This window comes from Coregonus lavaretus, assembly GCF_964263955.1.
Source record: "Coregonus lavaretus genome assembly, chromosome: 2".
Lineage (NCBI taxonomy): Eukaryota > Metazoa > Chordata > Actinopteri > Salmoniformes > Salmonidae > Coregonus > Coregonus lavaretus.
In genome coordinates, this window is record NC_139989.1 from 4,763,731 (window position 1) to 4,907,296 (window position 143,566).

Sequence of the window (143,566 nt, forward strand, 5' to 3'; positions counted from 1 at the left end):
TCTGGGGTTCTTTATCTCCAACCCCCCTGTTGCTCTGCTGGGTCAGAGACGACGTCTGAGCCGGACTGTGAGTGCACATCTACAACCTTTGACCTTTTTGGGGGGAGGGTTTGGTGTGAGTGTATGAGTGTGTGCGTGTGTGTGTGTGCGCGCGTGCATGCGTGAGTGAGAAGGGATTGTGGATCCAGAGGGGGGGCCAGAAAAAAATCTGTCACGGTCATTATTGAAGGAGGAATGGTAGACGCAAGTCCCGCCTAAATGCAACGCGATCCAATTGAAATTCAGCAACATCATTACTCTGGGTTTCAAACGGATTGACAGGGCTTGGGTATTTGTATTTGTATTTATTATGGATCCCCATTAGATGCTGCCAAGGCAGCAGCTACTCTTCCTGGGGTCCAGCAAAATTAAGGCAGTTATACAGGAACACAGTGGCTTAGTGGTTAAGGTGGCTTAGTGGTTAAGAGCGTTGTGCCAGTAAACGAAAGGTCGCTGGTTCTAATCCCCGAGCTGACTATGTGAAAAATCTGTCAATGTGCCCTTGAGCAAGGCACTTAACCCTAATTGCTCCTGTAAGTCGCACTGGGTAAGAGCGTCTGACAAATAAATAAAAAATACAATTTTAAAAACATTACAATACATTCACAACAGATTTCACAACACATTAAGTGTGTGCCCTCAGGCCCCTACTCTACTACCACATATCTACAACACAAAATCCATGTGTAGATGTGTGTATAGTGCGTATGTTGTTGTGTGTTTGTATGGATATGTCTGTGACTATGTTTGTGTTGCTTCACAGTCCCCACTGTTCCATAAGGTGTATTCTTATCTGTTTTATTAATCACATTTTACTGCTTGCATGAGTTACTTGATGTGGAATAGAGTTCCATGTAGTCATGGCTCTATGTAGTACTGTCCGCCTCCCATAGTCTGTTCTGAACTTGGGGACTGTGAAGAGACCTCTGGTGGCATGTCTTGTGGGGTATGCATGGGTGTCTGAGCTGTGTGCCAGTAGTTCAAACAGACAGCAAATATAAGTAGTGATGAAGTCAATCTCTCCTCCACTTGGAGGCAGGAGAGATTGACATGCATATTATTAATGTTAGCTCTCTGTGTACATTTAAGGGCCAGCCGTGCTGCCCTGTTCTGAGCCAACTGCAATTTTCCTAAGTCCCTTTGTGGCACCTGACCCCACGACTGAACAGTAGTCCAGGTGCGACAAGACTAGGGCCTGTAGGACTTGCCTTATTGATACAACAGTAGCTAAGATGGGGAGAAGTCTGTCCATAATAAAGCGTTGCTCTGCCTTCTTAACACTATCAACATGTTTTGACAATGACAGTTTACAATCCAGGGTTTCTCCAAGCAGTTTAGTCACCTCAACTTGCTCAATTTCCACATTATTCATTACAATATTTAGTTGAGGTTTAGGGAATGATTTGTCCCAAATACATTTACATTTTTAGTCATTTAGCAGACGCTCTTATCCAGAGCGACTTACAGTTAGTGAGTGCATACAGTGAGGGAAAAAAGTATTTGATCCCCTGCTGATTTTGTACGTTTGCCCACTGACAAAGACATGATCAGTCTATAATTTTAATGGTAGGTTTATTTGAACAGTGAGAGACAGAATAACAACAAAAAAATCCAGAAAAACGCATGTCAGAAATGTTATGAATTGATTTGCATTTTAATGAGGGAAATAAGTATTTGGCCCCTCTGCAAAACATGACTTAGTACTTGGTGGCAAAACCCTTGTTGGCAATCACAGAGGTCAGACGTTTCTTGTAGTTGGCCACCAGGTTTGCACACATCTCAGGAGGGATTTTGTCCCACTCCTCTTTGCAGATCTTCTCCAAGTCATTAAGGTTTCGAGCCTGACGTTTGGCAACTTGAACCTTCAGCTTCCTCCACAGATTTTCTATGGGATTAAGGTCTGGAGACTGACTAGGCCACACCAGGACCTTAATGTGCTTCTTCTTGAGCCACTCCTTTGTTGCCTTGGCCGTGTGTTTTGGGTCTTTGTCATGCTGGAAAACCCATCCAAGACCCATTTTCAATGCCCTGGCTGAGGGAAGGAGGTTCTCACCCAAGATTTGACGGTACATGGCCCTGTCCATCATCCCGTTGATGCTGTGAATTTGTCCTGCCCCCTTAGCAGAAAAACACCCCCAAAGCATAATGTTTCCACCTCCATGTTTGACGGTGGGGATGGTGTTCTTGGGGTCATAGGCAGCATTCCTCCTCCTCCAACCTCCAAACATGGCGAGTTGAGTTGATGCCAAAGAGCTCGATTTTGGTCTCATCTGACCACAACACTTTCACCCAGTTCTCCTCTGAATCATTCAGATGTTCATTGGCAAACTTCAGACGGGCCTGTATATGTGCTTTCTTGAGCAGGGGGACCTTGCGGGCGCTGCAGGATTTCAGTCCTTCACGGCGTAGTGTGTTACCAATTATTTTCTTGGTGACTATGGTCCCAGCTGCCTTGAGATCATTGACAAGATCCTCCCGTGTAGTTCTGGGCTGATTCCTCACCTTTCTCATGATCATTGCAACTCCACGAGGTGAGATCTTGCATGGAGCCCCAGGCCGAGGGAGATTGACAGTGCTTTTGTGTTTCTTCCATTTGCGAATAATCGCACCAACTGTTGTCACCTTCTCACCAAGCTGCTTGGCGATGGTCTTGTAGCCCATTCCAGCCTTGTGTAGGTCTACAATCTTGTCCCTGACATCCTTGGAGAGCTCTTTGGTCTTGGCCATGGTGGAGAGTTTGGAATCTGATTGATTGATTGCTTCTGTGGACAGGTGTCTTATATACAGGTAACAAGCTGAGATTAGGAGCACTCCCTTTAAGAGTGTGCTCCTAATCTCAGCTCGTTACCTGTATAAAAGACACCTGGGAGCCAGAAATCTTTCTGATTGAGAGGGGGTCAAATACTTATTTCCCTCATTAAAATGCAAATCAATTTATAACATTTTTGACATGGGTTTTGACACTGTTCAAATAAACCTACCATTAAAATTATAGACTGATAATTTCTTTGTCAGTGGGCAAACGTACAGAATCAGCAGGGGATCAAAAAATGTTTTCCCTCACTATACATTTTTTTTCTCATACTGGCCCCCCCGTGGGAATCAAACCCACAACCCTGGCGTTGCAAACACCATGATCTACCAACTGAGCTACACGGGAATGCTTTTAGTTTTTGAAATATTTAGGACTAACTTATTCCTTGCCACCCATTCTGAAAGTGTTTCAGTCATTTCAGTCGCTGTAGTAGCTGACGTGTATAGTGTTGAGTCATCCGCATACATAGACATACATGGCATGTCGTTAGTAAAGATTGAAAAAAGTAAGGGGCCTAGACAGCTACCCAGGGGAATTCCTGATTCTACCTGGATTATGTTGGATAGGATTCCATTCTGTTAGACAGGTAACTCTTTATCCACAATATAGCAGGGGGTGTAAAGCCATAAGTAACACATACGTTTTTCCAGCAGCAGACTATGATCGATAATGTCAAAAGCCACACTGAAGTCTAACAAAACAGCCCCCACAATCTTTTTATCATACATTTCTCTCAGCCAATCATCAGTCGTTTGTGTAAGTGTTGTGCTTGTTGAATGCTCTTCCCTATAAGCGTGCTGAAAGTCTGTTGTCAATTTGTTTACTGTAAAATAGCATTGTATCTGGTCAAACACAATTTTTTGACCAGATTACTAAGGGTTGGTAATAGGCTGTTTGGTCGGCTATTTGAGCCAGTAAAGGGGATATTACTATTCTTAGGTAGAGGAATGACTTTTGCTTACCTCCAGGCCTGAGGGCACACACTTTCTAGTAGGCTTAAATTAAAGATATGGCAAATAAGAGTGGCAATATCGTCTGCTATTATCCTAAGTAATTTTCCATCCAAGTTGTCAGACTCCGGTGGCTTGTCATTGTTGATAGACAACAATAATATTTTCACCTCTTCCACACTCACTTTACGGAATTCAAAATTACTATGCTTTTCTTTCATAATTTTGTCAGATATACTTGGATGTGTAGTGTCAGTGTTTGTTGCTGGCATGTCATGCCTAAGTTTGCTAATCTTGCCAATTAAAAAATCATTAAAGTAGTTGGCAATATCAGTGGGTTTTGTGATGAATGAGCCATCTGATTCAATGAATGATGGAGCGGAGTTTGCCTTTTTGCCCAAAAATTCATTTAAGGTGCTCCAAAGCTTTTGACTATCATTCTTTGTCATTTTTCTTTGTTTCATAGTGTAGTTTCTTCTTCTTGTTATTCAGTTTAGTCACATGATTTCTGAATTTGCAGTACGTTTGCCAATCGGTTGCGCAGGCAGACTTATTTACCATTTATTTTGCCTCATCCCTCTCAACCATACCATTTTTCAATTCCTCATAAATCCATGGGGATTTAACAGTTTTTACAGTCATTTTCTTAATGGGTGCATGCTTATTAGTAATTGGGATAAGCAATTTCATAGATTTGTTAAGTGCAGCGTCTGGTTGCTTCTCATTACACACCACGGACCAACAAATATTATTTACATCAACAACATAGGAATCACTACAAAACTTATTGCATGACCTCTTATACACTATATTAGGCCCAGCCTTTGGAACTTTGTTTTTCCTAGATATGGCTACTATATTTTGATCACTACATCCGATGGATTTGGATACTGCTTTCAAGCAAATTTCTGCAGCATTAGTAAAGATGTGATCAATACATGTTGATGGTTTCATTCCTGTGCTGTTTGTAACTACCCTGGTAGGTTGACTGATAACCTGAACCAGATTGCAGGCACTAGTTACAGTTTGAAACTTGCTCTTGAGTGGGCAGCCTGATGAAAGCCCGTCAATATTTAAATCCCCCAAATCACCCAGAAATCATCTCTCTGTTGATATCACATACATTTTCAAGCATTTCACACATGTTATCCAGATACTGACTGTTAGCACTTGGTGGTGTATAGCGGCTTCCCACCAGAATGGGCTTTAGGTGAGGCAGATGAACCTGTAGCCATATTACTTCAACAGTATTTAACATGAGATCCTCTCTAAGTTTTACAGGAATGTGGTTCTGAATATAAAACGGCCACACCTCCACCTTTGGCATTTCTGTATTTTCTGTAGATCTTATAACCATGTATTGCTACCACTGTATCATCAAAGGTATTATCTAAGTGAGTTTCAGAGATGATTGATTTCATTAACCTTATTTCTTAAGCTACATGTGTTAATGTGGGCTATTTCTAGCACTATTCTGGGATGCTTGATTATTTGTGTTGCTTTACTGGGAAGCTTGGCAGAGGTAGACATGCTCAGGTTATTTATGTTAGTGCAGGGTGAGCTGCACACAGTGGACTTCCTGCTAGGGCACATGCCTCAGTGCTAACAGTATAACTCTGGTTCATAGGAACATGATTACTGCATACAATAGCTGTAGGATCAGTAGAGGCATTTGGGGCAGTAAGAGGGACACACATTAGGTTGCTTATATTGTGTCTTCCAGTGCCCCGGGGATAAAGTACATTTGCTGAAGCATTATGACAACTCAGCGACACAATGGTAGGGATTAAATGAGCTAGGCTTGGGTCATTAATAAGTCATTATCTCAATGCAGCCTTATAATGCTGTGAAAGGATCCAGGAACCCTTATAATACGAGCTTTGTTTGCAGAAGGTATCAAAACTGTCAATAAACGTTACACCCATCCTCTGTAGCTCAATTGGTAGAGCATGGCGCTTGTAACGCCAGGGTAGTGGGTTCGATCCCCGGGACCACCCATATGTAAAAATGTATGCACACATGACTGTAAGTCGCTTTGGATAAAAGCGTCTGCTAAATGGCATATTATTATATATTATACCCACAGAGCTGCAATAGTCTCGTAGCCAGTTATGGAGGGCTAAAAGTCTGCTGAACCGTTCAATGCCACGATTTAGGGAGGGCAGAAGGACAGATATTATGGGGTGTTTGTTGGTGTCAAGTAGTGACCCAATCAATTCTTTAAAATCCATCTTCAACTGTTCTGTAATTGAATACCACATGAACTATGATAGACTCAATTTCCTGATGCTGTTTTAAAATGTTTGGGAGCAGCTTATTGATGTCATGTACTCGTGCTCCTGGATAGCACAACGTTTTTTCTCCAGGGACTGAGACATTTCTCACCATTGAACTGCCCAATACAATGGCCGGAGAATGAAATAGAGAAATCTGCCCATTCCTACCCCTCATACAATTCATTGAACCTTCCACGGGTCCACAAGAAGCAGGATAGCGTACGCCCGCTGCTCCAGGCGATAGGTCCAGACCTCTCACAGCAGGCAGTGCCCAGTCAGATCCAGAGAGAGGGAAAGGAGCCTAACTCGACGAGGAACTCTCTGATGGAGTCAGCGTAGTTGGAGTTAGCACCGTCGTCGCAGACACAGGCAGTCCTAGCAATGAAGGCGCAGGTAGATCAGGCACCAGTGCAGCGAAGCTATTCCTTATGTCAATCTGCTCCAAACCTCTCGCAGTCACTCCCGTCCGCTTAGCAGCATGCTGCTGCCTTCTGTTTCCACGACTTGTGACATGGGACCAGCGCTGATTGGAACACTCTTCTTGCTGTTCTCCGTCTACTTCAATACAGGATGGAGGAGGAGAAGCAGATGAAGACGACTTCCTTGGCAGGCAAGTTCCAGGTAGCACTGGCCATTCTGATAGGGACAGATGACAAGGTGGGGAAACATCCATTAGGCCAGTGCTACCTGGCGTCCTGCAATAGTTGGCCTAGCTAAGGGCCTGAATTTAGATGCCCTTTTGAGGGCCTGAAATATTCTCTAGACAGAACACACTAGACTAGATCCAGAGATTCACTCTGTGGTTAGCGAAGTGGTCCCACCCTGATCCTGGATATAGAGATGTAGGGGATAGGCCTACATAACACCACAGCCTATGGGGAAAGATGACAGAGATGGATTTGACAGAAAAAGTGTTAATATAAGAAACACATCTGCCATCCACGGCCTTCCATCTGCACACACAATGAAGCTCTCTGTGAAGAAGACATCTGTTAATAGAAACCAGTGTGTCAGGCACTGGTGCTAAAAATATGAAAGGGCAGTATAAAAGACTAAAGATAGTTTAAAAAAGTGTCAGATGCTGAACTCAAAAGGGCACCTCATGGTTGCTCTTCATGGCTGTTACCCACAACCACAGTCGCGTATTGTGTGTGATTTAGAAACTTAAATATGAGGTTAGTGAGTGGGATGTTTGAGTGAGGAGGTCTGTCTACTCTGACATTAGGATGATGAATACAAAAATAGATGTGTTTGAGGTTAGCTCGCCCAGGATTGGTGTGATGTTGTCAAGAGCAACATGTTTAGAACTTGTACCACCATTCTGAGAATGATTCATCCTGCAATGGTAGCTACACCACACAACACCAAACATAGTGTGCTTGATTCCATTCGAGAACTAGCCAATGAAGTAGAAAGAATGGGGAATGCTACTGCCACTGCTTTGGGAGCATTAACTGCTGAACTCGTAGCTACACGTACAATGGTCTTACAAACTAGATTGGCTTTGGATATTCTCCTAGTGTATAAGGGGAGGGGGTTTGTGCGGTGGTGGGGACAGAATGTTGTACTTACATTCCGGATTCCTCCATTGGGGTTGCTGAGTCTGTTGCCACTATCAGACAGGTGGTAGCTACTGTAAACAAGCGAGATAAAGAGTGGGTTTGGGATCTATTTGCATGGGTGAAAACTAGTCTGGGGAACATTGGAACTCTCGTGTTGCAAGGTCTCCTAGCCCTGGTTGGAGTCCTTGTGCTATCGTTCTGCCTGTTCTCATGCTTGACAACCTCGGTGAGGAGATTGTGTGAAACAGTAGTTTCTCCTCCCCACCACATGGTCATGACCTCAGAAGTAAACTTTTATGACCTGACAGATCTTGCCACTGTTTCACCCTTTATTATAGACTCGTGTTATATCTGCACCCTAACACAAGGCCATTGTGTTCTGGAACTGTTGCTTGTTTAAAATAACTGTTGTCTAAACAATATGATAGTATTGTTTAGCAGGAGATCAAAGTATTTGATCTCCTGCTGATTTTGTACGTTTGCCCACTGACAAAGACATGATCAGTCTATAATTTTAATGGTAGGTTTATTTGAACAGTGAGAGGCAGAATAACAACAAAAAAATCCAAAAAAACACATGTCAAAAATGTTATAAATTGATTTGCATTTTAATGAGGGAAATAAGTATTTGACCCCCTCTCAATCAGAAAGATTTCTGGCTCCCAGGTGTCTTTTATACAGGTAACGAGCTGAGATTAGGAGCACACTCTTAAAGGGAGTGCTCCTAATCTCAGCTTGTTACCTGTATAAAAGACACCTGTCCACAGAAGCAATCAATCAATCAGATTCCAAACTCTCCACCATGGCCAAGACCAAAGAGCTCTCCAAGGATGTCAGGGACAAGATTGTAGACCTACACAAGGCTGGAATGGGCTACAAGACCATCGCCAAGCAGCTTGGTGAGAAGGTGACAACAGTTGGTGTGATTATTCGCAAATGGAAGAAACACAAAAGACCTGTCAATCTCCCTCGGCCTGGGGCTCCATGCAAGATCTCACCTCGTGGAGTTGCAATGATCATTAGAACGGTGAGGAATCAGCCCAGAACTACATGGGAGGATCTTGTCAATGATCTCAAGGCAGCTGGGACCATAGTCACCAAGAAAACAATTGGTAACACACTACACCGTGAAGGACTGAAATCCTGCAGCGCCCGCAAGGTCCCCCTGCTCAAGAAAGCACATATACATGCCAGTCTGAAGTTTGCCAATGAACATCTGAATGATTCAGAGGAGATCTGGGTGAAAGTGTTGTGGTCAGATGAGACCAAAATGGAGCTCTTTGGCATCAACTCAACTCGCCGTGTTTGGAGGAGGAGGAATGCTGCCTATGACCCCAAGAACACCATCCCAACCGTCAAACATGGAGGTGGAAACATTATGCTTTGGGGGTGTTTTTCTGCTAAGGGGACAGGACAACTTCACCGCATCAAAGGGACGATGGACGGGGCCATGTACCGTCAAATCTTGGGTGAGAACCTCCTTCCCTCAGCCAGGGCATTGAAAATGGGTCGTGGATGGGTATTCCAGCATGACAATGACCCAAAACACACGGCCAAGGCAACAAAGGAGTGGCTCAAGAAGAAGCACATTAAGGTCCTGGAGTGGCCTAGCCAGTCTCCAGACCTTAATCCCATAGAAAATCTGTGGAGGGAGCTGAAGGTTCGAGTTGCCAAACGTCAGGCTCGAAACCTTAATGACTTGGAGAAGATCTGCAAAGAGGAGTGGGACAAAATCCCTCCTGAGATGTGTGCAAACCTGGTGGCCAACTACAAGAAACGTCTGACCTCTGTTATTGCCAACAAGGGTTTTGCCACAAAGTACTAAGTCATGTTTTGCAGAGGGGTCAAATAATTATTTCCCTCATTAAAATGCAAATCAATTTATAACATGCGTTTTTCTGGATTTTATTGTTGTTATTCTATCTCTCACTGTTCAAATAAACCTACCATTAATATTATAGACTGTCCATGTCTTTGTCAGTGGGCAAACGTACAAAATCAGCAGGGATCAAATACTTTTTTCCCTCACTGTATAAGGGACATGTAACCATTTACTCTGAGTTCAGAGGTGGATCTCCCCTGCAGCTGCTTGTATTAAAGATGTGCCTATTATATCATTAAATAGTCTCTTCCTAAATCTTTGGATCTAATTTTCTACAAAAACAGGATTGGAACTTACCACAGATATTGTATTACACTGCAGGTGTAGGTGGGACACAAAACCATTTTGTATTTCCAATGTATATTATAGAGCTGTAGCACCCTCATTGAGTGGAAAATGTGGTGTTGCTTTCCTTTCAAAGGTACTTTGATATAATTGAAATCTTGAGTTTTGCCTTTTCTGTCACAGTCTTTATTCATAATAATATGCCATTTAGCAGACTCTTTTATCCAAAGCAACTTACAGTCATGTAAGTTGCTTTGGTATAACATATCCTCAACCTTTTAGAGCCCTCTCAGACAGCTTCTGGATGTTACTGTGGGTAATTCCTATAACAACCCACATGTAGGTCCTGATCTGAAGGTGTGATTAGTCTGATAAATGGGTATCAGGTTACAGATCCGAGGCCAATCTAAGTGATGCGTGATGGAGGTCTGTTGTGCTTGGCCCAAACCTTATTGCGTGAGAATGGTATAAGGGGCGTCCCATTTTCAGTGCTAATGGCCCTTTCTGGCAATAGCAAGTCGCCAGCAGCACCAATACATGAGTGATACTCTAGATGCTAACTAGAGTGCAAAGTCATGGGTAATGAACTGCCTGGATTCTGCAATTGACCTGCATTGGCATTAGTATAACTCTCAATCTGTCACCAGTGCCCTGTGGAGGACCTTCAGACCCTGATATGTTAGTACAGGCCTGGGTTAGATATCACTGACTGTAGTCAAATTGAGAATCATATGCCCTCTCACATAAAGGCCCTCACCTGAAGAAAGGATGGAGTCCTTTTGTTGTTCAAGCCATGATACTGACCACTACCCTATGTGTGACCCAGTGACCATATCATTGTCATTGCAATAACTTCAATGACACTGTGAGTTCTTCTTGCCATGTCATGATGAGAAGGCACAACATTTACTAAAATAGCAGTTGCTTCCTCTAGTGGTAGAACAGAGATAGTACAATCTTTGGACATTGGGCATATAGACCAGGGCATAGAGATTAATTAATAAAAGCTTACACACAGAAGAGTTGAACTGGTCTTTAAGATATTTTTCTTCCTATGAATAATGAATGAAAGTAGTCCAACCATGAAAAGTAATATTTCTAAGATAGTGTTTTGTGTTCAGTTCCAAGAAGACCACTTGAACAGCAGTTTGTGGCTTTCAGTTGTACATTTAACTGTCCTAAAGAAGATGAAGTATCCAAAACATGATTGATTGAGGTGATTGATTTATAATAATGTAATAACAATGTTGTGAACTCAAGTCAGTGTAATTACAGGTAACTGATATATCTATGACCACTAGAGGGTAGTGTACATCGATGTTTAATCTACAGTCCGCCCCCAAAGATTTTGGCTCCTTCTGTGCCGCCCCCTTGATGACTTCCGCGTCAAATAAATTACATTTCTACTGTTGTGACTTTATTCTTTTAAAGAAAAGATTCAGAAGAACGACGTGACTCTGGAAATGTAGCTACATATTGCCTTGATATTAAAGTCTATTGGATTCAGAAGGACCTGGATCATAAAATACATCTGGAAACGCTGAAGATAAAGGTAAGACAAGCACTGATCTGACTGTCATCATAAACTTTCGATTTCAACCTGCTAGCCAGTCAAACAGGAATAAGTTAGCTGACGCATGGTCAGAAATAGACTTGCCAGCCAACTAAATTTGCCACTTCAATTTCAGTACATCTACTAACTGTAAAGTTCACAGCTATCTAGTGTCACTGTGTCATTTTGAGATAACAATAGCTAACTTACATTTAAGCAGACGATCTTATCCAAAGCGACTTACAGTTAGTGAGTGCTTACGTTTATTCATACTGCCCCCCCGTGGGAATCAAACCCACAACCCTGGCGTTGCAAGCGCCATGCTCTACCAACTGAGCTACACCGGACATCCAACTTCAACGTACTTCAATCGTCACAGTAGATAGAGTTGCTACATAGACACTACACTCAGCTAGCTAGCTAGCTACATAGAAGACGGTACTAGGCCTACCAACAGTGCATTCGAAAAGTATTACGTTACAGCCTTATTCTAAAATGGATTACATTGTTTTTTCCCCTCATCAATCTACACACAATACCCCATAATGACAAAGCAAAAACAGGTTTTTAGAAATGTTTGCAAATGTATAAAAAAAAAAAAAAAAACGGATAGCATTTAAGTAAGTATTCAGACCCTTTACTCAGGACTTTGTTAAAGCACCTTTGGCAGTGATTACAGCCTCGAGTCTTCTTGGGTATGACACTACAAGCTTGGCACACCTGTATTTGGGGAGTTTCTCCCATTCTTCTCTGCAGATCCTCTCAAGCTCTGTCAGTTTGGATGGGAAGCATTGCTGCACAGCTATTTTCAGGTCCCCAGAGATGTTAGATCAGGTTCAAGTCCGGGCTCTGGCAGGGCCACTCAAGGACATTCAAAGACTTGTCCCGAAGCCACTCCTGCGTTGTCTTGGCTGTGTGCTTAGGGTCGTTGTCCTGTTGGAAGGTGAACCTACGCCCCAGTCGGAGGTCCTGAGTGCTCTGGAGCCAGTTTTCATCAAGGATCTCTGTACTTTGCTCCGTTCATCTTTCCCTCGATCCTGACTAGTCTCCCAGTCCCTGCCGCTGAAAAACATCCTCACAGCATGATGCTGCCACCATCATGCTTCACCGTAGGGATGGGGGCAGGTTTCCTCCAGACGTGACACTTGGCATTCAGGCCAAATAGTTAAATCTTGGTTTCATCAGACCAGATAATCTTGCTTCTCATGGTCTAGGAGTCTTTAGGTGCCTTTTGGCAAACTCCAAGTGGGCTGTCATGTGCCTTTTACGGAGGAGTGGCTTCCATCCGGCCACTCTACCATAAAGGCCTGATTGGTGGAGTTCTGCAGAGATCGTTGTTCTTCTGGAAGGTTCTCCCATCTCCACAGAAGAACTCTGGAGCTCTGCCAGAGCTCTGCCATCGGGTTCTTGGTCACCTCCCTTACCAAGAGCCTTCACCCCCGATTGCTCAGTTTGGCCGGACGGCCAGCTCTAGGAAGAGTCTTGGTGGTTCCAAACTTTTTCCATTTAAGAATGATGGAGGCCACTGTGTTCTTGGGGACCTTCAATGCTACAGAAATGTTTTGGTACCCTTCCCCAGATCTGTGCCTCGACACAATCCTGTCTCGGAGCTCTACGGACAATTCCTTCGACTTCATGGCTTGGTTTTTGCTCTAACTGCACTGTCAACTGTGGGACCTTATATAGACAGGTGTGGGCCTTTCCAAATCATGTCCATTCAATTGAATTTACCACAGGTGGACATCGAAACATCTCAAGGATGAACAATGGAAACAGGATGCACCTGAGCTCAATTTTGAGTCTCATAGCAAAGGATCTGAATACTTATTTCTGTTTTAGTTTTTTTATAAATGTGCAAAAATTCTAAAAACCTGTTTTCGCTTTGTCATTATGGGGTATTGTGTTTAGATTGATGAGGATTTTTATTTATTTAATCAATTTTAGAATAAGGCTGTAACGTAACAAAATGTGGAAAAAGTCAAGGGGTCTGAATAATTTCTGAATGCACTGTATATCAGCCAACAATCCCAGCCCAGAGTTGACCATACTGTCATTATTTATCTCTCTCCCCCAGAGTCTGAATGATGAGTACCCAGTCTGTCCCGTTTGAGGAGGTGCGGAGGAGAGCTGAGTCCCTCTTATCCTCCTCAGGCTCTGCCCAGTTGGTAAAGGCTGATGTCCAGGTAATGGCCAACATCCCTCTGTCCCTGTGTGACAAGTTTCACCACATCACAGCACAGACCATGGTGACAGAGAACATCACAGGGCACAGAAGGCAAGAGGTGAGACATGTTTTGACATTCAACTGTATCCCTTGTTTCACATTATGTGCCTCCTTACCGTCTTCACATAGCTATGCTTTCTTTCTCCCTGTCTGCCCTCCTGCTACCCTCCCTCCCCAGGTCCTAGAGTCTTTGGGCCGGCTGTTTAAAGCCTTGAGTATCCTGGAGAAGTATGGCTGTAACCTGACCAGCCCCAGCAGGCCCAAGTACTGGCGGAGTGTCAAACACAACAACCCAGTCTTCAGGGCTACCGTGGACGCCATCAAGGTGAGGAGAGAGAGAGGCCTCGCTAAACCCTGTCAGGAACTTCCAGCCCTATTCTTACAGTATAATGATAGACTTCCTTATGCATAGTACGGATTACAGAGTCTGAAGGTTATCTTATCCATTTATTTCACTATGAATTGTCAGATGGTTCAAAAAGGGAGTGGATTAATAAGCGATGTTTAGAGTGCCTTAGTAGGTCATAGACCTAGAATCGTGGGTACTGATATTTAAAGCATTTGAGTTTACTTTTTCACTCATTTGAGTCAATGGTGATTTATTCTACTGTCTGCTTTCTTTTCTACAGGGTGGCAGGTCAGTCCTATTTCTTTACGGTTACACCAAACAGCAGCCAGATGGCCTCAGCTTCCCTGATGATGTCACAGATCCAGACGTTGAGAAGGTTGCTGCGGTGACTATTGAGGTCATGATCCTGCGCATGGAATTGGACATGCTCATCAAGGTGAACATTCATATGAGAGAAATCTACGAGGGTTATTATCTCATAAAAACGTTTACATTTCTGTAATTCTCAATTTGAGGATGACCACAAAGACATGTTTCCATGTTTGCTCTCTTATGTGGTAATGTGTTGTTTTTTGCCTGTCAGGGTACACATGCTCACCCAGAAATGTACAGCAATATCATCCCATTCCCTAGTCTACAGAAGACAACCCAGGTCTGTGTAATGTACAGTTGGTGGTTAATTGGTTCGTCTGTTTCTACCTCTACCTCTTTCTGTTATTAGTGTTGCCATGCTGACTAATGGCTATTCTGCTCTCCTCAGGATGAACCAGAGCTGATGTCTGATGCGGTGGTCATTCCACCAGGAGAGGACAGGGGGAAAGACCTTCAGCCGCTGTCTCCTCCACCCAAACCTGCACCCAGTCCTGGACTAGGACATGCCCCCACCACTCCTACTGGTGAGACAAGCAGCCATTCCCTGTACCAGTCTACCTGTCACTTAGCCACCTGCCTGCTTTCTGTCCGCTGGCATTTATGTCATCTGGCAAATGTGTTGTAGTGTCAGCTGATGACAAACCCCTTACTGCTCCTTTCTCTCTGCTTTCTAAGATGGGATGTGTGATTTGTGCGGTGCCACTCCCTCTCTCCTCTGCCTGTCCTGTGGTTCTCTTCCCTTCTGTCAGTCATGTGACCTCCTCTACCACCTGCACCCGTCCAGAGCCAATCACAGGAGAGATAGAATACAGGGTAAGATATGGGTAATAGCTTTGACCATCATTTCACTTTTTATCCTCGATTTCTTTGAATATTCTTTTCTAAACTTAACACTGATCATCTTTTTAAACTCCCCCCCTTAGAGACCTGTACCCTCTGTGGTGTGTCCCAAGTCTCTGCCCATTGCTCCACCTGTTCTCAGAGGCTGTGTCTGGAGTGTGACAGACTGTACCATTCTCACCCGGACCGCGGGGGTCACAACAGGACAATTGTTTCCCACGCTAAACCAAAAAGAGCTTTAAGGTTAGAAATTAGGAAGTGTTAATATTTGACTCCACACACACACACACACACACACACACACACTCTCACACACACACACACACTTATTTCTCTCACTCGTGTTTCTCCTCTTTATCAGCCACTCTCTTTCCTCGTGGGAGTGTGCTCAGTGCACTACAGTCAACGAGGTGAAGGCCGTGCTGTGTGTGACCTGTGAACGACCCCGCCTGGCCATCGCTTCCCTTATAGTTCAGGAGGACCCAGGGCAACCGCCATCCAACACAGGTCAGATTCATATACATGGGTCAACTGTTGAGTAGTTTTCATGTGACGTTCATTAAAACAACACATCAGTCACCTATCCTGTCCTGTTTGAGGTGTTCATGCCATCTGTGCCTCTATAGCAGTGATAATACATCAGTAATGTAATTATACAGTCATAGACAGAAACTGAGCTAGATCAATACAAGGCTATTTATTAATCTACTGTCTCTGACCTCTTTCGTAGAGTGGCAGTGTAAGAGCTGTACGGTTGTGAACCAGGGCAGCAGTATACTCTGTGAGGTGTGTGAGCGCCCCCGTCTGGCCACCCGTCCCTCTATCACGCCAGGACTCCCCAGTACTCCAGTACTCTCCATGCCAGGACCCACGTCAGATAACGAAACAGAGGTTTGACCCCCAGTGGTTTAAATAGTCTCTACTATTGGAATGCTCTGTGAGACCTAATCATTTCAGCGTATAATTTCTGTTTTAATCCCCCCCCCCATGCCGTCTCTCTCTCTCTCTCTCTCTCTAGTGGATGTGTGAGTTCTGCACCTATGTGAACTCTCAGCCTGTAGTGGTTTGTGGGATGTGCAACTTGCCGTGTAAAGATCCTGCTGTCACCAGCCTCAAGTCCCTCCCCCTGCAGTCTCCAATCAAAGACTTAGCCTCGCCTCCTTCTACGCCCCAAGTCCGTCCCCAGATCCCTCCCAGGGTGAACATCGACATCAAGAGACAGAACCTGATGAGGGATGATGGGCTGAAACTTGTCCATCAAATACGAGTAGGTGGAGTACAAATGGACACAATGTGAATTAAAACCAGATGAACTGCTACTATCGTTTTCTAACTGCTAACCTAATGTCCTTCCTCAGGAGGGAGAGAAGAAGGGAGTGGGCCCTGAGGAGGTCTACGCAGCCCTCTGCTTTTCCGGGGGCAGCAACGTCAACCCCTGCGATTGGCTAAAATCAGAGCTGCCCCACCTACTGGATGAGATCTGTGCCATGGCGGCTTCAGCTGCTTTGCAGAACTACAAAGCAGGGGTTTCTGGGCCGCAGGATAACACCGAGCAGGATGGGGGTTCGACAGAGCAGCAGAGTCCCAGTGTGCTGCTGGGAGAGGGGGTGCAGCTGTCCAGGGTTGAGGCTAAGCAGGCATGGCTGGCAGCAGGAGGCGACACTGAGAGAGCAGTCCGTCAGCTGCTCAGAGACAGACAGGTCAAGGTGAGAACCAGACATGTCAACTGACCCAAATGGTCACTCAAGACGGATAAACACTTTCGATATCAACTCAAGTAACCAAGAGCTTAGAGTTGACTGAGTTAGTCTGTGTAAGCCTATATGCAAAGTACATCCACTGCAGTATCCAGTCTGACTGCGTCTGTCTCTGGTGTGTGTAGATGCGCGAGCTGCGTTCTCTGGGTTTCCGGGAGGCGTCCCAGTGTGAGGAGGCTCTGCGTCTGAGTGGAGGAGAGGTGCAGGGGGCTCTGTCCGTGCTGCAGAGGCCCCTCCTGGAGCCCTTCCACCAGCGCATCTGGAGCGACACGCTAGAGGCCCCTATCGATGCCAAGAGCCCCGACAAACAGGTGTGTGTGTGTGCACGAGAGCCAGCAGAACTTGATGAACAACAATGTTCAAGACCACACACACAAAACAAATAACCTGATTGTTTATCACCATGAACCTACATTGTGTTACCTCAGCGGATGTGCAGGCGCCTGCTGGCGTTGTACGAGCTGCCGAGCTGGGGACGCTGTGAGCTGGCCCTGTCTCTACTCCAGGAGCCTGAGGCCCAGTACTCCCTGGAGGACGTCATCCAGGCTGTCAGAGAGTCCCAGGACAGGGAGTTCCTCCGCCGCCTCCTCAACAACGAGTGCCCCTGCTGCCTCAGCATCTTCCCCCACAGCAAGGTGGGCTGCTGGGGCTCTGTCTGTCTTTGCCTTGGAGTGGATGATGAGCTCTTATTACCTCCTCCCTGTATGGTCTTTAAAGTGTTGCTCCTTATCCTTGATCCTGTATGAATTCTCTGTACCGATCACAGATGCAGTCCCTGACCTCGTGTCAGTGCTCGGTGTGCCACGAATGTTTCACGCAGCACTTCACCATCGCTGTAAGAGACAAACACATTAGAGACATGGTGTGTCCCGTGTGTGCAGGACCAGACATCAACGACCCTGAGCACCTGGACAGCTACTTCTCTACCCTGGACATCCAGGTACATACAGTTGAAGTCGGAAGTTTACATACACTTAGGTTGGAGTCATTAAAACTCGTCTTTCAACCACTCCACAAATTTATTGTTAACAAACTATAGTTTTGGCAAGTCGGTTAGGACATCTACTTTGTGCATGACACAAGTAATTTTTCCAACAATTGTTTACAGACAGATTATTTCACTTATAATTCACTGTATCACAATTCCAGTGGGTCAGAAGTTTACATACACTAAGTTGACTGTGCCTTTAAACAGCTTGGAAAATTCCAGAAAATGATGTAATGGCTTTAGAAGCTTCTGATAGGCTAATTGACATCATTTGAGTCAATTGGAGGTGTACCTGTGGATGTATTTCAAGGCCTACCTTCAAACTCAGTGCCTCTTTGCTTGACATCATGGGAAAATCAAAAGAAATCAGCCAAGACCTCCGAAAAAAAATTGTAGACCTCCACAAGTCTGGTTCATCCTTGGGAGCAATTTCCAAACACCTGAAGGTACCACGTTCATCTGTACAAACAATAGTACGCAAGTATAAACACCATGAGACCGCACAGCCGTCATACCGCTCAGAAAGGAGACGCGTTCTGTCTCTTAGAGATTAACGTACTTTGTTGTGAAAAGTGCAAATCAATCCCAGAACAACAGCAAAGGACCTTGTGAAGATGCTGGAGAAAACAGGTACGAAAGTATCTATATCCACAGTAAAACGAGTCCTATATCGACATAACCTGAAAGGCCGCTCAGCAAGGAAGAAGCCACTGCTCCAAAACCGCCATAAAAAAGCCAGACTACGGTTTGCAACTGCACATGGAGACAAAGATCGTACTTTTTGGAGAAATGTCCTCTGGTCTGATGAAACACAAATGGAACTGTTTGGCCATAATGACCATCGTTATGTTTGGAGGAAAAAGGGGGACGCTTGCAAGCCGAAGAACACCATCTCAACCGTGAAGCATGGGGGAGGCAGCATCATGCTGTGGGGGTGCTTTGCTGCAGGAGGGACTGGTGCACTTCTCAAAATAGATGGCATCATGAGGAAGGAAAATTATGTGGATATATTGAAGCTACATCTCAAGACATCAGTCAGGTAGTTAAAGCTTGGTCGCGAATGGGTCTTCCAAATGGACAATGACCCCAAGCATACTTCCAAAGTTGTGGCAAAATGGCTTAAGGACAACAAAGTCAAGGTATTGGAGTGGCCATCACAAAGCCCTGACCTCAATCCTATATATATAACATTTGTGGGCAGAACTGAAAAAGTGTGTGCGAGAAAGGAGGCCTACAAACCTGACTCAGTTACACCAGCTCTGTCAGGAGGAATGGGCCAAAATTCACCCAACTTATTGTGGGAAGCTTGTGGAAGGCTACCCGAAACGTTTGACCCAAGTTAAACAATTTAAAGGCAATGCTACCAAATACTAATTGAGTGTATGTAAACTTCTGACCCACTGGGAATGTGATGAAAGAAATAAAAGCTGAAATGAATCATTCTCTACTATTATTCTGACATTTCACATTCTTAATATAAAGTGGTGATCCTAACTGACCTAAGAGGGAATTTTTACTAGGTTTAAATGTCAGGAATTGTGAAAAACTGAGTTTAAATGTATTTGGCTAAGGTGTATGTAAACTTCCGACTTCAACTGTACTATAGAAGGAAAGATGGAGATATAAGGGAGGAAGGTTATTTTCTACATTTTAAAATGTGTGTCATTTAGCAGACGCTCTTATCCAGAGCGACTTACAGTTAGTGTATTCATTTTAAGATAGCTAGATGCGACAACCACATCTCAGACATAGTAAGTACATTTTTCCTCAATAACGTAGCTATCAGCAAAGTCAGTGCTAGTAGGGGGGGAAAAAGTTTTTGTTGGGGAGGGGTGCTGTGGGATTATTTAAGATACTCTTTGAAGAGGTAGGGTTTCAGATGTTTTTGGGAGATGGACAGGGACTCTGCTGTCCTAGCTTCTGGGGGAAGCTGGTTCTACCATTGGGGTGACAGGACAGAGAAGAGCTTGGACTGGGCTGAGTGGGAGCTGTCCTTCCGTATGGGTGGGAGTGCCAAGAGACCAGAGGTGGCAGAACGGATTACTCGGGTTGGGGTGTAGGGTTTGAGCAGAGCCTGAAGGTAGGGAGGGAGAGTTCCTCTTGCTGCTCCGTTGGCAAGTACCATGGTCTTGTAGTGGACGCGAGCTTTGACTGGAAGCCAGTGGTGTGTGTGGAGGAGCGGGGTGACATGGGAGAATTTGGGATGGTTGAACACCAAGCGGGCTGCATCGTTTTGGATAAGTTGCAGGGGCCTGATGGCACAAACGGGGAGCCCAGCCTGCGAGTTGCAGTAGTCCAAACGGGAGATGACAAGTGCCTGGATTAGGACCTGCAACGCTTCCTGTGTGAGGTAAGATCATACTCTATGGATGTTGTAGAGCATGAACCTGCAGGAGGGAGTCAATGCTTTGATGTTTGCAAAGAACGACAGGGTGTTGTCCAGGGTCAGGCCAAGATTCTATGCACTCTGGGAGGGGGACACCGTGGAGTTGTCAACCGTGATGGAGAGGTCTTGGAGCGGGCAGGCCTTCCCCGGGAGGAAGAGCAGCTCCGTCTTGTCGAGGTTGAGCTTGAGGTAGTGGGCCGACATCCAAGCTGAGATATTTTCCAGGCATGCAGAGATACGTGTTGCCACCTGGGATGTCAGAAGGGAGGAAGTAGAAAAGTAGTTGAGTGTCATCCACATAGCAATGATAAAAGAGACAATGTGAGGATATGACAGAGCTGAGTGACTTTGTGTATAGAGAGAAGAGGAGAGGGCCTAGAACCGAGCCCTGGGGAACACCAGTAGTGAGAGTAAGTGGTGCAGACACAGATCCTCTCCATGTCACCTGTTAGGAGCGGCCTGCCAGGGAGGATGCAATCCAAGGGTTTGCAGAGCCTGAGAGGGTGGAGAGGAGGATCTGATGGTTCACAGTGTCAAAGGCAGTGGATAGATCTAGGAGGATGAGAACAGAGGAGAGAGAGTCAGCTTTGGCAGTGCGGCCGTGACACAGAAGAGCAGTCTCGGTTGAGTGACCCGTCTTGAAGCCTGACTGGTTAGGGTCAAGAAGATTGTTCTGAGAGAGTTATCGAAAGAGTTAGTCAGAGACAGCATTCAATTGGTTTGGAAAGAAAAGAAAGAAATTATACTAGTCTGTAGTTTTTGACGTCAGAGAGGTCGAATGTTGGTTTCTTGAGGAGGGGAGCGACTCTGGCCATTTTGAAGTCAGAGGGGATGCAGCCAGTGGTCAGGGATGAGTTGATGAGGGAAGTGAGGAATGGGAGAAGGTCTCAAGAGATGGTCGAGCGGGCAGGTTCTCGGACGGCCGGAACTCACTGTTTGCAGAATTTCATCTGGATAGAGAGGGGAGAAAGAGGTCAAGACGTAGCATAGTTCTGTGTGAGTGGGACCAGTGGACTCAATAGGTTGAGTGAATAAAAAATATATATATATATTTAACCAGGTAGGCCAGTTGAGGACAAGTTCTCATTTACAACTGCGACCTGGCAAAGATAGGCCTTAGTGCAAAATAGTTACAATTACGTATTAACACTGGAATGATAGATGTGCAAAAGATGATGTGCAAATAGAGATACTGGGGTGCAAATTAGCTAAATAAATAACAATATGGGGATGAGGTAGTTGGGTGGGCTAATTTCAGAATGGCTGTGTACAGGTGCAGTGATCGGTAAGCTGCTCTGACAACTGATGCTTAAAGTTAGTGAGGGAGATAAGAGTCTCCAGCTTCAGAGATTTTTGCAGTTCGTTCCAGTCATTGGCAGCAGAGAACTGGAAGGAATGGCGTCCAAAGGAGGTGTTGGCTTTGGGGATGACCAGTGAGATATACCTGCTGGAGCGCAGACTACGGGTGGGTGTTGCTATGGTGACCAGTGAGCTAAGATAAGGCGGGGATTTGCCTAGCAGTGATTTATAGATGACCTGGAGCCAGTGGGTTTGGCGACTAATATGTAGTGAGGGCCAGCCAACAAGAACGTACAGGTCACAATGGTGAGTAGTATATGGGGCTTTGGTGACAAAACGGATGGCACTTGAGGAGCGGATGTTGTAAACCTTATTTTCAAAGTGGTTGACAAAGTCTTCCGCAGAGAGGTAGGAGGATTAAGGAGGGAGGAGAAGGTGGAAAAGAGTTTCCTAGGATTAGAGGCAGAAGCTTGAAATTTAGAGTGATAGAAAGTGGCTTTAGCAGGGGATACAGAGGAAGAGAAGTTAGAGAGGAGGGAGTGAAAGGATGATAGGTCCACCGGAAGTTTAGTTTTCCTCCATTTTCGCTCAGCTGCCCACAGCCCTGTTCTGTAAGCTCGCAATGAGTCTCTCAGCCACTGAGCAGAAAGGGAGGACCGAGCCAGCCTGGAGGAAAGGTGACAGTGTGAGTCATACAGTATAATGCGGAAAGGGAGGATATTAGGGTCGAAGAGGCAGAATCAGGAGACAGGAGGGAGAAGGATTTAGCAGAAGAGAGAGATGATAGGATAGGAAGGAGAAGTAGTGGGAGAGAGAGAGGGCGCAGATTGCGACGGCACATGACCATCTGGGTAGGGGCTCAGGGGTAGGATTGGAGAAGAGGGAGACAGAAAATAAACAAAGTAGTGATCAGACACCCGGAGGAGGATTGCCGTGAGATTAGTCGGCAAACAGCCTCTAGTAAAGACGAGGTCAAGCGTATTGCCTGCCTCATGAGTGGGAGGGGACTGGGAAAGGGTGAGGTCAAGAGGCAAGGAAAGGAAAGAAATGAATCGAAGGCAGACGTCGGGAGGGTGAAGTCGCCCAGTACGAAGAGCAGTGAGACAAAATGAGCTTATCAAGGTGTCAAGCTCATTGAGGAACTCTAAGGGCACCTGGTGGGCGATACAGTAGATTACAATAATGTTACGCTTGAGTGGACAAGTGACAGTGACAGCATAGAATTCAAATGAGGAGATGGACAAGTGAGAGAGGGAGAAAATAGAACATCTCCATTTAGGATGAATGAGCAGCCCTGTGCCACCTCCGCGATGACCAGATGCTGTCGGACTATGAGAGAAAATGTAGTCAGATGAAGAGAGAGCAGCTGGAGTAGCAGTGTTCTCTGTGGTGATGTCTCCATCAGGGCCAAAACGTCTAGGGATTGAAGGGCAGCATAGGCTGAGATTAACTCGCCAATCTTTACCGCAGATCAGCAGTTCCAAACGCTGCTGGAGACCAGAAATTCCACATGGGTTGTGCGCGCAGGGTACACTAAATTAGAAGGGTTGCAGCCACGGGGAGAGGAGCGTCTGTAAAGCCTACTGGGATAGAAAACACACACATATAGTTGCCAAAGCTTCAAAATAGCTAAATTAGATCTGAAAATAACTAGGTAAAATACTAAAGTGAGAGTGGTGTGGAGCCTTCCTCTCTTTCCTTCCTCGAACATCTCGGCAGTATCGTCTTTGTTTCGGCGACGGTCTTAGTTTTGACGACGAGACCGCCGCTGACACCGATTACCAAAACCACAAGTCACAAATTGCCCTGCCCCTAATCCTGGTTGATGTGTCAACAATCATCTGCAAGTTATGAGCAGTGAGCAGTTCACACACCAAGTAGGCTACTGGGAAGACAGACAGTATTTAAGGTAGATGGCCCTAGCTAGCAAAAAGACAGTACTACAGTCGTGGTCAAAAGTTTTGAGAATGACACAAATATTAATTTTCACAAAGTATGCTGCCTCAGTTTTTATGATGGCAATTTGCATATACTCCAGAATGTTATGAAGAGTGATCAGATTAATTGCAAATAAAATGAACTTAATCCCCAAAAAACATTTCCACTGCATTTCAGCCCTGCCACAAAAGGACCAGCTGACATCATGTCAGTGATTCTCTCGTTAACACAGGTGAGCGTGTTGACGAGGACAAGGCTGGAGATCACTCTGTCATGCTGATTGAGTTAGAATAACAGACTGGAAGCTTTAAAAGGAGGGTGGTGCTTGAAATCATTGTTCTTCCTCGGTTAACCATGGTTACCTGCAAGGAAACACGTGCCGTCATCATTGCCTTGCACAAAAAGGGCTTCACAGGCAAGGATATTGCTGCTAGTAAGATTGCACCTAAATCAACCATTTATCGGATCATCAAAAACTTCAAGGAGAGAGGTTCAATTGTTGTGAAGAAGGCTTCAGGGCGCCCAAGAAAGTCCAGCAAGCGCCAGGAGTAAAGTTGATTCAGCTGCGGAATCGGGGCACCACCAGTGCAGAGCTTGCTCAGGAATGGCAGCAGGCAGGTGTGAGTGCATCTGGATGGCCTGGTGTCAAGAATGGCAGCGAGGAAGCCACTTCTCTCCAGGAACAACATTAGGGACAGACTGATATTCTGCAAAAGGTACAGGGATTGGACTGCTGACGACTGGGGTAAAGTCATTTTCTCTGATGAATCCCCTTTCCAATTGTTTGGGGCATCCGGAAAAAAAGCTTGTCCGGAGAAGACAAGGTGAGCGCTACCATCAGTCCTGTGTCATGCCAACAGTAAAGCATCCTGAGACCATTCATGTGTGGGGTTGGTTCTCAGCCAAGGGAGTGGGCTCACTCACAATTTTGTCTAAGAACACAGCCATGAATAAAGAATGGTACCAACACATGCTCCGAGAGCAACTTCTCCTAACCATCCAAGAACAGTTTGGTGACAAACAATGCCTTTTCCAGCATGATTGAGCACCTTGCCATAAGGCAAAAGTGATAACTAAGTGGCTCGGGGAACAAAACATCAACATTTTGGCTTCATGGCCAGGAAACTCCTCAGACCTTAATCCCATTGAGAACTTGTGGTCAATCCTCAAGAGGCGGGTGGACAAACAAAAAACCACAAATTCGGACAAACTCCAAGCATTGATTATGCAATAATGGGCTGCTATCAGTCAGGATGTGGCCCAGAAGTTAATTGACAGCATGCCAGGGCAGATTGCAGAGGTCTTGAAAAAGAAGGGTCAACACTGCAAATATTGACTCTTTGCATGGTGGCAGGTAGCTTAGTGGTTAAGAGCGTTGTGCGAGTAACTGAAAGGTCGCTGGTTCTAATCCCCGAGCCAACTAGGTGAAAAATCTGTCGATGTGCCCTTGAGCAAGGCACTTAACCCTAATTGCTCTGGATAAGAGCGTCTGCTAAATGACGTAAATGTAATAAACTTAATGTAATTTTCAATAAAAGCCTTTGACACTTATGGAATGCTTGTAATTATACTTCAGTATACCATAGTAACATCTGACAAAAATATTTAAAAACACTGAAGCAGCAAACTTTGTGAAGAACAATACTTGTGTCATTCTCAAAATGTTTGACCACGACTGTAGACAACATATTAAAGGAATACTTGATGCCCTTTATCCACTTCCCCAGAGTCAGATTAATTTGCGGATTCCATTTTTATGTCTCTGTGTCCAGTATGAAGGAAGTTGGAGGTAGTTTTACGAGACAATTCTAGCTAGTGTTAGCACAATGACTGGAAGTCTATGGGTATCTGCTAGTATGCTAGTAGATACCCATAGACTTCCAGCCATTGTGCTAACGCTAGTTAGCATTGGCTCTTGAAATTACCTCTAAATTCCTTTATACTGGACACAGATACATAAGAATGGAATCCACGAATTTATCTGACTCTGAGGAAGTAGATAAAGGGCCTCATTGCCAAAATCCCAAAGTATCCCTTTAAGACAAAAAGTATATTTATCACTCCTGGAGATATCAGGAGACCTCTAGCTATAGAATGATTTTCTAAAATTCAGAAACTTTTCTAAAATTCCCTGTTGAATTTTGCAACCCTATTAGGGATATAGGCAGATGGAAATGGGGAGATCATGTGTTGTTGAAGCTTGTGCTATTACATGGTTATTACATCGTTATTGATGTTGTGTGTTTAGCTGCGAGACTGTCTGGATCGTGAGGTGTACGAGCTCTTCCACAAGAAGCTGATGGAGCATGCTCTGATGAAGGACCCCATGTTCCTGTGGTGCTGTCACGTGAGTGGGTTTCTAACCAGCTCCATCAGATATACAGTTACTTCTCTACTGAACTTTTCACCCACCCCTCTCTTCTCTTCTCCTCCCTCCTCTTTCCTCCTCAGTGCACCTTTGGGTTTATCTATGATGGAAACCAGTTCAAAGTCACCTGTCCCACGTGTATGAAGAGCTTTTGTAACCAATGCAAAAAGCCTGTAAGTACAAAAGATAACTGTTGTTGCCTTGCCTGCTATCTATTATGTCATTTCATAGCTACATGTACAGTGAGGGAAAAAAGTATTTGATCCCTGCTGATTTTGTACATTTGCCCTATGACAAAGAAATGATCAGTCTATAATTTTAATGGTAGGTTTATTTGAACAGTGAGAGACAGAATAACAACAAAAAAATCCAGAAAAACACATGTCAAAAATGTTATAAATTGATTTGCATTTTAATGAGGGAAATAAGTATTTGACCCCCTCTCAATCAAAAAGATTTCTGGCTCCCAGGTGTCTTTTATACAGGTAACGAGCTGAGATTAGGAGCACACTCTTAAAGGGAGTGCTCCTATTCTCAGCTTGTTACCTGTATAAAAGACACCTGTCCACAGAAGCAATCAATCAATCAGATTCCAAACTCTCCACCATGGCCAAGACCAAAGAGCTCTCCAAGGATGTCAGGGACAAGATTGTAGACCTACACAAGGCTGGAATGGGCTACAAGACCATCGCCAAGCAACATTTTGTTGTTGTTATTCTGTCTCTCACTGTTCAAATAAACCTACCATTAAAATTATAGACTGATCATGTCTTTGTCAGTGGGCAAGCGTACAAAATCAGCAGGGGATCAAATACTTTTTTCCCTCAATGTATGTGGGACCCAAATAATAATGATGCCCGTCTCTCTCTCCATCTTTCTTTCTCCTCCTCTCTCACGCTCTCTCTCCCCCCCCTCCCTCTCTCTCTATCTCTCTGTCAGTGGGAAGTGCAGCACCAGGATGTATCCTGTGAGCAGTTCCAGTTGTGGAAGAGACAGAATGACCCTGACTACCAGAGACAGGGGCTGGCCGGGTTCCTGCGGGACAACGGCATCAGTGAGTCAGTCAGCCTGAACAACCTGCAGTTATTGGCCCGTATTCACAAAGAGTTTTAGAGTAGGTGCTGATATAGGATCAGATTTCCCTTTTAGATCATAATGAATAAGATTATATGGACAGACAGGACCTGATCCTAGATCAGCACTCCTACTTTGAGACTCTTGACTTCTGGCACACAATGCCGTCTCATCATCCTAATTGTTATAACACCATGATGTGGCCCTTCTTGTCATCCCTCTCCGTAGCCTGTCCTCACTGCAGGTTCCAGTATGCCTTGACCAAAGGAGGCTGCATGCATTTCAGCTGCTCCCAATGCAGATACCAGTTCTGCAGCGGCTGCAACAATCCCTTCCATACTGTAAGCCACGCACAGGGATATTATCTAGGACAGTGGTTCTCATCCTTTTTCAGTTACTGTACCACCAACTGAATTTTGCTCAGCCTGGAGTACCCCTGAAGTACCCCCCTCATGTGCATTTTACCAGTAGGCCTGGTCAAATCTTCTCAAGTACCCCGTGTGGATAGGCCAAGTACCCCCAGGGGTCCAAATACCACTGGTTGGGAAACACTGATCTAGTAAACAATGTCTTACTAAATGGATTCAGTCAGAGGGAAGGATCTCTCATTCCGCCAGGGGTTTCTCATCATCCATCCTCATGTCTGTTTCCTTTCTCTCTTTCCCTTCTTCACCCCTTTCCCTCTCCCTCCCTCCCCCTCGCTCTCTGTCAGACGGCGTGTAAGACAATCCAGTGTAAGATCACAGGTCTCCATGCTCATCACCCACGCGACTGTCTCTTTTACCTCAGGGACTGGGAGCCTGCCAGACTACAGGCCCTGTTGCAGGTACAAAGACAAGGAATGTTCTGGGAACGTTACAGGGGGAATGATCTGGGAACGTTACAAAGGGAATGTTCGGGCAATGTAAAAGACAATGTTCTGGGAACGTTACATGGGTAATGTTCTGGGAACCTTACAGGGGTGTCATTTCAAAATTGTGTTTCTGAGCTGAGGTGTTTTGTATTTTGTCCACAGAGGAACGCTGTTGAGTTCAACACAGACCCCCCTAATGGGACACAGACTGGTGAGAGTAACATCTTGTTTATCCTCACTTACAGTGCATTCGGAAAGTATTCAAACCCCTTGACCTTTTCCACATTTTGTTACGTTACAGCCTTATTCTAAAATGTATTATTTATTTGTTTCCCCCTCATCAATCTACACACAATACCCCATAATGACAAAACAGTTTAGAAATGTTTGCAAATGTATTAAAAATAAAAAACGTTAATTTCACATTTACATAAGTACTTTGTTGAAGCACCTTTGGCAGCGATTACAGCCTCGAGTCTTCTTGAGTATGACGCTAAAAGCTTGGCACCTGTATTTGGGGAGTTTGTCCCATTCTTCTCTGTAAATCCTCAAGCTCTGTCAGGTTGGATGGGGAGCGTCTCTGAACAGCTATTTTCAGGTCTCTCCAGAGATGTTCGATCGGGTTCAAGTCCGGGCTCTGGCTGGGCCACTCAAGGACATTTAGAGATTTGTCTTGGCTGTGTGCTTAGGGTCGTTGTCCTGTTGGAAGGTGAACCTTCACCCCAGTCTGAGGTCCTGAGCGCTCTGGAGCAGGTTTTCATCAAGGATCTCTCTGTACTTTGCTCCATTAATCTTTCCCTCGTTCCTGATTAGTCTCCCAGTCCCTGTCACTGAAAAACATCCCCACAGCATGATACTGCCACCACCATGCTTCACCGTAGGGATGGTGCCAGGTTTCCTCCAGACGTGACGCTTGGCATTCAGGCCAAAAAGAGTTCAATCTTGGTTTCATCAGACCAGAGAATCTTGTTTCTCATGGTCTGAATCCTTTAGGTGCCTTTTGGCAAACTCCAAGCGGGCTGTCATGTGCCTTTTACTGAGGAGTGGCTTCCGTCTGGCCACCATAAAGGCCTGATTGGTGGAGTACTGCAGAGATGGTTGTCCTTCTGGAAGGTTCTCCCATCTCCACAGAGGAACTCTGGAGCTCTGCCAGAGTGTCCATCAGGTTCTAGGTCACCTCCCTGACCAAGGCCCTTCTCCCCCAATTGCTCAGTTTGGCCGGGCGGCCAGCTCTAGGAAGAGTCTTGGTGGTTCCAAACTTCTTCCATTTAAGAATGATGGAGGCCACTGTGTTCTTGGGGACCTTCAATGCTACAGAAATGTTTTGGTACCCTTCCCCAGATCTGTGCCTCGACACAATCCTGTCTCGGAGCTCTACGGACAATTATTTCGACCTTATGGCTTGGTTTTTGCTCTGACATGCACTGTCAACTGTGGGACCTTATATAGACAGGTGTGTGCCTTTCTAAATCATGTCCAATCAATTGAATTGACCACAGGTGGGTCCAATCAAGTTGTAGAAACATCTCAAGGTGGGTCCAATCAAGTTGTAGAAACATCAAGGATGATCAATGGAAACAGGATTCACCTGAGCTCAATTTCGAGTCTCATAGGTAATTTAGCGTTTGCTAAATGACTAAAATGTAAATGTAAATGTAAATAGCAAAGGGTCTGAATACTTATGTAGATAAGGTATTTCTGTTTATTATTTTTAATAAATGTGCAAAAAATTCTAAAAACCTGTTTTCACTTTGTCATTATGGGGTATTATGTGTAGATTAATGAGGAAAAAAACAAATGTCATCCATTTTAGAATAAGGCTGTAACGTAACAAAATTTGGAAAAAGTCAAGGGGTCTGAATACTTTCCAAATGCGCTGTATGTGAGAACTTGACTATTTTTTTTTATCTTTCTGCCCATACTTTCATTTGATCTTTCTGTGTGACTCAGACGCATGTGGAGTGATGGAGCAGAAGGATGACGGGGGTCAGCAGATCGACTCACCCTGTGGAGTCCAAACTCAGCCAGGACACGCTGGACTCTGCGAGTGAGTCACACACACACACAATACCTAATTGTTTGTTATAAATGTGCACTACCACACATACACACACACACACACATATCATGTGGGTTTAATTGTATTGAAGACATGCCATGAAAAGTTAATGATATTCACTTTTAAACAACCTTTGCTGGCTGATAGGCTGTTCTCGCTTTGTCTCCGTTTGTGGCCATTGTTCTCAATATGTCTGTCTCTGTGTGTGGCCATTGTTCTCAATATGTCTGTCTCCGTTTGTGGCCATTGTTCTCAATATGTCTGTCTCTGTGTGTGGCCATTGCAGTAAACACTACAGAGAGTACCTGGTTAGTCTCATTAACGGACACACCCTGGACCCCGCTCTTATCTACGAACAACAAGAGGTGACAGTTGCCTGCAAGAGGTACCAGGTGGAGGAGCAACAAGGGGAGGGGGAGGATGACAGGGTGTACCAGGATCGACTGCTGAAGGTCTGTCATCCATCACAGTCAGGCTTGTGGCCTGACTGGAAGTTTGCACTAAATAGTTTCAATGTTAATTTTGATGTAGTGTTTTTGTTGTGGTTCAGATTGTGTGAAAGTGTATATTACTCTTTCTTTACAGAAACTGATGGAAGTTCCACTTGGAGAAAAGGTTCCTCGGATGAGATGAAGATTTATTTTAAATATTTTATCAACCATTTTAAGGAATGTACAGGTATTCTATTTGCAAACAGCATCAAGTGAAGAAGTCAGGTTTCAAACCTCCCACCACATAGCAATACCAAACAAGCTGTTATATTACATCTCATTGAAGTTTAACATGTTTTGTTCCTTATATGCTTCATTCGATTTCTGACATCTACAGTTAATAGTATCTACATTTCCTCTCTGTGAGGATACAGCTGCAAAGACAGACATACAAGACAGGTCAATCAACAACTGTCTTTCTTGTTTATTTTTTTATTAAAGATATAAAATATTTTTTAAATACTTCACTAAACAACTTAAGAAGTAACGGAAGGTGTCTATCATCTTAAAAATGACAGTCAATATTGTGAGATTATACAAAGTGTAATTGCAGGGTATACCATGTAGTAAATAGGCTACTCAAGCAATAAAGTATTTTATTGTTTTGAAAATTACTTTTATCACAGGTCTCATTTTTATACTCTCAATTGTGGTCTCTGGGGCTGCGTTCCAAACACGTACAAGACACACCCTCCTCCACTTACCCTCGCCTAACACTTGGGGGAATCCCCGCGGCCATCTTTGCCATCGGTCCAAACAATTAGCCAAGCAAGGGAAGTTGACAGCCCTTGTTTGTGATCGAGTGTGGAAATCCTGTTCACTCAGGGGCCTGAAACGCCCCATAATTCAATTTGCGATGATTGTTCATCAGCTAAGAAAATTCAGCCTAAACTTAAAACCAACATCAATATGGAGAAGTGAACATACAGGTGTAAGTAAAAACAAATATAAATACATTCGAAATTGTCCTACTAATGCACATGACGGCACAAACACGTCTTGTAAAAGTAGTGATGTTTTTGTTTGGTTAGCTTTTGGAAGTGTTAGCTAGCGCATACAACTTTCCCTGACATCATTTAAAATTTTAGTCATTTTAGCAGACACTCTTATCCAGAGCGACTTACAGTTAGTGAGTGCATAAAACAATTTTCTTCTTTTTTTTTTCATACTGGCCCCCCGTGGGAATCGAACCCACAACCCTGGCGTTGAAAGCACCATGCTCTACCAACTGAGCTACACGGGGGCCACATCACACTTATACATAATAATTTTCGATTTATCTTGTAGTGTCGAGTCAATGTTGCTAATTATGCTGTTAAACAAAGGAGTCCGCTTATACTGAACTTTGATCATAAGTTTTATTCATATCACAAGATTTCAGCATAAGTTTACAGATGTCATGATCACCCGGAGAACAGAGTCCCAAAAGAATATGTCTGCTCTAATCTTCTTTGTTGCTAGCCCATACTTATAATCTTTCCCAAAATATGGGTGGCTCCCTCTACTGTCCAATCCCCTGTCTACAACACACAGACTCCCTCTGTTCTATGGGGTGTCACTCTAAAACAACTCCCTCTGAAACTGAATAAACATCCTCTCAGGTTCCACTTGAAAACATTAGCAAAGTCATAATCTCCATACACTACAATCTGATATCGTCGGATGGCTGGTATTCGATGTCTGCAGATGCGTTGTCTTCTAGCCAAGATATGAAATGCAATCATAATTGACTGTAGAGCATATAAAGCACACACAACAGCTACCGGTGGTTCCATGATGACTGAAAACACGAACAAGTGACGAATTTCCGGGCAAGGGCGGTCCATGATTGGGAGTCCCATATGGCAGCGCACAATTGGCCCAGTGTTGTCCAGGTTTGGCCGGGGTAGGCCGTCATTGTAAACAATAATTATAATCTGCATATCCTCCATCTGTAGTGCAGCCACTGGGGAGGTCCGCAACGCCCCACTACATATTCTGAGTCCTTGCCCCTGTATGACATCTAGCCTTTCTAATGAGGTCCGGGCTGCTGAACCATACGCTATACTGCCATAGTCTATTACAGATCGGATCAATACATGGTTCTCAATGAGGAACCCCCAGCCCCCCACTCCTTCTCCGTCAGAAAGCACACTTTCCCAATACTCTCTCAATGTGTTCTGCCCAGGTCAGTCTAGTGTCAAAGTATACCCCAAGAAACCTGAAGGCTCCCACCCTCTCCATGTTTCCCCCATTAAACCTTGTCGTGTCCCGTCGGGTGTTGGTGGCTATTGCTGTCAATCAAAGAGTCCGCTTAGGCTGCACCGTGATTAGAAGCTTTTATTAATATCACAAGTTTACAGCATAAGTTACAGACCCGCGGTGTCTGGAGAAGCACCGTCCCAAATTAATCTGAATGCCTCTGCCCGCTCTTTGTCTAGGTCCTACTTATAAACAATGGCAATAAATGGGTTGCTCCCTTTTTCGTCCAATCACCTATCCCCCCTGGGGCGTCACCCTCCAACTGCTACATTTGAACTAAGATAAACAACATTCCATAATCCTAATACACTACAACCTCAAGCATACCTCATCTCCCACCTTCCTCCTGGTCAGTGGTGGGAAAAGTACTCATATCTCATACTTGAGTAAAAGTAAAGATACCTTAATAGAAAATGACTCAAGTAAAAGTGAAAGTCACTCAGTAAAATACTACTTGAGTAACAGTCTAAAAGTATTTGGTTTAAAATATACTTAAGTATCAAAAGTAAATGTAATTGATAAAATATACTTAAGTATCAAAAGTAAAAGTATATATATTTTCAAAGTCCTTATATTAAGCAAACCAGACGGCATAATTTTCTTGTTTTTTATTTATTTAGGATAGCCAGAGGCACACAACACTCAGACATCACTTACAAACGAAGCATGTGTTTAGTGAGTCCGCCAGATCAGAGGCAGTAGGGATGACCAGGGATGTTCTATTGATCATTTTACCATTTTCTGTCCTGCTAAGCATTACAAATTTAACGAGTACTTTTGGGTGTCAGGGAAAATGTAAGGAGTAAAAAGTACATAATTTTCTTTAGGAATGTAGTGAAGTAAAAGTAAAAGTAGTCAAAATATAAAGTAAAGTAAAGTATAGATACTCAAAAAAACGACTTAAGTAAAAATACTTTAATGTACTACTTAAGTACTTTACACCACTGCTCCTGGTAAAGAACAAGAACACTGTCTGAGTTCTCTACAGAGAACCTGAATCCCCACATTAATGCCCGTCTCATGATACGTCATTAAAAGTGACGACTTAATTTGAGGGGAGAGGGTGTGTCTTTTACGTGTTTGGAATGCAGTCTGGGTGTTAATTGTGGGAGGCTCTTCCTAGGGAGACTACTTTCTGAGCATAGGCCATATTTTAAGCGATATGTCGCCCGCTGGCGTCACAACAGGACCTACGTTAGTTCTGTAAAGTCACGTGATTTCTGGGAAAACGCGTGTCTTCCTCTGCTCTGCCGGAAGCAAGCAAACCATTTCTGTTTTTTTCTGATGAAAGTGCTATGCGCGGGTGCGCTCAGCTGTAGTGAGGAAATTTAGGAAACGCAACCTAAGGTAAGCGAAACCAGATCATCCCCAAAAAACTGTTTCCATTCATGACAATCATTATAAATCTGTGGAAAAGTTGTATGCAAAACAGTTTCACTTTATGAGCAATTTGTTGATTTATTATCTAGTTTGCTATTTTTAAATGGAGACTAATAGTTTGATATGATCTGCTGCTGCTGTTCATAATTTAATACCAACCGATGCAGAATAAGAAGTCATTAATTTACAGTCAAAGTGATTAGGTCCCATGTGGCTAATTATTTCATACTTTATTATGTCTCTAAGTATTATTACAGTCAAACCATCATTGGCAAAATAGTTACTCACATATAATCATTATTTAAAGGTCCAGTATGTAACAATGTGAGCTACCCGACCAAATTCACATAGAAATGTGAGTTATGGATCTGTCATTTTCATTGAAAGCAAGTCTGATACGCGGTAGATCCGTTCTACGTGCTTCCTGCTCGCTTTTGTATCTTTTTACTTTTCGGTTTTGTACACTATCTTCAAACAGCAGACAAAACAATTCTATTACCAAACTAGATTAAAATAAAGTTATACTGTGTCTTCACAGCTATGGCATCTGGGAAAATTCGCTCCACGCGCAGACTACGCTCTTGGATGGTAGAACAGGTGAGTGTTTGTGGAGGATGGGGTCAATAGTCCCTTTTGTGCAAATGTGTGTGCAGTGTAACAGCTGATTACAGTGAGTGTGTCTTAAGTGTTTCAGCTGGTATGTCATAGTGATTGGTACAGTCAGTGTACTGGCTGTCTGGGAAATGGGTTGAGTGTTGCCCTAGACTCACCCCACTCTATCCTGTTGAATGTCTTGGTGCAGGTCAGCAGTGGGAAATACCCTGGCCTGATATGGGACAACGACGCCAAGACCATGTTCCGTATCCCCTGGAAACACGGGGGGAAACAAGACTTCCGCAGCGAAGTGGATGGTGCCATCTTCAAGGTCCTGACACTATGAACTTTATCATTGCTAGTTCATAAACTATTCATTTTACAGTAGGCTCGTCATGTAAAATCTATTAAAAACACAGTAGTAGATATTACTTCCTGAATCTAAATGCCTTCTCTTCCTACTCCTTGACAGGCATGGGCAGTGTTTAAGGGGAAGTTGTCTGAGGGGGGTCGTGCGGACCCTGCCTCCTGGAAGACCCGGCTGCGCGTTGCTCTCAATAAGAGCCCGGAGTTCAGAGAGGAACCCGAGAGGTCACAGCTGGAAATCTCTGAACCATACAAAGTCTACCGCCTCGTACCCATCAATGAACAAGGTGAGCCAAGCACACACACTGTTAGTTTGTTATGCTATGTTTATTTCTACTCATCTGCTAAGATGTTCCAGCAATTATTTGCAGCAATTATCTTTTGATCCTTTGGACTTGTGTATACATCTATAACCACATCATCATACCTAGTATCTGGGAATAGAAACAGGGTGTAGCCGTGAGCATTCTTTAAGTTTGAGGAAGTTTCACTTGAGGTTGAGAAGATTGACATTTTAATATTGGTCAACTCCATTACCACATGCAGTACTCTACTCTAGTTCCCTCAGTCAATCCAAAGGGACATAGTCATACCAGAGTCAGCGGTGCAAATGTTATCAGCACAACAATAACTCCATATAGTTCGTAGCTATGGAGACAACTTCAAAGCAGGTTAAAGTGCAGTAAACAAATTCAATTACCTCGACTAACCGGTGCCCCTGTACATTGACTCTGTACCGGTACCCCTGTATATAGCCTCCATACTGTTCTTTTACTGCTGCTCTTTAGTTATTATTATTTTTTATTTTTTTTTAACTTATCTATGTTTTACTTAACACTTATTTTTCTTAAAACTGCATTGTTGGTTAAGGGCTTGTAAGTAAGCATTTCACTGTTGTTTTCGGCACATGACAAATAACATTTGATTTGGTCCCTTTTCTCTTCACAGCGTTGGGGAGTGTTGACATAAAGGCCCGCGCAGGGGGGAGGAAGAGAAGGAGCCGTGATTCAGACATCGAGGAGGAGGAAGAGGAGGTGGTGAAGGTCAAACAGATGAAAGAAGTCACCACCTCCCTGCCATTCACCATGGTAGGTCTGGCATTTTGAGGAGAAAATAACAATCCAGTGGAAACAAGTTGTATCTCTATTATTCATGTCGGTCTGTCTCACCGACATGTTTGATGTTTTTATTTATCAGTCTGTTCAGGAGATTGAGGAAAGTGTTCTTACAGTGCAGCTAGACCAGGTTGATCAGCCCTCAGACATCCTGAAGAGTCCTCGGAGTAAGTCTTATGTCTTACTAACACAATGTCATGTCTGTCCTCCAAATGTTGTCAGACACTGAATCTCTATGTTCATTGGTGTTGGATCTCTCAGCTACTCTGTCTCTTCACTCTGGGGAGTTCCAATAGCCAATCTTCAATCATTGGAGAACAAATTGGATGACCTAAGATTACGGTTCTCCTACCAACGGGACATTAGAAACTGTAATATCTTATGTTTCACCGAGTCGTGGCTGAACGACGACATGGATAACATACAGCTAGCGGGCTATACGCTACATCGGCAGGATAGAACGGCTGACTCCGGTAAGACAAGGGGTGGCGGTCTGTGTATATTTGTAAACAACAGCTGGTGCACAAAATCAAATACCAAGGAAGTCTCGAGGTTTTGCTCGCCTGAGGTAGAGTATCTTATGATAAGCTGTAGACCACACTATTTACCAAGAGAGTTTTCATCTATATTTTTCATAGCTGTCTATTTACCAACACAAACCAATGCTGGCATTAAGATTGCATTGAATGAGCTGTATAAGGCCATAAATCAGCAGGAAAACGCTCATCCAGATGCAGCGCTCCTAGTGGCCGGGGACTTTAATGCAGGAAAACTTAAATCCGTTCTACCTCATTTCTACCAGCATGTTAAATGTGCAACCAGAGGAAAAAAAACTCTAGACCACCTTTACTCCACACACAGAGACGCATACAAAGCTCTCCCTCGCCCTCCATTTGGCAAATCTGACCATAACTATATCCTCCTGATTCCTGCTTATAAGCAAAAACTAAAGCAGGAAGCACCAGTGACTCGGTTAATAAAAAAGTGGTCAGATGACACAGATGCTAAGCTACAGGACTGTTTTGCTAGCACAGACTGGAACATGTTCCGGGATTCTTCAGATAGCATTGAGGAGTACACCACATCAGTCACTGGCTTCATCAATAAGTGCATCGATGATGTCGTCCCCACAGTGACCGTACGTACATACCCCAACCAGAAGCCATGGATTACAGGAAACATCCGCACTGAGCTAAAGGGTAGAGCTGCCGCTTTCAAGGAGCGGGACTCTAACCCGGACGCTTATAAGAAATCCTGCTATGCCCTCCGACGAACCATCAAACAGGCAAATAGTCAATACAGGACTAAGATTGAATCGTACTACACTGGCTCTGACGCTCGTCGGATGTGGCAGGGCTTGAAAACTATTACAGACTACAAAGGGAAGCACAGCCGCGAGCTGCCCAGTGACACAAGACTTCCAGACGAGCTAAACCACTTCTATGCTCGCTTCGAGGCAAGCAACACTGAAGCATGCATGAGAGCACTAGCTGTTCCGGATGACTATGTGATCACGCTCTCCGTAGCCGATGTGAGTAAGACTTTTAAGCAGGTCAACATTCACAAGGCCGCAGGGCCAGACGGATTAACAGGACGTGTACTCCGAGCATGTGCTGACCAACTGGCAAGTGTCTTCACTGACATTTTCAACATGTCCCTGACTGAGTCTGTAATGCCAACACGTTTCAAGCAGACCACCATAGTCCCCGTGCCCAAGGACTCTAAGATAACCTGCCTAAATGACTACCGACCCGTAGCACTGACGTCTGTAGCCATGAAGTGCTTCGAAAGGCTGGTCATGGCTCACATCAACAGCATTATCCCAGAAACCCTAGACCCACTCCAATTTGCATACCGCCCCAACAGATCCACAGATGATGCAATCTCTATTGCACTCCACACTGCCCTTTCCCACCTGGACAAGAGGAACACCTACGTGAGAATGCTATTCATTGACTACAGCTCAGCATTCAACACCATAGTGCCCTCAAAGCTCATGGATCCTGGGACTAAACACCTCCCTCTGCAACTGGATCCTGGACTTCCTGACAGGCCGCCCCCAAGTGGTAAGGGTAGGTAACAACACATCTGCCACACTGATCCTCAACACGGGGGCCCCTCAGGGGTGCGTGCTCAGTCCCCTCCTGTACTCCCTGTTCACCCATGACTGCATGGCCAGGCACGACTCCAACACCATCATTAACTTTGCCGACGACACAACAGTGGTAGGCCTGATCACCGACAACGATGAGACAGCCTATAGGGAGGAGGTCAGAGACCTGGCCGTGTGGTGCCAGGACAACAACCTCTCCCTCAACGTGACCAAGACAAAGGAGATGATTGTGGACTACAGGAAAAAAAAGAGGACTGAGCACGCCCCCATTCTCATCGACGGGGCTGTAGTGGAATAGGTTGAGAGCTTCAAGTTCCTTGGTGTCCACATCACCAACGAACTATCATGGTCCAAACACACCAAGACAGTCGTGACGAGGGCACGACAAAGCCTATTCCCCCTCAGGAGACTGAAAAGATTTGGCATTGGTCCTCAGATCCTCAAAAAATTATACAGCTGCACCATCAAGAGCATCCTGACTGGTTGCATCACCGCCTGGTATGGCAACTGCTTGGCCTCCGACCGCAAGTCACTACAGAGGGTAGTGCGTACGGCCCAGTACATCACTGGGGCCAAGCTTCTTGCCATCCAGGACCTTTATACCAGGCGGTGTCAGAGGAAAGCCCTCAAAATTGTCAAAGACTCCAGCCACCCTAGTCATAGACTGTTCTCTCTGCTACCGCACGGCAAGCGGTACCGGAGTGCCAAGTCTAGGTCCAAAAGACTTCTCAACAGCTTCTACCCCCAAGCCATAAGACTCCTGAACAGCTAATCATGGCTACCCAGACTATTTGCACTGCCCCCCCACCCCATCCTTTTACGCTGCTGCTGTTAATTATTTATGCATAGTCACTTTAACTCTGCCCACATGTACATATTACTTCAACTACCCGGTGCCCCCGCACATTGACTCTGCACCGGCACCCCCCTGTATATATAGCCTCCCTACTGTTATTTTATTTTACTTCTGCTCTTTTTTTCTCAACACTTTTTTTGTTGTTGTTTAATTTTTACTTTTTTGTTAAAAATAAATGCACTGTTGGTTAAGGGCTGTAAGTAAGCATTTCACTGTAATGTCTGCACCTGTTGTATTCGGCGCATGTGGCCAATACAATTTGATTTGATTTGATTTGAATAGCATGTGGTTGATTGACATGCTCTTGACATTCTGTTGTCTTCCTCTAGCAGTCAATGAGATCCAGGTGAACTTCACGATCGAGACCGTCCCTCCCCCTGGAGGTAATGCTACTGATGATGCATGATGCAGTAAATGCTAGACAGAGTATATCAGATCTGTTTTTCATCACATACACTGTGAAAATGCAGTCTGCTGTCTCTCATTCAATATCATTCTCTCTCCCCCCAGCCCAGGACTCTTTCCATGTCTTAGTGAAGTACATGGGAGAGGAGGTGCTTAAACGTGGGGTCATGGGCAGCGATGTCCGGATCGCCTATCTGCCCTCCTCGCCCGTTCCCCCCACCCCGATGGTGTCTGGGTTCCCCCGCATCCCCCTGCCCGACCCCCCCTCCACCCTGACCTCCAGCCCTGGCATCGGGCCCCAGTTCCAGGCCCTCTCCACCCTGCTGCCCTTCTTGGAGAAAGGGGTGATCCTGACCACCACGGGGATAGGGGTCTATGCTAAGCGCTACTGCCAGGGCCAGGTGTTCTGGACAGGGCCACATTCAGCCACGGCGGGACCCCACAAGATGAACCATGCTGTGGAGCCCGTGCGGCTCTTCGATAGAGAGGCTTTCAGAATGGGTGAGTGGCATGGGGCTGTTCACGCTCTCGGTCTGTTGGTGAGGATCACCCACTTATTTTTTGTCCCCTTAATGGATTTGAGTATTTCAGCAGTCAGTGTGTATTTACTAACTCTGTGTGGTTCCTTAGAGCTGGACCACTTCCGCAGATACGGGGGAGACCCTCCTCAGTGTGGCTTCACCTTGTATTTCAGTGATACAGAGGACCCATCCAGCAAACTCATCATCATACAGGTACAGCTGACCAAGCCGTTCCCCACCTACTCATAAAGAACTGTTAAACCTGTTCAAATGGAAACAAAAGGTGTAGCAAATGCATACAGTGCCTTGCAAAAGTATTCATCCCCCTTGGCATTTTTCCTATTTTGTTGCATTACAACCTGTAATTTAAATTGATTTTTATTTGGATTTCATGTCATGGACATACACAACAGTCCAAACTGGTGAAGTGAAATGAAAAAAATAACTTGTTTAAAAAAAAATCAAAAAAATAAATAACGGAAAAGTGGTGCATGCATATGTATTCACCCCCTTTGCTATGAAGCCCCTAAATAAGATCTGGTGCAACCAATTACCTTTGGAAGTCACATAATTAGTTAAATAAAGTCCACCTGTGTGCAATCTAAGTGTCACATGATCTCAGTATATATATACACACCTGTTCTGAAAGGCCCCAGAGTCTGCAACACCACTAAGTAAGGGGCACCACCAAGCAAGCGGCACCATGAAGACTAAGGAGCTCTCCAAACAGGTCAGGGACAAAGTTGTGGAGAAGTACAGATCAGGGTTGGGTTATAAAAAAAATATCAGAAACTTTGAACATCCCACGGAGCACCATTAAATCCATTATTAAAAAATTGAAAGAATATGGCACCACAACAAACCTGCCAAGAGAGGGCCGCCCACCAAAACTCATGGACCAGGTAAGGAGGGCATTAATTAGCGAGGCAACAAAGAGACCAAAGATAACCCTGAAGGAGCTGCAAAGGTCCACAGCTGAGATTGGAGTATCTGTCCATAGGACCACTTTAAGCCGTACACTCCACAGAGCTGGGCTTTACGGAAGAGTGGCCAGAAAAAAGCCATTGCTTAAAGAAAAAATAAGCAAACACGTTTGGTGTTCGCCAAAAGGCATGTGGGAGACTCCCCAAACATATGGAGACTAAAATTGAGCTTTTTGGCCATCAAGGAAAATGTCTGGCGCAAACCCAACACCTCTCATCACCTCGAGAACACCATCCCCACAGTGAAGCATGGTGGTGGCAGCATCATGCTATTGGGATGTTTTACATCGGCAGGGACTGGGAAACTGGTCAGAACTGAAGGAATGATGGATGGCGCTAAATACAGGGAAATTCTTGAGGGAAACCTGTTTTAGTCTTCCAGAGATTTGAGACTGGGACGGAGGTTCACCTTCCAGCAGGACAATGACCCTAAGCATACTGCTAAAGCAACACTTGAGTGGTTTAAGGGGAAACATCTTGGAAAGGCCTAGTCAAAGCCCAGACCTCAATCCAATTGAGAATCTGTGGTATGACTTAAAGATTGCTGTACACCAGCGGAACCCATCCAACTTGAAGAAGCTGGAGCAGTTTTGCCTTGAAGAATGGGCAAAAATCCCAGTGGCTAGATGTGCCAAGCTTATAGACATACCCCAAGAGACTTGCAGCTGTAATTGCTGCGGGGGGGGGGGATAGTTATGCAAGCTCAAGTTCTGTTTTTTGGTCTTATTTCTTGTTTGTTTCACAAGAAAAAATATTTTGCATCTTCAAAGTGGTAGGCATGTTGTGTAAATCAGATTATATAAACCCCCAAAAAATCCATTTTAATTCCAGGTTGTAAGGCAACAAAATAGGAAAAATGCCAAGGGGGGTGAATACTTTCGCAAGCCACTGTACCTTAGAATGTAAATACTAGGGGCTCCGCATCGCAGAAATTCAGCTTTACAGCGTGATTGAAATTTAAAGGCAATGTTCCCTCTTTAGCGGAGACTGCATTGTACATTCGTCGGCTCAATCTGAAATTACCTTTTAAAATGTATATCGCAGAATCTGTTAACACTTCAGCTACACATTATCTTTCACTGTGAAATAAAGCGGGACTGAACCACCCACCCCCTCTCCTCCAGATAACCCTACCCTGGGCTCAGCAGCAGGTCATGGAAGCTGAAGACTTCCAGGAGTCAATGACCTATCTCCGCAACATAACCAGCGAATCAGGAGATGTCACCATCAACCTGGTACCAGGGTCATTGCTATCCGAGCTCCTTGGGACGTCCCTACCTTAAACCCTAACCTTAACCATATACAAATGTCAACTTCAATGGGGTAGGGACGTCCCAAGGGTCCCGGATAGCACGGAACCTGGTAAAAGTGCCTTAGCCTTCCTTTAGCATCCAATCACAGGACATCTTGTATAATTGACCAGTCGTTTTTTTAATTAAGCACTCTGATCTGATACTAAGTCATACACATGATGCATGACATACTTGTCTGAATAGCACTACATGGAGTGGAAGACATCACTTTGGTTTAGCCCTCAGGATTGCCCTTTACCAACTTGTGATGTTATACTGATGTTCCAAATGGTTTCAAATTCACTTTTATATGGAGTCAGATACTTCTACTCCTTGTTGCAGTCTTTGAATGCTGACTGGTACTGCTTCAGATACCTCTCTGTGTCCTCATGTTGCTTACATAGTCTGTGATAGTGTAACTGTTGACAGTTGTTTTAAGTAGTATATGAGAGAAACACTGACAGGCTCGTAAGCCATAGTAGGCTGAAGGTCAGTGATTTGATCATCACCATGCCAACCGTTAAGAGGCAGGAAACCAACTTGTCTGTAGTTTTTGTTTCTGAAAGTGGTAACGCTTGTTAAGCACATTTCTATAGAGAACAATAATATTAAGACTTTGAAGGAGAGGCTCCTTCACTAGAGACATTGGACTCTTTTAAATGTGTTTGCAAGTATGTATTCAAGAGCAAGTGTGTTTATGTTTTGTATTTGTTAATCTTCTCTCCATAACTCAGCGCTTACTATTAGTCCCAACGTTAAGCAGTTAATTGTTTGGTCAATTGTGTTAATTGAGATTGGCTCAGTTTTGCATGGCAGGTCACTTTACAGGTGTACCCAATTAGTAAATTACACAAGCCACAGTATAAAGCAGGTGTGTTGAGATTGTGTTCGGGTTATGGTTTGTGGAGATTGTTCTAGGGTTATGGTTTGTGGAGATTGTTCTAGGGTTATGGTGTGTGGATATTGTTCTAGGGCAGGACTGCCCAACCCTGTTCCTGGAGAGCTACCATCCTGTAGGTTTTTGCTCCAACCCTAATCTAGCATACCTGATTCTAATAATTAGCAGGTTGATAAGATGAATCAGGTTAATAACACCTGGGGTTGGAGTGAAAACCTACAGGAGGGTAGCTCTCCCGGAACAGGGTTGGGCAACCCTGTTCTAGCGTTATGGTGTGTGGAGATTGTTCTAGGGACCCATGTCTGAAAGGTTGTTTTCCGCACCTTTGAACTGGCAATCTGTTGTTCTATCTTGCTCCATTGCACAAATTAAGTATAGTTTTCTGAATTTCTATTGTCTACTTAAGCCTTTAAGTGCACAAGGTGATGGCTGGCTTGTCAGACGTTTTAATCTGTTAGTATTGTAGAAATTAATGTGAACTGATGTTTATTTGAAGAAGAAAAATAGCACATGAACACTTTTTATAGTTTGTAGATGTAGTTTAATAAATTGATAAAAGGTTACCCACTGAAAGCAGTGGGACAGGATGCACATAATGTTGTGATGCCAGTTAACTATGAGCATATCTCTGTCAGTGGTTTTAAGTGGGTTAACAACATTGCTGCTGGGCTTGACAAGGCACACTCCGGACAGACCGGAAGACTGCACAGATCTGTCAAACTAATTATTTCTGTTATTTATGCCTGTCTTTTATTCAATGTGTTCTGTCTGACCGCATTAAATGTATTTCATATTTCTAAATGATCATGATGATGTGCTTATTTGGCTGTTAGATGTTAATAAAAAGAAGATTCTTAAAATATTTGTAGTATCAGTAGGTTTAAGACATATAATTCTAACTTTTGAAATGTAACGATGCAACAAATTAATCCGCAAGTTTATTTCAGACATTACCATTGGCTGGTGAGGCAAGCTCTGCTATTTTGGCATTGAGTTTCTGATTTGTCCAGTCCCTAGTGATGTCATCCAAATGGCTGTCAAAATCCACCAATAACGAGTGATCTCCAGCATCCAGCAGCTGGCTGGCTATTTCCCGAGTCTCCTCCCACTGCCGCAGCATTATCCTGGAAGAAAAACAAAGGTAGCTTTAATGAATCTGTACTTCCTCTTCAGGTACTGACACTAACCAGGTTTCCATCCAACCTTTTTATGCAAGTAAAGTACATGACTGATGAAAAAAGCACATTTGGCGATACACTTTCCAAGTGTCGACAAAACAAAATACGCTAAACAAGGTGGGATCTTTTTGTCTAAAATTGTGATAAATGGCGGTGGAAACGCTTTTATGCACAAATATTGATATAACCATATCGAAGTAAACTTGGAGTCACGCGATGATGTTGCGTGGTCCTCCCACTACGACTTGGGAAAGCATGCAATTTATTAGGCTACAGATGAAATAAGTTATGATATACTTCATAGGGTGGTGAAAGTGCACGGTGATGAGCTTTACGCTCCTTTCCAATAAATATTCGGAGTCTTATTCTGGTGACATAATGATGGATGCTTGGCAGCCGTTTGACAAAGAGAATCTCGTTATTTTGTCCTTAATAATCTAATGTAGGCTATACCCGCACTATCTGCAAGCTGTTGGCTAGGGTGCACGTGCCAAGACCAGAGTGGGCACATACGCTATATAACGCAACATTTTGTGACAAAACCATCAGAAGAGCTGGAAATGCGATGAAACCCATTTAACTTGTACTTTTTATTTGGTACATGGGAATTTAACAGCAATAGTTATTTTTATGTGAACTAGGTCATCACACACAGACTTATCTGCAACAAGTCAATTTGATGGAAACATCTCTGGTGGGAAAATTCGATTTTTTTCATGCAGATTTTAGAATATTTGTATAAATCTGTTGCCAGTTGGATGGAAACCTTGCTACTGACACTATTGGAATTTAGTTCCATGCTCACTCAGATACAATGTATAGTCAGGTCCATAAGTATTTGGACAGTGACACAATTTGCATCATTTTGGCTCTGTATGCCACCACAATGGATTTGAAAGGAAACAATCAAGATGTGCTTTTAACTGTAGACTTTCATCTTTAATTTAAGGGTTTTGTCAAAATTATTGTATGAACCGTGTAGGAATTACAACCATTTTTATACATCCCCCCCCCCCCAATTTTAGGGGCTCAAAAGTAATTGGACAAACTAACAATCATAAATTAAATTGTGAGTTTTAATACTTGGTTGCAAATCCTTTGCAGTCAATGACTGCCTGAACTCCGGAACCCATAGACATCACCAGATGCTGGGTTTCTTCCCTGGTGATGCTCTGCCAGGCCTTTACTGCAGCGGTCTTCAGTTCCTGCTTGTTCTTGGGGCGTTTTGCCTTCAGTTTTGCCTTCAGCAAGTGAAACGCATGCTCAATTGGATTCAGGTCAGGTGATTGACTTGGCCATTGCAGAACATTCCACTTCTTTGCCTTAAAGTATTGGGTTGCTTTCGCAGTATTCTTCGGGTCATTGTCCATCTGCACTGTGAAGCGCCATCCAATGAGTTTTGAAGCATTTGGCTGAATCTGAGCAGATAATATAGCCCAAACACTTCAGAATTCATCCTGCTGCTTTTGTCAGTAGTCACATCATCAATAAATACAAGGGAACCCGTTCCATTGGCAGCCATACATGCCCACGCCATAACACTACCTCCACCATGCTTCACAGATGAGGTGGTATGCTTCGGATCAAGAGCAGTTCCTTCCCTTCTCCATACTCTTCTCTTCCCATCATTCTGGTACAAGATTATCTTTGATTCATCTGTCCATAGGATGTTGTTCCAGAACTCTACAGGTTTTGTAGATGTTTTTTGGCAAACTCTAATCTGGTCTTCCTGTTTTTGAGGCTTACCAATGGTTTACATCTTGTGGTAAACCCTCTGTATTTACTCTGGTGTAGTCTTCTCTTGATTGTTGACTGACACAGATACGCCTACCTCCTGGAGGGTGTTCTTGATCTGGCCAACTGTTGTGAAGGGGTTTTTCTTCACCAGGGAAGTAATTATTCTGTCATCCACCACAGTTGTTTTACATGGTCTTCCGGGCCTTTTGGTGTTCCTGATCTCACCAGTGCGTTCTTTCTTTTTAAGAATGTACCAAATAGTTGATTTGGCCACACCTAATGTTTTTGCTATCTCTCTGATGGGCTTGTTTAGATTTTTCAGCCTAATGATGGCTTGCTTCACTGGCAGTGACAGCTCTTTGGACAAATTGAGGGTTAACAGCAACACATTCCAAATGCAAATGCCACACTTTAAATCAACTCTAGACCTTATCTGCTTACTTGTAAATGAACTAATGAGGGAATAACACACACCTGGCCATGGAACAGCCAAGCAGCCAAATGTCCAATTACTTTTGGTCTTTTAAAAAGAGGGGGACCACATAACAAGTGCTGCAATTCCTACACCGTTCACCTGATTTGGATGTAAATACCCTCAAATTAAAGCTGAAAGTCTGCACTTTCAGTTCATATTCATTATTTAATTTCAACTCCAATATGCTGTGGTAGACAGCTAAAATAATAATAACTTGGTCAATGTCCAAATATCTTTGGACCTGACTGTATGTAGTCATATGCAGTTGCCACAGTTACTGTGTGAATGCATTTGATAACAGGTGTGTTATCAACAGAAAAGCAAACGGTAGTTAACTACAATATCTTGAAAGAAGGATAGCAGAGATGTCCAGCTCTTACGTGTGTTTGTCTTTGAGGGTCCAGCGGGTGTCTTTCCGCTCATACATCACTATGGGAGGCACCCTGTAGTCAGGAGACATCTTTCCACCATCAATCTGAAAAGCCATAGATCATAAGAGAGAAGTAGATGGCACACAGCATAAAGACATACCAAAAATCTGCATTGTGACCATGTACACACACACAGGAATTTAGACAATAAAACCCCAGTGGATGCTTACCATTAACAAAACTGCATTGTTACACTGCTCGGCAATCTTGTCTGCAATCTTCAATGCACATGGCGTAGGGCTGCCCAGCGAAGGGGAAAGAGAAGGAATGGTTAATGTTTAACACATGTGATAGTGGTTAGTTTAACACACAGGTGATATGCACATGATAAGCAGGCTAACAGGCCACTGAAACTACGTGATAAGAGAAATTAACATCTACAGAGTCGATAGTGATGCTGGACCACACCTGCTGTCTGACACACAGGCGTTGGCTTGGTAGTATCCTACAATCCTCTGCTGTGTCTGTGCACACCATACATCCACCTGAAGCAAATAAGGTATGATACATTACAGCATAACAAATACATGAAAAGTCAAAAGACTGAACCACAATGTACATGCACCACTGCCAGGTAAGGATGAGTGGTTAAGCTAAATGTATTTGGTCATTTCAGACATATGTTTGACAGTAAAGACCACTCGGGTTATTAAATGGTTACCTGTGTGAGAGCCAGCTGGGTGATGGGAGCCAAAGGTAGGTGAGAGTGGAGCAGGGGCACGCAGTCTGTCACACACACAGCACCACCTGCTGGGCTGGACGACAACAGCAGCCCATTGACACTGCACCGTGGAAACAGACAGCCATGCAGGTACATCTTCACATAGGCCAGACAGGACAGCTCAACCTCCCCCATTGCTGTGGACAGAAAAGGGTGCACAGATCAGAGAAAATGCAGCAAACTGCATTGACTGATGAATACGTTGTTACAGTGACATGGAATAGCTACATAGCAGGGAAAAAACACTTGTTGGCTGTATTTGAGCATTTTGATGGTAGAAGTCATGAAAGTTGAGATGGTAATAAATAGGTGTTGAACAGCTCTAGCTAGCTAGCTAGCTGAAATGGTTGGTAGCCAACTGGTTAGCAAACATCTATAGTCGAAAGGCCTGCCTACGTAGCTAGTTATTATGGCCAATAGTAGTTACTATCCCTTTATTAAAATAGAGCAGGGAAAGTCTATAGCTACTAGATATTGAAGAAACAATTATTTGATAGGATATCTAGGCGTTCATCACGAGCTAACGTTACGTTTAGTAGCTGGCTAACAGTTAGCCTAGCTAGCTACTTACCGTCAAAACGATATTATTTGCTGGGATTAAACTTCAGAAGTCCAGTAAAACAAGCGTCCGGTTTGAAACTCATCTAATAGTGCATGTTAATAGACATATATATACCTGAATATTGATAATTTACAAATGTTTGCACTGTGGAGCTGAAGCTGCATCATTCATTGTCACTATTTCCTGTTCTGTGCCGCCTACCAACAGTACATCTGCATTTGGGTTGGTAACAATAGCGACTGTCTAAAGTTCTATTGGCGTCTCAGTATGCCAATCATTTGGAAGTAGATCCGTTCGTTCAAGACGTGACGGTGTCTCCTCCTGGTGGACAGTTTGACATACCTTGTAACCCAATCATCACGCATTCATTAATTAATTCATGGTTTCTTGACACATTTACAAAATATTATGTATGTAGTATAGCCAGATCTGTTTGTGCCGTCTTTTCAACTCCTATAGTCAGACATAAACATTACCAGAGAATGTGGTAGGAAAGGTCTCTCTTTCTTTGTAGAAGTAAACTCAGTTGGCAATCTGTGTCTTTCAACTTCCCATACTGATGAAGTACACAAATACATGACAAAGACACATTTATTTTATTTATACAATTCTAGATAAAATCAACATTAGTTATAAAAAATACTGTAGCTACAGTCAGACTGTTCATTGGACACACAGTAGCGCACAGTACCCTTTTTCAACCCAGCACCCTTTTTAACACAATATCCATTGCACTCCCCTGTTGTGCAATAGAAGCACACCTCATTTACTGATATTAGGACTAGTTTGGACCATAGTGTTGCTGTATGACCTGTAAAATACTTGGCAGGACAAGTAAACTCTCAACTGAAAAAATTAAGTTACAGTCATGAACTGAAGACTAAAAAGGTCCATCATCACATATATACACACACACACACTGCACAGGAAACTGGTGAGGGGAGAACAGCTCATAGTAATGGCTGGAATGGAGTGTATCAAACACATGCCATTCCATTTATTCCATTCCAGCCATTACTATGAGCCTGTCCTCCCCAATTAAGGTGCCACCAGCCACTGTGCAGATGCTGTCTGACACACAATTAAAAACAATGAGCTAAAACAGAACAGCAGACCAGGTACCATGTTAAATAGTGCCGTTTTTTTAACAGTGCTTTCCTTGTAATGTCAACTCTAGGGCATTAGAGGGGAGAGAGTCGAACAGGGGGTGTGGTGTGGTGACCGTTCCAGCCACACAAAGGCACTTGGTAACTCACTGGCACCCTTTCTGTTGGATATTCAATCCAGTTGCTGAGGAGGAAGGGTGGGTTTCTGTGACAGACTGGACTAGGTAGAGGAGGGGGGAGGAGTTTGGGGTTATGAGAACTCCTCTGTGAACCGCTTATGAAACTCCCTGATCTTTTCCAATACATTCTTCAGCTTTTCAGTTGCAGGCAAGATGGTCATCCTACAGAAAGAAAGAGGCAGTGTTATTATCTAACCTTAACCGTCACTAAACACTGGCGTTGACAGTGTACAGTAGCAGTGAACAGGTCTAACCTGAAGTGGTAGGTTCCATCCCTCTGTCCGAAGCCACTCCCTGGGACCAGACAGATGCCTGTCTCCTCCAGCAGTTTCATACAGTAGAACATGTCTGGAGCCTGTTCCTTTTCCTACACACACAGCGACAGAGAGGGTGGAGTGAGCATATGGGCTGAATAACATTGGAGAGAGAAATTGGGAGCGAGGGAAAGAGACCTTGGCTGCGTTGATGGCTTTCTCTGGCAGTGTGAGGCGGGGGAAGGTGTACATGGCTCCCTGGACAGGGTTACAGTGGATCCCTGGGACCGTGTTAAGGACCTGCTCTGTCATCTTGGCCTTCTCAGACAGGATATGCAGGTTGGCAGTACGCTCCTGTAAAGAGGTCAGGATAATACCAACAAGGTGTGACACAAAGTATATACACAAATAAAAAACTGAACAGTACTTGTTATGCTGTAATAAGCTTTATGCGACATTTAGGGCTGAATCATAACTGGACATCCACTTCATGTGTATGCTGACCTTGATGAATGTGGCATAGGAAGGCTCGTCAGCCTGAGGGGGGTTGACTACCAGGTCCAGCAGGGCCTGCCCAGGGATGGGGGGGCACAGCCGCACAGACACCAGCTTTGTCAGCTGCAACTTCACCTCAGGGTCCATGTTAATCACCTCCATGTACCCTCCCCTGAAACCACACCTGCAGGACAGTCAGGGACACACACACACATCAATATGGTATCAAAAGTTAGTTTTTTCTAAAAGAGCCAAGTAGTGCAGTCAGTCACCATCTGTGAGAATGTGTGGGTGTGTAGCTACAGACTTACTCTCCCATGTAGCATTTGGAGGTGGAATGGAAGGAGGCCAGCTCTACAACACTGGAGTACTCTGATCCCATCTCAAACAGAACCTTCTTAAAGGAGTGGAACTGGCAACCCTCCGCGTACACATTATCCTGGTAAACCTAGCAGGCACAGAGGGAGGGAGTCATACATATTGAGTAACTAGTCTAGAAGAAACACCTTAGAGAAGGGGGAGAAAGGGTCAAATCAGGAAGAAGAGATTGTATTATTACTAAATTACCTCATCAGCCATCAGGAAAAGGTGCTCCTCAGCAACAAATCGGATCACATCTTCAATGCACTGCTTGCTCTGGACTTGACCTATCACAGTGAAGGGAGTCCACTAATCAGAAGAGATTAATTAAAAAGGACTTACAGATCACTAATGTTTTGGAACGGAAAGTTGTCCACATACGCTACCAGTCAAAAGTTTAGACACACCTACTCATTCAAGGGTTTTTATTTTTACATTGTAGAATAATAGTGAAGAAATCAAAACGATGAAATAACACATATGGAATCATGTAGTAACCAAAAAAAAGTCTTAAACTAATCAAAATATTTTATATTTGAGATTCTTCAAATAGCCACCCTTTGCCTTGATGACAGCTTTGCACACTCTTGGCATTCTCTCAACCAGCTTCATGAGGTAGTCACCTGGAATGCATTTCAATTAACAGGTGTGCCTTCTTAAAAGTTAATTTGTGTAATTTATTTCCTTCTCAATGCGTTTGAGCCAATCAGTTGTGTTGTGACAAGGTAGGGGGGGGTATACAGAAGATAGCCCTATTTGGTAAAAGACCAAGTCCGTATTATGGCAAGAACAGCTCAAATAAGCAAAGAGAAACGACAGTCCATCATTACTTTAAGACATGAAGGTCAGTCAATACGCAAATGTCAAGAACTTTGAAAGTTTCTTCTAGTGCAGTCGCAAAATCGCTATGATGAAACTGGCTCTCATGAGGACCGTCACTGGAACGGAAGACCCAGAGTTACCTCTGCTGCAGAGGATAAGTTCATAAGAGTTACCAGCCTCAGAAATTGCAGCCCAAATAAATGCTTCAGAGTTCAAGTAACAGACACATCTCAACATTAACTGTTCAGAGGAGACTGTGTGAATCAGGCCTTCATGGTCGAATTGCTGCAAAGAAACCACTACTAAAGGACACCAATAAGAAGAAGAGACCTGCTTGGGCCACAAGCAATGGACATTAGACCGGTGGAAATTTGTCCTTTGGTCTGGAGTCCAAATTGGAGATTTGTGGTTCCAACCGCCGTATCTTTGTGAGACGCGGTGTGGATGAACGGATGATCTCCGCATGTGTAGTTCCCACCGTAAAGCATGGAGGAGGAGGTGTTATGGTGTGGTGGTGCTTTGCTGGTGACACTGATTTATTTAGAATTCAAGGCACACTTAACCAGCATGCCTACCACAGCATTCTGCAGCGATACGCCATCCCGCCTGGTTTGGGCTTAGTGGGACTATCATTTGTTTTTCAACAGGACAATGACCCAACACACCTCCAGGCTGTGTAAGGGCTATTTTACCAAGAATGAGAGTGATGGAGTGCTGCATCAGATGACCTGGCCTCCACAATCCCCCAACCAAAATGAGATTGGATGAGTCGGACCACAGAGTGAAAGAAAAGCAGCCAACAAGTGCTCAGCATATGTGGGAACTCCTTCAAGACTGTTGGAAAAGCATTCCAGGTGAAGCTGGTTGAAAGAATGCCAAGAGTGTGCAAAGGTGTCATCAAGGCAAAAGGTGGCTATTTAAAGAATCTCAAATATAAAACATATTTTGATTTGTTTAACACTTTTGTGGTTACTACATGATTCCATATGTGTTATTTCATCGTTTTGATGTCTTCACTATTATTCTACAATGTCGAAAATAGTAAAAATAAAGAAAAACCCTTGAATGAGTAGGTGTGTCCAAACTTTTGACTGGTACTGTACCTGTGGGGTTGCCAGGGTTGATAATGCAGAGGGCGCGGGGGTTACAGTGCTCCCTGGCTGCCTTCACAGTCCTCCTCAGCTCATCGACGTCCAGGCTCCAGCACTTGTCCTCGTCCAGGTAGTAGCTGATCTGGACAGCCGCCAGCTCAGCCAGAGCAGCGGAGTAGAGGGGGTACTGAGGGATGGAGATCATCACCCCTGTACGGGTCTTCCCCTCGCCTGACGTCAACAACTTCAGCATGGTCTACAGGACAGAGGGAGGAGATGTGAGGGAGGTAGAAAGGACGGAAGGGGAGATTCATGTACTGTAGATCCAATTGCCATTGACCAGAAATTAAAATAAAGTACGGTTGTCATCATCATTCTTACCACTATGGCATCACTGGCCCCGGTAGAGAGATAGATGTTGTCAGGGTTACTGGGAATTCCACCGTCCCGCTTCTCAATGAATTTAGCCACATCCTGTCGTATGACCTCAATGCCTGGACTAGCACTGTATGCACCTGGAGTAAAATTACAAGTCCAATGGATATTTAGCCAATGTTTGTCATACAGTATGTACACACTGCTTGCCTACATTAGAACTAGGTGTTTCACCTAAACTCCCCCCTCCACAGGCCTGAAGGATGCGCCGTGCTCGGTTTTTAGCATCCTCTGGAAACTTGTCGTCTTCTAGGAGATCTGGGTACACGCACAGCGCTACAACCTGACAGGAACAAAGCAGATCTAGTAATGTTTAGTAAATAGTCATCTGTAATAATGGGACACTTGGATATAAAATGTACCACAGGTTTAGAACAACAATTAACAGACCTGTCTGAGAAATGTGATTGGTTTCTGGCCCATGGCATGTGCATCACCGATGTTGGCTTTGATGACCTCAGTAAAGGGCTTCTTAACTCCCTGCAGATAAACAGAGAGAGTTGCAGTTATTACACAGATATGGTTATCTACAGTGCATTCGGAAAGTATTCAGACCCCTTGACTTTTTCCACATTTTGTTACAGCCTAATTCTAAAATGGATTAAATTAATTTTTTCCTCATCAATCTACCCACAATACACCATAAGTGAAAACAGGTTTTAGAATTTTTTGCACATTTATCAAAAATAAAAAACAGAAATACCTTATTTACATAAGTATTCAGACCCTTTGCAATGAGACTCGAAATTGAGCTCAGGTGCATCCTGTTTCTATTGATCTTCCTTGAGATGTTTCTACAACCTGATTGGAGTCCACCTGTGGTAAATTCAATTGATTGGACATGATTTGGAAAGGCACACACACCTGTCTATATAAGGTCCCATAGTTGACAGTGCATGTCAGAGCAAAAACCAAGCTATGAGGTCAAATGAATTGTCCATAGAGCTCTGAGACAGGATTGTGTAGAGGCACAGATCTGGGGAAGGGCCCCAACATTTTTTTGCAGCATTGAAGGTCCAAGAACACAGTGGCCTCCATCATTCTTAAATGGAAGTTTGGAACCACCGAGACTCTTCCTAGAGCTGGCCACCCGGCCAAACTGAGCAATCGGGGGAGAAGGGCCTTGGTCAGGGAGGTGACCAAGAACCCGATGGTCACTCTGACAGAGCTCCAGAGTTCCTCTGCTGAGATGGGAGAACCTTCCAGAAGGACAACCATCTCTGCAGCACTCCACCAATCAGACCTTTATGGTAGAGTGGCCAGACGGAAGCCACTCCTCAGTAAAAGGCGCATGACAGCCTGCTAGGAGTTTGCCAAAAGGCACCTAAAGACTCTCAGACCATGAGAAACAAGATTATCTGGTCTGATGAAACCAAGATTGAACTCTTTGGCCTGAATGCCAAGCTTCACGTCTGGAGGAAACCTGGCACCATCCCTACAGTGAAGCATGACTGGAAGACTAATCAGGATCGCAGGAAAGATGAACGGAGCAAAGTACAGAGAGATCCTTGATTAAAACTTGAGACATCTGTGGCATTGTGTTGTGTGACAAAACTGCACATTTTAGAGTGGCCTTCTATTGTCCCCAGCACAAGGTGCACCTGTGTAATGATCATGTTTAATCATCTTCTTGATATTCCACACCTGTCAGGTGGATGGATTATCTTGGCAAAGGAAAAATACTCACTAAAAGGGATGTAAACAAATGTGTGCACACTGTGAGAAATACGTTTTTTGTGCGTGTGGAAAAATGTGGGGGTATTTTATTTCTTGGGACCAACACTTCACATGTTAAGTTTATATTTTTGTTCAGTATAAGTAATTTAATAGGATCTCTGACTGCTCCACACAGATTCAGACCAGCCCAAGGGAGGGAGTCAATTCACACAGACAAAAGAGGGATGTGGAATGTACCCAATGTCTACTCTAAACCAATCCAATGTCTACTCTGAAACGTTTGGTTCTTATCCCCACCTCAGGCCATAAGAGTGAGTGACATCCACTCCTTTCAGTTGATTGCATTGCATTTATATATGTGAATCCACTAGATGTGGAAATCCTTTAGGAGACTACTGCCTTGAGAGAACAATGCAGCGTCTCCAAAAGAGCAAGTGAGCATTAGCATTAGTGTCAGTGCAGCCCAGGAGAACATCACCGCCCCTCACAAAGACCATTATCCTTTGCCTACTCGTGTTCTCTCCTAAGGAAAGCACTTATCATAGATCAGCGTCACACTTATCCAGAGCGACTTACAGGAGCAAGTAGGGTTAAGCGCCTTGCTGAACAGATTTTTCACCTATTCAGCTCGGGGATTCGAACCAGCAATTAATTACCTTTCGGCTACTGGCCCAAGGCTCTTAACCGCTAGGCTACCTGCCGCCCAAAACTCACCATCATTATGCAGCGCTACACTATTTGACGGTGTTTGTGCACACAACGCTTTAAAAGTTTATAGTGAATAGGTTGACTGAAAGTCTGTGACACAACTCATTTAGCATGCAGGGTTGTGTAAGTGAGCAGCCTGGTGTTATAGACTAGACGTAACATAGTAAATGTAAATCCGGCAAACTCAAATTAGTATGATATAACCGCAAATGGCCGACAGGCAGTTGATACAGGTGTGCAGTTGGTAAAACCAATACTGCATACTCCGGTTGTAAAACAGTCTCTCAAGCACTCAAAATCGGCTAGGATTCTCCTCTATTAAGTACTGGCCAAATATTAGAATAGCCTAATTCCTATGCTGTCAATATCTCCCTGGCCTGAACACTGAATATTTTATCCTTTCAAATAGATAAACATCTTAGTTCAACCTGGTCTCAAAGCATGTTGTATTACTCTGTATGTCCACCGAGACATTCCATTCATATTTTTTTAATCATATAACAAATTTGCAAAATGTTCAATATGTTACGAATTTGCAAAACGTATGATATGTTAAGAATTCTGGCTAGCTTGCTAACGTTAGTTAGTGTTAACCACCTACATTTACATTTTAGTCATTTAGCAGACGCTCTTATCCAGAGCGACTTACAGTTAGTAAGTGCATACATTTTTCATACCTAGCCACCATAACCTAGCTACCATAACATATTGTACGGTTTGCAAATTCGTAACATATTTTGTACAAATTGCAATTAGTACCATATCATACGAAATGAATGATGGACATTAAAAAATGAATACATACCATACCAAACGTAACATTGAATACTAAATGATGTTTCGGATTTACATACAGAATAATACGAAATGCTCTGAGACCAGGTTGAAGTGAGGCACTTCGCTAACGCTTCTGAGTAAGTCAGTGGGTGGGGATTCCACTTTTCATCTCTACTCGTCACCTTCTTATGGCTAATTGGCAAGTTTTTATGCCTGCCACATTAGCTTAATGGGCAACTTCATTGACGATGACATCTAGTAATTTGCTCCATGTCACCTGGGCGGTCCACTCTCTCTCAAGGAAAAGGTCAGCCCCTTGCTCAAAAGCTTTGTTTGTGAAAGCAGCAGCAGGACCAATGAATGACAAGTTGTGATTATTGCAAGCCTCTATCCAATTGTAGACACATGAAAATGTACCTCTTTGAGCTCCTTTTCAATCTGCACCGCACGTTGCACGATTGGACCACGGACAGCATACTCAACCCGCTTTACATTCGGGTTCATGGTGTCCATGTTAAGCACCCTCTCCCGGTGCCCAAGTCCATTTTCAGTCATGTTCGGTTTCTGGAGCTCACACACTTCCGCTGATAGCCCACGAAATTGTCTGTGAAATTTGAGAAATAAGGAAAAGTGGTTGGTTAGTTTGAAGTGTGAAACAACCAATGTACAGTACCACCACACGAGGATGTACGGTACGGGTAGGTACTAGTCAAAGCCAGCATGAGGCCTACTGTTGCAGCAGAAGACACACTACAGATGTGTGCACAATGCGAAGGCAGAAAGCCCACCATCCATCCAGCGTGAAATCATTGTTTCCCTACTTGTCTTTCTTTCTTTCAATGACATAAGCTGGATATAAAACTGCTTTGTTGTCAGCTCTTACCAGAACCACCCAAAACGCGCGTTTATGCCGTCACTAGATAGTGTCTGTCAGTTCTAGCTCTTGGACAGGCTTTGACTTGCTCTATCCGGCTACCGTCACAACCCCCTATCTTATCAACAACAGTCGATGCTTTTATAAGAAGGTTGTCACACCTCCTTTAGACTTATGTTATCTAAACCCGCCAGGCCAGTCAGTCATTTTGTTTTAGGGGTACATCAATTTAGGAGAACAAATACATTTAGGCGGGTTTAGGAGATTGAGATATAGCCTACATGGCTCTATGGATACTAGCTACTTTAGAAGCACATCACCTGAATAAGCTCTCCGTTTTCCTTTCTTTCTGTGACACCAAATGTTTGCCTACTACTGGTAAAGTTCCCACAAATATTATGATAACTTTCAGGTTGTGGTCCTCTGTACCTCAGCTGGTAGAGCACGGCGCTTGTAACGCCAGGGTAGTGGGTTCGATTCCCGGGACCACCCATACACAAAAATGTATGCACGCATCACTAAGTCGCTTTGGATAGAAGTGTCTGCTAAATGGCATATTATTATTATAACTCGCTAATGCTGTAACACGACTGACCTAGGTTATTTAAGGTTAGCGGCTTGCGAGTAGTTTTATAATGGCCTGTGACATGGTTTATGAATGTAAAATGCTGTCCTGCCAATATGAGATGAAAATAAAACATTATTGCGCCGGTAATATGTGTCATAGCTTTTGAAGGGTTTGGGCTAGAAACAATCCGTTTTCTCTGTAGTAATGGTGCAAGCATGCCAGTCACGGATGCGCTCAGTGTATTCTCTATGGCACTCAGAGGTTGCAGTACAGCGAATGAGTCATTAGAATTATTATCTAGGAGATAATTTTTTCTCGGTGCCTAAATTGGATGCATTAACCAATGGTTGCCTGCTTCGTCATCGACCGTGCAGGCGGCCACTAGATAGCTATAACATATGGAGCGTGCTCCTCTGGCCAGCATCGCTGATGCCTGCCAGATCTTACAACGCCTCGATAGGTATTTTATGTATCAGCTAACCACATATGTTATAGCAATCTGTCAGTCGATGACACAGTCGATGACGTGACACGCAACCATTGGTTGATGCATGCAACATCTGAGCAGGAGAACGCAACCATGATGTGGTTAACTGATATGTAAGAGACCTATTGAAGCGTTGTAAGATCTGGCAGGCAACAGCAACGTCTGAGCAGAGGAACACGCCCCTTGGCAGAGCATCATGCTCATCTTGTGTTCACCTGCTCAGACGTTGCTGACACATGCCAGATCGTACAACGCCGGCATAGGTATTTTACTTATCAGCTGACAACATCATATGTTTTAGCAATCTGGTGCCTGAGGGCACAGCCAATGACATGGCACGCAACCATTGGTTGATGCATGCAACGTCTGCGCATGATGCCGCAGAAATATCTTGATCAAACTCAAGAGCTATAGCCTACAAACATTCAGGCCTTGTGTGAAAAAAATATTTATCAACTTTAAAGGGGCAATCTGGGATTGGTACATCCGTTCTGGACATTTCAATGAATGATATAGCCATTGATTCTTGAAGAATCTAACTTACATATAAATGCCTCATGAGCTTATTTCAATTGCCTTACCCAATCAGAATACAAAATATAAGCTTATCCATTGTTTATAAACATGCCCTTTTAATTTTTCATCAGTTCTTTACTTCCTTGACCCTTGATGATGGTCTCTTGTAACATACTTAAATATTTGGTTCTGGGTGCTGAGATTATGGACAGAGAAGTGTTCAAACTTAACCAGTTGTCATTCTGGTTATTCAAATTCCAGAAATGGATCCACACTGACTGAGCCTGTGAATGGGAGACCCTGGGGCTGTTTTATAAGTACACTCTTAGAAAAAAAAAGGTGCTATCTAGAACCGTAAAGGGTTCTTCAGCTGTCCCCATAGGAGAACTCTTTGAATAACCCTTTTTGGTTGCGGGTAGAACCCTTTCGGTTCCAGGTAGAACCCATTTGGGTTCCATGTAGAACCCTCTGTAGAAAGGGTTCTACATGGAACCCAAATGGGTTCTACCTGGAACCGAAAGGGTTCTACCTGGAACCCAAAAGGATTCTCCTATGAGGACAGCCGAAGAACCCTTTTGGAACCCTCTTTTCTAAGAGTGTAGCTGAGGTACTTACATAGGCCAGTCTACTATGCATTTTGATGTATAGACATTGAAGAGATAGCTGTGGTGGATTTAAAGAACACTTGTGACCCAAAATATTTTTAGGAGAGAATTATAGATAATAATAAAAAAATTGAGGTTTTCAATGGTCAAAGTTTCAAAACATTAACCATTTAATTGAAGGATTCATATTATTGCCATGGAGTGTTGAAAGACATTCTATTGTTGCCTGAGCGCTTTACATTACTTTCTGGAATTGCACAGCACCTGAAAGGGCTACACATTCTTCTGTGGCACTGGCAAAGCATGCTGTGCGCTCTTAACTGGGCCTCCCTAGCCCTCCTCCTCCCACCCAGGGGTGTAGTGTTACTCTTACTGCCTGGCCAAACGAACACCTGCTACACCCCCACCCCGAGGTCATGGCCCAGCTCCAGAGATTGCTACCACAACAACACTCTCACACCCCCCCCCCCCCCCGTACACATGCAAATATCAAACCATTCCCTTGAATGTCAACATCCTAACCTAAATAACTCCTCCCATGTCCTAAATTACTCCAATGCACCACACTGAGGATTATGACAAGTTTGCAATTATCCATTTCACACATGTCAGCAATACAATGTTCCCCTGAACATTTTTGACTGATGTCAAACCAGTTTGTTTTAAACAGTCCTTCTAAAAAAGAATGCCCTGTGAAATGTTGCATTGCATAGGTTCTATTCCAGGGTAACTGTGTATGTACATGTTACAGAAATATGACATAGATTATTCCACTGGTACTCTGGTGTCCGGCATATCCTTTATAACAAGTTGATACAGGCCCAGTCCTCTTGTTGCACTGCGTTACATGTGTTTGTTAGTTGAAATCAGACAACATTCTCTGCACGCCTAAAAGTGCTCTGGTCTGACCCACGGAAATGACAGCACACTGCAGACGGTTGGAGGTCATCCCATCGTATAGAGCTGGACATAAACTCACTATTTGACCATCCAGTCTAGTCCATGCCTTTCCTATGAGAACCTCACAGTCTCTCCTACAGTGAAATGACTCAGTACTCACTAGATAACTGTATCCTCTCTGTGGATGTAGCCACTAATCCAGGGGTGGGCAAACTACACTTTTAGGCAGGCATTCAATCCGGCCCGTGGGGGGGTAAAAAAACACTCCAGGCCACGCTTGAACGTCTAAAACCAGATCGAAGTATGTCGAAATCCCGATGTAGCCTAGTCAGTGTCAGTGGTCAGTAGAAGCACAATGATTCACTCTGTATATCCCTGTGTGTCTGTCAGTCCGTTTTTGGCCTTTCTGTCTCTGCTTTACCCCGTTGGAAGAAACCAGAAACATCCAGTTTTCAAGGATGCAGTATCTTCAACCTAGCTTACTTTTCCCCTGTAAACCGGTTGTGGGGACGCCGCCTCAGGCGTTTCTTTTACACCTGCTACGTTAGGTTAGCTTTACCCTGACACCCAGGACATAGGACAGAAAATCAAATCAAGGTGTGGACTATCAGTGAAATGCTGACTTACGGGTCCTTCCCAACAATGTAGAGAAAGAAAATAGAGAAATAATAGAAAAGTAAAACACGTAATAATAAATACACAATGAGTAAGGATAACTTGGCTATATACAAGTGGTACAAGTACCGAGTCGATGTGCAGGGATACGAGGTAATTGAGGTAGATATCTACATATAACTAGGAATAAAGTGACAGATAGTAAACAGTAGCAGCAGCGTATGTGATGAGTCAAAAATAGTTAGTGCAAAAAGGGTTAATGCAAATAGTCCAGGTAGATATTTGGTTAGCTAGTTCACTAACTATATAGCAGTCTTATTACTTGGGGGTAGAAGCTGTTCAGGTTCCTGTTGGTTCCAGACGTGGTGCATCGGTACTGCTTGCCATGTGGTAGCAGAGAGAACAGTAAGTGACTTGGGTGGCTAGAGTCTTTGACAATTTTTAGGGCCTTTCTCTGACACCGCCTGGTATAGAGGTCCAGGATGGCAGGGAGCTCTGCCCCAGTGATGTACTGGGCCGTCCACACTACCCTCTGTAGAACCTTGCGGTCGGATACCAAGCAATTGCCATACCAGGCGGTGATGCAGCCAGTCAAGATGCTCTCAATGGTGCAGCTGTATAACTTTTTGAGGATCTGAGGGCCCATGCCAAATCTTTTCAGTCTCCTGAGGGGAAGAGGCGTTGTCGTGCCCTCTTCACGACTGTGTTGGTGTGTTTGGACCATGATAGATCCTTAGTGATGTGGACACCAAGGAACTTAAAGCTCTCGACCCACTAAACTACAGCCCCGTCGATGTGAATGGGGGCGGGCTTCACGATCAGTCCACGATCAGCTCCTTTGTCTTGCTGATGTTGATGGAGAGGTTGCTGTCCTGGCACCACACTGCCAGGTCTCTGAACTTCTCCCTATAGGCTGTCTCATTGTCGTCAGTGATCAGGCCCACCAATGCAGTTGTGGGTGAACAGGGAGTACAGGAGGGGACTAAGCACACACCCCTGAGGGGCCCCCGTGTTGAGGGTCAGCGAGGCGGATGTGCTGTTGCCTACCCTCACAATCTGGGGGTGTCCTGTCAGGAAATCCAGGATCCACTTGCGGAGGGAGGTGTTCAGTCCCAGGGTCCTTAGCTTAGTGATGAACTTGGAGGGCACTATGGTGTTGAACGCTGAGCTGTAGTCAATGAACAGCATTCTAACGTAGGTGTTCCTTTTGTCCAAGTGGGAAAGGGAAGTGTGGAGTGCAATAGAGATTGCATCATCTGTAGATCTGTTGGGGCGGTATGCGAATTGCAGTGGGTCCAGGGTGTCTGGGATGATGGAATTGATGTGAGCCATGACCAGCCTTTCAAAGCATTTCATGGCCACAGATGTGAGTGCTATAGGGCGATAGTCATTAAGACAGGTTCCCTTGGCGTTCTTGGGCACAGGGACTATGGTGGTCTGCTTGAAACATGTAGTAGGTATTACAGACTGGATCAGGGAGATGTTGAAAATGTCAGTGAAGACACTTGCCAGCTGGTCAGCGCATGCTCTGAGTACGCATCCTGGTAATCCGTCTGGCTCTGCGGCCTTGTGAATGTTAACCTGTTTAAAGGTTTTGCTCACGTCGGCTACGGAGAGCGTGATCACACAGTCGTCCAGAATAGCTGGTGCTCTCACACATGGTTCGGTGTTGCTTGCCTCGCAGCGAGCATAGAAGGCATTTAGTGCATCTGGTAGGCCTGCGACACTGGGCAGCTCGCGGCTAGGTTTCCCTTTGTAATCCGTGATAGGTTGCAAGCCCTGCCACATCTGACGAGCATCAGAGCCGGTGTAGTATGATTCTATCTTAGTTCTGTATTGACTCTTTGCCTGTTTGATGGTTCGTCAGAGGGCATAGTTGGATTTCTTATAAGAGTCCCGCTCCTTGAAAGTGGCAGCTCTAGCCTTTAGCTCAGTGCAGATGTTACCTGAAATCCATGGCTTCTGGTTTGGATATGTATGTACGGTCACTGTGGGGATGACGTTGTCGATGCACTTATTAATGAAGCCGGTGACTGATGTGGTAAACTCCTCAATGCCATCGGATGAGTCCTGGAGCATATTCAAGTCTGAGCTAGTGAAACAGTCCTGTAGCTTAGCATCCGCTTCATCGGACCACTTCCGTATTAAGCGCGTCACTGGTATTTCCTGTTTTTAGTTTTTGCTTGTAAGCAGGAATCAGGAGGATAGAGTTATGGTCAGATTTGCCAAATGGAGGGTGAGGGAGAGCTTTGTGTGTGTCTTTGTGTGTGTCTCTGTGTGTGGAGTAAAGGTGGTCTAGAGTTTTTTTGCCTCTAGTTGCACAGGTGACATGCTGGTAGAAATGAGGTAAAACGGATTTCAGTTTTCCTGCATTAAAATCATCCGGCCACTAGGAGCACTGCTTCTGGATGTGCATTTTCTTGTTTGCTTATGGCCCTATACAGCTTGTTGAGTGCGGTCTTAGTGCCAGTATCGGTTTGTGGTGGTAAATAGACATCTACAAAAAATATAGATGAAAAGTCTCTTGGTAAATAGTATAGTCTACAGCTCATGAGGTATTCTAACTCAGGCAAGCAGAACCTTGAGACTTCCTTAATATTAGAGATTGCGCACCAGCTGTTGTTAACAAATACACACACCACCCCCCTTGAGTTTACCCGACGCTGACGTTCTGTCCTGCCGATGCATAGAAAAAACAGCTTGAATATTATCCATGTCCTTGTTCAGCAAAGTTTCAGAGAAACATAGGATATTACAGCTCGTTCAGTTTTTTCTCAGGTGATTGTACAATTGCCAACAGAACAGAGAGGAGGCTGATTATTTACTCGTCGCTGTAATATCATCAGGGTACCCGCACATCGGCCTCTATATCACCATCTCTTTCTCTTCCGAGTGTCGGGGATTGGGGCCTGGTCCGGGGTGAGCAGTATGTCCTGTGCCACCAACTCATTGAAGTAGATATCTTCAAATAAATTGAGGTTAGTGATCGATGTTCTGATGTCCAGAAGCTCTTTTCTGTCATAGGAAATGATGGCGGAAACATTATGTACAAAAAAAGTTCACATCAGCGTGAAAAAAACACACAAAATAGCCCGTAAAATGGCCGCTATACATTCCAGCGCCGTTCTGTTTCATCCGTCTTAGTCTTACCTTGGGTGCGTCACTCCTGGGAGTACTGTTGTGGTTCTGCAAGCACGCCGTCGGGATCAGTGGCGACATCAAGGGGATGTTTCATCAGGTCCGCCTCCTGCCTGAAGATAGGCCCCTCCTACGGTTTGTGTGGCGCGACATGAAGAGAGAAGAGCCCCCTGATGTCTTCGATTGGCAGGTGCTTCCCTTTGGCACCACATGCAGCCCATGCTGCGCAATCTTTAACCTCCAGAGGCATGTCACCGAAAATATGGTATTATTTTATGTATCATTAAGGCAAATGTAGGGAGAGGTCAAAGGTAAAATATAATAAACATGTTTGATATTTTATAATCCAGATACATGCTTAAATAAGGAATATAGCCATGTAGTATATGCTGTGTTTCAAATGAATGTATGTACTCTTTCACAAAAGCTCTCAACAGTATGCGTTACATTAGTTCTTTTTTAAGAAGGGGCCTAGGCCACGCAGCCACGCAGCCAATAGAATGATAGAATGAGAGATAGAATATAGAAAAAAGCATTCATGACCTTTTGGAGAGGACATTGTGTGACAGCTGGACGTTGAAAAAGAAGGGTGGTGTAGAACTAAAATAAGTTAGGAATTTGCCATAAGGGGGGTAACTGAATATGCCATGTAAGCATGTTTGTGCATTTGTGTGTGTATAAAAGGGAGCTCTAAGCCAGAGAGAGACAGCCGTTCCATGGAACTGCTCGGCTTTTGTTATTAGATAATAAAGTCTAATTTTTGGATTCACAGGCTCCAGTTTCTTGAGAGATATTTTAGAGTTGACTACTTTGGAGTCAAATATTTTTACGACAAAAACAGCGAGCCTGGCGAAGATATTCGGTTCTCTGTGGAGAGGTGCTTCTACGTTGACAACTGCCTCCAGAGCGTCGCAACACAAGCAGAAGCCAGACAGCTAGTGGACAAGCTATGAGAGCTCCTGGCATCTGGCGGGTTCGAGCTACGCCAGTTGACCAGCAATGTGCCAAGCATCATCAATCACCTACCAAAGGAGGCCAGATCAGACAACCTCGAGCTTTGGTTTGTCCAAGAGAAAGAAGATTCACCTGAGTCTACCCTAGGCCTCAGCTGGAACTGCCAGTCGGACACCTTGGGGTACAAGAATCGAGCCGTGGACTACGAAGTGCCGACCATGCGGAATGTGAACAAGGTTCTCACCAGCCAGTCCGACCCCCTTGGGTTCATTCTGCCGTACACCACCCGAGCCAAAGTGTTGGTCCAGCGCCTCTAGGATAAACATCGGGACTGGGATGACCCTCTTCTCCCTCAAGATCTACTCCAGGCTTGGAACAATTGGGAAGGAGAGCTACAGATCCTGCCACGCATCACTCTGTCTAGGTGCTACTTACCTGCAGATGTCGACCAGAGAGGTCAATGTGTTCTGCGACGTGTCAGAGAAGGCCTACGGGTCTGTCGCGTACCTGAGAACAGAAGATAGTCACAGCAAGACCTGCCTGTCATTTCTGATGGCCAGGTCCAGAGTTGCTTCTAAGCGACTACATTCCATGCCAAGACTGGAGCTCTGTGCAGCCGTCACTGGAGCCTAGCTTGCCAAGCTGCGACCAGACCCTCTGTAGACTCCTGATCCAAGATTACGACAGCCGTCTGTGCCATCCCGGCCCTGAGAGGGTGTTTGCAGAGATCCGCCGCACCCTTTGGATCCTCCGCGGGCGGGAAGCCATCTGTCGATTCCAGCACACATGCAAAGAATGCTGTAGATGGAAATCCAGACCTGCTGTCCCCAAGATGGTTGACCTTCTAGCTGCACGCCTGCGCCTCTTCAAGCCAGCCTGCCACTCCACGGGCATGGACTGCTTCTCATTGAAGTGGAGGGTATTCTGAATTTGAAGCCCTTGGGCTATGTGTTCTCCAGTATCGCAGACCTGGACCCCGTGACCCCTAACCTCCTGTTGATGGGGCAGCCAGATGGATCCCTGCCGCAAGTGGTGTACCCGGAGACTGAGCTCCTCAGCAGACGTCGATGGAGACACTGCCAGATCCTGACGGATCACTTCTGGTCCAGCTACATCAGGCACTACCTACCTAGCCTGCAAGCCTGCCATAAGTGGCATTACATCCCTGCCGACCTCCTCATTGCGAGCTCACAGAACAGGGCTCTGGGCAGCCGAGCGGAAATGGAGGAAAACTAGACTCCCTGCGGACCTGTCATCTTTTCACTCCCTCCTCTCTACATTCTCTTCCTCTGTTTCTGCTGCTAAAGCCACTTTCTACCACTCTAAATGTCAAACCTCTGCCTCTAACCCTAGGAAGCTCTTTGCCACCTTCTCCTCCCTGCTGAATCCTCCTCCTCCTCCCCCTCCCTCCTCCCTCTCTGTGGATGACTTCGTCAACCATTTTGAAAAGAAGGTTGACGACATCCGATCCTCATTTATTAAGTCAAATGACACCGCTGGTCCTGCTCACACTGCCCTACCCTATGCTTTGACTTCTTTCTCCCCTCTCTCTCCAGATGAAATCTTGCGACTTGTGATGGCCGGCCGCCCAACAACCTGCCCGCTTGACCCTATCCCCTCCTCTCTTCTCCAGACCATTTCCGGAGACCTTCTCCCTTACCTCACCTCACCTCGCTCATCAACTCATCCTTGACCGCTGGCCATGTCCCTTCCGTCTTCAAGAGAGCGAGAGTTGCACCCCTCCTCAAAAAACCTACACTCGATCCCTCCGATATCAACAACTACAGACCAGTATCCCTTCTTTCTTTTCTCTCCAAAACTCTTGAGCGTGCCGTCTCTAGCCAACTCTCCTGCTATCTCTCTCAGAATGACCTTCTTGATCCAAACCAGTCAGGTTTCAAGACTGGTCATTCAACTGAGACTGCTCTTCTCTGAGTCACGGAGGCTATCCGCACTGCTAAAGCTAACTCTCTCTCTGCTCTTATCCTTCTAGACCTATCCGCTGCCTTTGATACTGTGAACCATCAGATCCTCCTCTCCACCCTCTCTGAGTTGGGCATCTCCGGCGCTGCTCACTCTTGGATTGCGTCCTACCTGACAGGTCGCTCCTACCAGGTGGCGTGGCGAGAATCTGTCTCCGCACCACGTGCTCTCACCACTCGTGTCCCCCAGGGCTCAGTTCTAGGCCCTCTCCTATTCTCTCTATACACCAAGTCACTTGGCTCTGTCATATCCTCACATGGTCTCTCCTATCATTGCTACGCAGACGACACACAATTCATTTTCTCCTTTCCCCCTTCTGATAACCAGGTGGCGAATCGCATCTCTGCATGTCTGGCAGACATATCAGTGTGGATGTCAGATCACCACCTCAAGCTGAACCTCGGCAAGACGGAGCTGCTCTTCCTCCCGGGGAAGGACTGCCCGCTTCATGATCTCGCCATCACGGTTGATAACTCCATTGTGTCCTCCCCCCAGAGTGCAAAGAACCTTGGCGTGACCCTGGACAACACCATGTCGTTCTCCGCTAACATCAAAGCGGTGACCCGATCCTGCAGGTTCATGCTCTACAACATTTGCAGATTACGACCCTACCTTACACAGAAAGCGGCACAGGTCCTAATCCAGGCACTTGTCATCTCCCGTCTGGATTAATGCAACTCGCTGTTGGCTGGGCTCCCTGCCTGTGCCATTAAACCCCTACAACTTATCCAGAACGCTGCAGCCCGTCTGGTGTTCAACCTTCCCAAGTTCTCTCATGTCACCCCGCTCCTGCGCACACTCCACTGGCTTCCAGTTGAGGCTCGCATCTACTACAAGACCATGGTGCTTGCCTATGGAGCTGTGAGGGGAACGGCACCTCCTTACCTTCAGGCTCTGATCAGACCCTACACCCAAACAAGGGCATTGCGTTCATCCACCTCTGGCCTGCTAGCCCCACAACCTCTACGGAAGCACAGTTCCCGCTCAGCCCAGTCAAAGCTATTCGCTGCTCTGGCACCCCAATGGTGGAACAAGCTCCCCCACGACGCCAGGACAGCGGAGTCATTGACCACCTTCCGGAGACACTTTTGACTGCCCCGTGTAGCTCAGTTGGTAGAGCATGGCGCTTGCAACGCCAGGGTTGTGGGTTCGATTCCCACGGGGGGCCATTATGAAAAATGTATGCACTCACTAACTGTAAGTCGCTCTGGATAAGAGCATCTGATAAATGACTAAAATGTAAATGTAAAATGAAACCCTACCTCTTTAAGGAATACCTGGACTAGTATAAAAGTAATCCTTCTACCTCCCCCACCCCCCATAAAAAAAAGTGGTTGTCCCACTGGCTATCATAAGTTGAATGCACCAATTTGTAAGTCGCTCTGGATAAGAGCGTCTGCTAAATGACGTAAATGTAATAAGCTATAATTAATATGGCTACAATAGGTTATGTAATTTGCGGTTGTATTAAGCTTATACCTGCCATTTACTATTGTCTTTAATTTTCCCCTTTTCAAAACCACACACTCTTGGTTAACACAATTGTCAAGCCATACACTGTGCTGTGCCGTTCCTGCTCTATGTGAATCAGCGTCATTAAACTACCTAAACTGAAATCCTACCGGTCTGTCATCTGTGCCCTTACAAGCACCTGGGATAGAACACATAGTGCTAAGAATATACAGTCCAACAGGTCCTCCACTACATACAGCCCAAGGAGACGGAATATGTGTGTGTCTCTGTGGGTGCTTGGAAAATACATTTGATCCCTCTTCACATGGTGGGCACCCAACCATGTGATTCCCCCAGCCCCAGTGACATTCATGTACCACCCAGTGCACAGTTGGTCATATGACATCCAGTCTGTCATCAAACGATGTCAGTACTACTACTCCTATTCTCCATAAAGGGCTCTTATACCAAACAGCACATCTGCACAACTCCAATATGCTGATTTGCATAAAACTCAAAGGCCTTGGTTGTCATATACCCTTACTATTTACATTACTGGGTTTCTCTTACACAAGCTTGTGGACAACTGTTGTCAAATCCACAGTCAGCACAGAAACTGAAAGAGAGAGGGGGGAGGGTAGTTGAGGCAAGGGTAGACTGAAGGGCAGGCAATGTGTCACCACCATGTGGTGGAACATCACCCATGTCCCCACCCATGTTTTCACAACACAGAGACAGGACATAAACAATGGTGAGTCAGGGTCGGTCAGGGGAGAAACCGGTATTGCCTGGATGTCTGAGAGGCATGTGTTGGGCACTGGAATGCCATTGTCGCACGACTGGGCTGTTACAATCAATACAGTGTGTGTGTGCATTCGTGCTGTGTGTGGTGTGGTGTGTGTGTGTGTGTAAAGCTACGAGCTCTCAAGTCAGAATTACACCTAGCTGTTGTAAAGAATGGAAGATAGTCTGTGCCAATGTTTTTCAGGTAATGTTTACTGTATCCATATAATATAATATGCCATTTAGCAGACGCTTTTATCCAAAGCGTCTTACAGTCATGTGTGCATAAATGTTTACGTATGGGTGGTCCCAGGGATCGAACCCACTACCCTGGCGTTACAAGCGCCATGCTCTACCAATTAAGCTACAGAGGACCACATGTTCATGTACATCAGCTGGACAGGAATGACAATGAACTCCAGGATCCTTCAATACTTCAACCATATGTACTGTATACCTGAAAGAAGCCCATAAAATACAAAAGGAAAAGCACACTCAAGTTTGACATAATATATTTATTCTAAAATATTTACAAAGGCTGTAGATTTGTTGTAAGGTGATCAAAATGAAGGTATAAGAAATACATTGACAGGTAAGCTACTGTAGGGGCTTGATCAGTCTGAGTTTGTACAGCATGGATTCCTTCTACTTTCCCCCTCCCACGGAAACAAGAGGATCCCCCTTTTATGGTTCATGTACATCAGCTGGACAGGAAAGACAATGAACTCCAGGATCCTTCAATACTTCAACCATTCATATGCTCAGTGCAGCTACTTCCATGTACAATAGAGAGGAGGAAACTGGTGTGAATGTTGAGCAGCATGGTTTTCTTCCCTCAGTGTCCCCCTGCTGGCTTGAAGTACAGTTATAAAGCAGATGAAGGACACATTGCAAAACGCTATATACACTACATGACCAAAAGTATGTGGACACCGGCTTGTCGAACATCTCATTCCAAAATCATGGGCATTAATATGGAGTTGGTTCCCCTTTTGCTGCTCTAACAGCCTCCACTCTTCTGGGAAGGATTCCCACTAGATGTTGGAACACTGCTGCGGGGATTTGCTTCCATTCAGCCACATGAGAATTAGTGAGGTCGGGCACTGTTGTTGGGCGATTAGGCCAGGCTCGCAGTCGGCGTTCCAATTCATCCCAAAGGTGTTCGATAGGGTTGAGGTCAGGGCTCTGTGCAGGCCAGTCAAGTTCTTCCACAACGATCTCGACAAACCATTTCTGTATGTACCTTGCTTTGTGCACGGGGGCATTGTCATGCTGAAACAGGAAAGGGCCTTCCCCAAACTGTTGCCACAAAGTTGGAAGCACAGAATCGTCTAGAATGTAATTGTATGCTATAGCGTTAAGATGTCTCTACACTGGAACTAAGGGGCCTAGCGCGAACCATGAAAAACAGCCCCAGACCATTATTCCTCCTCCACCAAACTTTACAGTTGGCACTATGCATTCAGGCAGATAGCGTTCTCCTGGCATCCGCCAAACCCAGATTTGTCCGTCGGACTGCCAGATGGTGAAGCAAGATTCATCACGCCAGAGAACGCGTTTCCACTGCTCCAGAGTCCAATGGCAAGCTTGACACCACTCCAGCCGACGCTTGGCATTGCGCATGGTGATCTTAGGCTTGTGTGCGGCTGCTCGGCCATGGAAACCCATTTCATGAAGCTCAAGACAAACAGTTATTGTGCTGACTTGGCTTCAAGAGGCAGTTTGGAACTCGGTAGTGAGTGTTGCAACCGACAATTTTTATGCACTACGCGCTTCAGCACTCAGCGGTTCCATTCTGTGAGCTTGTGTGGCCTACCACTTTGCGGCTAAGCTGTTGTTGCTCCTAGACGTTTCCACTTCACAATAACAGCACTTACAGTTGACCGGGGCAGCTCTAGCAAGGCAGACATTTGACGAACTGACTTGTTGGAAAGGTGGCATCCTATGACGGTGCCACGTTGAAAGTCACTGAGCTCTTCAGTAAGGCCATTCTACTGCCAATGTTTGTCTATGGAGATTGCATGGCTGTGCGCTCAATTTTATACACCTGTCAGCAACGGGTGTGGCTGAAATAGCCGAATCCACTAATTTGAAGGGGTGTCCACATACTTATGTATATATAGTGTATATATTAGGCGAGCAAGCATGACTGTCCGTCTGACTCCCAATATATACAAATAAATGACATGTCCACACAAGTACTCTTAAGCCCATGTCGCATACCCCCCAAAAAACAATATAAAAATCAGTGAAAACATTCATCTTTTTAAACAGGCAACAACCGTACAAATCATGGTCTACATTAAAACAAACAAATGTAAATGTGTAATTGAGGACTGAGTTCCATTGGGGAAGGAGACATTTCAATAGTACATTTAGGAGAGAGTCACTGACTAAGGCATTTAGTCCCATACTTTTGCAAACTATTTTCACTTAGCCAAATCAACCCTACAGAAGGCACTTACTGTTGACAAACCATCACATTGACAAGGTTAACCAAGATAGTTCTTGGTTGAGACAAAAATAAATGTGTCAGTTGTTCCGATGACCCCTTCATTTAATTAAGGCAGCAGTGTAGAAGATCCTGGTTTCTAGGTAGGAATGGTTTGTTGTAAAGGAATGGTTGAGGACAACCTACTCTACACACAGAAATATATACATTTCAGTATTTCTTTACTGCCCTAGGGTTATTATTGATTGGTTAACCTTATCTACTATTACGTATTGATTTATTTGTCATTCTTTATGCAGTGCGCACTGCACAGAACACCGTAAGAACTATCATTCATCATTGAGAATCATTGTAGTTTATGTGTCAAATAATCCTGTATGGGATCGGTTGCCAATTTGTGATTTGACAAAAAAAAAAAATAATTCATATAAACGGAGTGAACAAGGCATTAGGAACACCTTCCTAATATTGAGTTGCACCCCCTTTTGCCCTCAGAACAGCTTCAATTCATCGGGGCATGGACTCTACAAGGTGTCAAAAGCATTCCACAGGGATGCTGGCCCATGTTGACTCCAATGCTTCCCACAGTTGTGTCAAGTTGGCTGGATGTCCTTTGGGTGGTGGACCATTCTTGATACACATGGGAAACTTGAGCATGAAAAACCCAGCAGCGTTGCAGTTCTTGACACACTAAAACCGGTGTGTCTGGCACCTACTACCATACCTTGTTCAAAGGCACTTAAATATTTTGTCTTGCCCATTCACCCTCTGAATGGCATACACCCTCCATGTCTCAATTGTCTCAAGGCTTAAAAATCCTTGTTTAACCTGTCTCCTCCCCTTCATCTACAGTGGGGGAAAAAAGTATTTAGTCAGCCACCAATTGTGCAAGTTCTCCCACTTAAAAAGATGAGAGAGGCCTGTAATTTTCATCATAGGTACACGTCAACTATGACAGACAAATTGAGGAAAGAAAATCCAGAAAATCACATTTTAGGATTTTTAATGAATTTATTTGCAAATTATGGTGGAAAATAAGTATTTGGTCACCTACAAACAAGCAAGATTTCTGGCTCTCACAGACCTGTAAGAGGCTCCTCTGTCCTCCACTCGTTACCTGTATTAATGGCACCTGTTTGAACTTGTTATCAGTATAAAAGACACCTGTCCACAACCTCAAACAGTCACACTCCAAACTCCACTATGGCCAAGACCAAAGAGCTGTTAAAGGACACCAGAAACAAAATTGTAGACCTGCACCAGGCTGGGAAGACTGAATCTGCAATAGGTAAGCAGCTTGGTTTGAAGAAATCAACTGTGGGAGCAATTATTAGGAAATGGAAGACATACAAGACCACTGATAATCTCCCTCGATCTGGGGCTCCACGCAAGATCTCACCCCGTGGGGTCAAAATTATCACAAGAACGGTGAGCAAAAATCCCAGAAACACACGGGGGGACCTAGTGAATGACCTGCAGAGAGCTGGGACCAAAGTAACAAAGCCTACCATCAGTAACACACTACACCGCCAGGGACTCAAATCCTGCAGTGCCAGACGTGTCCCCCTGCTTAAGCCAGTACATGTCCAGGCCCGTCTGAAGTTTGCTAGAGTGCATTTGGATGATCCAGAAGAGGATTGGGAGAATGTCATATGGTCAGATGAAACCAAAATATAACTTTTTGGTAAAAACTAAACTTGTCGTGTTTGGAGGACAAAGAATGCTGAGTTGCATCCAAAGAACACCATACCTACTGTGAAGCATGGGGGTGGAAACATCATGCTTTGGGGCTGTTTTTCTGCAAAGGGACCAGGACGACTGATCCGTGTAAAGGAAAGAATGAATGGGGCCATGTATCGTGAGATTTTGAGTGAAAACCTCCTTCCATCAGCAAGGGCATTGAAGATGAAACGTGGCTGGGTCTTTCAGCATGACAATGATCCCAAACACACCGCCCGGGCAACGAAGGAGTGGCTTCGTAAGAAGCATTTCAAGGTCCTGGAGTGGCCTAGCCAGTCTCCAGATCTCAACCCCATAGAAAATCTTTGGAGGGAGTTGAAAGTCTGTGTTGCCCAGCGACAGCCCCAAAACATCACTGCATGGAGGAATGGGCCAAAATACCAGCAACAGTGTGTGAAAACCTTGTGAAGACTTATAGAAAACGTTTGACCTGTGTCATTGCCAACAAAGGGTATATAACAAAGTATTGAGAAACTTTTGTTATTGACCAAATACTTATTTTCCACCATAATTTGCAAATAAATTAATTAAAATTCCTACAATGTGATTTTCGGGATTTTTTTTTCTCATTTTGTCTGTCATAGTTGACGTGTACCTATGATGAAAATTACAGGCCTCTCTCATCTTTTGAAGTGGGAGAACTTGCACAATTGGTGGCTGACTAAATACTTTTTTCCCCCACTGTATACTGATTTGAAGTGGATTTAACAAGTGACATCAATAAGTGATCATTGCGTTCACCTGGATTCACCTGGTCAGTACATGTCATGGAAATGTTCCTAATGTTTTGTACACTCAGTGTACATCCCTATTCACAGCATATAAATAGTTTAAATAGAAATGCCTATCAGAAGTAATGTTATCCTGAGGAGGGACATTAAACAGCATGACAAAAACACAATTTATATGAATTTGAATATTAGATCATCTCTTACAATCATTTAGAAAACAAAACCCTTGTTTACAAATTGCAACGTAGAAAATGTAGGTTTTTCTTAGTGCACTGGAACAGTAGGTTGATTTACGAACAAAACAAACTAAATCATTTTAAGAACAGTGCTGAACGCTGATCACTAGAAAGGCAGGGCGATAGCAGTTGTCCACACTTGTGTAAATTTGATGCAAAAAAACAAGAAAGGGAAACCATCATCTACAAACACTCCCACTTCTGTACCCTGTCAACAGACAGACTGGTGTGTGTATGGAAAACAATAAATAAGATCAATAAATTATATTATCATGTACCCTTTTGTAACAATCACTTTCGATCATAATCTGTCCTTCTCTTAAATCCATTTACAGTGCACATCTCAAATCATGCTCAGTCAATCATGAGTAGAAAATTATAATTAATTGGTCCGATTATCAGCTTCAAAAAAGAAAGTAAAAGAATCAGCTTTGGTTCATTTACATTCACTCTTCTCTAGCCCCTTTCTGCTTTGAATAAGCAAATCTTATTCACTTAAGTCAGACGGCCAGTTCATATTTAATGTGCTTGATATAATGTGTGAGAACTATAATCTCCTTTGATTGAACTGCCCCAAACACACATGGAAAAAAGGGATTAAACAGAAGAAAGTACTCCGTGCTATTGAAAGAGTAATACAGTCCCGTGTAGCTCAGTTGGTAGAGCATGGCGCTTGCAACGCCAGGGTTGTGGGTTCGTTTCCCACGGGGGGCCAGTATGAAAATGTATGCACTCACTAACTGTAAGTCGCTCTGGATAAAAGCGTCTGCTAAATGACTTAAAAATGTAAAATGTCTCTTAGAAGCCACCAGCTGGCCACTTAAGGTCTCTATATGAGGTCAATATAGACATATGTAGAGCAATATCCATGTATGTAAATATATGGCTCTGGCCACACCCTTCTCAACAGAGGAGCAATGAGGAATGTTAGGAGCTTTATGTTAAGTGCTCATATATTAGAAATGTTTTACATTCTCTCCATTAGATCAATCTTGTTTTAGACTTTTCAGGAAGGAGAGCTGAAAATAAATCTGTGCAAGAATATATAACTGCATTGACCAAAATGGAGTGTAGACCAAACATTCAATGGCATATCATTGATGGAAGTAGGCGCTTAACGGAACCTAATAAGCTTATAATAAATCCAACTGCAATGAATCTGGTCGTCACTGTAGTGTTTTGTTTTGAAATAATTTTGAGTGTTACACGTCACCCACTTTAATTTCCAGTCAGGCAGTGGGAGTGTTTGTGTGTGTGTCCCTACATGAGTCCACAGCAGGGCTCCTTGGTGTTGTTAGAGGTGTCCTCCTCTGGGGCTTGTAGTTTGAGCAGGGGCGGGTCCCCACTGGCTGGGGTGAAGTACATAGCGCTGGGGGAGGCCACCTCCTCTGTGCTGGGTGTCTCCTGGGCGGCTCCGGAGGGGGTCACCTCCTGCAGAGGGGCGGGAGAGGGGGGCTCCTCCTCTGGAGGGGGTAGAGGTGGGGGTGGGGCTAGGTACTTGTTGAGCTTGGCTGCTGCCCGCTGGCGTTTCAGGTCTGCTAGTGTCTGGTGGGATTTCTCCCGGGTCATGCTGTCCCCCCCCTCCCCGGACCCTGAGGCAGGGCTCAGCTGGTAAGAGGCGCTGCGGTCCATCCGGCCTCCGCTCCACTGCTCTCCTGGGACTGACGCCGACAGGGCCAGGGGCGTCCCACCGTTCCCCAGATTGAACTTCCTCTCCGCTCCCTCGTCATCCTCCCCCCTCGACATGGCACCTGCAGCCTGAGAAAGCCAGCGCAAGAGAGTTAATATGACACATTCACCTATCAATTCTGAACCATATCCTCAGTGTTAACTGAACATGGTAGCAGTTTGTCCTGCTGTTGTTGCTATGACAGGCGTAATACAGTACAACTCACCATGGCAGTGTGCTGGTGGAGCTCGTTGTCCGTCTGTCTGTCCTCGTCGTCGTCCTGCGGCTCGGCCTGCCGGCCTCTCTCCTGCCACACCATGGCCTCCTTGTGGTGCTCCCGCCGGTACAGGCTGGAACGCTCGTTGACGCTCACATGCCGCACCACCTTACTGCTCAGACAGGGGACGACAGAGAGAGATACTGTAGACACAGCTACAAGCTGGAGAGAGTGACCGTAGCTTGAGGGTTTTACATGTGTCTAAACAAAACCATCATCCTCTCCCCTCAATCCTTGAACTAATCCTCTCTCTCGTTCCCCCTCTCACCTTCTGCTGCCAGTGCTGGAGGCTCGTCTCTGCAAGGTGCCCTTCTGTCGGTCTCGACTCTTCATGATGGCGTCGTGTTTGTGCTTCAGCTCCATCAGCTTGGCTCTCACCTCCTCGTCCGCACACACATCTGCCACGGACAGAAAACACAACAGAGTCAGGACATCCCCATTCAGGCATTACAGTCCCTCTGAAACATGTTTATACTGTGTCTGGACAACAATTATAGTTTTGTATTTATTTCACCTTTATTTAACCAGGTAAGCCAGTTGAGAATAAGTTCTCATTTACAACTGCGACCTGGCCAAGATAAAGCAAAGCAGTGCGATAAAAACAACAACAACACAGAGTTACATATGGGGTAAACAAAACGTACAGTCAATAACACAATAGAAAATCTATATACAGTGTGTGTGAATGTAGTAAGTTATGGAGGTAAGGCAATAAATAGGCCATAGTGCAAAATAATTACAATTTGTATTAACACTGGAATGATAGATGTGCAGAAGATGATGTGCAAATAGAGATACTGGGGTGCAAATGAGCAAAATAAATAACAATATGGGGATGAGGTAGTTGGGTGGGCTAATTACAGATGGGCTGTGTACAGGTGCAGTGATCGGTAAGCTGCTCTGACAACTGATGCTTAAAGTTAGTGAGGGAGATAAGAGTCTCCAGCTTCAGAGATTTTTGCAGTTCGTTCCAGTCATTGGCAGCAGAGAACTGGAAGGAATGGCGGCCAAAGGAGGTGTTGGCTTTGGGGATGACCAGTGAGATATACCTGCTGGAGTGCATACTACGGGTGGGTGTTGCTATGGTGACCAATGATCTAAGATAAGGCGGGGATTTGCCTAGCAGTGATTTATAGATGACCTGGAGCCAGTGGGTTTGGCGACGAATATGTAGTGAGGGCCAGCCAACGAGAGCGTACAGGTCACAATGGTGGGTAGTATATGGGGCTTTGGTGACAAAACGGATGGCACTGTGATAGACTACATCCAATTTGCTGAGTAGTGTTGGAGGCTATTTTGTAAATGACATCGCTGAAGTCAAGGATCGGTAGGATAGTCAGTTTTACGAGGGCATGTTTGGCAGCATGAGTGAAGGAGGCTTTGTTGCGAAATAGGAAGCTGATTCTAGATTTAACTTTGGATTGGAGATGCTTAATGTGAGTCTGGAAGGAGAGTTTACGGTCTAACCAGACACCTAGGTATTTGTACAGCGAGGGAAAAAAGTATTTGATCCCCTGCTGATTTTGTACATTTGCCCACTGACAAAGACATGATCAGTCTATAATTTTAATGGTAGGTTTATTTGAACAGTGAGAGACAGAATAACAACAAAAACATCCAGAGAAACGCATGTCAAAAATGTTATACATTGATTTGCATTTTAATGAGGGAAATAAGTATTTGACCCCTCTGCAAAACATGACTTAGTACTTGGTGGCAAAACCCTTGTTGGCAATCACAGAGGTCAGACGTTTCTTGTAGTTGGCCACCCGGTTTGCACACATCTCAGGAGGGATTTTGTCCCACTCCTCTTTGCAGATCTTCTCCATGTCATTAAGGTTGAGGCTGACGTTTGGCAACTCGAACCTTCAGCTCCCTCCACAGATTTTCTATGGGATTAAGGTCTGGAGACTGGCTAGGCCACTCCAGGACCTTAATGTGCTTCTTCTTGAGCCACTCCTTTGCTGCCTTGGCCGTGTGTTTTGGGTCATTGTCATGCTGGAATACCCATCCACGACCCATTTTCAATACCCTGGCTGAGGGAAGGAGGTTCTCACCCAAGATTTGACGGTACATGGCCCCGTCCATCGTCCCTTTGATGCGGTGAAGTTGTCCTGTCCCCTTAGCAGAAAAACACCCCCAAAGCATAATGTTTCCACCTCCATGTTTGACGGTGGGGATGGTGTTCTTGGGGTCATAGGCAGCATTCCTCCTCTTCCAAACACGGCGAGTTGAGTTGATGCCAAAGAGCGCGATTTTGGTCTCATCTGACCACAACACTTTCACCCAGTTCTCCTCTGAATCATTCAGATGTTCATTGGCAAACTTCAGATGGCCCTGTATATGTGCTTTCTTGAGCAGGGGGACCTTGCGGGCGCTGCAGGATTTCAGTCCTTCACGGCGTAGTGTGTTACCAATTGTTTTCTTGGTGACTATGGTCCCAGCTGCCTTGAGATCATTGACAAGATCCTCCCGTGTAGTTCTGGGCTGATTCCTCACCGTTTTCATGATCATTGCAACTCCACGAGGTGAGATCTTGCATGGAGCCCCAGGCCGAGGGAGATTGACAGTTCTTTTGTGTTTCTTCCATTTGCGAATAATCGCACCAACTGTTGTCACCTTCTCACCAAGCTGCTTGGCGATGGTCTTGTAGCCCATTCCAGCCTTGTGTAGGTCTACAATCTTGTCCCTGACATCTTGGAGAGCTCTTTGGTCTTGGCCATGGTGGAGAGTTTGGAATCTGATTGATTGATTGCTTCCCTTTAAGAGTGTGCTCCTTATCTCAGCTCATTACCTGTATAAAAGATACCTGGGAGCCAGAAATCTTTCTGATTGAGAGGGGGTCAAATACTTATTTCCCTCATTAAAATGCAAATCAATTTATAAAATTTTTGATAGGGGTGTAACGATCCATCTACTACATCGATGTATCGATTTATATTCCTATGATCCAACTACATCGATCTGTGCTCGGCGAGTTGGCCTTTTGGACAACATATATAAATCTAACATCGTTTTAAAATGTAATAAATCGATTGTATCGATACTAGGAAATAACCCATTGGATTTAAGCACGTCAGACTTTATATGGATGTTTTTTCTTAGCACTTTTAATGATAAAGGCTTTAAACATTACTCGATTCAGTCTGCCTATCCGTGACATCATCGCCCCGCGCCAGCAGCAGCGCAAAGGCGCAAAGACAACAAAACATAGCATGGCGGACGACAGAGGAGAAGCCGACGAGCGAGAAATTATCAAGCCACCATTGCGGTCCTTACAAGAAACAGGAATCTAGGAAACTTCACCTGCACTGTCCAGTATCCAGGTATTTATTTCAGTCACACTGGTTGAATTTTTGGCTAAAAGGTTACTGAATCGATTTCAAGTCACTGAATCGTTTCGGATCGTATCGTTCTAAATGAACCAATATCGTCCTTGAATCGTATCGACAACCACGAATCGTGATACAAATCGAATCGTTGTTAAAACGAATCGTTACACCCCAAAAAAATTTTTTTTGTTGTTATTCTGTCTGTCACTGTTCAAATAAACCTACCATTAAAATTATAGACTGATAATTTCTTTGTCAGTGGGCAAACGTACAAAATCAGCAGGGGATCAAATACTTTTTTCCCTCACTGTAGTTGTCCATATATTCTAACTCAGACCCGCCGAGAGTAATGATTCTAGTCGGGCGGGCGCAAGCAGCGTTCGATTGAAGAGCATGCATTTAGTTTTACTAGCGTTTAAGAGCAGTTGGTGGCTACGGAAGGAGTGCTGTATGGCATTGAAGCTCGTTTGGAGGTTTGTTAACATTGTCCAATGAAGGGCCAGATGTATACAAAATGGTGTCGTCTGCGTAGAGGTGGATCTGAGAGTCACCAGCAGCAAGAGCGACATCATTGATATACACAGAGAATAGAGTCGGCCCGAGAATTGAACCCTGTGGCACCCCCATAGAGACTGCCAGAGGTCCAGACAACAGGCCCTCCGATTTGACACATTGAACTCTATCTGAGAAGTAGTTGGTGAACCAGGCGAGGCAGTCATTTGATAAACCAAGGCTATTTAGTCTGCCAATAAGAATGCGGTGATTGACGGAGTCGAAAGCCTTGGCCAGGTCGATGAAGACGGCTGCACAGTACTGTCTTTTATCGATCGCGGTTACCAAGACAACAGTAAATTAATCTATACTGTCCAATCCTTTTCTGTCTTTGCCCATCACGTCTCCACAGTCTCTAACTGAGGGGGTTGATAGTTGTGTTCTTACCCAGCGGGGTCTCTTCCAGGACGGACTTGGTGTTGAGACTGGCCCCATGAGCCACCAGCAGCTCTACCATCTGGACCTGGGGAAACAAGACACACCAGCATGTTCAGGTCTGTGAGGCAATACAGCCATTTAGCATATCATGGCATATTTTACATTTTAGTCACTTAGCGGACGCTCTTATCCTTAGCAGGAGCAATTAGGGTTAAGTGCCTTGCTCAAGGGCACATCAACAGATTTTTCACCTAGTCAGCTCAGGGATTCAAACCAGCGACCTTTCGGTTACTGGCCCAATGCTCTTAAGCGCTATGCTACCTGCCGCCCATAGCATAACGTATAGCATGATAGTTGAGAAAGGGGGCTGTGGCTTCATTCTAAACTGTTCTGAGTGCTGCAATACTGACCTGTCCCCAGCAGGAGGCGGCGTGGAGTGGTGTCCAGCCGTCTGTGTCCTTCTCCTCCACTTTGGCCTGGTGCTCCAGAAGCAGCTCCCCCACCAACAGGTAGCCGTTAGCCGCCGCTATGTGCAGCTGGATGTGAAGTGAGACAGAGGACAGATTGTTACCTGGTCAACCTTTTATACCAGTGGTGAGGTGAATATATGGATCATAATATGAGACTAGAAGTTCAAACCTTAGTGCTGGTGTTAGTGCTGTTATAAGTACTGTTTTTGAACAGTTCTTCCGAGCCAGGTGTGTTTTCAGTGTGTATTTTAAGGTTTACAGCAGGGGTATTCAAAATCCTACCCTACGAGGTCTAGTGTACTTCTGGTTTTCTGTTTTACCTGATAATTAATTGCACCCACCTGTTGTCCCAGGTCTAAAATCAGTCCCTGATTAGAGGGGAAGATAACATTTTTAAAAAGCAGTTGAACTGGCTTCAAGGCCCAGATTAGTGTCTCACCAGTGTGGCCCCGTTGTCATCCTGAGCGTTCAGGTCCGCTCCACTCTGGACCAGCGCTCGAAGGTCCGTCAGCACCTCCATCTCCTTAGCCCCACGACACTGGTTTATACGGTCCTGGGTTATACCTGCACAGGTACACAGGAAGTCAACACAGAGTTATGGTGGCGATCGCATCTGGCAAGAGAAGGGCTAGGTAGCTAAGGATGAAGGCTCAAGGCTGTAGTCATGGCAAGAGAGTGATTGGGAGTAGTTGGGAATGCAAATAGAGGATAAGGTTGTGGAGAAAGAGAGGATTTGGGTTCCCATCTGACCCTGCTCTGCCATGACCATCTCTAGCAGCTCCAGCGTGGCCTCGTCCTCACAAAGGTCATAGGGCATGTTGCCATCAGCGTTGACCGCCAGCAGCTCTGCTCCACTGGACACAGACAAGGAGAATGTTACATCAGGAGTCAGGGACTCATTACACCAGTGGCACATACATCACCATCACATGTAGATGTGGTACAGTATATTCACTGACACGCAGTGGTAATTTACTGTAGTACTTCAGCCTACTTGGAAATGATAAGAATGTCCTGGAATTGTAACCATATGCTTATATGATACGATAGTGTCTGTGAAGAAAGGCTAAGAATAGATTTTTGGGAAGTTCAACCAGAGGACCGTGTGCAAACTCATACTTAGTTACTCATACTTCTTTTTACAAGTCTAAGTAAAGTAGTATATTGTAACTGTGTGTATTTCTGCGACCAACAGTACAGTGAGAGAGTGTGTCATGTTGAAGTGTTTATAATGTGACTCACGACTGCACCAGGAGCTGCACCAGGCCTGTGTGTCCACAGGTGGCAGCAGCGTGGAGCGGCGTCCACAGCTCACTGTCACAGGCGTTCACACTGGCCCCCGCGTCCAACAGACACCGTACCAGCTCCACAAAGTCATCAATGCAGCACTGCAGGGGGAGCAGAGACAGACAGACAAACCAATGAATACATGCACACCTAGTGTCCTAGTATCAGTAAGTCAACTGCAGTGTAAACTGAATTTGCATAGGCCCAGGCCTCCAGCCATTTACTAAGTAAAACACATTGACTTTTTCCAGAGGGAATAAATAATTATAGTACTTATAAAGAGAGCACTGTGCTCTCTAGTGCCACTCATGTTTACAGTGTGTGTATGTGTGTGCTAGCGTGTATATGTAGGGTCTGTGTCATTTTGACTTATAAAGAGAGCAGTGTTGTTTCTTGGTTGGGTTCATAGACCTTTCCAAACAACACTGCAGTGCTATGAAGGGGAGCCTCACTAAATCTATCCTCCCCAAAGGTCTAGGAATGTAAGCAAGAGCCTTGGTCCAGAGCAGCAGTTACATGTCTAGCCCCAGAAGCAATGAGAGAACACTCTACAGTGTTTACATCAACTATGATTTTAGATAGACAACACAGACAGTACTGACGACACTAAACAACACACACACAGGCTGACCTGTTGGTGTGAGTGGTCACAACTGTCTGTCTGTACCTGGTGTGTGTGTGTGTGTGTGTGTGTGTGTGTGTGTGTGTGTGTGTGTGTGTGTGTGTGCGTGCGCACCTGGTGCAGGGCAGTGAGTCCATCCTCGTTGTACAGATCTGGACTTACTCCACTGTTCAGCAGCTCCCTCACTGCAGAGAAACACAACCACAACAGCGTGGCCGTTATTCACTAAGCTATGCTATGAATCCTAACTTCAGATAACCTCTGCTCTTGCAATGCACACAAAAGTTTAAGTTATGAGTCACCACTATAATTAGCCATAATCATATGTGGAAACAATAGCACCACTGAAACCAAATGCCTGGTCTGATAAGTTTAAACGTATGACATGTCTCAAAAAAATATGCATGAATAATTTCCTCTGTAACTTCTGGGCAATTCCACGATAACAGTGTGATGCAGCACAAACTGTCATTCTGTTAACAAACTTTTCATCTGCACTTTAAGTAAATGTGTTTTTGTACAATTTTCTGTGGAAATTGTTAAAGGTAGTCCTTGTGCATAGAGTTGTATGGTTTGTTTAACTTTGCAATCATTGGTTTTTGTTCAACATACATTTTAAAGTGAAAAATCGAAGTCTCAGCATCACTCTGTTATTGTGGAATTGCCCTTGTGTTTATAGAGCAGTTGTACTGTGTTATTCATGCTAGGCTACTTAAAACAACAGCAACCATGAAAACCATGAATTAGCCTATGCTTAGTTCAGGTCTAAAACACACAATAGAGATTCTCCATTGAGTATGCTTTGTAGTCCAGGACTAGACTATCTGTGTCCGGGAAACCGGCCCATAATGGTGTGCTGACTGACTCACCCTCCTCCAGGTCATGACGGGCTGCAGCCTCCAGCAGGGTGATGTTGTTGGGGAAAACCACCCTGCGCGTGCGCCCTTTCTTCTTGTCCCCTTTCTGGCCGGCCTTGCCCCCGCCGCGGGCCATGTCCTTGTCCATCTGGGCCCAGCCCTTCAGCTGCTGGGCGCGCCGCTTCTGGGCGTGCTTCAGGCGCTCTGTGGCACTCAGACGCCCAACCGTGGCCATCTCACCGAGCAGCTCGCTGTGCTCCGCCATGCCACGCCACCGCCCACCTCGGACCTCCTACACCTCCCCTCCCCGCCCGTTTCACTGTTCTGATCTGGTTCTGGGTTTTAGCAGTTGAAAGTGAACACAAAAATAATCAAAGCTGCTGGAGGGTCAGGTGGCAGACATCTCCAAGGTTTAAAAGTCCAAGTCGGTATTCTTTGTGTGAGTAACAGAGCATTAATTTATCTTCCATGGGTCTATATGCTTTAAAGACTTATGTATGGAAATTCAAGAACTTCAATGGAGATTAAATCACCTGAGAACCAACTGGTTCTTATTCTAGATCTTTATGGAACATCTCCTCCTGGAACAGATCCATCCAGATTACTTTGAACTACATCTCTGTTCTTAAATCCATGTCACCTCTGTATTCCTTCCTCTATTCCTCTGGGTTGGAGGGAGGGGGACCAAAACAGTGACACTACTTCGCCTCTGCCCCTGTCAGTGCCAGCAATGCAACCATTGATGGTTAGGCCTACACTCTCTGGGAAGTGGACCCAACACAGAAGTCCCCGGTTGGGAGTCCATACTGAGAGCGGTTGTGCAAACCTTGAAGTGAGGTGGTTACTTAGAGTGTACAAACTCAGCAGCTAAGAGGAGCCAGGTCACATTGTTAAATGTGAGAATAAAATATAAAACAGAGATTTGGAACAATAGAGCTTGTTTTTAGAGTGCAATAGTATGAGAGAATGTAAGGGCAGGGGTTGGTCAGAGGTGGGGGATGCATGGGGATTGGATCACTTCTAGTCCTGTAATAGGCCACTGCAGGTGGGGCTTCAGGAACCAGGAAGAGTCAGGCATCAAGGCGTCTCAAGAATCCATTGTGCTTCTTAGAATACAGAACATTCTACTCCCCTGACACCTGCAAACAGAAAGGGAGACAACTGAATGCATTCAACTGAAATGTGTCTTCCACATTGAACCCAACCCCTCTGAATCAGAGAGGTGCGGGGGGCTGCCTTAAATCAACATCCTCGTCATCGGCGCCCAGGGAACAGTGGGTTAACTGCCTCGCTCAGGGGCAGAACGACAGATTTTTACCTTGTCAGCTCGGGGATTCAATCCTGCAACCTTTCGGTTACTGGCCCAACGCTCCTACCCGCCAGGATACCTGACAGAGGGAGAGAGAGTGTGAGTGTGAGAAAGAGAGTGAGTGAGACACAACTTGCCCTCCTAAGCCTGTTATCTGGAACCTGTACGCTACCTTACCCTCCTCTCTTCACTCCCACTCCTCTCTCTCCCAAGGAAACCGGAGATGGGACGCCTTTCATTAATGATTGACACCCTGCCTGCCCTGTGCATGCCCCCTCAACTTCAGCACAGCACGCTCTGTGGTTGGTTAGTGTAATAGAACAGATCAGGAAGGAATGTTGTAGGGTGTTTATTAGTGAGGATGTAGTACTAAACCCTGGTTTGGGTGCTAAGTGCTAGGCTAGCAGTGGCCCTCCTGGCTGTCACCAAGCCCTCTGTCCCTCCCTCCCCGTTTATCCAGGTAAGTAACATCTCACACCAGCCGCTCTTTCCAGGCACCTCATCCATTATTTAGCCTGGCCCGTGAGTCGCTGAGAGGAAGGTCAACTAGATGCAGTCAGGGAGATAGGGAGCAGTAGCTTACGGGCAGGCCCAGCGCAGACGGAGACCACTCCATAGTCACAGAGGCCTAACAGATGGGACCAGGGCTGGGACAAGACATCAAAGATCTTGTAGCATGGACAAGACTGGAAAGAGGGCGTCACAAACACAATGCATGGCACTTTGGGCTACATTCAAGTATACCTATGGTGAAACTACAGAGACCACGCTGTGTTGTGACCTTACTACAGCCTACAGCAGTGGTAATCAAAGTCGGGGTCGCGACGAACCGCAGTGGGGTCGCCAACATAAAAAATGTTTAAGAGTACAGATTATTTTATGAGACAATATACAAACGTTATTGAGATCATTTGAAAAATACAATTTTATTGAGTAAATGTATTTATTGATTTATTTTCATTTTGATAAGAGATGAACGTGTAATGTATTTAAGGTTATTTGTTGATGTAAAAATCAAAATGTACCGATTTTAAAGTTGTGTCATTAGATTTGGGGTGGGGTCGCAAGTAATTATTGGGGGGAAAAATGGTGTACCCAGAAATTGTGGTGAAAAAAACGGGGTCCCCGCTGAAAAAGTTGGAAAACCACTGGCCTACAGCATAATCTTTCCAGAATTGTAATTCCCAAGTCCTGAATGAATAGACCTGCTTTAGGGACACTTCAAACTAAATTTAGGATGACATTTCCTTTATCAGTGGCCAGACCACAATGTAATGATTTCCTTGGATTCAATCAGAATGTTTATCCTACACACCCGCACACACTAACAAAGTGGCACAGAGTATACCGGTATTCCTATTCAGATATAATGAGGCTCTACTGCAATATAGAGGCCAGGGCAACGCCTTGCTTGATACCCCATCACAGAGAACTGAACAAAACCTAGCTACAGAGAGAGACCAAGCAGCCATAAACAGACAGACACCAGCTGCTGATGACACATAGGCTGTCGCTGTCTAGTGTGTCCACACTCCACAGAACAGCTTGTAATCAGTGCACAATAAGTAGCCTAACTCTTCTAGGCTTGTTATTCCACTACAGTGAACACAGAAAGAGAATAATCATTATTTACAGACTCTTAAAGTGATGCTCCAGAACTTTTGTATAATTTTAGCCACTAGTGTTAAAAGTGGTGCTCACGAGCCAAAACGGGTCCCCGTTTTTTGGTGTACCACATCATCCAATTGTGTTGTATGATATGTTACGAATCTGATTCGTACAATATGTTACGAATTTGTTGTGCTTAAGATCCCGGACTGCATCTTTAAAGATGGAGTTCGCAGTAGGGGCCGCCCCACCACCGTTATTGTTGCCGAGCTGAGGAGTATCGTGCAGCATGTTTTTTTATTAATTAATTTTTTACATGGTGCCCTTCTATTGAGCGTGCAATGAAAGAACAGTGTTTATTGTTTTCAGTAACTTCTTTGTTGTTGTAATATCGCAAACTGACGTGGCAATTTCACCATTAAGGATTCCAGCTTTAAGGAGATTTGGGGAAGAAATTGAGAAAGGCAGTGTCCCCCAGACCCCCACAATCCCTTTAGGTACTTTACTTTAGGATCAGCACAGAAGAACGAACTTCTAAAACACTTCAAACAAATCATAACGCTTAAAAAAAACAAGAGCACAAATCAGCATGTAAGAAAATAGTCTTATTCAACACCTCCAGTTGTAGCCAATAGCTAGGCCTATATTTTCATGTACTTCTCTCATCAGCATGTAACAAAAGTGATGAAGACACAGACAGACATGAGGAGAACTACTGCTCTGTGTGTGTTTGTCCTCTGAATCACAGATCATTGGCCGTCCTCACTAGGAACACACAACTCCATGGGACTCTGGAACTGAATAGCTTTCCATGCATGTCTATGCGTGTCATCACTCATCTTTGTGCATCGCTGTACTGCTGAAAGTCGTGAGCCTGTTCAGTTGCAGTGTGTTCAGCCTTGTCTGTGTGACAGAAGTGATATGTGATGTAGTAGCAGTAGGCTACATCTTTGTATGTAAAGATGCCCTAAATCACAAAACCTCAAACTTCCCCTTCCTGCCTAATCTCATTGTCTTTGGCTGACAGTTCTCCCAGTAATGCTGACAATCACCATGGAGATAAACAACACCACTATACCTCAAGACCATTAGTGACCATGAAACCTAGCCTATATAATCACACTTGAACAATGGCAAATGAGACCTACACAAAGGGTCTCCTTTCACCCTGAATAGCCAGTAGAATAGGCCTAGAGCTCAACAAGAGCTCATGCTCATATTTCTGTGAATATACTGTGCCTGGGGTCTCAAAAGTCATTTTGAAAGTGATAGCTGAATTACATAACCAAACATAGATATGAACTCAGGCCTCTGCCAGGGGTCAGGAATAATGTAGGTGCCTATGGATGAACTTTGACCCTTTGTGTACACACACTTAGGTTGAGGCGGATGGAAGACGTTTTTTATAGAGCGGGTCACAGAGTGAGCTTTTAGGACGGAAGGACATCCTTTCCTGTCTGTTGCAGTTCAAATGCCAAACATAAAGCACACCAAGTCACAGCCAGTCAGTCCAACAGCGAGCAAGTCTGGAACAGAAGCAGATCAGTACGTGTACTTTAGCCCAGCACAGACTGGCCCAGTGGCCCACAGCGAGGTTCAGCACAATAACAGCCATTGTGCCTCCTCAACTCAGAGAACTTACAGAGAGCACACTCCTCTCTACCCTGTAAAGGCGTCCACATGCTTCCCAGACGAAACAGTTTGGTAGAGTTTGTACATATATTATGACGACATTTTGTGACGTTTTTGTTCGTTTTGGACTTTGGTGAGGGTTTTTTCAGCTGTTCAGGCACACAAAACAAATTCTGGAGGCAAGCCGAAGTTCGGAGCTGAAGTCTACACCCCTTCGTTGAAGATTGGTCAACAGCAGGGATTCTTCAATAAAATCTTTGTTGTCATTCAACGAGACGACTCGTTTTTATGCACATTTTTTCATTGAAAAATACTGCATCAAACATCTTTGTTAGATGTCAAATTGCGCGACTAAGATCTCTTTAGCAAAAATGTTAAAATTAATGACAGATTTCTTGAATTATCTTAGATTAATTCTGACTATTTTGAGGAAGTGTATACTTGATACGGCGTCTCAAAATGGACAAACAGTACTATTGCAGCTTTTTTCTTGTTTTTCAAGCAAAGGTCTTTTAAGGGAGTATGTGAGGACACTTTCAGTTCGGCTAGCCGAGTTCAGCTAGGCGCCAGCCGAACTGAAGCATGCTGACGCCATCACACTCCTTCTCTACCCAGAACCTGGTTGCAGATAGAAGTTTCTAATTTTGTCAGAAAGTTGTTTTTAAAGCGTATTGTTAGTTAGCTAGCTAGCAAACGTCTGTGTAGTAATATTATTCAAATCAGAAATCAATTTGCATTGCTAGTTATAGCCTAATGTTAGCTAGCTAACATTGAACCTAATTTGTTAGCTACCTGCAGATTCATACCACAGCTATCACAATGTTTGTATTGGTAGTAGTATGAGTTGGGATTATGCCGGTTCATTGTTTAGCTAGCTACATGTCTAAACAAAAGACTCCACTTCGGCCGGATTATTACATGACCCATCAAATTAGCCAGGTGTGTCTGGGGGTGATTACGGTCATCCATTGTATTTCATGAACATGTGTACATGTCTAGACAATAGTGACCCATCCACTTACATAGATGTGGCAAGGGTGTGGTTATAGCATTTCCTTCACATGACCCATCAATTTAGACAAGTGTGTCGAGTAAGCGTAATCTAATAATGATAAAATATTTTTATCTGGACACTTTCTAATTTTGATATTGCTACTATGCAAGTAACCACTTCACTGTACCGTTTACACCTTCTGTATCCTGTGCATGTGACAAATAAACATTTTATTTGATATAGCATGTGTTTATCACATGGCCTCACATGTGAATCCTTAAAGAGATGGGTGGGGCTAAGGCTTACTAGGGTGTGAACGATGCTGAATGGGTGTAGACAAGGAAGAGCTCTCTAGTAGGTGTACCAAAACCTTCAAGGGCCATTTTCTCAAAGGTTGGGTTACAAGTTTATCAACTTTCAAAGTATAATTACTTTCCCATTGTTCCTCAACTGTAGTGTATGATATACCATCTAGCTCTGAGTCTCTACTTTTATCTAATGTAAAATAACACAATTTCAAATGTTGCTATATAAGACCGAATCGAGGTGGTTGGTCACATATACAGTGCATTCGGAAAGTATTCAGACCCCTTGAATTTTTCCACATTTTGTTATGTTACAGCCTTATTCTAAAATTGATTAAATTGTTTTTTTCCCCCTCATCAATCTACACACAATACCCTATAATGACAAAGCAAAAACAGGTTAATTTTTTTAGCAAATGTATAAAAATTCCTAAATTAAATATGACATTTACATAAGTATTCAGACCCTTTACTCAGTACTTTGTTAAAGCACCTGTGGCAGCGATTACAGCCTTGAGTCTTCTTGGGTATGACACTACAAGCTTGGCACACCTGTATTTAGGGAGTTTCTCCCATTCTTCTCTGCAGATCCTCTCATGGTCTGTCAGGTTGGATGGGGAGCGTTGCTGCACAGCCATTTTCAGGTCTCTCCAGAGATGTTCGATCAGGTTCAAGTCCGAGCTCTGGCTGGGCCACTCAAAGACATTCAGAGACTTGTCCCAAAGCCACTCATGCGTAGTCTTGGCTGTGTGCTTAGGGTTGTTGTCCTGTTGGAAGGTGAACCGTCGCCCCAGTCTGAGGTACTGAGCGCTCTGGAGCAGGTTTTCATCAAGGATCTCTCTGTACTTTGCTCCGTTCAGCTTTCCCTCAATCCTGATTAGTCTCCCAGTCCCTGCCGCTGAAAAACATCCCCACAGCATGATGCTGCCACCACCATGCTTCACCGTAGGGATGGTGCCAGGTTTGCTCCAGATGTGACGCTTGCCATTCAGGCGAAATAGTTCAATCTTGGTATCATCAGACCAGAGAATCTTGTTTCTCATGGTCAGAGTCCTCTATATCCTTTTGGCAAACTCCAAGCGGGCTGTCATGTGCCTTTTACTGGGGAGTGGCTTCCTCGACACAATCCTGTCTCGGAGCTCTACGGACAATTCCTTCGACCTCATGGCTTGGTTTTTGCTCTGACATGCACAGTCAACTGTGGGACCTTATATAGACAGGTGTGTGCCTTTCCAAATCATGTCCAATCAATTGAATTTACCACAGGTGACTCCAATCAAGTTGAAGAAACATCTCAAAGATGATCAATTGAAACAGGATACACCGGAGCTGAATTTCGAGTCTCATAGCAAAGGGTCTGAATACTTATGTAAATGTAGTATCTTATTTGTAATACATTTGCAAAAAACTTTCTAAAAACCTGTTTTCGCTTTGTCATTATGGGGTATTGTGTGTAGATTGACAAGGAAAAAAATTAATGTAATACATTTTAGAATAAGGCTGTAACGTAACAAAATGTGGAAAAAGTGAAGGGGTCTGAATACTTTCCAAAGGCACTGAGCTGCGCCATCCACATGAAATCAATAGTTATTTTGTTCATTAAACAGACAAGACACACTTACCCTGATCACAGTCAACACACACATTTTATTGTAGGCTAAGAATATAATGGAATATAACAGACTAAAATACAAATAATATTTCCCACACAACATGCGTCACAGGAACATGTGAAACCACTGTCATATAAAAAAAGTTATATTTCGAAACCGAGCCCAAGGCAAGCCCATGCTTTTTTAAATCCATGTTTAATCTCTTTCCTACCCTGACTCTGCTTTGTTAGGGAGCAGGCGTAGGGTCTTACATTGAGGCTATTGCTTCAAATGTATTATAACAATTGGATGACTTTGGGAGTTTCAGTAAGCAACGATTTGATGCTTTCAATGGCATTAGCCTAGTTTATTCCAATATTTTAGTCATTCAGTGATACTTTTTAACACAGTCATTATTTATGGTTTCATCCAGTTGTGGTTAAGAAAACAATGCATGTGGTGGGCTATGCGAAGACATGGGTGAAGTGACATGCCTTGCAAAGTTTACAACTACAATGAAATGGTAGTAACGGTGCTGCCTAGTAACCATCACGAGCTTAAGAGCATAGTGCGTGGCTTAACGTGACCACGCCCCCAAGTAGGGTACAGCCGTAGGGTACTCCTGTTACTCCCATGTGATTCTTGTTGGCTTGCCTATACGTCCTTTCAACTGGGGAGACAATCCTACCAAATGGCCCAAAGTAGCCTACTATGGCGATAACTACACCTACTTGGTGGAATCTCCAGGAATATTATAGCTGTTATTTGGATGGATACAGCTCACTAGTCCTTACTACAAGCTAACTAGCAAGCTTTATGCAATCCACATAGCTAGTTAGAGACAAACAAGTGTTAGCGACTTACCGGTGATGAAGTGCTTCGAATACCACACATAATGTATTGAGTAACCGGAGCCCACAGCTTTCCATCATCATCACGGCGTAATAGCCTGAAACCATGAGATTTGTCTAAGTTGATTAAACTTAATTTGGTGGTATTTTTCTCCAACTATTTTTCAAACTAAAACGGTACTCAACAGCCTTTCGGCATCTTAAAAGCAGGGTTAGCTAGCTAGTTAAGAAAGTCTGTTGGAATCGTCTCTTTGGCTGACAATCGTAATGTACATTCCATGCAACAGTCTATCTGTTAATGCTAACATTTTTAAATTTAGAATGAAAGTGTTTTTAGGTATGATGTGGTTTGTTGACTAAGACGACATGGAAGTATGTTAAAAATGACCAACCGAGCATATCCAAAATGTTTATTGATTGATAAAAAAAAAAAGAATACAGCCGTTGTCGGGTTATGGCCCAGCGTTGTCCGGGTTTGGCCGGTGTAGGCCGTCATTGTAAATAAGAATTTGTTCTTAACTGACTTGCCTAGTTAAATAAAAGGTAAAATAAAAAATGAGTAAAGTAGGCCATTTAACATGGGAGTAACGAGAGTACCCTGCGGATGTACCCTCCTCAGGGGCATGGTCACGTTAAGCCCTATTTCGCCGTGTGCATCTATGCCACCTATGCATTACGGCTACAGTTAATACTAAGCCGTAGGCAGAACTTTACCGCAATCTCGACTAGGTCGGCTGGCGGAAATAAAAGTAGAGGCTTTGTCACCGGCAATACCTTTCATCTATAAAGACAAGTCGGCATAAAGTTGGCGGGATGCTAAAGTTAGTGGAAGAAACACCTTGGTTTGAAAGGTGAGTGTGTGTGAGGGCTGAGTGGCTATTAACACAGTCGATAGCAGAGGAGGGAAGATGTATGCATTCACTAACTGTAAGTCGCTCTGGATAAGAGCGTCTGCTAAATGACTAAAATGTAAAATGTAAATGAAATCAGGGATAATTTACTGACTGGGAGGGACGCTCTCTCCTCTATCTCAGTTAATGTGGGCAACGAGGCATATTTCAATAGATAGTAACACAAACTGTACTCTGGCAGCAATCAGATTACAGTTTATCATACCTTTTTAATACGCATACCAATAGGTAGGCCTACTGAACTTTTCACACATCACCCTAACCATACAGAACAAAAATATAAACGCAACATGTAAAGTGTTGGTCCCATTTTTCAAGTGGGTGGGCCTATGCCCTCCCAGGCCCACCCATGGCTGCGCCCCTGCCCAGTCATGCGAAATCCATAGATTAGGGCTAAATTAATTTATTTCAATTGACTGATTTCCTTCTATGACGTGTAACTCAGTAAAATCTTTGAAATTGTTGCATGTTGCGTTTATATTTTTGTTCAGTATATTAAAATCTGGATAGGAATGTTATGTATCAGGTTGGGCATCACGCCTCGATCACACCTACAGTGTCATTGTGCAAAAAATGGTACGCAGCATCATTTGGATATGTGTGTAACATAAGTTCAACAATCACCTTCTGCTACCATTCCTATCAAGCCGTCTACGCATACAGTTTGATGAATATACACGTTTGATAAATCCAACGTATGCACCACACAGAACACACTGCAACTGCCTCTGCAATGCAATGCTGCAAGGCAAATGCAGCGTTCCATTGGAAATGAATGTACTTCTGGTGTACCAAAATGCAATGACGCTGTCGGTGTGATCGAGGCGTCACTGGCAGGACTGTACACTCTACCAGGTGGGTCATTCCATGTCATTTCAGTAAGCCATGACACTCACCATCTCAGATTGTTCTGCAATCATTTCTGTAGTTAGAAACATAATACAGTACCTAACATCCGATTTGGACCCAACTTTTTTCTAACAATGATTAAGACACGAGGAATCCAAAGAAATTGTCAAAATATTTTAAAGACCCCCCCCCCTCAATGTTAAAGGGATAGTTCACCTAAATGACGAAATTACATTGGTTTCCTTACCCTGTAAGCAGTTTATGGACAAAGTATGACAGCAAATCATGCTTTGGTTTTGTTTACCTGGCCACTGTTTCAAATGATAACTTTTTAGCATTTGTGGCACAAATTATGACCATTATGTTGTTATTTACATTTACATTTTAGTCATTTAGCAGACGCTCTTATCCAGAGCGACTTACAGTTAGTGTTATGTAGTTAGATTGGTAAAAACAAAGTCATAAATGTATTGTTTTACTTAAAAATGGATGCATTAATGCATACATGGCTGTCTCTGGGAAATGATGTCATCAAAATGTTCAAATGTAATGATATTAAATATCGGCCATCTCCTCCTTGACCCCAAAAATCGGTATCGGCCCTAAAAAAATCAAAATCGGTCATTCTCTAGTCAGAACCTGGTAATATCAGGATGTAGGATGGGACATAAACCTAACAACTTCAATGACTAATTTCTCTGAACAGGGAAAAAAAATCAAAAATATGAATCCCTGATAATACATTCCATAGGATGGAGAAACAATACTCTGAGCCGCAGCTCCATTCTACTGGTCAGACACAGATAACTGATACTACTCGTTGTTGGGGTGGGATTGCCGTGGGGTGTAGGGGGGTCCGTGGGTGGCTTTTGACCATTTCTTTGGATTCCTCATGTCTAACTCATTGTTAGAAAAAAGTTTGGTCCAAATCAGATGTTAGGTACGATATTTATTGAATATTATATGATTCTTATGCAATCAATTAGCTTAATTTCTCAGGTTATAGGCTTCTGGGCGGCCTAGTTTGGTCACCTGTGTTCTTCATGCATCATCAGTGTACTTTGAGTTTGGTCAGTACAGGACAGCCACCGTCAATGAGTCATTGACTCAGCCTAGACAGGGTGGTTCTGTGGAACAAATCACTCAGTGACTGGCCCTCACTATGAATACTCACACATTCATATTTGTTTGGTGTGGTAAAAGCAAATGACTTAATTTGCCTACAAATCATAAAAACCATTTGTGCATAAATGAGTTACAGTGTAAGGCCTACAGAGTAAGGTATGCAAAAGGACTGTTATAGGCCAAACAAAGGGATTACTTAATAACCAATAGGCCTAAGTATTTGGTGAGACAACGTGAATCTCAAAATGGGTTTGAGATCTGATTAAAGCAGCCTTATAGGACACGAAGAACCAAAATTGCCTGACGACTCATTTTTTTTCTTTCTTGTAATGCATCTGACAAATACCTACAGAAACCTAATTAATACAACACCGCTTTGGTGACACCCCGGTCTAAAAAACTAATGATTTTGACTGCTTGGAACTTTTTTAAATGAAGCTTCTCCCAATGGTGCCGTTCTGCTCGTAAAATGACTACCAACTTTACCCACTTCATGTAAAAATGAAAAACTGCTATTGGGTAAATTATATCTAGTTGAATATAAAGTTGAATCCCCCTTCTCCTAAAATGAACGTGTATTAAAACGATTATTTTTTTAATCCACGGTTATTGTCCATAATTGTCTATTACACGATTAATTGGGCCAGCCCTAGTTGTAACTTATAGATATCTCTAAGTACAATAAGAAATGGGACCTGCTTGCTTCCTCTCTTTCATTGACTGATTCTTAATGAAAACAAATAAAATGCAAGTAAACAAATAAAATGCAACACGGCCCTTAGTGAAGGGTCATTCATAAGGCAGTGTCATTCTTATAACATAAACTCTAGGGCTGCTATCCTGTTGGTCCTGGACACACAAAATAACAACAGTTCTGCATCATATTGATTCATAACACCGAGCAGGCACTGAATGATGACCTATCAACATAGTTGTTAAAGTGTTCAATTCATGAAAGAGTTTACTTGTATTTTTCAGTAGGCTGTCTAAAATCATCTAAGACGTTGTCCACCAAAAAGAACAGGACATGTAGCTATGTCTGATGACTGACCAATACATGACAAGCCTTGAATAGTAACGTTAAGTACATTCTGCTTCACTGTGTAGATATTAGCAGTCTACAGCCAGGTAACCCAGGCTAGCTAGCGTACTAATTCAGTCAAAAATAGACTATATTATATTCCGGTCACATAACTCTGTAGCTAGTTGCTGAATAAATTGTAGTTGTTTATCATCACACTTTTCTAATGTCGCTTATCATAACCTTCTAACATAAAAAAATGGCTGCTCCATCCGTGACAGCAATCTGTTTGTCATTAACATTTTGTAATGCGTGTCATGCCAATTAATTAACAACCCAGTTAGCTAGCATCCACGTTAGCCTGCTAACGTTAATTAACACAGCTCACTTACCTGTCCTCATTCAGCCCCGGTAAAAGTTTGCTTTGCGTAACTCAAATGTCGACTTTCAAATATATTGGAGATGAAAAACAAGGCATGTTGCTGTCTCGTTCCTTACCTGTGGAGTTAATTCAGTCTGACAGCAGCACGAGCTCGTATCTGTGTTCTCAGCCCGACTGAAACCGATCAGCTGCTTTCTGTCCCAACACCAGCCCTCGGGGGAAACGCTTTTCCATAACAACCGCGGCGCTGTCATCGAAATGTGCCCACTAGAGGGAAACATTGCTCAGAGCAAACTCTAGAAATGTAAATGCTGTAAGCCTAGTGCAACGTTTACTATGGGACATAACTGTAATGTATAATGACTCTTACCAAACTATTTGACAACAAAATCCTACATAAACTTAGCCTCACATTTTCTGACATAGAATGTACATCTAAATGTCTGTCTGTGCTTACAAAACAAATATGGACTCGTAATCAAGAACAGAAAATGTCCCCCATGGCATACACTGCTAAAATATAGCCTACCAAACTAATAAATCATTGACGGGTCGTATGAATTCAATCACTTTCTGACTGCACCCCGTTAGATTTGAACCTTCCAAACATGTTTACTCATGGTAGCGGTCAGAAAGTTACTTTTTGGACCACAATGCCAAAACATTCAGGGGAAAAAGGTGCTCAAAATAGACCCGTTTTGCATACCCAACCCTACCACGAGACTTCCCTGGCTACTCAAAAAATAAAAATAAACGTTTATCTTTTTAAGTGATGAAGACATGGATGTCTCATGGTAGGGTGAGGTATTGAAAATGGGTCCATTTTGAGCTCCTCTATACATTTACATTTTAGTCATTTAGCAGACGCTCTTATCCAGAGCGACTTACAGTTAGTGAATACATATTTTTTTATACTGGCCCCCTGTGGGAATCGAACCCACAACCCTGGCGTTGCAAACGCCATGCTCTATCAACTGAGCTACATCCCTGCCGGCCATTCCCTCCCCTACCCTGGACGACGCTGGGCCAATTGTGCGCCGCCCATGAGTCTCCCGGTCGCGGCCGGCTGCGACAGAGCCTGGATTCTCTATCACCTGACAGTGATTGAAATCAAATGGAACGAACCTGAAACATACCATACAGTGATATAAAGAGTCTCCTACCCTATCACAGAGATAAGATATGTTCTTGACATAAGACAGAGCCTGTGAGCAGGTAATGTGGGGGTAGGTACAGTATGTTATCTTTTACAGTTGTAAAAGGGGAGGGTATTGTATCTATCAGAGAATTAACATAGCAAGGGCATGATAATAAAACTGAGAAGGGAGTGATTTGGTGGTCGCTGGTCAGATAGTTGCATAAGAATCAAAACGTTGTCTGATGTTCGTCTGATGAGATTTAGCTAACATGGTCTAGAACATTTGACCTGAATCAAAACTTATTTCAAATGTAGTAGGCCCTGAATCAAAACGTATTTAAAATATAGTAGGCCCTGAGTGAAAACGTATTTAAAATATAGTAGGCCCTGAATCAAAATGTGCTAAGCCCTTAATCAAAATGTAGTCAGCCTATTCTTCTTATGTGACGGGTCCACTGACTGCTCGAGGTTGGTTGGACTGATAGAGAATCCTGGGAAAACTCCCAGGCGAGTACAATCTGCTGAACTACTGACCTCCCCGGTCAACATTGGAGTAACATTCTGCAGAGGACTGGACAAAGGAAATGGAAAGCTTCTCTTTTAGTTTTTCACTCTATGAATGAGGCGTTGGGAATTATGTAATCCCTGTGTTTTCTAAATTGTTCTGTGATCGGTGGGGAAATTATATTTTATTGTGATTGTTGAGGCACCATTGTTTAGATATGGTTAGTAATAAGAAGCTCGGGAAAAGAAAGATGACAATTATTTCATGACGTGTACCGATTCAAGATAACATAAATAGGATATTAGGATTGCATGGTTTTTGTTCATGTGGATCATCCATGCTGTGCAATGCCCTCAATTTATGTTCCTTACACCAAAAGCTTTGTCTTTGTCTTATCCAAACCAGAGGATTGTGCATCCTGACTGAGAATGTCTTTAAAATGTCTGCAGGTGATTCAGACATGGAATTTGTCCCTTATTTGAAAGCTTCAGGGGGACAAAAGACAGCGACTCCTCTCTGCCAGCAAGACTAAACCTACTCTCTTTAGTCCATCTCAGAATCCGGGAGTATGACAGGGAAGCTTAGATGGATTACACCACCAGACACATTCTATCTGTACACCCCAATCCAATCCTGTAGGGTAGTCTATTCATTGGCACCCCGTTTTCATTATCAAACCAATACCAATATCATACTTGCCATTGCACAGCAGTGTAACTGAAAAAACACTGCAGGTTTATTGCCTTTTAGGCCTACTGCAGAGAGCAGTAATATTTTAGACATCTATTATCCTTCATTTTCTCATTTTAACAGTCATCAGGGCACAATACCAAAGTAGCTATTTTGGCCTGAACATTGTCTCTACTCAAATGTCCTAACGAGTTTCTGAACAGCAGAGAATAAAATGTTTGTTCTTCTTTATTAACTATATCACATTGTTCTTCTATAAATATCAAATGAACCAAGGACTTTTTAGTTTCATAATACTTTCAAATTCTGTTTGGCATGGAAAGCATGACAACAACATAATTCATAATAGGAAGCAGGAAGCATTGGTTGATTACAACCAGTTGGAAACGAGAGGTCACATTGTAGCAATTAGAACGTGTGCCAGGCAGGTGAGGACAGCATGAATGCGCCACGGTCTCCTACACCTTTCCATATCATCTTCACTCTGATTTGAAACATTTGACTGACGATTTCTACACGGTAAGATCGAAGACATGATGGTTGACATTTTTTAAAAACACTTCAGGCCTAGGCGTCATAAGACACACAATAGGCTAAAACGCCTTTCACGTTGTCATATATTATACATGTATTTATTAGAAAGTGCAATTTTCTCCCCATATTGGTCTGCTTAATTGTCTCAATGGGCCGAGTTAATTAATTGAAACTTTCACTTGGTTAGATAGCCTTCATCATAATGTGGCCTTTAACAGCTTCTGCATTACCTATATTTAAATTAAACCTGTGCATAAATCGGAACGAGATGATAGCTCGTGTTTACAAGGTGCGAATGTCCCCACCACTTGGCGACCATGGATGGCGTTGAATCGTCCATTGTGTGTCCTCGCACGCTAAATAGTAGGCCATCCCTGAAACGAGACGGGGTCAGTCTGTCTGTCAATTAAAATCTGGCTATTCCAACTTGTTTTCACGGTCTTGCTGAGAAGTAAGGGTTTGGGCATTAGCACTACATTAACTTTCACCAAAGAGACACGCAATCCCGAAACCATTCTTTCACGTTGGACTCTCACTGAATATTCTCAAGGGACTTCCTACTGTGCGCAAATAGCCTACACCCCAACTGGTGCTCTCCTGCACAGTCCCTGAGTTTTTGAGTACTCTCAAACGTTTTTATTTGCTTTTGAATAAGAACATCTATCCTAATTATGCTGACACATGCAGACTACTGTCAGTGCCTATTAGGCTAGTCTGCCTACTGTTTTATATATTTTCAGACTAGGCAATCGGCCATATTTTAATAATTACATGCAGAGCCATATATTTAGATAATACATATATAATTTATAATAGGCTACAATAACATATTGTTTTGTAATAAATATGGTCTACAGGACTGCCTATTTTTTTCCCATACAGTTACTATAGCCTAATGTGATCTTTTACTTTTTGGGCGACTAGATGACAATTTGTCACAATGGCACAACAAATCAGCAACACAATTAATGAGAAGTACGCCTAATATTTTGTATTTACATTATCTCTGTCTTCGTTCAGTGTACCTGTTTAGTGGGCCGAGGGTGTTACTACCTCAATGTTTGTATATTAGCTCTCCTATGTATATTGCTTGCCATAAATTGTTGATTGAAAAGGTACATTCAAGTGGACTGATATAAAACAACACAATTTGGATACTCTGTGGGCATATAAGAAGCTCACTCCCGTGCGCACCTGATGCGTAGAAGTTTTGGAGCACCATTGTCGAAAGGAACGCTGTATGGTAAGTGCCCTGTTGATATTTGTCCGAGGGGTTATTTATAGATTGACTGTCTTTCTCTCTCGCACACACAGAGCCCCCCTCCCCTCCCCTCCCCTCCCCTCCCCTCTCCTCTCCTCTCCTCTCATTCTGCCCGCAGATAGCGCTCAATTCTCTCCTCGATTACGCAGCGGGATTTACATGAAACTGTTAATTGTTTGCTCTTCAAATAGAGGTGGCCTGGAGCCAACAGTCTGCCAGAGGTTAAGAACCGACTCCCTCCCTCCCCCTCCTGTCCGACAGTGCAGCCCCCTGGATGATCAGCATGACAAAGCACTGGGGGGGTCAGAGCCTGCTGGCACCACTCGCTCTCTCCTACCTGCGCTCTCCTAGCCTAGGAGGCCACCACGACCATCAACTTGACTTCCAGATCCATCCTCTGATTAACACAGCGCGGAGCTCTCCAGCCCAACACGGGCCTTACTACTCGACCCAGGTGCCAGTCCAACAGCCTCCACGGCTGGAAAAGCCTGTCCCTGCCCAGTTCAGCTGGGCCACAGCGCCCATGGATAAAGCGATGCTGCCAAACCACCACGGACCGCCCGGATCATCCTACCAGCCGTCGCCCAAGCTCAACAAAGATGGGCCGATCAAGGAGGAATCTTGGGACCAGAAGAAAAATGCCAACAGTGTAAAGAAAAAAAACTATCAACGCTACCCCAAACCACCCTACTCGTACCTCGCAATGATTGCCATGGTCATCCAAAACTCTCCAGAGAAGAAGCTTACGTTGTCTGAGGTAAAGTGAGTTTGTGTGTGGACATGCGAGTTTAGAATAAATTGTACATTTTGGCCAAATTACGCACGGTTATTTGTGTCAATTTAGGCCAAATCACGCATGGTTATTTGTGTACATTTTGCTGTTTAATAATTTTTATTTTCATGTATTATTTAAGTTTCAGCAAATAAAGTTGATATACTTTATTCTTTAAAAAGTTATAATCGGGGATGCTGTCTTATCGTTCGATTGCATTAAACAGACAGAACTGTACAATCATTTGACTCTAAACAGAGTAAGCTAGTAACCTCTTGGCACACTTCAGTGACTGCCATGCTTTTCTTGTTTTGTTTTGTTAAGGATAGCAGCATACAGTGAAACCAGACACTGTGATGTATCAGCTGGAGTTGGTTGAGTTGATAAGAAATATAGTCAAGGATAGCTCTCTGTGTAGGCTATCCGTCCTACAGTTCATCTTACGTTTTGCATTATAGGCCTATGAAAAGGCTGCAATCATGTTTTCAATCATATACAGTATCTCTTTAATATAGTCTGTTAATTTGTCTGTTTAATGCAGACACCCATTGATGCAAGTTGACTCCTTTCTTATTGTCTTTCCCCAGATTCTAAAGGAGATCAGTACACTTTTCCCTTTTTTCAAAGGGAACTACAAGGGCTGGCGGGACTCGGTACGACACAACCTCTCTTCCTATGACTGCTTTGTTAAGGTGTGTCTTCTTTGTTATGTCAATCAGTGGGCTCAAAAAGGCACTCTTATCCAGAGCGACTTACAGGAGCAATTAGGGTTAAGTGCCTTGCTCAAGGGCACATATGCAGATTTTTCATCTAGTTGGCTCGGGGGTTTGAACTAGCGTCATTTCAGTTACTGGCCCAATGCGCTTAACCACTAGACTACCTGTGTAGCCTACCAAAAGCCACTGCAGTGCTTTATGAAACATTAGGTGGAGCAAATCATTCTAGCTAATTCTGAGTTGTGTGAAACTGGGGAGATCCTGTCTGACTGGTTTTCAGGTTGTACTATACTCTTGATCTCACCGCTGTCTGTCACTCCCGGTCCCTGTAGGTACTGAAGGATCCTGGGAAGCCCCAAGGGAAGGGGAACTTCTGGGCTGTGGAGGTGAGCCGGGTGCCCGTTGAGCTCCTCAAGAGGCAGAACACTGCTGTGTCACGCCAAGATGAGACCATCTTCGCCCAGGACCTCGCCCCTTACATCCTGCATGGGCACCAACATAAGCCAAATGCGCAGCCCCCGGCCCCCCCACCACCAATCATTGTTCTACCCCGAGGACCCATCACAACTCCCCCCCCCGGCCCTCCTTTCACCGCTCTACCCCCCATGCCCACCAGACAACTCTCCCCCTCTCAGGAGGACCTGTACCGGCCCAAGCTGGACTCATCCTTTGCCATCGACTCCCTTCTCCACAGCCTGAGGCCGGCCAGCGACGCAGGAGAACCCGACAGGGACAGGAACTGCTGGGGGGTGGAGCCCCACACTCGCCCCTCCCCTCCTCCATGCTCTCGCTACTCCTCCTCCGCCCGCAGCGCCTCAGCGAGCTCCGTCAGCCCCGCCTCCTCATCCGATGAGGACTGGAGGGGCGTGTCGCAGGGCGGGAAGAGGGTGCCCGAGGGCGAGGCGGGATCAGACGGGTACGAGGACTGCAGGCCCCCTCCACACAAGGCTGCCCGCCGAGGCTGCACCCCTCCCTGGGAACTTCCCACTTCATATGCCAAGTACACACCGCCCAATGCTGTGGCCCCGCCCAGCATGCGTTTTAACGGGGGCCCACTGATGCCACTGGGGATGCCTCTGTATGGTTACGGAGGGTCTCCTGTCACATCCAGCCATTTTGTAGGTCATGCCTACTGGCCCCTCTTACCCAGCGGGCACCCTCCCCTCATTATGGACCTGGACACTATGCTCCAGTCAGTACCGCCCAATAAGAGTGTGTTTGATGTGCTGGGTCCGGCCAATCAGTCATCGCACCAGTCTGCTGGTCAGTATACCCTGCAGAGCGGACCCCCTCTCAGACGGTATCCCCATTATTGACTATGACTCAAATCAAACCAGCACCAAATATATTGTAAGTGCAATGCAGGGATATGAATGACCTATTCGTACAAACTTCACTCATGGAAACAAATGTGTCCACCCTATACATTTGTAATTTCTGATTGACCGGTCATATTATTAAATGTTTACAGAAGACCAAATTGTAAATTCAAATGTTCAACCACTAACATCTACTTCAAATATACAACCACTAACATCTACTTCAAATATACAACCACTAATATCTACTTCAAATATACAACCACTAATATCTACCTCAAATATACAACCACTAACATCTACCTCAAATATACAACCACTAATATCTACCTCAAATATACAACTAATATCTACCTCATTCTTATGAAATCAGTTAATACAGGGATGTTGCACTGCCCGCGTTTGCACTATTGTATTGTCAATATGATAAAGTTTTTCTTTTAAGAAATCTCTTTTAAATGTTGCCTACCTCGGCTATTGAATGTGTTTTTTTTAGTGGATTTTTTTCCAGAGGAAAAGTATTTTCTTCCCTCTTGTTTTTATGGTTGTCTTTTGAAAAGCTTGTACAGTATTTTTAAAATGTTGTAAAACTGCACATGATGCCAGTACATTTCTTCATAGGATATGAAATAAAATGTTTTCTTTCACTCAACTGTTGGCTTTGATAGTATTCATGTAGGAAAAGCTTTTCAATATTACACGTGCTAGTTCAGTGCCGAGAGCCTTAGGAGAACAGAGAAGTTAGGTTTTCTGAGCCTCACTTAAGTGAAGAGAGAGCTCTTTTGTCTATGTGTGTGTGCTGTATTGGTCATCTTGTCTCATTGGAGCCCAGTGGATCACTGCCTCATACTCCAGGGAGGTTAAGTGTGTTTGTCCTGGTTCGAATCCAGGCTCTGTCGTAGCCGGCCGCGACCGGGAGACCCATGGGGTGGCGCACAATTGGCCCAGCGTCGTCCAGGGCAGGGGAGGGAATGGCCGGCAGGGGATGTAGCTCAGTTGGTAGAGCATGGCGTTTGCAACGCCAGGGTTGTGGGTTCGATAAAATAATGTATGTGATAACTGTAAGTCACTCTGGATAAGAGCGTCTGCTAAATGACTAAAATGTAAATGTAAATGTAGATGGTTGAACCAAAATTAAGTGTTTGTCCCAGACTTGAGATAAGCTGTCCGTAATTGGTTCAGAGTTAAAGTTCAGTGTTGAATACCTTGTATTCTTTGTCCAATAGACATGTCCCAGTGTTACAACACAAGACATTGTGATCTTAGTCTGCCTACCTGACAAAAAGCTTGAACCCCCCCCCCCAGCCAGCTCTAAAGGGCTTATTTGCATAGGGCTTACTGTGAATGGTAGCTGTTATTCTAGTCTAAAGATTGGTGTCATTTGGTTTCACTCCTAAATGTTTATCGATGTTATCGCTGTATTAGTGTACAATACTGGCTATTACTGAAGAAATACTTGTAGAGAGTCTCCAAGTCGCCTTTCCTGATGCGTAGGCAGATATCTTTACCATGTCAGTCAGGGCTGTAGCTACCACCCCGTCTCACAACCCAAGCCCACTATCAGTCAATACAGGGTGGGTGAGCGCTCAGTGGTGACTAGGGGAGGGGCTGAGTTTTAGAATTTCTCTTTGGGTGTGACTAACATTTTTACCACAGGAATTGTGATCCATAAACTTAAATTTTCTTGTCTTTGATCCGTGGTCCACAGCACCAGCTGTAAGGTCCCACGCGACTCGTTAACATCTGATTTACATCACTCTACCAACGTCCTGCTGCTGGAACATCAATGCTCACTATCTTTCAATCTACTCTCCATGCATGCCTGCCCTGGGCCTGCACCCCCTCCTCTCCTCTGCTAGTCCTCCTTCCCCGATCATCCTAGTCACTGAAAACTCTCCTCCCCCCTGTGGGGACCAGGACCTCTCAGCCCCACACCTCAACCCTCCTGCCTCTCAACCCCACCCCCCCAACCCTCCTGCCTCTCAACCCCACCCCCCCCAACCCTCCTGCCTCTCAACCCCACCCCCCCCATCCCTCCTGCCTCTCAACCCCACCCCCCCAACCCTCCTGCCTCTCAGCCCCCCCCCCCAACCCTCCTTCCTATCAGCCCCACACCCCCAACCCTCCTGCCTCTCAACCCCACCCCTCCTGCCTCTCAAACCCCCCCCCAACCCCCACTCCCCAACCCTCCTTCCTATCAGCCCCACTCCCCAACCCTCCTGTCTCTCAACCCCACTCCCCAACCTTCCTGCCTCTCAGCCCCACACGGCAACCCTCTTGCTGGGTCTCCTTATCTCTCCCAGAACACCCTGCGACTCCCTGGAATTCATATTGGAGGCTGGTTTGGGCTTTATTATTTTATAAGTTTGAGTTGAGTTAGAATGACAGATACTGTAAACCTTGACATCATGCAGGGGTTGGTGTTGTAACTGAGGCCTGTGAGGATAATCATTGTACTCATTCCCATATGGACCCCTCATGACTCTGGTTATGTTGTGTAACATTTGGGTGTCATGGTGCAGGGTTCTCCCCCCCAGACATTTCACATTTTTGTTTTAACCCTAAACTGGCACACCTGATTCAATTAGTCAACTAATCATCAAGCCTTTGACTAATTCAATCGGATGTGCCAGTTTAGGGTTAAAACTAAAATGTTAAACGTCTGGGGGAAAGGGGCAGAGGGTTGAGAAACCCCCATGTAGTGCTCTGAACACAGGGTGGCAGTGCAATAACAGGAAACATAGATGGGTCAGTCATTTTGGCTTGAAGTGTATGTGTGTGTTTGGATGAGGAGAACTACTTTCCTTGAGTCTGTGTGGTCAGGGCTGAGCTCTCACAGCAAAACAGGGTTTCCCAAACTCGGTCCTGGGGCTCTCCCCTGGGTGCACGTTTTGGTTTTTGCCCTCGCACTACACAGCTGATTCAAATAACCAACTCATAATCAAACTTTTATGATTTGAATCAGCTGTGTAGTGCTAGGACAACAACCAAAATGTGCACACAGGGGGGGGGCCCAAGACGAGGTGGGGAAACCCTGGAATAAATGACTATTTTAAATAGCATTTTATTTATTTATATATAAATAAACAAAACGGCAAGCTTTCACTGGAAGTTTTTATAAATGTATTCGCCAAACTACAGTTGTATAATAATGCAGCGATTTGTCTAAAGCAGGGGTATTCAACTCTTACCCTACGAGGTCCGGAGCCTGCTGGTTTTCTGTTCTACCTGATAATTAATTGCACACACCTGGTGTCCCAGCTCTAAATCAGTCTCTGATTAGAGGGGAACAATGAAAAAACGCAGTGGAACTGGCTTGGAGGTCCATAGTTGAGTTTGAGGGCTCTAAACACACACAAAGAACAAACCCAGGTCAGTTATTGACTGTATAGATCTGATCCACAAGTTGGCTAGTCTGTTACACCTCGACTGATTTGAAAAAGGTACAACTGAAGTGAGAGTTAAGTTTCATGTATTGTTGCTTTTACATCATGGTTAAAATCAGTTGTGATGAGAGGCAGCAGACTAGTCTAGAAGAGAGTAGACTAGATTAATAGAGATGGGCAACACAGAGTGTGTTAAACACTAAGCTTAAAGGTCTGCTCAGAGAGCGATATGTAACCTAACTTGTTCTCTAATAAATCCGCTACAGGTGACAGGATTTCCATGTATGTCTGCTCTCTGCGCAAACTCATACGGTACTGTAAGGAGCTTGCAAAGCTAGCATCCTTTTAAAAACACGACTAGTGGTTTATGACTAGTGGTATTGGATTGTTGACTACAGACTGCTGAAATAAAGGCATTGTTCATGTAATTCGATTTGAACCAAGGTCTAGAAAAAAAACAGTACAGTACTGACATGATTACATTGGAGTTTGAAATGCTCTCTCCAGCCTTCGTCGTATCCATCTTTGGCAGTGTCTCAACACACCTCTCACTCATCGTATTCATACTCGCTGTACTGGAGTTAAATGAAAAATGTAATGTTTTTTTGTATTTTTTTTGTATTCTTATAATTGCATTGTTGGTTAAGGGCTTGTAAGTAAGCATTTCACTGTAAGGTCTACACCGGTTGTATTCGGCGCATGTGACAAATACAATTTGATTTGATTGGAGATCCCTGTGGAACTATTTTTCCAGGTCTTTTCCCTCTACACCCCTGTGCCATACGGTACTCAAACACACTGCCCCTCTCTGAGAAGTTCTCATTTTTAAGAGGTCTTCCATACCCAGCTGCCTGCTTGTCCTCCCTCACCATATCCACTTCCACCAGGGGTATACAGGCAAAACATATCCTGTCAACAAAAGACACACAGATGGTCAGTTGGGTAATCAACACACACCCAGAACAAAAAATGCCAAGCCTAAACAGTACAATGCAAGAACATCCACAGGCCCATACTGTACAGTACACCACACCAACAGGCCCATATTGTACAGTACACCACACCAACAGGCCCATATTGTACAGTACACCACACCAACAGGCCCATATTGTACAGTACACCACACCAACAGGCCCATATTGTACAGTACACCACACCAACAGGCCCATATTGTACAGTACACCACACCAACAGGCCCATATTGTACAGTACACCACACCAACAGGCCCATATTGTACAGTCGTGGTCAAAAGTTTAGAGAATGACACAAATACTAATTTTCACAAAGTCTGCTGCCTCAGTTATGATGATGGCAATTTGCATATACTCCAGAATGTCATGAAGAGTGATCAGATGAATTGCAATTAATTGCCATGAAAATGAACTTAATCCCAAAAAAAACGTTTCCACTGCATTACCATGGAGACCATAGGGTCAGCTGGAGCGCCTCTGTTAGCACTGACAGGACCCCCTTGTTCCTGAATAGAAGTTTCCGGATGACCATATCGCCCCCACGGTACTCCCCTGCAGCCCCCGAGCCGGGCTGCAGGGAGAAGTGCTCCAGAACCATAGGGTACCTGAGACAGAGGAAGAGGAGGAGAAGGCATTAGGAGAGGGAGGAAGAGGAGGGAGGAGGAGATGGAGGAGGAGAAGGCATGAGGAGAGGGAGGAAGAGGAGGAGAGGGAGGAGGAGGAGGAGGAGGAGGAGAGAGAGGAAGATGAGGAGAAGGCATGAGGAGAGGGAGGAAGAGGAGGAGAGGGCATGAGGAGAGGGAGGAAGAGGAGGAGAGGGCATGAGGAGTCAGATCAACAGGACACAAGAAGAGGTGATCGCTAGCTAACTAAGTTAAGGACAAGCACTATGGAACTGAATGTAGAAATGTGAGGGGTTGAAGCCTCTCCTATAATTCCTCCCCCCCACCTCTTCTCCAGAATCTCTGGGTCGGTGATGAGTGTGTTAGTCATGTGACTGTCCAGCCTGGCCCCGCCCCTGCTCTCTCTTCCTCCCATGTCGTAGTAAGCGCTCCCCTCACTGCCAAAAGTCACATTGTTCATGCAGCCCTGACAGAGAGAAAGAGAGTGAGAAAGAGAGAGAGGGAGAGTGAGGAGGAGAGAAAAAGGAGAGTGAGGGCTGCTAACACTCATAAACATCAAGACAATTGTTATGTAACTGTGGCAGGACTGTTCAGTAACAGCTCCCTCTCCTACCTGTGAGGCGGCGCAGACCTTGTAGGCGCGGAAGATGACATCGACCACCCTCTGTGACGTCAGCACATTCCCCCCCACCACAGCGGCATTCTGGGAAGGCTAGAAGATGGAGCCGCTGGGAATGATGACTTTGACTGGAGTGAGACAGCCCTGAGACGAAGAGTGGTTTTAATGCTTTCTCAGTGTTTATCACATCATATCCTTGCATCCAAACTTCAACATTGCAGTACCAATGTCTACCACCAGAGGTCCTAGCATTTGTTTCCTATTCTAGACTTTTTTTCTGAATTGAGAATTTGTGAATTGAGAACATTGAGCCCCTACTGACCTGGTTGAGGGGGATGTCCTGGCCTACCATGCAGGCAGGCAGTAGATGCGGGCAGAGAAGTTGATGGCATGAGGGGCGTTACAGTTCCCCCACTGTGAAGTGAAACACTGCACTGCCCTGGGAGGGAGAGATGGAAGAGAGATGGTGAGGTAGAGGGAATAAAAGAAAGGAGGAATAACCAATAGAATCATATAAACAGTTCCAATCTCTCATAGACAGATCTACATAAACATAACTGGTACCGAAGAATCTGTCGGTGTAACAGTGTTGCTTCCGTCCCTCTCCTTGCCCCAACCTGGGCTCTAACCAGGGATCCTCTGAACATATCGACAACAGTCACCCACAAAAGATTGTTACCTATCACGCCACAAAAGCCATGACCCCCGCAGAGCAAGGGAAACAACTATTTCAAGGTCTCAGTGCGAGTGACGTCATCAATTAAAACTAACTAACCAGCTAGCCATTTCACACCGGTTACATTGGGGAGGAATGGCATGCGTGGGAAAACGAGCAGCAGTAGCTAGTTCGATTACGATTTCGCAGGTGTTATCATCTTTCAAATTTCGGAAGGGGAGGGGTCATTAGGCCCCTAACTTGAAAAGAGAGAGGGTGGAGCACCTTGTTCCTGTTCCGCTCATCATTCTAGCGTCTCTTCATCCCTTCTCTCAACACGTATAGACCCAGAATTTAATCAAACATCTGACCAATTACACAAGACTTTAGTTCTGGGTTAACTGAGATTAGCAATTCCTTTACAGTCCTGATGGATGGGTAGTGACCCGGTTGCCAGGTCTGTCTGTGTTTTAACCAACACTTATCTTGTGTTCGTAGGCACGCCAAACACGAAAAAGGAGTTGGCTCCAGTGTAAACAGATCTGGCGGATATATTATTACATGGATAGCATTGTATCTCCACATACATGTACCTCATTCTCGTTCATCTGGACCTGCAGTCTGATTGGTGTTCCATCGTCCATGAAGTCCTCTGCCTCCACCTTCAGGGAACCTGTCTTTAAGCATGTCTCTCACCGCCAGCTCTGTATTACTCTGGAATCACGCACATGCACGCAGAAACAGGCGCTCGCACACACACAGGTCAGATTACATAAAGACAAACACATTAGTACCTATCAACACGAATGCTGACCACTCCATTTGTAATGTGATATGAGCTAATACAGCCCAACTGAATCAAGCATCTCACAGTGATGTCCTCCTAACCTGGATGTATCCCATGTAGACCTGCACCACAGCCAGCCCATAGCCGTCAATCAACTCCCCCACTAGTGTGCTCTCTCGCTGATTGGCTGCCACTTGAGCTCACAGGTCTGACAGATTGTCATGGAGATTGCAAGTCTCAGAGCAGTCTTGGTATTGAGCTGGAGCCATGAGTGCTTCGGTTACAGCTGATAAAGAACGAGAGAGAGAGAGAGACAGATAATGAGAAAGATCAGTACAATGCCAGCCATGGAAACGTTTTTACAAACAGATTCCTGGAGTGCTCTGAATTCCTGTTGTGATGTTGTGATAATTGCTCTATAACCTGTTAGTTCATATGCCTTGCGACCGTGATAGATAGGCCTAAAGCCGACACAGTGACAGAATAAATTCAACCACACCTTTGTTTCATCACAAAACTGGAGAGCAATCTCTGTCTGGTGAAGTCCACAAAGCATATTGAATGTAACAAACAGTTACATGACCTACAGCATGGTAAAGCAAGTTAATGTTCCCAACATTTTCGGACTACTAAACAACTATTGATTTAGAACCACGGAGAGTTAATGCAAGTCGCAAAGAAAACAGGAGCTGCCTCCACTATTCCAGCACCATTTCAACTACAACATTTCAACATCATCAAATCACCTATGCTTAGTCTAATACAGTGACAACTAAAAGATCCCAAAAACAATTTAGTCCAATCAACGCACGCTAAATATGTGGCTGTCCATGGTTCTGATTTGTGTGTGTGTTCCTGCAAGTAGAAAAAACATGTTGACTCACCCAACTTGTAGAGAAACATCAATGCCGTCCTCCTCTCTTTCATGATGACGAAACAGTCTATGACTCTGTCATACAGTATAGGCTTTTATTTTTTGTTGTCCTAGGCTACCTGGCCAAAATGCTTGCTCACTAGCCTAACTTCCTTTCATGGGCAATGTTAGCTAGTTAACATTAGCCTTCTACATCTTGCTACATATTGAACTTCCATCCTCTCAGTCCAGGGGCACAATGTATTTTATGATTGAATCACAATCTCCGTTATAATCATTGGCCAGTACAGAGAATTAAGTACAGAGAATTAAATAAGTCCAAATCCCTATCTCCATCCATGGCTAATTTAGGAAAGGGGCAATTTTGGCTAGCTAGCTAGCCACCGGAGGACAACAACACAACGGGATGCAACAATTCAAGTTGTTTCTGTCGATGACGTATTTCTCTGTGATAGGAGTGAAGCCAAATCCAAACTGGCTTCCCTGACACTTTTTTTGGTGCTCCAGAACCATTCACAGTTGAGCTCACTCATTTTAGCTCAACGCTGATTGGATATTATTTTATACTTTTTTTTATCAGTGAGGCCAAATGTTCGCTGGCTTCCCTTGCATCCTCTTTATGACCAGACAGCATCAGATAGATTGCCTACACATAGAGAGACAGAGGGGCGCTGTTTCACTTGCTCCGGTGAGATACAGTACATTCAGCCTCTTGCGAACTGAAGAAACATGATAAAACACAGAGAGACAAAATATACATTGTTTTAATGTTTTTTTCTTTTTTTCTTGGTACATTTTTGGGGGAAGCCTGGCTTCCCTTGGCATCCATGAATACACGCCACTGATTATGAGTGAAACTCACCGGAGTGATGACTGAGGTCAGGGAGGTGACTGCCTCCTGCACGTGGATGGTTACGCAGAATCACATGACACTTTCCTTATGGATTTGATCTGTAGAACACAGAAAGGACAGAGAGAGATATGAGATAGAATATACTGTACTTTGGTTCCTTGCTGTCTCAACTTCCCCAAATACTTGCTTATTATGTTTAACAGACTTTGAATAAATTTTGTAAAGCAGTGCATTTTCATGTTTGCAGTGATTATCCAGACCTGGTACTGGACGGTTTCCTGCATGGCTCCCAGGTGAACAGGGATGTGAGGTGCGTTGGACACCAGGCCTCCGTCAGGGCCAAACATGGAGATGGAGGTTCTATGGAGCACCCAGGCCATCCCTGGTTACTAACTGACCTGCGATGCTCATGAAGCGATGGGAGAAGATGGAGAGCTGTACGGTGTTGAGTTCAGTTCCCAGGAGGCAGTGGGTGTCAGTGCCCACGGCGATGCACACATCAACCCCTTCTGTCAGATGGGCCACACAGCTGCGCTCCACCAGGATGGTGCTGGGAGGAAACAATCAAATGACACCGTCTAAAACAGTACTTACAGAGGAAATTACTTTTTGGTCTATAGAATGCCAGCTTCATCTAAACCAACAGATGTAATTCAGTGGCTATTTAAGGCTTAAAAACTAATCTGAATTTAGATCTGCAGTGTCATAATTTTGTTAAACATTTTTAGGAGGTAGATCAGCTTTAATATTGCAGATAGAGTGTAACTTCCATCAATGTAATTGTCTGCATCACTTCCAATCCCCCATATGTTTTTGTTTTGTTTTTTCTCTCGCATATATACATATATACAGTGGGGGAAAAAAGTATTTAGTCAGCCACCAATTGTGCAAGTTCTCCCACTTAAAAAGATGAGAGAGGCCTGTAATTTTCATCATAGGTAGATGTCAACTATGACAGACAAAATGAGGAAAAAAAATCCAGAAAATCACATTGTAGGATTTTTTATGAATTTATTTGCAAATTATGGTGGAAAATAAGTATTTGGTCAATAACAAAAGTTTCTCAATACTTTGTTATATACCCTTTGTTGGCAATGACACAGGTCAAACGTTTTCTGTAAGTCTTCACAAGGTTTTCACACACTGTTGCTGGTATTTTGGCCCATTCCTCCATGCAGATCTCCTCTAGAGCAGTGATGTTTTGGGGCTGTCGCTGGGCAACACGGACTTTCAACTCCCTCCAAAGATTTTCTATGGGGTTGAGATCTGGAGACTGGCTAGGCCACTCCAGGACCTTGAAATGCTTCTTACGAAGCCACTCCTTCGTTGCCCGGGCGGTGTGTTTGGGATCATTGTCATGCTGACAGACCCAGCCACGTTTCATCTTCAATGCCCTTGCTGATGAAAGGAGGTTTTCACTCAAAATCTCACAATACATGGCCCCATTCATTCTTTCCTTTACACGGATCAGTCGTCCTGGTCCCTTTGCAGAAAAACAGCCCCAAAGCATGATGTTTCCACCCCCATGCTTCACAGTAGGTATGGTGTTCTTTGGATGCAACTCAGCATTCTTTGTCCTCCAAACACGACGAGTTGAGTTTTTACCAAAAAGTTATATTTTGGTTTCATCTGACCATATGATATTCTCCCAATCCTCTTCTGGATCATCCAAATGCACTCTAGCAAACTTCAGACGGGCCTGGACATGTACTGGTTTAAGCAGGGGGACACGTCTGGCACTGCAGGATTTGAGTCCCTGGCGGCGTAGTGTGTTACTGATGGTAGGCTTTGTTACTTTGGTCCCAGCTCTCTGCAGGTCATTCACTAGGTCCCCCCGTGTGGTTCTGGGATTTTTGCTCACCGTTCTTGTGATCATTTTGACCCCACGGGGTGAGATCTTGCGTGGAGCCCCAGATCGAGGGAGATTATCAGTGGTCTTGTATGTCTTCCATTTCCTAATAATTGCTCCCACAGTTGATTTCTTCAAACCAAGCTGCTTACCTATTGCATATTCAGTCTTCCCAGCCTGGTGCAGGTCTACAATTTTGTTTCTGGTGTCTTTTGACAGCTCTTTGGTCTTGACCATAGTAGAGTTTGGAGTGTGACTGTTTGAGGTTGTGGACAGGCGTCTTTTATACTAATAACAAGTTCAAACAGGTGCCATTAATACAGGTAACGAGTGGAGGACAGAGGAGCCTCTTAAAGAAGAAGTTACAGGTCTGTGAGAGCCAGAAATCTTGCTTGTTTTTAGGTGACCAAATACTTATTTTCCACCATAATTTGCAAATAAATTCATTAAAAATCCTACAATGTGATTTTCCTGATTTTTTTTCTTCTCAATTTGTCTGTCATAGTTGACGTGTACCTATGATGAAAATTACAGGCCTCTCTCATCTTTTTAAGTGGGAGAACTTGCACAATTGGTGGCTGACTAAATACTTTTCCCCCCCACTGTATATACACATACATACATTTATACATACATACATACATATCCTTTAAAAATATATATATTTCCCTTTGTGAATTGAAAATAAACATCTTTGCTAAAAGTATTATTATATTATTGATCGATTGACTATGACTTTTCAGATCACCCAGTAGTGCTATCTGCAGGGTCAGCTCCATGCAAATATTGCAATCCTTCAGCCATTCCTGGACCTGTCCAGAAACAAGCTACAAATGGACAGTACCAAAACAAATGATCTAATGATTCTGTCTCTTCACAGCCAAATCTGCAGAGCTGGGAAGATTGTATCCCCCATACAAATAACATTCTGTTGGTAGCAAGAATTTGATATAATAATTTAAATGGACAAATTTAATCCGCCGTCGTTTTGAGGATCAGTTCATAAACACTATGCCATGGAATCGGTACGTCAAAAATCTCTTCCCAACTATTTTGCAATCTATATGGGACGGCTGTCAATCTTTTGGTCCTTAAATGAAACTGGTAAACTTTTTTATTTATCACAATTTTCTTTAACCAATTATGTAACTAATGCAAGGCCGACAGACAACTTCCATACTTTTTCCTCCTTCCACTTTCCTCTTCCATTTTTGCGGTAATGCTGCAATTATTTGGTTGTAATTTTGGGTAGAGCAAACATTTCCATGTGTTTTTGTTAGCTGCATGTGCGACATAACTCCACCATTCCTACCGATAATATCATTTAGGAAGATTATACCTTTTTTAAACATTTTCTCAAAAAAGAACGGTTTTCTATCAATTACTATATTAGAGTTTAACCACAATATTTGTTGCAATATTTGTTCTGTCATTTCTGGAGGATTAAATTGAAATTGCAACCAACTTTCTATGGCTTGTTTTAGAAATAGTGATATTTGGGAGATGATTTCCTTTTCAAATACCTGAAAGTGAGGGGTTGTAATCTGAATGAAGGGAAAAAGTCCCTTCTTGAACATTGGGTGAGACAATCTTACTAGTTTGCTAGAGAACCAGTTCGGTTTTAAGTATAATTTTTGTATGACTGAAGCTTTTAGTGATAGGTCTAATGCTTTAATATTTAATAATTTCTGTCCTCCTAATTCATATTCATTATATAAATAGGCCCGTTTAATTTTGTCTGGCTTGCCGTTCCAAATAAAATCGAATAGTTTTTTTCTCATATAATTAAAAAAACTGTTCGCAAGACCATAAGCAAATAGGTAAACAGAGATAAGCTTTAATATTGCAGATTGTAACTTCCATCAATGTAATTGTCTGCATCACTTCCAATCCCCCCATATGTTTCTATCTCTCTCAAATATAAATATATTTATTATTATATATATACACATACATACATACACACACACATACACATACATACATACATACATATAAATACATTCCCTTTTTTTGAAATTATTTTCCTTTATTACTTTCCAACCCCACCATCCCTCCCCTAATTGGAGTAAACTAGTGAACAACAAAGCTTAGGCCTCTACTTCCAGCTTATACATACTATATACATTTTAATGACACAGTCAATTTGACAATAATTCTATTTTGATGGTTTTTACTCCTGAACTTCCTCTACCCTCAACCTCTCCAGTGTCATTATTTGTAAATACTCCAAGGTAGCCTTGCCCTTAAGTAGCCTTGCACTTATGTCATATGGCATGAGAAACCCACACCTGTTCTTGTCTATGATGATGGCTGGATCGGGGATATTGTGGTCACATGGCAACTCTTCCCACAGGTAAACGTTGGTGTCCAGGTAACCATCCTCAAAGTAACACATGGTTATCTTAGTGATGGAAAACAGAGGATATACAGTAGTTGACTTTGAGTCCATTGTGAGGATCCCAGGATGGAGCCATACATGAAATATACTGTAATACTACCTGTTACTCACATAAAAGACAGACTGTGTGTCGGTTCACAGCCCTGTAAACACAGGCGAAAAAAGTGACATTACTTTGAGATGTACAGTACAGTAAGGAAACAGTGCGTGTGATGATTAATGACACTTTCAAAATCCCTGAGTTCTGAACCGTAGTGGCTTTGGGAAACCCATATCCCATCTTGGTGTTGGTCATAGATTTAAGGCCCGATTTCCCAGAGCCCCTGATTCTGATGTCATCAACTATGATGGGCCGGTCTGGGATGGTGAAGCCAAACTCCTTCAGGTAGCTGGGAGGAGATAGAGGTACAGAGGGAACATGAGGGTGTGAGGGTTGTACCGTTGATTATAGATTTAAGATAATTGGTTCTTATTATGTAGGAACATAATGGAGTGAGGGGAAAGGTTAATGTGCTCACCACTTAATGAAGGCAATACAGAATTCCCCAGACCTACATGACTGGGAGTTGCCAGGGTAACCTGTGGCCATTCCCATGAGCGCTCAGTCTGTTTGGTGGAGGAAAACTTCAGTGGTTATCTGGGCGCTGAAATAGAAAAAAAGATAAGAAATCATTGGTTCATTCTTAATTATAAACTGGGTGGTTCGAGCTCTGAATGCTGATTGGCTGAAAGCCATGGTATACCACGGGTATGACAAAACATTGCTCTTCTAAGTACGTTGGTAACCAGTTTATAATAGCAATAAGGCACCTCTGGGGTTTGTGATTTATGGCCAATATACCACGGCTAAGGGCTGTATCCAGGCACTCCGTGTTGCGTCGTGAATAAGAACAGCCCTTAGCCATGGTATATTGGCCATATACCACACCCCCTTGGAGCTTATTTCTTAATTATATAACAGACAATGGATAAGAGTGTGTTTGTGTGTGTGTGTGTGTGTGTGTGTGAGTGCACAATCATGTGTGTGTGTGTGTGCTCATGTGTATGTGTGCTAATGCATGTGAGTGTGTTGTGTCTGACCTGCTGAAGCCGCGGTCTCTCAGGGCCTCTGTGCAGCGCTGGGTTAGCTGGTCCACCCTGCGGTCCAGCTCAGAAAAGGAGCGAGGGTCGTAGTGCAGAAAGCAGGGCTCCTGGACTTCCTCCACCACATCAGCCAGGGCCAGGTCGTAGGCTGACAACACACCACTGTACCTGGGAGGGATAGGGAGGGACAGGGAGAGAGAGAGGGATAGAGTTCAATTGGGAGAGACAAAAGTGCATTGAAAGAGAAAATATTTGAGAATCTGCAGACAAGCAGAAAGACCATCAAGTTTCTGTTAAAAGTAAAAAAAAGTAATAAAAAGGGAAATTAATTTGAATGTTAACATAATCATACTTGAATACTAGTAAAAATCATACTTGAATACAAGTACAAACTCATACTTGGATACCAGTAAAAATCATACTTGGATACTAGTACAAAATCATACTTGGATACCAGTAAAAACTATACTTGATTACTAGTAAAAATCAGACTTGACTCTATTCCAACCAGGCAACAACAGTAGAGATTTTCACATACACTACCCTTACACACTACATACCGCACCCGGTAACACTTTACTTAACACCCAGCGTCATCACACATTATGACACGGTCATAACCATGTCATAATATGTCATAACAGCTGACATAACTAGTGGAAAGGAAATGGTTGATCTCGCGGGTGAGCTGGTGGAAGTGCTTCATGGTGTCATCGCTGGACAGAGGCTCGTCCTCTCCCGGACCAAAGATCCTGGGGAAGAAGGAGGGGAGCAGGCGGTCCAGAGCCAGGTTGGCATCCGTCACTGTCAGAGGACCACCTATGAAGATCAGACACAGATGTAGGTTACTACTCCACTAGAGCCGTATGTAAAGCAGAGTTACATGATCTCACATTTCGGTTAGAACTTGGAGTTATTCCAACTTTTTTAAACCTTCCCCCTCGGCCATCCCATCAACCTAAAGAGGGGGTAGGGAAAAACGTTGTCCGTATAGATGTTAAATGTCCATACATTTTTATCTGAGTGAGTGGAACGGATTAAAGACAGAAATCTGTATCCGGGAGAAAGGGGTAGATCGAGTCAAAGGGTAAAAGCTGGGGATGATGGGGTGTGTGATAAACGGAAAACAAAACACTGGATTAAGGTGGGAAAGAGTGTGTGAGGAAGAGGGAAGGAGAGCAGCAGAAAGGGATAGGGTTAAGTTATCTAACAGAGTAAAGGAGTGGAAAGAAGGGGAGGATGAGCGATAGAGAGAGAAAGAGAGACAGAGAGAGAGAGAGAGAGAGTGTCACGCCCTGGCTCTGGGGACTCTTAAATGTTGAGCCAGGGTGTGGATTTGCTATGTTTAGTTTTTCTATGTTTTTGTTCTAGATCGTTTGATCTATGTTGGCCAGGGTGGTTCCCAATCAGAGGCAGCTGTAGCTCGTTGTCTCTGATTGGAGACCATACTTAGGCAGCCTGTTTTGCACTAGTCTTTGTGGGATCTTGATCCGTAAAGGTTTGTTGTGTTATAACCTCAGGACTTCACTTATCGTTTGTTTGTTGTTTTGTCGTTAAGTACGTTAAATAAAAGTATGTACGCTTATCACGCTGCGCCTTGGTCCGTGTCTTCAGTCAACGATCGTGACAGAGAGAGAAAGATAAGCAGTGATGGGGAGTATTTCTACCCTTTCTGTAGTAGGCTGGTCCTGATGAGCACCAGCAGACTCTGGCCTCACTACAAACATCCCTGACCTGGGATCAGAGAGGGGAGGTATGGGGGGTCACGACTATAATGTCACATCTCCCTGTAGACTGACTGGACTACAGTGACTTCCACCACATAGACAGTCATTCCCTGAAGAAGTTATACGTTGCCATCCAATGTTTATCTACTAGCGTCATAGGTAGTAACTGTGGGTTAATGGTTTAGCTACGGAAGAACAGTCTGAGCATTACATTTACATTTTAGTAACGCTCTTATCCAGAGCGACTTACAGTTAGTGAGTGCATACATTTTTCATACTGGCCCCCCGTGGGAATCGAACCCACAACCCTGGCGTTGCAAGCGCCATGCTCTACCAACTGAGCTACAGAAGGCCCATGAGCATAAATTACAAAAGGAAAGAAAATATATTTTAGTCATTGTACTTCCAACAACAGACTGTGTACAGTCTATGTATACATACATGTATGTTGAAAGTCCATATTTATGCTGTGTTTGAACCATACTCTGTGTGACCCAGATGTCCCGACTGACCTGAAAAAGAGCCACCGCCTGCCGCTACTGTATTGATGTCTAGCTAAGGGGCCTGCAGGGTGACGGCGGCCGTGGTGGCCTCAAACACATGCTCATACTGCCCCGCGTAGCGACTCACATCCGTAGAGGTGCCTAGAGGGGGCACAGCGTATCTGTTAGGGGCATGAAGAGTGTAAAAGAGCACAAGTTCCTCCATCAGCCCAGTATTAGCGAAATGCTTTGGAATTTTGTCATCAAGGGCTTCAAAGAAGCCTTTGTCGGACATCCATCAATACCATTCCCCATTATTCTGTGTCATGCTTCCTGCTACGATGTGTGTAACCTCCTATGATCCTGTTTACTCCTTCACTTCACACCTCTCTCTCAATGTCAACAACCCCTTAACCCCTTTCCCTGTCCCCATGCTATATAGACCGCATTTGGCCCCTTCCCCCCTGCCACTCTTTAGGTGTAATTGTTGCTGTTTGCTTCCTGTCTATTATGGCTGACCTCCCCACACCCCACTTCAGATCTCGCCCCACCCCCCAATGTCGAACCCGATGACGGGCTTCTTCTCTGTCTGGCTGTAGGAGGTGATGGCGTAGCCCATCACGCCCCCGGCAGGCCCAGACAGCACTGCCCGGGTCCCACAGAAATGCTCCATGGGGGTGAGACCTCTATCAGACTACATGAAGAGAACACACATCCTACAGGAGAGAGAGGAGGGGAGTACAGCAGGTTGAGGGAGGTAGTAATTTCAAGGTGTGTATACATCAGGTGACTGTGAGAGTATGATCTCTCTGCATACTATGAGTGCTAAGTAAATACAACTACATAACATTATGCTAATAGAACAAAACACACACATGTATTTACAAAACCACAGTGACTGACTTCCAGGTGCCCCTGAAGCCAGAAGTGAAGCATTTCAAGTACTGGCGGATTTTAGGTGTTGAGGTAGGCATTGGCGCAGATGGTGTACCCACGTGGCACAGCCCTCACCATGGGCATGACCTCACAGGACAGGGACACCTGGGCGAAACCCAGCCTGCGTGCCAATGACCCCACGACCTTCTCATGGCCAGGCAACCTGACATACAGAGAGAGTCAGCTCACACATCAGTTTCATTCCATTATGTTCCTGTCCAACATACAGTACTGAGAGGCAGTCTGCAAAGTTGACTCATTAACTCATACTGCTTTGAACAGTGTTTTTTTTGTTAAGCCTTTCTGTGCACTCCCTCCTATTGAAATGTGTGTTCTGTGATTATCGGGCATGGCATTAAATCCTGAAGGTGCCTTTTCAATGTACTTACATCCAGTGACTTTAATTACTTTACAGTTTGAAACTAGGAGTTGAAAGAACCCTGTAAGTTAACAAAGTAGAAGTCCCAGAGTGGAAGGATATAAGAAAAGGGAGTAAAACTCAAGTATCTAGACGGCAGGAGAAAAGGGAGTAAAACTCAAGTATCTAGACGGCAGGAGAAAAGGGAGTAAAACTCAAGTATCTAGACGGCAGGAGAAAAGGGAGTGAAACTCAAGTATCTAGACGGCAGGAGAAAAGGGAGTAAAACTCAAGTAACTAGACGGCAGGAGAAAAGGGAGTGAAACTCAAGTATCTAGACGGCAGGAGAAAAGGGAGTAAAACTCAAGTAACTAGACGGCAGGAGAAAAGGGAGTGAAACTCAAGTATCTAGACGGCAGGAGAAAAGGGAGTAAAACTCAAGTAACTAGACGGCAGGAGAAAAGGGAGTAAAACTCAAGTATCTAGACGGCAGGAGAAAAGGGAGTGAAACTCAAGTATCTAGACGGCAGGAGAAAAGTGAGTGAAAGAGAAGGAGAGGCCCAGTTTCCTCTACCATTCTCTGTCCATGACCTTCCACTAGGCTTGGGCGATATACTGTTTATACCGACGGTATGATTTTCAATACCGTTTTAAAAAATCCCCTACTGCTTATAACTAAGTTAAGTATAAGAATAAGAAATGTAAGATGTGTCAAATAAATTATATGCAGCTCAAGGCTCCAGCTATGCATTTGGTTTGCTAACTTGCTAGCTAAGTGGCTTGATATCAAGATCAAGCTTCTTGGTTACAACAGAGACATTCAATCCCCTCCTGGATCAAGATCCCTGTTGCCTAAATTGTTTTGTGCATAAATAGCTTTGAAATAGCGCCCCTTGTGTGCACTTCCAGTAATACAGTTTACCCCGGTATGGTACAGAAACGGTATAATACCGTAGACCCCTGTACGGTACAGAAATGGTATGATACCGTAGACCCCTGTACGGTACAGACATGGTATGATATGTAGACCCCTGTACGGTACAGAAATGGTATGATACCGTAGACCCCTGTATGGTACAGATACCGTAGACCCCTGTATGGTACAGAAACGGTATGATACCGTAGACCCCTGTATGGTACAGAAATAACCGCCCATCCCTACCTTCCACATAGACCACAATTATCCAAAACCAAGAAGAACAGGCAATCTGACACTAGACCCTAGACACAGACACACACACACACACACACCACACCCCCCTAAACCTAATTTGAGGGGCGACAATGGCTAACATGACCTTAGCTACTTTTGGTAATGTCAGGTCAATTAGCTATCTGTTGAGAAAACTAAGCTGGATAGCTGAGTTAACATTGCTTTTCCAACTTATAGAAGATACATAATTTATTTTTGAGGAAAAGGGCAAGAGATGCAGCACAGCAAACACAGAGATGGTTCTTCTATTTGCAGGAGTAAGTGAATAGATATTGTGTGTGTGTGTTTACAATACAATTATTCGGCATCTAGATAGATGGGTTGGCTGACAACATCATGAAAACGATGTGTGCGCTTCCATGGGGCAGAAGTCAGCCTGTTGTTGTGATTCTGGATGGCCAGATAGCTAGCAAGAATGACAAGAAACTGCCATGTGGGGAATCATAAGTGGCTCATTTCAGCTTGTTTCATCTTGTTATTGATACCATGTCTTGTTTTGAGGTGTTGTGACTGATTTCATGTCAAGGCTAATATGGCAAAAATTCGCTAGCTAGTTAATCTACAACTGTAACTAAGTATTTGAGAGACAACAAGTGGTACTTGTGCAAATGTATTTATGTTTTCAATAAACATTGGAGACAAAATATAGCTTACATATTGTCAACAATCTAAAGCCAACCTCATCTGTTTTTCCCCATGGTTGCGCACGTCTCATTTTTGTTGCTAAACAACCAACATGTCTATAGAGACACAGAGGAGCGTACAGTAGAACATAGAGAAAGCGAGACCCAACCAAATCATGAGACCCACAATTACACCCAACCAAATCATGAGAAAACAAAATTAGAATTACTTGACACATTGGAAAGAATTAACAAAAAAACAGAGCAAACTAGAATGCTATTTGGCCCTAAACAGAGAGTACACAGTAGCAGAATACCTGACCACTGTGACTGACCCAAACTTAAGGAAAGCTTTGACTATGTACAGACTCAGTGAGCATAGCCTTGCTATTGAGAAAGGCCGCCGTAGGCAGACCTGGCTCTCAAGAGAAGACAGGCTATGCGCACACTGCCCACAAAATGAGTTGGAAACTGAGCTGCACTTCCTAACCTCCTGTCAAATGTATGACCATATTAGAGACACATATTTCCCTCAGATTACAGAGATCCACGAAGAATTCGAAAACAAACCCAATTTTGATACTCCCTTATCTACTGGATGAAAAACCACAGTGTGCCATCACAGCAGCAAGATTTGTGACCTGTTGCCACAAGGAAAGGGCAACCAGTAAAGAACAAACACCATTGTAAATAAAACCCATATTTATGTTTATTTATTTTCCCATTTGTACTTTAACTATTAGCACATTGTTACAACACTGTATATATACATACAGTTTTTCTCAATTGCTAAAACACAATTTCTGAAACCTTGCTCCATTTCCTGAAAACATTAAACACAAAACCTCATCTTCAAGCACTATTTACAAAACCTCTGACTCCTCTCGCAAAATGAAACATTCGCCTCAAAACAGTTTTACCGGTGTTCAAAATCAAACACTGCTCTCAAATCATAAACAAAGTGATCAAAATGATATACACTCTCAAGCAGTCAGTAAACAATACACCGAAAAATAAAAAACACATTGTTCAAAACATACAGTTCTCAGGGTGAAGTACATTTTTAATCTCAAAACAAATTTCATATTTTTCCGTCATTGTCTTTTGATGAACGAAAACATGTTCTATCATAGTAGCTCAAAATGTATCAGAAATGACTACTCTGCTTTGCTCTTTGAGATTTAGTTTTTTGTTCTTCCTCCTCCTTGTACCCCTATGTTTACAGTACTGTACCCTGCATCTCACAAACTTGTCCTTTGTCTCTGTGATACTGTAATTATTGTTCTTTGTTGATATGAACCTGCAACCAGTCAAAATCTATTGAGCAGTCAGTACTGTTAACAAATGGAAAGCACAATGTTCAGGGCCATACAATTTGTCCATTGTACAGTATACAGCCTACAATGCACTGTACTACAGTATACAATACTAAAAGGGACAAAAATCAAAGGAGTAAACATGTGATCAATGTGCTTCTTCTTGTCTTTGGGCTGGGTCAGGCCAGAGCACTTTGTTGACATCACAAGCAATATTGTCCCTCCTGAGGCAACGGGGGAAGAAGCCTCTTGTGTGCCGTATCCAGCCCTGACATGATTCCTCACCTATATCACCACAGGCTAAATCAATGGCTTGCAGCAGATTTACTCTGGGGTTGTCTATCATACACTTTCCATCTCCAAGAGGAGAAAAACTCCTCAATCGTATTCAGGAAAGGCGAGTATGGAGGGAGGTACAAGTTCATAAACTGCCCATTGATGTTTCTGAATGTACACTTACTTGCATATACTGAGCTCGCAGTTCTTTCACCCTTGGTGAGTTGCGCTCAAAAGGTACTCTGTATACTCGTTTCATTCGCATCCTGTTACGATGGAGGACACGGTCAATTGTGGAAATGCTCCCACTGTCGATTCCCTGGAAGTGTGTGTTGTCTTGTATCACCCGTTCCTGGATTTCTCTGAGTCGTATTGCATTATCTTGAAGGACCATGCCAACTATAACGGCCTCTTGCTCCCGAGTGAATATAGCTGTCCATCCACCTGCATGTGGCAGCCTTGCAATTCTACAAAAAGTAGTTGTGCAGTTACAAAACATATTCATGCAGTACAATACAGTGGGGAAAAAAAGTATTTAGTCAGCCACCAATTGTGCAAGTTCTCCCACTTAAAAAGATGAGGGAGGCCTGTAATTTTCATCATAGGTACACGTCAACTATGACAGACAAATTGAGAGAAAAAAAATTCAGAAAATCACATTGTAGGATTTTTTATGAATTTATTTGCAAATTATGGTGGAAAATAAGTATTTGGTCACCTACAAACAAGCAAGATTTCTGGCTCTCACAGACCTGTAACTTCTTCTTTAAGAGGCTCCTCTGTCCTCCACTCGTTACCTGTATTAATGGCACCTGTTTGAACTTGTTATCAGTATAAAAGACACCTGTCCACAACCTCAAATAGTCACACTCCAAACTCCACTATGGCCAAGACCAAAGAGCTGTCAAAGGACACCAGAAACAAAATTGTAGACCTGCACCAGGCTGGGAAGACTGAATCTGCAATAGGTAAGCAGCTTGGTTTGAAGAAATCAACTGTGGGAGCAATTATTAGGAAATGGAAGACATACAAGACCACTGATAATCTCTCTCGATCTGGGGCTCCACGCAAGATCTCACCCCGTGGGGTCAAAATGATCACAAGAACGGTGAGCAAAAATCCCAGAACCACACGGGGGGACCTAGTGAATGACCTGCAGAGAGCTGGGACCAAAGCCTACCATACTAACAAAGCCTACCATCAGTAACACACTACGCCGCCAGGGACTCAAATCCTGCAGTGCCAGACGTGTCCCCCTGCTTAAGCCAGTACATGTCCAGGCCCGTCTGAAGTTTGCTAGAGTGCATTTGGATGATCCAGAAAAGGATTGGGAGAATGTCATATGGTCAGATGAAACCAAAATATAACTTTTTGGTAAAAACTCAACTCGTCGTGTTTGGAGGACAAAGAATGCTGAGTTGCATCCAAAGAACACCATACCTACTGTGAAGCATGGGGGTGGAAACATCATGCTTTGGGGCTGTTTTTCTGCAAAGGGACCAGGACGACTGATCCGTGTAAAGGAAAGAATGAATGGGGCCATGTATCGTGAGATTTTGAGTGAAAACCTCCTTCCATCAGCAAGGGCATTGAAGATGAAACGTGGCTGGGTCTTTCAGCATGACAATGATCCCAAACAAACCGCCCGGGCAACGAAGGAGTGGCTTCGTAAGAAGCATTTCAAGGTCCTGGAGTGGCCTAGCCAGTCTCCAGATCTCAACCCCATAGAAAATCTTTGGAGAGAGTTGAAAGTCCGTGTTGCCCAGCGACAGCCCCAAAACATCACTGCTCTAGAGGAGATCTGCATGGAGGAATGGGCCAAAATACCAGCAACAGTGTGTGAAAACCTTGTGAAGACTTACAGAAAACGTTTGACCTGTGTCATTGCCAACAAAGGGTATATAACAAAGTATTGAGAAACTTTTGTTATTGACCAAATACTTATTTTCCACCATAATTTGCAAATAAATTCATTAAAAATCCTACAATGTGATTTTCTGGATTTTTTTTCTCATTTTGTCTGTCATAGTTGACGTGGACCTATGATGAAAATTACAGGCCTCTCTCATCTTTTTAAGTGGGAGAACTTGAACAATTGGTGGCTGACTAAATACTTTTTTCCCCTACTGTACATACAGTGATTAACTTTACAAATGTCTATTGAAACAGCTGCATATAGTGTAGTACAGTAAATGTGCAATTACAAAAATACAGTAGTATACTGTACCTGTTCTCTTCTCTGAATGTCCTTACTATGGTGGACACAGAAAATCGGCTCAAATTGGGTTGCACTCTAAGTCCTGCTTCCCTCATTGTCAGTCCATGGACAAGAACATGGTCAATGACTGTTGCTCGAATTTCATCAGATATTTCCACTCTTTGTCTTCCTCTTCCTCTTCGTCCTCTTCTTCCTCTTTCTTGCCCTCCTCCTCCTCTTCCTCCTCGTCGCCCACCTCGCATACGCACTCGTCCTCGTCCTCGTCCTCTCACATTGTTTCTTCTATCCATTCTCAGACTTTCTCCTTCCCACCTTCAACAACCTGTTTGCTTTCTGAACTGGCTCATATTGGTTGTGTCGCATCATTTGAAACAGGTTAAATCAATTTTGAGTGGTTGTGTTCAATCAATGACATGTGTTCTCTATTTGTATTTGATTGTTGCCACTTGTGTTTACCAGTATGGATGACATGTGCATTAGAGTGCAGAATGTGTTTTGAGAATGAGAATGTGTTTAGAGTTTTGCTGAAAAGTCTAAGTGAGATCTGCAAATTGTGTTTTACCATGTGAAATGGTTTAAGGTATTGACAACAGACTGCATAATTAGCTAAATGAGTCCAGGCAACTGAGAACTTTGTTCAGCCAATGGGTTTTAGTGTTTTAGCAATTGAGAAAAACTGTAATATGACATTTGAAATGTCTTTATTCTTTTGGAACTTCTGAGTGTAATGTTTACTGTTAATATTTATTGTTTATTTCACTTTTGTTTACTATCTACTTCACTTGCTTTGGCAATGTTAACATACGTTTCCCATGCCAATAAAGCCCTTAAATTGAATTGGAGAGAGAGAGAGAGAGAGAGAGAGAGAGAGAGAGAGAGAGAGAGAGAGAGAGAGAGAGAGAGAGAGAGAGAGAGAGAGAGAGAGAGAGAAACGGGTATTGTGGTTAGTGATAGGTTAAGTCAGTTGAATGTTAATCAGGCTTAAGATTGAGTGAACTGCTATTATCATTAAGGAACAGAAATTATCCCAGATTTGACCTTTAGCTCAATTCAGGTAAACATATGATTTGCCTGTTCATATTGCTTCTGTGTGCGTGTGTGTGTTCAGAGTACTCCATATTGCAAAGGCACGGATACTATTCCATCTCTGTAATAATATAGGAGATCCAGGAAAGCAGAACTTCAGACAGCAAGGAGGAGAGGGGAGCAGACAGGACAGAGCGAGAACACAGGAGAACATAGACAGAGAGGCCCACACAAGACAAACATGTATCATATTCCTCTCAAGCCAAAGGAAGTAGTTGTTGCTAAACATTACCTCTCAAAAAAAGAAAGATGCCACTTCTGACAAGTACTGTGTGTATAAACTGTTGGACCCTGATACCAAGATAAAATGCATCATGACATTGACAAAGATATACTAACACGCTTGGGAAAGAGTGAAGACAGGTTTGCACAGCTGACAAATAGGAAAGTAGGAAAGTAGCTTTACGCAGTTCCAACATAATCCAAACGATGGCAGCCTAAAATCCCAATCCTGCTATATTGCAAATAACTACAACATTATAAAAATATAAATAAACTACATTATTTCATGCAAAACATTAATTTGTGGTCTAGACTGCCACCCTTTGGAATATGTTAGAACTGCAGAGTGCGCGCAGCACAACAAACTCACATTAGTTAGGCGCTACATGGTCAATCAGACATCAGCATTGGCCGTGCAGCATCGTGAAGGAAGTTGTCAAGGAAGTGAGTTTGTGTTTATACAGGATCTCCCGCCCTCACCTACGGTCAACCAATCATGTCAATGCGGATACGGAGCCCTCCGCATTGGAACAAATGTTGAGAGGCGCACAGCGATGCGGTACTGAGCTAAAATTGGCCTCTACGTGCCTCGGAAGGCTTCGCGATTGCGTCACATTATCCATACTGCGCCTCCGACCACATAGCGGTAATGTGACCAACATCAACGTCAGGCTTTTTTTTGTTGCCAATCAAATGTTGAACATGGTTTATGAAAATGTTGTAACAAAATAATGATACAAATACTTTTTCCAATACTTTTTCTCAATGGAAAATTACGATATAGTTATGCATAAATATTAACAGTAGCTACGCAGTTACCTAACACCATATTCCATGGGTTTACTGACCACAATCCATTCACTTAATATTAAGAAGTGTTGATTATTTGGCGTCAGGAGAGCACAGCGCATGGAAGAAAGCAGTGAGATATGCCACATAGTGTGATGTTTCTGCAAAATGTTCTCTGCTAGCGTCGAGGCCAAGAGTGCGGGCCGCTTCATTTCGGTCGTGCAGGGATGAAATCTACCCCCTCCCGGAGTCAGCGTTGAGCCCCGGGTGTTCTGAAAGCCTGTTCTTATTGAAATTACAAATCAATCTCGCAGATAGGCAATTTATAACGGGTTGTAGTCTTAACATCTGCATAATGAAGGCACGGTTGGCAGAAAATAATTTAACATTCGTTTTATAAAGTTTAATATATTTTCTCTTGCGACATATTCAGATTCCTTTATTAGTCACATTAGCAAGCAATAACTATTATTTTGATGGAAAACCGAATTTACCTTCTTAGGTCGTTGGAAGTTAAGTCGAGATTCCTTCTTATTTTGCTCGATAACATTATGGAAAAAATGGGTTTATTGGCTAAATGTAGCTGTCCATCCACCTGCATGTGGCAGCCTTGCAATTCTACAAAAAGTAGTTGTGCAGTTACAAAACATATTCATGCAGTACAATACAGTGGGGGAAAAAAGTATTTAGTCAGCCACCAATTGTGCAAGTTCTCCCACTTAAAAAGATGAGGGAGGCCTGTAATTTTCATCATAGGTACACGTCAACTATGACAGACAAATTGAGAAAAAAAAATCAGAAAATCACATTGTAGGATTTTTAATGAATTTATTTGCAAATTATGGTGGAAAATAAGTATTTGGTCACCTACAAACAAGCAAGATTTCTGGCTCTCACAGACCTGTAACTTCTTCTTTAAGAGGCTCCTCTGTCCTCCACTCGTTACCTGTATTAATGGCACCTGTTTGAACTTGTTATCAGTATAAAAGACACCTGTCCACAACCTCAAATAGTCACACTCCAAACTCCACTATGGCCAAGACCAAAGAGCTGTCAAAGGACACCAGAAACAAAATTGTAGACCTGCACCAGGCTGGGAAGACTGAATCTGCAATAGGTAAGCAGCTTGGTTTGAAGAAATCAACTGTGGGAGCAATTATTAGGAAATGGAAGACATACAAGACCACTGATAATCTCTCTCGATCTGGGGCTCCACGCAAGATCTCACCCCGTGGGGTCAAAATGATCACAAGAACGGTGAGCAAAAATCCCAGAACCACACGGGGGGACCTAGTGAATGACCTGCAGAGAGCTGGGACCAAAGCCTACCATACTAACAAAGCCTACCATCAGTAACACACTACGCCGCCAGGGACTCAAATCCTGCAGTGCCAGACGTGTCCCCCTGCTTAAGCCAGTACATGTCCAGGCCCGTCTGAAGTTTGCTAGAGTGCATTTGGATGATCCAGAAAAGGATTGGGAGAATGTCATATGGTCAGATGAAACCAAAATATAACTTTTTGGTAAAAACTCAACTCGTCGTGTTTGGAGGACAAAGAATGCTGAGTTGCATCCAAAGAACACCATACCTACTGTGAAGCATGGGGGTGGAAACATCATGCTTTGGGGCTGTTTTTCTGCAAAGGGACCAGGACGACTGATCCGTGTAAAGGAAAGAATGAATGGGGCCATGTATCGTGAGATTTTGAGTGAAAACCTCCTTCCATCAGCAAGGGCATTGAAGATGAAACGTGGCTGGGTCTTTCAGCATGACAATGATCCCAAACACACCGCCCGGGCAACGAAGGAGTGGCTTCGTAAGAAGCATTTCAAGGTCCTGGAGTGGCCTAGCCAGTCTCCAGATCTCAACCCCATAGAAAATATTTGGAGGGAGTTGAAAGTCCGTGTTGCCCAGCGACAGCCCCAAAACATCACTGCTCTAGAGGAGATCTGCATGGAGGAATGGGCCAAAATACCAGCAACAGTGTGTGAAAACCTTGTGAAGACTTACAGAAAACGTTTGACCTGTGTCATTGCCAACAAAGGGTATATAACAAAGTATTGAGAAACTTTGGTTATTGACCAAATACTTATTTTCCACCATAATTTGCAAATAAATTCATTAAAAATCCTACAATGTGATTTTCTGGATTTTTTTTCCTCATTTTGTCTGTCATAGTTGACATCTACCTATGATGAAAATTACAGGCCTCTCTCATCTTTTTAAGTGGGAGAACTTGCACAATTGGTGGCTGACTAAATACTTTTTTCCCCTACTGTACATACAGTGATTAACTTTACAAATGTCTATTGAAACAGCTGCATATAGTGTAGTACAGTAAATGTGCAATTACAAAAATACAGTAGTATACTGTACCTGTTCTCTTCTCTGAATGTCCTTACTATGGTGGACACAGAAAATCGGCTCAAATTGGGTTGCACTCTAAGTCCTGCTTCCCTCATTGTCAGTCCATGGACAAGAACATGGTCAATGACTGTTGCTCGAATTTCATCAGATATTTCCACTCTTTGTCTTCCTCTTCCTCTTCGTCCTCTTCTTCCTCTTTCTTGCCCTCCTCCTCCTCTTCCTCCTCGTCGCCCACCTCGCATACGCACTCGTCCTCGTCCTCATCCTCTCACATTGTTTCTTCTATCCATTCTCAGACTTTCTCCTTCCCACCTTCAACAACCTGTTTGCTTTCTGAACTGGCTCATATTGGTTGTGTCGCATCATTTGAAACAGGTTAAATCAATTTTGAGTGGTTGTGTTCAATCAATGACATGTGTTCTCTATTTGTATTTGATTGTTGCCACTTGTGTTTACCAGTATGGATGACATGTGCATTAGAGTGCAGTATGTGTTTTGAGAATGAGAATGTGTTTAGAGTTTTGCTGAAAAGTCTAAGTGAGATCTGCAAATTGTGTTTTACCATGTGAAATGGTTTAAGGTATTGACAACAGACTGCATAATTAGCTAAATGAGTCCAGGCAACTGAGAACTTTGTTCAGCCAATGGGTTTTAGTGTTTTAGCAATTGAGAAAAACTGTAATATGACATTTGAAATGTCTTTATTCTTTTGGAACTTCTGAGTGTAATGTTTACTGTTAATATTTATTGTTTATTTCACTTTTGTTTACTATCTACTTCACTTGCTTTGGCAATGTTAACATACGTTTCCCATGCCAAACATATGATTTGCCTGTTCATATTGCTTCTGTGTGCGTGTGTGTGTTCAGAGTACTCCATATTGCAAAGGCACGGATACTATTCCATCTCTGTAATAATATAGGAGATCCAGGAAAGCAGAACTTCAGACAGCAAGGAGGAGAGGGGAGCAGACAGGACAGAGCGAGAACACAGGAGAACATAGACAGAGAGGCCCACACAAGACAAACATGTATCATATTCCTCTCAAGCCAAAGGAAGTAGTTGTTGCTAAACATTACCTCTCAAAAAAAGAAAGATGCCACTTCTGACAAGTACTGTGTGTATAAACTGTTGGACCCTGATACCAAGATAAAATGCATCATGACATTGACAAAGATATACTAACACGCTTGGGAAAGAGTGAAGACAGGTTTGCACAGCTGACAAATAGGAAAGTAGGAAAGTAGCTTTACGCAGTTCCAACATAATCCAAAGGATGGCAGCCTAAAATCCCAATCCTGCTATATTGCAAATAACTACAACATTATAAAAATAAAAATAAACTACATTATTTCATGCAAAACATAAATTTGTGGTCTAGACTGCCACCCTTTGGAATATGTTAGAACTGCAGAGTGCGCGCAGCACAACAAACTCACATTAGTTAGGCGCTACATGGTCAATCAGACATCAGCATTGGCCGTGCAGCATCGTGAAGGAAGTTGTCAAGGAAGTGAGTTTGTGTTTATACAGGATCTCCCGCCCTCACCTACGGTCAACCAATCATGTCAATGCGGATACGGAGCCCTCGGCATTGGAACAAATGTTGAGAGGCGCACAGCGATGCGGTACTGAGCTAAAATTGGCCTCTACGTGCCTCGGAAGGCTTCGCGATTGCGTCACATTATCCATACTGCGCCTCCGACCACATAGCGGTAATGTGACCAACATCAACGTCAGGCTTTTTTTTGTTGCCAATCAAATGTTGAACATGGTTTATGAAAATGTTGTAACAAAATAATGATACAAATACTTTTTCCAATACTTTTTCTCAATGGAAAATTACGATATAGTTATGCATAAATATTAACAGTAGCTACGCAGTTACCTAACACCATATTCCATGGGTTTACTGACCACAATCCATTCACTTAATATTAAGAAGTGTTGATTATTTGGCGTCAGGAGAGCACAGCGCATGGAAGAAAGCAGTGAGATATGCCACATAGTGTGATGTTTCTGCAAAATGTTCTCTGCTAGCGTCGAGGCCAAGAGTGCGGGCCGCTTCATTTCGGTCGTGCAGGGATGAAATCTACCCCCTCCCGGAGTCAGCGTTGAGCCCCGGGTGTTCTGAAAGCCTGTTCTTATTGAAATTACAAATCAATCTCGCAGATAGGCAATTTATAACGGGTTGTAGTCTTAACATCTGCATAATGAAGGCACGGTTGGCAGAAAATAATTTAACATTCGTTTTATAAAGTTTAATATATTTTCTCTTGCGACATATTCAGATTCCTTTATTAGTCACATTAGCAAGCAATAACTATTATTTTGATGGAAAACCGAATTTACCTTCTTAGGTCGTTGGAAGTTAAGTCGAGATTCCTTCTTATTTTGCTCGATAACATTATGGAAAAAATGGGTTTATTGGCTAAATGTAGCAATTCCTCTCTCGCTGCAAAACATTTTTTGTATCAGGCCTTGTGGTCGGGTTTTGACTAGTCTTTATTCTATACATTTTTGGTAGACCTGGCAACCCTGGAGTAGTACACTACATGACCAAAAGTATGTGGACACCTGCTTGTCGAACATCTCATTCCAAAATCATGGGCATTAATATGGAGTTGGTCCCCCTTTTGCTGCTATAACAGCCTCCACTCTTCTGGGAAGGCTTTCCACTAGAACATTGCTGCGGGGACTTGCTTCCATTCAGCCACAAGAGCATTAGTGAGGTCGAGCACTGATGTTGGGCGATTAGGCCTGGCTCGCAGTCGGCGTTTCAATTAATCCCAATGGTGTTCGATGGGGTTAAGGTCAGGGCTTTGTGCAGGCCAGTCAAGTTCTTCCACACCGATCTCGACAAACCATTTCTGTATGGACCTCTCTTTGTGCACAGGGGCATTGTCATGCTGAAACAGGAAAGGGCCTTTCCCAAACTGTTGCAACTAAATTGGAAGCACAGAATCATCTAGAATGTCATTGTATGCTGTAGCGTTAAGATTTCCCTTCACTGGAACTAAGGTGCCTAGCCCAAAACATGAAAAACTGCCCCAGACCATTATTCCTCCTCCACCAAACTTTACAGTTGGCACTATGCATTGGGGCAGATAGCGTCCTTCTGGCATCCGCCAAAACCGTTTTCACTGCTCCAGAGCTTTACACCACTCCAGCCGACGCTTGGCATTGCGCATGGTGATCTTAGGCTTGTGTGCGGATGCTCGGCCATGGAAACCCATTTCATGAAGCTTCCGACAAACAGTTATTGTGCTGACGTTGCTTGCAGAGACAGTTTGGAACTCGGTAGGGAGTGTTGCAACCGAGGATAGACGATTTTTATGTGCTAAAGCACTCGGTGGTCCCGTTCTGTGAGCTTGTGTGGCCTACCACTTTGCGGCTGAGCCGTTGTTGCTCCTAGATGTTTCCACTTCACAATAACAACACTTACAGTTGACCGGGGCAGCTCTAACAGGGCAGAAATTTGACAAACTGACTTGTTGGAAAGGTGGCATCCTATGACGGTGCCACGTTGAAAGTCACTGAGCTCTTCAGTAAGGCCATTCTACTGCCAATGTTTGTCGATGGAGATTGCATGGCTGTGTGCTCAATTTTATACACCTGTCAGCAACGGGTGTGGCTGAAATAGCCAAATCCACTAATTTGAAGGGGTGTCCACATACTTTTGTATATATATAGTGTTGTCAGTATATCCATCATCTTGCTACACCCCGGCAGTCCGCTGAAGTTAACATGCAATTTCAATTAGGTGATGCAGAAACGAGAGACCACATGTATGGCCAAGGAAACATTTCTGATTGGTCTCAGGGAATGTAAAACAGTTAAGGGAGACTTTTAAAATAGGATTGAGTGAAGTAGCAGCAAATATATTGAATAAGAAAGGAGAGCCTCACAAGTTTGATGAAATTACTTTCAGTCTAATACAGCTATTTACTTAATTTTGTAGCTCTTCACCAGAAGCACAGTAGGCCTAAGTGTCATCTCCCGAAAGGATTTGAGAAATATGATTGGTTGACAATAGGCCTATTACATTGGCCTAACGCCTCGATTACACCGACAGTGCCATTATGTTTTTGTACACCAGAAGTACATTAATTTCTAATGGAACACTGCATTTGCCTTACAGCACTGCGTTGCAGTGGCAGTGCATTCTGTATGTGTAGATGGCTTGACAGAAATGGTAGCAGGTGAATGCTGAACTTTTGTTGCACACATATCCAGATGATGCTGCATACCATTTTGTGCAATGACACTGTAGGTATGATCGAGGCATTAGGCTACTACATCCTTATGATGTACACTGAGTATAAAAAACATTAAGAACACCTGCTCTTTCCATAACATAGACTGACCAGGTGAATCCAGGTGAAAGCTAGGATCCCTTATTGATGTCACTTGTTTAATCCACTTCAATCAGTGTAGATGAAGGGGAGCAGGCAGGTTAAAGAAGGATTTTAAAGCCTTGAGACAATTGAGACATGGATTGTGTATGTGTGCCATTCAGAGGGTGAATGAGCAAGACAAAAGCTTGAAGTGCCTTTTGAACGGGGTATGGTAGTAAGTGGCAGGCGCACCGGTTTGAGTGTGTCAAGAACTGCAACGCTGCTGGGATTTTCATGCTCAACAGTTTCCCATGTGTATTAAGAATGGTCCACCACCCGAAGGACATCCAGCCAACTTGACACAACTGTGGGAAGCATTGGAGTCGACATGGGCCAGCATCCCTGTGGAACGCTTTCGAAACCTTGTAGAGTCCATGTCCCGACGAATTTAGGTTGTTCTGAGGGCAAAAGGGGGTATTCTTCTCTGCTCATACAGGAGCAATAAAGGCATAGTTCACAAATGTTGTGGCTAAATTGGGAATGTAGGCCTGAATGCAAAACTGATGCATTTCATTGCGAAATGTTTGGAATAAACTTATGCCTATGGCAAATCCTAAACCTTGTCAAATGATGGTCATACTTTTTTAACTAGGGGTTAATCTCGATTTATCAGGGGATGCTGCAGCACCCTCAGCACCCCTACTTCCCGCAGCTATGTGAGCGAGAGCCCCTACTGTGCAGTGTATCTCGGAATCTTCATTGATGTGCTTGAGGCAAGCCTCATCGGTCTTCCTGTTCCTGTATTGTCACATTTCTGAAACCGGATTTACAGCTTTTTAGTACCAGCTAGCTGCAACAGTTGCCTGGCTACCCAGACTCCTTGCTTGACAGTATGTAGCGAACGACAGTATGTAGCGAACGACAGTATGTAGCGAACGACAGAGCATAGTAAGAATTTGGTGTGAGTTGTCAGACTACTGCAACAGATGACCATCATATGACAAGGTTTAGGATTTGCCATAGTAGAGTGATCATTAGTTTATTCCAAACATTTAGCAATGCAATGCATCAGTTTTGCATTCAGGCCTACATTGCCACTGACTGACAAAAAGCGAACTATAATGAACAGCTTCACGAATTCTGGCATTATATTCCTCCGTAGGCTACAGTATGAAAATGTTTGCATTCACTAACTGTAAGTCGCTCTGGATAAGAGCGTCTGCTAAATGAGTAAAATGCAAAAATGTAAAATAATAACACATACTGATATTTGTTACATTAACAATGTAAACCATGAAAATAGTGTATTTACCATAGACTGGGTAATACATTTTAATTACCTTATGCAGCTTGAATAGGCTAAAGAAACGCAGACCGAGTGTGCCATCCTCATGAGCTTTGGCAAAACAGGAGGCATTCAAACTGTGGTGTTTTTTGTGTTAAACCACCCTCTTCTGAACCACCCTCATCTAATGCTTTATCATATTACATTTCATTAGAGAGACTCAATCTTGTGTTTAGAGTGGCTTTATTGACACACTGTTTTAAAATGCACTATGGCACACAGCAGCTACTGAGCAGATCCACTGATTATTCCATGAAAACTGGCAGATAGAAAGTGTTTTCTTGGCATTCATACATTTGTCTGTCTGTAATAAGAGCCTGTGTGTAATAAATAGAACAGAACACTTAGTCTTCAAAACAGATCTACGTGACAGAGCCTGGCATTCATTCAGAGGTGCTAAAACATAGAAAAACATGAAGTATTAATTTCACATGAACTCTCATGTACTTTCAAAATGGCTATTAATTAACACACAACGCAATTCAGTTTGATACAGAGATTATGTTTGTTCTGTTTCTATGCAGAAAAAATGGCATTATTTCCAGTCAGAACACAGTACGCTCTCTGTTACAACCCCAGAATGCCGTAATTAGCATTATTTCCAGTCAGAACACAGTACGCTCTCTGTTACAACCCCAGAATGCCGTAATTAGCATTATTTCCAGTCAGAACACAGTACGCTCTCTGTTACAACCCCAGAATGCCGTAATTAGCATTATTTCCAGTCAGAACACAGTACGCTCTCTGTTACAACCCCAGAATGCCGTAATTAGCATTAGACTTTGGCTTTGAGTGCTGAAAAAGTTAAGTACACTTAGTTTAATGTGTCCCTGAACAGTATTGCATGACTCTATTTGCATGAGTCATTTAGACAAGCAGCCCAATTCTGATATTTTTCCACTAATTGGTCTTTTGGCCAATCACATCAGATCTTTTCACAGATCTTTTTCAGAGCTGATCTGATTGGTCAAAAGACAAATTAGTGAAAAAAAAATCAGAATTGGGCTGACTGTCTAAACGCAGCCTAAAGGGAGAACAGAAACCAACAGGAAACGTGCATAGCTAAATGTGTAGTGCAATCATCAATCCTTTGAGTGACACACACTAATTTGTCCTATCTCACTCACTCACTCTCTCAACACACACATCCCTCATTGTCTTTCTCAGTGGCAGTTCTGACACTTTGGGTGACATTTTTGGTTGTTGATGTTGCAGCGGCAGCCACCGCTGGTGTCTCCTGGACCCTGGGAGGAAACAGAAGCACATTAGATGTGTATATTTTATTGTCACACACCGGATAGGTGCAGTGAAATGTGTTGTTTTATAGGGTCGGCCATAGTAGTACGGCGCCCCTGGAGCGAATTAGGGTTAAGTGCCTTTCTCAAGGGCACATTAACAGATTTTTCACCTTGTCGGTGCGGATATTCGAACCAGCGACCTTTCAGTTACTGGCCCAACGCTCTAACTGCTAGGCTACATGCTGCGCTGCACAGGTAGCAGACAGACAAATGTGAAATGTCTGCATTACAGGTGACCAGAGGAGCACCACCATGCAGAGCTAGACTGAATGTGACAGAGAGAGACAGGAGGGGCGGGCTCTTACCCCTGGCCCCCAGCGAGGCCCTCTGGTGACCCAGCAGATCTCACTGTGACAGACAGTGCAACGCAGCCAATCACAGCCCTCCTTTTTCTGCACGATGATGCCGCACTGAGGGCAGTGCATGGCCTCCCCGGAGAGGACCAGGGTCTGAGAGAGAGAGAGAGCGAGCGAGCGAGCGAGAGAGAGAGAGAGAGAGAGAGAGAGAGAGAGAGAGAGAGAGAGAGAGAGAGGTATTACATGTTAATGTAACAGTTATTATCTGTTAATATGATATGAGCAAAGTCTTACTAACCTGAAAACACTAACAATCCTTCCCCTAAAATCTCATTGTCCTCAATGCTGAAATCGATCTACAGGTATAAAGTATGTGTGTAAAAGTGTCTGTGCGTCACCTTGAGTAGATCTCTAGTTCTGCGGGCTGCCGAGTCGTTCTCAGCACGGGCCGTCAGGTCATCCTGGTACTGCTTACAGTCCATCCCTTCATGGATTGCCTGAGAGAGACAGACAGAGTAGAGAATGAGATCTGTTCAAATCCATGGTGAATGCAATTAATGGTGAATCTAAATGTGATGTGTGTGTGTGTGTGTGTGTGTACCTTGCAGAGCAGGCAGTTGTGCTTGTTGCAGACGGGGCAGTCGAACACGTTGACTGTGTCCTCGTACACACACCATCCGGCACAGTCTGGGCTGGCACAGTGGTAACTGCCCTCACAGCGAGACTCTGCCACAGACAAGCCTCTCTGCAGCCAGCGCTCATACTCCTCTTCCGACACCAACTGGTAGGCAGGAAGGAATGGAAGAGCAGAGGGGAGAGAGATGATTAGATTACTGATGTATGTTGGGTTGTCTGGTCTGCATTAACCAGACATTAGGCAGTGTTACACAGTATGTCTATAATATCCAATGGACCATCTTGTGTAGCTACTATTATATACATTAGAAAGAAGCCAGTGATGTCTCCACTCACAGCTCTGATCTCTCTCCCCTGCAGGGTGCAGTCACAGGCGTATGTGTCATCACGGTACGGACAGGCCACCTCCGGGTCTTCACACATCAGGACTACTGAGCGCAGGCAATCTCTGTGAACACAACAACACACTTGCTCCATCTCTGCATAAGCATCTCACCCACGCCCCTCTTGCACAGTTCGAAATCCACCCCAAGACAATTCTTGTAGAAAGAAAGAATCCGAGGGGTGTAAGCAATATGATGTTATAGCTGCACTTAGCAGCTCTCTGGCAGGCTAAGTGGAGTTTCCGTCACATTGCTAACACCGCTCCAATGCTTTCAGATCAGCTAGTGTCTAGGGGGAGGGTCACGAGGGGTTGGGTCATGAGGGGGAGGGTCACTAGGGGGAGGGTAATTAGGAGGAGGGTCAAGAGAATTGTGGACGGATACTGTCTCCCATGTCTCTGAGTGTTACCTGCAGAAACAGTGGAGACACTCTCTGAGCAGGACTCCCTCCCCAGGCTGCAGGTCCAGGTAACAGATCCTACATTCCACAGCATCTGGGTTGGGCACCAGGTCCTTTCCATCCAACATCACCAGCCGGGCAAAGTTCTCCCTCCGCTCTGTCTCCCTCGCCTGGGGTGGTGGGGATCCACAACATACAACACACACGTTGAACACACACGTTGAACACACACATCGTTCACACACACAGACAGACGTTCATTTTGTTCGAAACAGCATTTTATTCGCTTGCTTTATTACAGTTAAATACACGTTTTAATTGCAACAACATGGATGTCAAAAGGCCTTCATTATTTATTAAATTGTGCATTTTGAAAGATAACACATTAAAAACAAACGGCCATTGAAGTTGTCCACTTGATGACCCTGACTGTAACACAGGCACAGAGTGGGCAACACAGCAGTTCTTTGTTTTCTCTGAAATGGTAGGTTTCAACTGGTTGGCACACACTAAGCAAACTTGGCCTACATGGACTTGCAGTATAATTACATAATTCATTACAAACATGCAAAGTTACATTTACATTTGAGTCATTTAGCAGACACTCTTATCCAGAGCAATTTACAGTAGCAATTATAGTTAAATGCCTTGCTCAATGGCACAGCGGCAGATTTCTTTCAGCTAGTCGGCTCGGGATTCAAACCAGCGACCTTTCGGTTACTGGCCCAACGCTCTTAACCACTAGGCTACCTGCTGTCCTATATACAAAGACTTCAACATACAACAGCCATGATTCTTTCATTTGCTTAGAAGTCATACAAACACACTTCTGATGTACACTACATGAACAAAAGTATGTGGACACCTGCTTGTCGAACATCTCATTCCAAAATCATGGGCATTAATATGGAGTTGGTCCCCCCTTTGCTGCTACAACAGCCTCCACTCTTCTGGGAAGGCTTTCCACTAGATGTTGGAACATTGCTGCGGGGACTTGCTTCCATTCAGCCAAAAGAGCATTAGTGCGATCGAGCACTGATGTTGGGCGATTAGGCCTGGCTCGCAGTCGGTGTTCCAATTCATCCCAAAGGTGTTCAATGGGGTTGAGGTCAGGGCTCTGTGCAGGCCAGCCAAGTTCTTCCACACCGATCTCTACAAACCATTTCTGTATGGACCTCGCTTTGTCATGCTGAAACAGGAAAAAGCCTTCCCCAAACTGTTGCTACAAAGTTGGAAGCACAGAATCGTCTATGATGTCATTGTATGCTGAAGCGTTAAGATTTCCCTTCACTGGAACTAAGGGGCCTAGCCCGAACTATGAAAAACAGCCCCAGAACATTATTCCTCCTCCACCAAACTTTACAGTTGGCACTATGCCAGCTTTACACCACTCCAGCCGACGCTTGGCATTGCGCATGGTGATCTTAGGTGTGTGTGGCTGCTTGGCCATGGAAACCCATTTCATGAAGCTCCCGACGAACAGTTATTGTGCTGACGTAGCTTCCAGAGGCAGATTGGAACTTGGTAGTGAGTGTTGCAACCGAGGACAGACGATTTTTACGCACTATGCGCTTCAGCACTCGTTGGTCCCGTTCTGTGAGCTTGTGTGGCCTACCACTTCGCGGCTGAGCCGTTGTTGCTTCTAGACGTTTCCACTTCACAATAACAGCACTTACAGGGGCAGCTCTAGTAGGGCAGACATTTTTAAACCTGACTTGTTGGAAAGGTGGCATCCTATGACGGTGCCACGTTGAAAGTCACTGAGCTGTTCAGTAAGGCCATTCTACTGCCAATGTTTGTCTATGGAGATTGCATGGTTGTGTGCTCAATTTTATACACCTATAAGCAACGGGTGTGGCTGAAATAGCTGAGTCCACTAATTTGAAGGGGTGTCCATATACTTTTGTATATGTAGTGTATTTGTATCAAACAATGTCAGAGGGTAGGAAGCCACAATGCTATGTAATGTAGTGTACAGTCACTGAGATTCTGTCATACGATAAATGAGTATTACTTAGTAGCTTGAGCGTGAGTGCATGGGTTGAAAAGAACGTTCAAGTATGTTTACAAAAACATAGAAAGTGTGTGTGTGTGCATCAGTCAGTCAGCGTCTTTCTGCGATGTTACGTGGTGTGTGTGTGTGTGTGTGTGTGTCTAGTCCATGGCCAAGTTTTCCAGTAGTGAGTCATTTTGAGCACCCGCGCCCCTCAGCTCCTCTCTTCTCCCTTCCTCCTTCAAAAAACAAAGAGACAGAAGAGAAGAGAGTCAGCCTTAGAGCCCAGCCTACCATCCCTGGTCGTCTCAACTCCTACTATCCCTACTAAGCCTACCTTTTCCCTAATAAACCTTTTCCCTAATAAATGACGCACTGTAATGAACTGTAAACTGTGTGCATATGCAAGAGTGTGTATGTGTGTGTCTGCATCAGATGTTCCTACCGGTCCTGTTGGCACTGTCTGACAGCTTGCATTTCCTGCTGTACGCACCATTTGAATGTGTTTACGTGCATGAGTGAGTGAGTGAGTGTTTTTCCTATTTTGTTGCATTACAACCTGTAATTTAAATGGATTTTTATTTGGATTTCATGTAATGGACATACACAAAATAGTCCAAATTGGTGAAGTGAAATGAAAAAAAGAACTAAAGAAGTTTCAAAAAATTTATACAAAATAAAAAACGGAAAAGTGGTGTGTGCATATGTATTCACCCCCTTTGCTATGAAGCCCCTAAATAAGATCTGGTGCAACCAATTACCTTCAGAAGTCACATAATTAGTTAAATAAAGTCCACCTGTGTGCAATCGAAGTGTCACCTGATCTGTCACATGATCTCAGTATATATATATATATATATATATATATATATATATATATATACACCTGTTCTGAAAGGCCCCAGAGTCTGCAACACCACTAAGCAAGGGGCACCACCAAGCAAGCGGCACCATGAAGACCAAGGAGCTCTAAACAGGTCAGGGACAAAGTTGTGGAGAAGTACATATCAGGGTTGGGTTATAAAAAAAATATCAGAAACTTTGAACATCCCACGGAGCACCATTAAATCCATTATAAAAAAATTGAAAGAATATGGCACCACTACAAACCTGCCAAGAGAGGGCCGCCCACCAAAACTCACGGACCAGGCAAGGAGGGCATTAATCAGAGAGAGAGACTACAAAGCTCCACAGCAGAGATTGGAGTATCTGTTCATAGGACCACTTTAAGCCGTACACTCCACAGAGCTGGGCTTTACGGAAGAGTGGCCAGACAAAAGCCATTGCTTAAAGAAACAAATAGGCAAACACGTTTGGTGTTCGCCAAAAAGCAATGTGGGAGACTCCCCAAACATATGGAAGAAGGTACTCTGGTCAGATGAGACTAAAATTGAGCTTTTTGGCCATCAAGGAAAACGCTATGTCAGGTGCGAACCCAACACCTCTCATCACCCCGAGAACACCATCCCCACAGTGAGGCATGGTGGTGGCAGCATCATGCTGTGGGGATGCTTTTCATCGGCAGGGACTGGGAAACTGGTCAGAATTGAAGGAATTATGGATGGCGCTAAATACAGGGAAATTCTTGAGGGAAACCTGTTTCAGTCTTCCAGAGATTTGAGACTGGGACGGAGGTTCACCTTCCAGCAGGACAATTACCCTAAGCATACTGCTAAAGCAACACTTGAGTGGTTTAAGGGGAAACATTTAAATGTCTTGGAATGGCCTAGTCAAAGCCCAGACCTCAATCCAATTGAGAATCTGTGGTATGACTTAAAGATTGCTGTACACCAGCAGAACCCATCCAACTCGAAGGAGCTGGAGCAGTTTTGCCTTGAAGAATGGGCAAAGATCCCAGTGGCTAGATGTGCCAAGCTTATAGAGACATACCCCAAGAGACTTGCAGTTGTAATTGCTGCAAAAGGTGGCTCTACAAAGTATTGACTTTGGGGGGGTGAATAGTTATGCATGCTCAAGTTCTGTTTTTTTGTCTTATTTCTTGTTTGTATCACACACAAAAAAGATTTAGCATCTTCAAA

The 143,566-nt window shown here is 44.0% G+C and overlaps 7 protein-coding genes and 1 pseudogene across 11 annotated transcripts in view; 3 read left to right on the forward strand and 5 right to left on the reverse strand.

Annotated features, from left to right (window-relative positions):
• The first annotated feature begins 11,183 nt into the window (after nt 1-11,183).
• Nucleotides 11,184-30,973, forward strand: LOC311104293 (E3 ubiquitin-protein ligase RNF31-like). The gene is made up of 24 exons (XM_084146094.1): nt 11,184-11,361; nt 13,436-13,643; nt 13,764-13,910; nt 14,215-14,370; nt 14,518-14,586; nt 14,695-14,830; nt 14,982-15,119; nt 15,230-15,389; nt 15,508-15,653; nt 15,877-16,037; nt 16,165-16,413; nt 16,505-16,852; nt 17,029-17,214; nt 17,332-17,538; nt 17,670-17,843; nt 25,763-25,861; nt 25,966-26,055; nt 26,822-26,936; nt 27,185-27,297; nt 27,669-27,782; nt 27,972-28,020; nt 29,760-29,856; nt 30,155-30,320; nt 30,454-30,973. Exons 2-24 carry the CDS (start codon nt 13,443-13,445, stop codon nt 30,499-30,501), a joined length of 3,369 nt encoding a protein of 1,122 aa, XP_084002220.1. The 5' UTR covers nt 11,184-11,361; nt 13,436-13,442; the 3' UTR covers nt 30,502-30,973.
• A 2,831-nt stretch (nt 30,974-33,804) lies between these two features.
• Nucleotides 33,805-43,928, forward strand: LOC311104365 (interferon regulatory factor 9-like). Of its 3 annotated transcripts, none has more exons than XM_084146179.1 (10): nt 33,805-33,947; nt 34,519-34,577; nt 34,783-34,905; nt 35,047-35,227; nt 35,889-36,028; nt 36,138-36,222; nt 39,354-39,407; nt 39,535-39,930; nt 40,060-40,163; nt 42,058-43,928. In XM_084146179.1, the coding sequence occupies exons 2-10, from the start codon at nt 34,521-34,523 to the stop codon at nt 42,214-42,216; spliced, it is 1,299 nt and encodes a 432-aa protein (XP_084002305.1). In that variant the 5' UTR covers nt 33,805-33,947; nt 34,519-34,520; the 3' UTR covers nt 42,217-43,928. The 3 variants fall into 3 exon arrangements, with proteins under 3 accessions (XP_084002305.1, XP_084002306.1, XP_084002307.1); XM_084146180.1 differs by having other exon boundaries at nt 39,357-39,407; XM_084146181.1 differs by having other exon boundaries at nt 36,147-36,222.
• Nucleotides 43,929-44,044: 116 nt separating this feature from the next.
• On the reverse strand, nt 44,045-48,432 carry LOC311104412 (ER membrane protein complex subunit 9-like). Its single transcript, XM_084146241.1, has 6 exons — nt 48,237-48,432; nt 47,606-47,802; nt 47,353-47,429; nt 47,115-47,184; nt 46,894-46,988; nt 44,045-44,247 (listed from the first exon to the last, which is right to left on the reverse strand). The coding sequence occupies exons 2-6, from the start codon at nt 47,798-47,800 to the stop codon at nt 44,067-44,069; spliced, it is 618 nt and encodes a 205-aa protein (XP_084002367.1). The 5' UTR covers nt 47,801-47,802; nt 48,237-48,432; the 3' UTR covers nt 44,045-44,066.
• Nucleotides 48,433-48,801: 369 nt separating this feature from the next.
• On the reverse strand, nt 48,802-57,092 carry LOC311104337 (alanine aminotransferase 2-like). Of its 2 annotated transcripts, XR_014610155.1 has the most exons (13): nt 57,015-57,060; nt 56,549-56,735; nt 53,360-53,449; nt 53,144-53,252; nt 52,916-53,049; nt 52,547-52,790; nt 50,829-50,908; nt 50,573-50,709; nt 50,271-50,445; nt 49,965-50,120; nt 49,767-49,879; nt 49,336-49,674; nt 48,803-49,176 (listed from the first exon to the last, which is right to left on the reverse strand). XR_014610155.1 is itself a non-coding variant. In XM_084146150.1 (12 exons), exons 2-12 carry the CDS (start codon nt 56,684-56,686, stop codon nt 49,584-49,586), a joined length of 1,467 nt encoding a protein of 488 aa, XP_084002276.1. In that variant the 5' UTR covers nt 56,687-56,735; nt 57,015-57,092; the 3' UTR covers nt 48,802-49,583. The 2 variants fall into 2 exon arrangements, 1 of the variants encoding a protein (XP_084002276.1); XM_084146150.1 differs by having other exon boundaries at nt 48,802-49,674; nt 57,015-57,092.
• Nucleotides 57,093-74,085: 16,993 nt separating this feature from the next.
• LOC311104316 (protein phosphatase 1 regulatory subunit 16A-like) lies at nt 74,086-84,723 on the reverse strand. The gene is made up of 10 exons (XM_084146130.1): nt 83,622-84,723; nt 82,867-82,937; nt 82,086-82,231; nt 81,594-81,697; nt 81,283-81,407; nt 80,784-80,909; nt 80,383-80,458; nt 76,380-76,509; nt 76,061-76,223; nt 74,086-75,923 (listed from the first exon to the last, which is right to left on the reverse strand). The coding sequence occupies exons 1-10, from the start codon at nt 83,872-83,874 to the stop codon at nt 75,426-75,428; spliced, it is 1,692 nt and encodes a 563-aa protein (XP_084002256.1). The 5' UTR covers nt 83,875-84,723; the 3' UTR covers nt 74,086-75,425.
• A 15,784-nt stretch (nt 84,724-100,507) lies between these two features.
• On the forward strand, nt 100,508-103,120 carry LOC311104327 (forkhead box protein H1-like; the record flags this gene model as incomplete). The annotated part of the gene is made up of 3 exons (XM_084146141.1): nt 100,508-101,073; nt 101,676-101,780; nt 102,137-103,120. The coding sequence occupies exons 1-3, from the start codon at nt 100,591-100,593 to the stop codon at nt 103,118-103,120; spliced, it is 1,572 nt and encodes a 523-aa protein (XP_084002267.1). The 5' UTR covers nt 100,508-100,590.
• Nucleotides 103,121-107,923: 4,803 nt separating this feature from the next.
• On the reverse strand, nt 107,924-121,316 carry LOC311099883 (5-oxoprolinase-like; annotated as a pseudogene). The gene is made up of 19 exons: nt 121,303-121,316; nt 120,328-120,533; nt 119,986-120,128; nt 119,461-119,616; nt 118,893-118,959; nt 117,875-118,044; nt 117,601-117,623; nt 117,223-117,393; nt 116,661-116,786; nt 116,393-116,531; nt 116,033-116,145; nt 112,153-112,442; nt 111,877-111,990; nt 110,267-110,451; nt 109,972-110,092; nt 109,046-109,162; nt 108,718-108,867; nt 108,431-108,570; nt 107,924-108,086 (listed from the first exon to the last, which is right to left on the reverse strand). The product of its transcript is annotated as a 5-oxoprolinase-like (transcript).
• Nucleotides 121,317-136,687: 15,371 nt separating this feature from the next.
• Nucleotides 136,688-143,566, reverse strand: part of LOC311104298 (ranBP-type and C3HC4-type zinc finger-containing protein 1-like) — a 14,938-nt gene continuing 8,059 nt past the window's right edge. Inside the window, exons 9-14 of the mRNA XM_084146107.1 lie at nt 139,544-139,704; nt 139,088-139,199; nt 138,717-138,896; nt 138,514-138,612; nt 138,125-138,268; nt 136,688-137,765 (exon numbers count right to left, since the gene is read on the reverse strand). Coding sequence (XP_084002233.1) covers nt 137,685-137,765; nt 138,125-138,268; nt 138,514-138,612; nt 138,717-138,896; nt 139,088-139,199; nt 139,544-139,704 — 777 coding nt within the window. The 3' untranslated portion in view covers nt 136,688-137,684. The remainder of the gene's footprint in view (nt 137,766-138,124; nt 138,269-138,513; nt 138,613-138,716; nt 138,897-139,087; nt 139,200-139,543; nt 139,705-143,566) is intronic.

Excerpts from the sequence above, each read along its gene's own strand:
- LOC311104365 (XM_084146179.1), top strand. The coding sequence starts at position 34,521 with ATGGCATCTGGGAAAATTCGCTCCACGCGCAGACTACGCTCTTGGATG. Across the intron at positions 34,906-35,046 it reads TGGATGGTGCCATCTTCAAG|GCATGGGCAGTGTTTAAGGG; the intron begins GTCCTGACACTA and ends ACTCCTTGACAG. Across the intron at positions 36,223-39,353 it reads CATCCTGAAGAGTCCTCGGA|CAGTCAATGAGATCCAGGTG; the intron begins GTAAGTCTTATG and ends GTCTTCCTCTAG.
- LOC311104412 (XM_084146241.1), bottom strand. The coding sequence starts at position 47,800 with ATGGGGGAGGTTGAGCTGTCCTGTCTGGCCTATGTGAAGATGTACCTG. Across the intron at positions 47,430-47,605 it reads CCCAGCTGGCTCTCACACAG|GTGGATGTATGGTGTGCACA; the intron begins GTAACCATTTAA and ends TATTTGCTTCAG. Across the intron at positions 46,989-47,114 it reads ACAATGCAGTTTTGTTAATG|ATTGATGGTGGAAAGATGTC; the intron begins GTAAGCATCCAC and ends ATGGCTTTTCAG.
- LOC311104293 (XM_084146094.1), top strand. The coding sequence starts at position 13,443 with ATGATGAGTACCCAGTCTGTCCCGTTTGAGGAGGTGCGGAGGAGAGCT. Across the intron at positions 17,215-17,331 it reads CCAAGAGCCCCGACAAACAG|CGGATGTGCAGGCGCCTGCT; the intron begins GTGTGTGTGTGT and ends GTGTTACCTCAG. Across the intron at positions 17,539-17,669 it reads GCATCTTCCCCCACAGCAAG|ATGCAGTCCCTGACCTCGTG; the intron begins GTGGGCTGCTGG and ends TACCGATCACAG.
- LOC311104337 (XM_084146150.1), bottom strand. The coding sequence starts at position 56,686 with ATGACTGAAAATGGACTTGGGCACCGGGAGAGGGTGCTTAACATGGAC. Across the intron at positions 50,909-52,546 it reads CAACCCTGGCAACCCCACAG|GTCAAGTCCAGAGCAAGCAG; the intron begins GTACAGTACCAG and ends TCACTGTGATAG. Across the intron at positions 50,446-50,572 it reads TCCAAATGCTACATGGGAGA|GTGTGGTTTCAGGGGAGGGT; the intron begins GTAAGTCTGTAG and ends ACTGTCCTGCAG.
- LOC311104316 (XM_084146130.1), bottom strand. The coding sequence starts at position 83,874 with ATGGCGGAGCACAGCGAGCTGCTCGGTGAGATGGCCACGGTTGGGCGT. Across the intron at positions 82,938-83,621 it reads CCGTCATGACCTGGAGGAGG|TGAGGGAGCTGCTGAACAGT; the intron begins GTGAGTCAGTCA and ends GTTTCTCTGCAG. Across the intron at positions 81,698-82,085 it reads GTGCAGCTCCTGGTGCAGTC|TGGAGCAGAGCTGCTGGCGG; the intron begins GTGAGTCACATT and ends GTCTGTGTCCAG.